The sequence below is a fragment of the Ochotona princeps genome, chromosome 7, assembly GCF_030435755.1.
Source record: "Ochotona princeps isolate mOchPri1 chromosome 7, mOchPri1.hap1, whole genome shotgun sequence".
In the NCBI taxonomy this organism is placed as follows: Eukaryota; Metazoa; Chordata; class Mammalia; order Lagomorpha; family Ochotonidae; genus Ochotona; species Ochotona princeps.
Genome location: NC_080838.1, coordinates 45,594,991 through 45,739,169, shown reverse-complemented (window position 1 = coordinate 45,739,169; position 144,179 = coordinate 45,594,991). Strand labels below are relative to the sequence as shown.

The 144,179-nt window shown below is 39.5% G+C and overlaps 1 protein-coding gene and 1 non-coding gene across 3 annotated transcripts; one reads left to right on the top strand and one right to left on the bottom strand.

Moving 5' to 3' along the window:
• Positions 1-45,573: 45,573 nt before the first annotated feature.
• SLC39A8 (solute carrier family 39 member 8) lies at positions 45,574-122,056 on the bottom strand. 2 transcript variants are annotated; one of them, XM_058666995.1, is made up of 9 exons: positions 121,906-122,056; positions 120,650-121,116; positions 97,964-98,126; positions 88,623-88,792; positions 85,949-86,071; positions 85,315-85,482; positions 48,332-48,539; positions 47,986-48,170; positions 45,574-45,764 (listed from the first exon to the last, which is right to left on the bottom strand). In XM_058666995.1, the coding sequence occupies exons 2-9, from the start codon at positions 120,866-120,868 to the stop codon at positions 45,615-45,617; spliced, it is 1,386 nt and encodes a 461-aa protein (XP_058522978.1). In that variant the 5' UTR covers positions 120,869-121,116; positions 121,906-122,056; the 3' UTR covers positions 45,574-45,614. The 2 variants fall into 2 exon arrangements, with proteins under 2 accessions (XP_058522978.1, XP_058522977.1); XM_058666994.1 differs by lacking the exon at positions 121,906-122,056 and adding an exon at positions 121,560-121,795.
• On the top strand, positions 108,257-108,363 carry LOC118759031 (U6 spliceosomal RNA). Its single transcript, XR_004995939.1, has one exon. It is a non-coding gene; the product is annotated as a U6 spliceosomal RNA (small nuclear RNA).
• Positions 122,057-144,179: the final 22,123 nt, after the last annotated feature.

Below are 144,179 nucleotides of genomic sequence, written 5' to 3'. Positions count from 1 at the left end.
TGTGTAACTCAGACTTCCTAAATATTTGTGTAAGAGAAACAGTCTTAGAGGAAAAAAAAAAAAACTCTGCTGTATACATAAAACATTGATAAAATATTATAAAAAAGAGTTTATCCTGAAATTATCTAGAAGAGGTTCTAGAAATAGTAATATTCAAAGTAAATCTTAAAGGATAGCCAGGTTTCAACAATTAAATAGAAGCCCCAATGTTTAAATGAAACAGAGGTAACACACGATACAGAAAGTACTAACCTGCATTGGTGCAATATAGTACAACAAAGATAAGAAGTTATGTGACAACAGTCATTTTTGTCAAACTCCCCCATTTTATATGTCCATGCAGTAGCTAAGGAGAATATATTAATTTGTGAATCCTAAATATAAATATTAAATATTAATGACCATTGGATTTGAAGTTAAACTGAATGCAGAATCTATACTATCAACTGTTGGATCCTGAAAAGATAAATACTTTTATGCATTGGTTTTTCATGCTATTAAAAAAAGAGCTGCTTCAAAGCATTATTTTAAATATAAAAAAATGAATGATATCTGTAACTATTTCATTGACTTCATATAAAACTTGTTATATTTCTCTAAGCATGTCTATTTTAATATCATTTCCACCAAATTGGCTTTGTTTATGTTCTTATGCCGATAACTTCTGTTACCTCTTTTCAAGTGTGTGGTTTCATAATATAAGGAAATTATACACATAATAGTCTGCAAAATTAATAGAGAACATTCGTTCAAGAAAGGTTATAATAAGGGGAAACGATCGAGAGCTGCTTTTATAAGGAGTCCTTTGTGCGACAGAAGTGAAAGTGAAAAGGAAACCCTGCTTGGTGGGAAAGGAGCAGTGTTACGTTCAACTTAGAGCAGGTGTGAGCCTCCCTAGCATCTGTGAGTTCACAGAATGCTGCCAGCTCACTTGCTAAAGAGCGATGCATGAACCATCCCTTCCGAACCAGGCCCTGAGCATGTCTGCTTCCCCACAGTCCTATAGCAGCCCTTGCCCTTTGCCCTCAATAACAAATCCTCAGGCCTTCTCCTTTATAGCCCAACTCCACATCAAGACCTGTCAACAAAGGAGAAGTTAAGTGTGTAAGATTTCAAAGGCAGAATGAGTACTCTAGACAGAAACAGAAAAACAGAACATTCAAGTCTTAAGGTGTTGAATATCTATGGTCTTACTTTCTGCAACATCAGTAAGCATGGTCCACTATAGGGATGTGACAAGATAGGATGATGGGGCCAGCATGATGGCTCAACTCACTAATCCTTTACCTGCAAGTGCCAGTATTCCATATAAGGCCAGTTCATGTCCCAGCTGCTCCACTTCCAATCCATCTTTCTGCTTGTGATCTGGGAAGGCAACTGAGGATGGGTCAAAGCCTTGGGTCCCTGAACCCATGTAGGAGACCTAAAAGAGCCTCCTGACTCCTGGCTTCAAATCAGCTCAGCTCCAGTCTATTCCCAGCTATCATGGCCATTTGGGAAGTGGATTAGCTCTTTTTTTTTGATGTCTCTCCTTCTCTCTGTATGTCTACCTTTACAGTACAAATTAATACATCTTTAAAAAGGAAAAAGATTAGATGGAAACTTCCAGGAATAAATAATCCATAGTTTTTAATACATCTTTAAAAAGGAAAGATTAGATGGAAACTTCTAGGAATAAATAATGCATTCGTTTTTAATAATTTTCATTACAATATGTTATTGTAACTATTCTATTAGCTTTTGTTAATCTATTAGTGTATCTAATCTATAAACCAAGCATTTTGATAAGTATGTACATAAAGGCTTAAAAAGATGAGTAGTATCCACAGTGTTCAATGCTATAATTTTATGCATTGACTGAGGGTCTTAATATGTGCCCTTCTGCTTGACCAATAAGTATCCTAATACCATTTTGCTTGTCTTAAGTAGTGCTTTATAGCGATTTTTCCCCCAAGGATATGTGTAGTGTGTTGATCAAATTGAAAAAAAAAAACAAGATCAGTCATTGATATCCTTAATGATAAACCCCTATTTAAAAGTAAAGCAGATCTTCCTTTCTTTCTCTTCTCTCTGTATATCTTTGAATAAAAATAAATGAATCTTCAAAAAAAAGTAAAGCGGTGCCTGGCATGGTAGTGTGGTGACTAAAATCCTTGCCTTGCATGCACTGAGATCCCGTATAAGTGCTGGTTCTAATCCTAGTGGCCCTGCTTCCCATTCAGCTCCCTGCTTGTGGCCTGGGAAGGCAGTCAAGGACGGCCCAAAGCCTTGGGACCCTACATCCACGTGGGAAACCCTGAGGAGGCTCCTGGTTCCTGGCTTCAGATTGGCACAACTCCAGTTGTTGCAACAACTTGGGGAGTGAAACAGTGGACAGAACATCTTCCTCTCTGTCTCTCTTCCTCTCTGCATGCCTGTCTTTCCAATAAAAATAAGTCTTAAAAAAAAAAGTAAAGCAAGTACTCATGGGCTTTCTCCATTCTTCTTGATATGTCTGGATAACACCTTGAATGTGAATGGTTAATATGAAATGTATGCTCTTATAGTGATGGGGCAGTGATGGTGTCACTGGTTATGTTTCCTGGATTTGCAGCCCTGATTTCCCAGGCCTTTCCAGTCAGAACAGACCACTGAATCTGAATGCATACGATTCAGGTTTGTCTTAATGAAAAGCAACCAACTGTTCCTCCTTCCTGTTCTCCTCTCTGGCTCATTCAGGTGAATGTGGCAGCACTTCTTTAAGAAGATATGGCTCCATCACCTCAAGTCTCAGGTGAGCCAAGGACCACATCACTAATCCCCAGATACTTGGAGGACTATTACAAAAGTCTGCAACATTCCTGTACTGGGTTCAAATCATTACTCATTTGGGAGTGCCCTTGTATGCAGTACAGCAGTTGGTCTCCCCTACATATAGAGAAAAACAAAATTGGGAAAGATTAGGAAGTATAGCACAACATCAATAGAAACTTCAAGTAAATAACGGATGGTTAGTTGATCTGGCTTTGTTTTCCTTAACTCCTTTGAGTTAGACTTTAAATACATAGCTCATTCTTATAATGGAAGAAGACGAGATATGGTCAGCAAAATATCCTAAAATCTAGCAGTCAAACTTGGTTTTGAATGTACTGTATCAGCGCATGCATTCAAAAAAAAATCTACAAGAGCAGAGCAATTGAGATGGGACTCTGATATTAATAACTTGTTTATTTGCTTTTGTTAAAACATTAGGTGGGTCATAAGAAAGATGTGTTCTCATAAAATTTAATATTACATCTCTTGACATGCCAAAAAAGCATATAACAGCCACAGCCCTTGTACAAAAGGTTCTTGAGACCATCAAAATATCAATTAAGATTTCTAAATAGTTCATTTCTATCTAACACTGCTAGAAACTGGAAAGACATAAAGGTTTCACAACATCTACTTGAAGAGGGAAAAGTCTCATACATGGAATAGCACAAAAATCGGTTTATTTAAGTACCATGTGGGTTGTTTTGAGAATTAAATCATGTGGGAATTCAGGGAAGAGCCATAGTGGGTAGAAGTTAACTTCGGAGAGGTTCATGGAGGAGTCGTGTAGCAGAAAAAGATTCTAAAGTTTACATAAGGAATGAGATAAATAATCAAGGCATGCATTTAGCTTGTGGTTCTGGAGGTACAAGAGAAAAGCACCAGCATCAGCTTTGCTCAGGTGGAGGCACCACAGTAGCAGAATGCATCACCACAGGGTGACCCAGAGGTGAGGCTTGCTCCTTGGAGAATAAATTCTCTCAAAAGCCAGTGAACGGGTCCTACAAGAGCTAACTTCATCCCTTCAAAAAGTAAGGCACTCAACAATCTAGTGATCCCATCAGGCCCCACTTCTTAAACCTACCACCTCCAAACATTGCCACACTGAAGACCAAACACCCAAACCACGAACCTTTCTGGACAACCCACAAGCCCATAACCAGAGCACAGCAGTTTCTCAGCACCCAGCTCCTGGCCATATTTCTTTCCGGTTCATAGAAACTGGCACCCTGCTCTTTTTCGCTCCTCCAATCTCCTCTCAGCTATTTTGGCTAAGATCAAGTATAGTATCCTCCCCCAGGTTGTCTCCAAGCTGTGCCTTAGAACAAAGAGAAATGCTCCCTAATTATCATTTCAGGAATCTAGTCAGTCCCATTTTAATAACTTATTTGTGCAACCTTGAACTAACTCCCCAGTGCTTCCTCCACATTACTGGGATGGTTTAAGGCCAGTGCTGGCTATTATACAGGATCAAATAAGTCAACAAACATAGAATTTTTTTCAAATGTGGGAAATATTATAAGCATGTGATTATATCATTAGCAAGCCCATTGTCTTTCCCACCACTGGCAAAAACAAAGGAAGGAACTGCAGCACAAGGCCGCAGAGCTGAGCATACAAGATAGTCTTTCTTTCACTGTCACCTATACTTGGGGTTACATGGTAGGCATTGAACACCACCTGCAGTTATAAAGTTCACTTACATGGGCAGATCCCCTGTGGGGTCAATTGGAAGACTTCCTAGATGAACAAAATCTCTTCACTAATTGACTGCGTACACTATTTCCACGGTAATTCCAGATACCTGTCAAATCACCGAATTTCTGCTATCATTCACTATAATATCTCTAATAGAAGGAGACATAAAGTTTAGTAAAGTAAACGTATTGTAATAACTGAAGGTATAACTTAAAGTGAAGATTTTGCCTTTGGAAGCTCAATATTCTCTGTTACAGCAGACTCATTGTTCTTTCTTTCAAGGCAAGTGGAGTAAATCAGATAATTTTATAAAATGCCTTATAAGAATATTGAGAAAACATTGCCCAATCCTGTCACATCTCTATGAGCAGAGTTCTAATCAACATTTAATTCACCTTATTCTCCCTAAAGCGAAAATTCAAATTTCCAATTCTCTTTTGCCCTGCATATTATCATGAGTGCATCAGACTCCTTCTTCTCAACTGCTATAATTTTTCTGAATTTTTCCATTTGTACTCACTGCGACTCAGAAAATTTCTCTGGGTTATGGTACTACAACAACTCTGTCATGTAAGTGACAGTCAGAACCACACATACCTTCTCCACACAGTCTTAACCACAACTTTGGTGGTTGTTGTCTCAGTACAGCACAAGCATTACAAGTTTGATTGTAAATAATCAATTATAGCACAAGCATTACAAGTTTGATTGTAAATAATCAATTATAGTTCTGGGCTTGGATACCCCAGAAAGTATACCTTTCAACCGAGTCTTCAGTATAGGCAGTTTATTTTGGAGCTCATTCTAGGAAGCAGGATCAATTAAGTTAAGATGGGAAGCAGGAGAATATAAGATTGGAAAAAGGTAGGGGATGCTGGGAAGAAACTACTATAGGGCCAATGATGAATTCCTCTGGGATGAATTCTGGATTCCACATAATCTCTGAAAAGTACAGAATGGCTTCTAGAAGGGTCTAGCTAACAATGGGAGGCAATAATATTTAGACCTACTCCATACTTTCCTTCTCACCCTTGCCTGAGTACATTTGTCCTGGGCACTTTTATCCCCCAATACTTCCTAGCCACTTGCTACAGCATCATAAATGACTCTAAGGAAAACTCTTAGGTGGGCTCCGAGTGGGAGCTTAGCTAGGCCATGTTCAGACTGAAATATCAGATAACTGTCCACCATAGTGCTGCTGAAATTAGATTGGGACCTTACTGTTGTGGGACAGACACCAGAGATGCCTGCTGTAGCCTAGTTTTAAGATATTTTACAACTTGCTGAAATAACTGCTGGTTCAGCCTTACAGGGAACACATTCATATCTGACCTAAATGGGACATTAACTATGGTTGTCAAGCAACAGTCTCACAACGCACAATTGATAACAGCAGTAGCTTCCCTGGAGCAGGGATCACAACCTGTGTTTGGATACCGACACGAGACTTCCTCTTTCTGCTCCTTTTATCAATGCTGGTGAGTTTCAGGGAACCAATCACTTACACATGTGTTTCAGTTTCCCCATCTGTAACACAGACATAGTATAGTCTACCTCACAGTCTACTGTAGGGTTAAATGAGATCATACATACAAGGCACTTGGAAAAATGTCTGGACATAGTCAAGTATTCAAAGACATCAATGGGAATTAATCAAATAATTTGTAGTTACCATTATATCAATTTCCCTTTCCTATTGTAGGGGAGTGTATAAAAAGCATTTCTCAATCTACCATCCGTGATTATATGATATTAACCAAAAGCTTAAAATAACTCCAAGTTCAGAGATCAAACATCAGCATTAACAGGAAATTTCACTACCTAAAAGCCAACATTTCCTTGGCACTTTGTATCAGAACAATGAAACGTATTTAGTGGCTTTCCTTTCTCCCACACATTAGAAACAAAAGGAAAGATTTTAGAGGCTCATGTCCCCACTTGCTGAAAATCCTTCCCTCTTATAAAACAATAGTTGTTTGGAGAAGGGGGGAAGCAACCAGAGCAGGAACTGAGTATCATGCTGTCTCCATGGTAACAGTTGCTATTCGCTGACCCTTTTAATCACCTGACTCTCATGGGATAAAGAAAGGAAAAAGGAGACAAAACCCCTAAGCAAAAAATGTCACTCTTTCTGAGGAGGATGACATATCACCAATATGCTCCACAGGTGATTCTAATTTTGTCATCCTGTGGCATTTCCTTAGAGCTGTTTTGTTCAGTCAGTGTGACAGGTTAATATTGATCAGCCATTGCTTGATTGAAATTACTCCTCCCTCTCTTGCAAGTCACAGCATACATGCAAGATAGCATCCTGAGGGACAATAGACAAGTTTGCACCAAACCAAACTTGATAGCAAGATAATTGGTCTCTATAAGAAATAAAATGTATGATATTTGTGTCCTTACCTTAAGCCTTTGCTTCATTTCTAGGAAATACCCTGACTGCCTTTTGAAAGATCAGAACAGCACATCTCGAAGCAAGATCCACAGGGCCGTGCATTAAGATCCTCTAGGGTTACTATCAAAGCACCGGTTCCCAAGGTCAGTCATCAGAGATTCTAAGTACAGGATACCTGCACTGAGCCAAGAAAGCTTCATTTACGAAGCAACACTAGGAGGTGCAGATGCACCCAATAGTTGGAAATCATTCATTCATAGCCTGGGAGTTATCCAAAACTCTAACTTGAGCTAACTTGCCCCCGACTCAGTGAGGAATATTTAACTCTGTGAGGAGTATTTGTTTTGGCATTCAAAAGACCATTTATAAGTGTAACAAATCCCACTTTTTTTACAGATGACCCACAGAGATAATCCGTTTTTGAGACAAAAAAATATAGGGAAGCATTCAAAACTACCGAAGTCAAAGGGAACAGACATCTGTTTTTGGAAAAGTAGCTATAAATTAACTGAAGAATGTAAGCTAAGGCTAAACTAATTTTATTTGATTCCCTATATTGCCTCACAAATTATAATAGTAACCCATATGATTATCATAAAGAGTACATTTTAATTTTTGTAAGATTGGATTGTTACGAAAGAATCTCAACTTAATTTGAACTGTAATACTGCAACAAGGTGGAGGAATCCACTATGGGGGGAGAGCATGGAGAGGGGAAGGGGAAATCCCAGAGCCTATGAAACTGTGTCACATAATCCAACATAATAAATAATTTTTAAAAGCTAAAGATTGGATTGTTACATCAAAAGAAAGAATTCTAATATTATAAATCAATAATTTATTTCATACCCCTAAAAAATTATACTAAGTTGCCATTGATTTTTTAGTATATTTACATATTGAATATTTACTAAATATCTACTAAGTACACCCAGTGCTCTAAGTGCTAGAGTTAAAAATCCCCACTATTGGGCCTGCTGCACTAGCCTAGTGGTTGAAGTCCTTGCCTTGAATGTGCCAGAACCCCATATGGGCACCAGTTCATGTCCCTGCTTCCCATCCAGCTCCCTGCTTGTGGCCTGGGATAGCAGTCCAGGATGCCCCAAACACTTTGAATCCTGCACCCACTTGGGAGACTCAGAGGAGGCTCCTGGCTCCTGGCTACAGATCCATAAAGTTCTGGCTGTTGAGACTGCTTGGGAAATGAAACAGTGGACAGAAGTTCTTCCTCTCTGTCCTTGCTCCTCTCTGTATATCTGACTTGCTAACTAAAAAAATAGTAATAATAAAATAAATCTTTAAAAAAATTTCTCATTATGCAATTTACATTCTAGGAGGGTGGAGAAAATAACAAAGTAAAATATCTTCTTCAGTGAGAAGTACCATGGAGAAATGCAAAGGGGAAATTTGAAATAAAAAGCAGGAGGCTGGGTATCTTTGGTTTGAACTAAGTATGGGTAGAACTTCAAAAAAAGGAGTATAAATCTAAACATGATAAGGAAACGGATCTCAAAAACTGTCTGGTGAAAAATATGCAAAGCTGAAGAACTATCAGATGCAAGAGTCCTGAGGCAGAACCTGTCATAAACCAACGTGGCTGAAAGGAAGTGACTGAGGGAAGAGGAACACCTCTAGCAGAACATGATGCTGAGATAAGAAGCACACTTCATGATCTTTGGCTTTTGTTCCAATGAGACTAGAAGAAGCCATGGGAATGTTTTGAAGAAGAAATTACATGAACCAACTTACCCCTGAAAGGATCCTTTTGGCATCTGAAGCACTGTTAAGACTGCAGTAGAGACGACCTAGGAGGAAGATGGCCGACCATAGAGAGCTGGTGTAGGGCAGTGTGGGGACAGAGGGGAACCAATCCAGCAGAGAAACAAACCAGGAGACACAGAATTGAGGGGATAGGTGTAGGAAGGTCACTGGAGTTTGCTGAAGTAAGAAGATCTACACAGTGTGGAGAGACAACCATAAAAAGGAAAAAAGAGGAGACAGCACGCCGTGAGAATTTTGGTGAGTCGCGATCCCAGCCAGGGGGAAGGCGGCGGAATCTCAGCCGTTCCTGGGAGGACAAAGGCAGTTGGAAGGACAGGCGTCCACACCCACAGGGGCACAGACCACTGGAGTGCAGGAGACCCTAAAGGAGGCTACTGGATTGAACAAAGGGGGCATGATCCCACAAAGATAAGCAGGGGGGTTGCCCAGAAACTTGCCTCCCAGCAAGTCAGCAACTTTGAGAGAGTGCAGAGGAGACTGGAGCTACGCTCTGGGTCCAGGTTACAGTAATCCCCAACTCAGCTCTGAAAGGTTGACTATCTGCAAGAGTCCCCAGTGGAAACTGCTGCTGGACTCAGCCTGAGCATTAGGAACGGGGCAACACTCGGCAGAGCCTCCCTGGACAGAGGTGCAGGCTGGTGGGAGCACAGCTGCATGACTCCCACGGCTCTGCTCCCAACAGCAGAACACCTTTGAGAAAGTGCAAAAAAAAAAAAGAGAGAGAGAAAGGAAAGCCTTGTAAAGGGGGCAGGGCAGGACTGTGAACTTGAACAGATCCCCTGCTGTGCTCAGCTCAGCAGGAGACCCCGAAGCAAAGCCGGTTCTGCAGAACCACGGGGCAAGTTCTCCCAGCGGACCTGTGGCCTGAGGTGGCGCAGAGGCCCCTACTACATGCGGCTCCAGCCCCAAGCCCAAGAGGTGGGACCGGCTCTGTAGACCTGTGGCCTGAGGTGGCGCAGAGGCCCTAGCCACACGCGGCTCCCGCCCCGAGCCCAAGAGGTGGGACCGGCTCTGTAGACCTGTGGCCTGAGGTGGCCCAGAGGCCCCTACTACACGTGGCCACGGCCCCAGCCCCAGCCTCGAGCCCAAGAGGCAAGACGAGACTCTGTGGACCAGTGGCCTGAGGTGGCGCAGAGGCCCCAGCTACACGCGGCTCCCACCCCGAGCCCAAGAGGCGGGACCAGCTCTGTAGACCTGTGGCCTGAGGTGGCTTAGAGGTCCCAGCTACACATGGCTCCCGCCCCAAGCCCAAGAGGTGGGACCGGCTCTGTAGACCTGTGTCCTGAGGTGGCCCAGAGGCCCTGAGCCCAAGAGGCAAAACACAGCTCAGTAGAGTCAACCAACCCAGACGGAGGCGTGGAGCAGTGTGTCATCCAGTGGGGCAACGACTTTGAGTGGGAGCTGCAGGGGGGAAGGCCTGGCACTAGGGCTGGGACATAGAGTCTCGTGACCCAGCTCGGGGCAGTGGTCCACAAACTCCGAGCAACAAGCAGCTGGAACCCCCTGCTGTGCTTAGCTATACTTAGGCCAACACTCCATACAGCAGTTGCTGGGTCAAACTTCCTATAAGCTACAGCACCGGGGCAACGGCTCCGGACAAGCAAGTCAGAGGCTAAAATCCCAAAATGGCAAGAAACAACAATACAATGAGAAGTATCAGAAAAGGTAATGACTCAGAAGAAAGATCAAGCATTTCCCCCCAAAACAACCAAAAACTAATCTCAATACCTGAGATGCAAGATGATGACATAGAGGAATTACCAGAGAAGGAATTTAAGAAACTAATGATGAGATTCATCAGAGACAGCGAGAAGCGCTGGGAAGAGTCCAAGGAATTCGAAAACCATGTCATTGCAGAAATAAATCAAGTCAAAAAGGGAATCCTCAATATAGAACACAAAATTGAAAGCCTAACCAACAGAATGAACACAGCAGAGGACAGAATATCAGAATTGGAAGACATTCAGAATGAAAGGCAGCAGTTCATCAAACAGTTGGAGACAAATCTGGAGAAAGCCAATAGGTCCATACAGGAAATGAAAGACAACCTCAAAAAATCAAATATTAGAATAATAGGCCTTCCAGAGGGAGTGGAAAAGGAGATAGGCTTGCAACGGGTGTTCAATGAGATAATACAGGAGAACTTCCAGAACACCGGAAATATAAATCCAGTATAAATCCAGGAAGGTCAGAGAACCCCTAATAGAGTCAACCCAAAGTGATCCTCACCCAGACATGTGGTCCTCAAACTGCCTTCAAGTGAATACAAAGAAACAATTCTAAGACAAGTAAGAAAAAAGGACAAGATTACTTTCAGAGGAAGGCAAATCAGAATCACAGCAGACCTATCAGAAGAAACACTCCAGGCAAGAAGAGAGTGGGGTAAAACCTTTCAAATCCTGAAACAAAACAACTGCCAACCAAGAATAATGTACCCGGCAAAACTCTCATTTGTATTTGAGAATGAAATTAAATATTTCAACAGCAAAGAGAAACTAGAAGAATACACTAACATGAAACCGGCCCTAGACAACCTCCTCAGGAAGGTGCTAAACCCAGAGAGAAAAAATGAAAACCAAAATCAAAGATGGCAAATGGGAAGACCTCCCCACTAAAATCCATAAGAGGATAGTCAACCAGGCAGAGATTCTAACAGTTGCAAATACACACTTGCACACTTACACACACTCATGGCAGCTCAAAATCAATTTCTCTCAATATTATCTCTAAACACAAATGGCCTAAACTCATCAATCAAAAGACACAGATTAACAGACTGGATCCTGAAACAGAACCCATTAATCTGTTGACTACAAGAGACACATCTAACCAGAAAAGCCTCTAAGAAACTGAAAGTAAAGGGATGGAAAAAGATATTTCATGCCAATGGACGAGAAAAAAAGGCTGGGGTAGCTATTCTAATTTCAGATGATATAGACTTCAAGCTGACAGACATCAAAAAAAGACAGGGAAGGTCGCTATATATTGGTGAGGGGACTGATACATCAGGAAGTAATCACCATTGTGAATATATATGCACCAAATTCCAACACGCCAAGCTACGTGAAGCAATTACTTACGGACTTAAGAGGAGACATTGATATGCACACAATAATAGTGGGTGACCTTAACACCCCGCTAACAACAATAGACAGATCAACAAAACAAAAACTCAACAAAGAAACAACAGAGCTCATACAAACAATAGAACAACTGGACTTGGTAGACCTTTATAGAACTTTTTACCCCAAGGCCACAGATTATACATTTTTTTCAGCAGTACATGGCACCTTCTCCAGGACTGACCACATGATAGGACACAAAGCAAACCTAAATAACTTCAAAAAAATAGGAATCATACCATGTACCCTCTTAGACCACCATGGAATGAAATTGGAAATCAGCAATTCAAAATGCCCCAGGAAATACAGAAACTCTTGGAGGCTGAACAATATGCTATTAAACGAACAATGGATCAGAGAAGAAATTAAAGATGAGATCAAAACATTTATGGAAACCAATGAAAACTCTGACACAACATTCCAAATTTTATGGGACACGGCCAAAGCAGGGCTGCGGGGTAAATTCATCGCAATTGGAGCCCATGTCAAGGCCCAAGAGAGGCGTCAAATACAGGAACTAAGCACACACCTCCAGGATTTGGAAAAACAGCAGCAGAAGAGCCCCACATACAATAGGAAACAAGAAATAATCAAAACAAGGGAGGAAATTAATCAGATAGAAACAAAAAAAACCATACACAAAATCAATGAATCAAAAAGCTGGTTTTTTGAAAAAATAAACAAGATAGACACCCCACTGGCCCAACTGACAAAGAAAAAACAAGAGAAAGCAAGAATTAACAGCATCAAAGATGAAAAAGGCAACATAACAACAAACACTGCAACCATTAAGAACATAATCAGAAATTACTACAAAGCACTGTACTCCAACAAATCAGAAGACCACCAAAAATGGAAAAGTTCTTAGACTTATACAACTTGCCAAAACTTAGCCCAGAGGCAACAAACGACCTGAACAAACCCATAACTGAAGCAGAGATTGAAACAGTGATTAAAGATCTCCCAACAAAAAAAAGCCCAGGCCCAGACGGCTTCACTGCAGAATTCTACAAAACATTCTGAACAGAACTGACCCCAATCCTCTACAAACTCTTCAATACAATAGAAAAAGAGGCAACTCTTCCGAACTCATTCTATGAAGCCAACATCACCTTAATCCCAAAACCCGACAGAGACCCAACTGAGAAGGAAAACTACAGACCTATTTCTCTGATGAAAATCGATGCTAAGATTCTCAACAAAATCCTAGCCAATAGAATTCAAAAAATCATCCGACAGATCATTCATCCGGATCAAGTAGGATTCATCCCTGGAATGCAGGGATGGTTCAACATCCGGAAATCCATAAATGTGACACACCACATCCAAACATTGCAAAACAAGAACCACATGATAGTATCAATAGACGCAGAAAAAGCTTTCGACAAAATCCAACACAATTTCCTGCTAAAAACCCTAACCAAGGTAGGCATAGATGGAAAAATCCACAACATAATCAAAGCAATATATGAAAAGCCCAATGCCAGCATCATACTGAATGGAGAAAAACTGGAACCCTTCCCACTGAGATCTGGAACAAGACAAGGATGTCCGCTTTCTCCGCTGCTGTTCAACATAGTCCTAGAGGTACTCGCTGAGGCCATAAGACAAGAAAAAGAAATCAGAGGAATCCAAATGGGAATCGAAGAAGTCAAGCTTTCACTATACGCAGATGACATGATTCTCTACATAGAAGACCCAAGAGACTCAATACAGAGACTGCTAGATCTTGTACGAGAGTTTGGAAGAGTGGCAGGGTACAAAATTAATGAACAAAAATCAACAGCCATAGTGTATGCAAATAGCCCAAAGATGGAAAAAGACCTAACCAACAAGATACCATTCAAAATAACTGAGAAAAGTATGAAGTATCTGGGAATAAACCTAACCAAAAATGTAGGAGACCTATTTGAAGAAAACTACAAACTGCTTAAAAAAGAAATTGAACAAGACCTCGAAAGATGGAGTAACATCCCATGCTCCTGGATAGATAAAATCAATATCATTAAAATGTCTATATTGCCAAAAGCAATATATACATTCAACGCAATCCCAATCAAATTGCCAAAAACATTCTTCACAGATCTGGAAACAATGATTCAAAGGTTCATCTGGAAACACAAAAAACCACGAATAGCTAGAACCATCCTGAAGAACAGGAAGTTAGCAGGGGGAATCACAGTCCCGGACCTCTGGACATACTATAGGGCAGTGGTTATCAAAACAGCCTGGTACTGGCACAAAGATAGAGAGGAAGATCAATGGAGCAGAATAGAAACACCAGATGGGAACCCACACAAATACAGCCAAATAATCTTTGACAAAAAGACAAACGACAATCCAGGCAAATGGGAAGGTCTCTTCAATAAATGCTGTTGGGACAACTGGTTAACAGCCCGCAGAAACAAAAAGATAGATCCACATCTCTCACCATACACTAAGATCAGATCTAAATGGATAACAGATCTAAACCTACATCCAGAAACCTTCAAACTTTTGGAAGAAAATGTTGGAAACACACTGCAACACTTAGGGGTAGGCCCTCACTTCCTAAAAAAGACTCCAAAAGCAGTAGAAATCGAGACTAAAATAAACAATTGGGATCTCATCAAACTAAGAAGCTTCTGTACAGCTAGAGAAACAATCAATAAAGTAAAAAGGCAACCCACAGAATGGGAGAAGATCTTCGCGCACGACATAGGTGATAGAGGGCTAACCTCCAGAGTATACAAAGAATTACAAAACAGCCAAAACACCAAAATAAACAAGCCACTCAAGAAATGGGCACAGGAAATGGGCAAACACTTCACAAAAGAACAAACCCAAATGGCAAATAAACATGAAAAAATGCTCAAGTTCCCTGGCAATAAGGGAAATCCAAATTAAAACATCAATGAGATACCACCTAACGCCAGTAAGACTGGCCCACATGAATAAAAGCACCAACAACACTTGTTGGCGAGGTTGCAGGGAAAAGGGAACCCTACTCCACTGCTGGTGGGGCTGCAGGCTGGTACAGCCTCTATGGAAATCAGTATGGAGAACATTCAAACAACTCAAATTCAACATACCGTATGATCCGGCAATAGCACTCCTAGGAATATATCCAGAACACTTGTTTTATGAGAAACCAACATGCACTCCTATGTTCATAGCAGCATAATCAGTAATTGCAAAAACATGGAAGCAGCCAAAATGCCCATCAACAGAGGATTGGATAAGAAAGCTATGGTTCATCTACTCCATGGAATACTACTCAGCTATTAAAAGAAACAAAATGCAGTTCTTTGTGGCCAAATGGGCCAAACTGGAAACCATAATGCTAAGGGAAATGAGCCAATCCCAAAAGGTTAAATACCACATGTTTGCCTTAATTTAAGATGACACGATGTTATGTATAACATGTTATGTTAGGTTTGTTATATGTTGTGTATAAACTAAAATTGAAATGTCAATGAGATGGTCACAGAAGGTGGTTAAGAACTTGCATTTACTTTTACCATATTGGTTACTCATTACTATGTCAATTAATTCCATAATGATGTAAATTTTTGCTGATGGTATGTTGGAGTTTTTAATTGACTGGGATGATACTCTGCTGGCTCTGTCTTCAGACCAGAGAGGGTATACCTAAGAAGCCGTTGAACTCGACTGGACAATAAGATGATGGACTCTATGTTTGGTATATGCTTGCAATGGGGGAATCTCAACTGAACTTGAACTGTGGTTATGCAACAAGGTGGAGGAATCCACCATGGTGGGAGGGTTTGGGGAGGGGTGGGGAGAATCCAAGTACCTATGAAACTGTGTTACATAATACAATGTAATTAAGGAATTAAAAATAATAATAAAAAAAAGACTGCAGTAGAGACAAGGACAGAAAAGGTAAACAGTTTGAAAACATGCTAGTACTTTGGACATGGAAACATAAGATTAAATTGGCAGATACACTTGTGAGAAATGCTAAGATTCTATAAAGTTATGGAAGTCAAAGTCAAAGATATTTGTGCCTAAGCCAGAGATATCATCAAGAAAGAAAATAAGTTTTAGCTGAGGCATTAAGATGGAAATTCCACTTCCTGTTTGTAGAATAAGGGACAAGGTGTCACACATGTTAAAACTAAAATGTCTGTTGCATATACAGGTGGCAATGTCAAGCTTACTTATCGTTGGAGCTTTGAAACTGAAATTCAAGATATTGGGGCTGCATGTATAAATGTGTGAATCACTAGCCTGGATAAGTTTTACTATGAAGTAAGTTTATGCAAGAGAAAGAGAAGTTCAATGTGTAAGTACTGGGGTACTTCCATACGTTAACATTGGAGAGATGAGTAGGAAGCCATCCAAGGAACTCAAGAGGAGTAGCCAGTGAGATAGGCAGGTAAACCAACAAAGTGATGTATCCCACATGCCATATAATGAACATTTCAAAGAAGTGAGAGCAATCAACAATGCCAGGCTCCTGAAGGACAATAAGAATTGGGAATTGACCGTTAGATTTAGCAACATGGAGATCAGAGATCGTTACAGCACTTAGATGTAGTGGTGGGATCAAGATCCTGGCTTTACAATTATGACAGAAGAGAAGCTGGAGAAAAGCAATCTAAAACATTAAGTTAAGATCTCAGTTCTCATGAAGAGTTGGGGTGGGCACTTGGCCTAGGCATAAAGACACAAGTGAAAATATCCATGTCCCACATAAGAGCTCCTGCGGTCACTTTCTAACTCTGGCTACTGATTCCAGCTTCCCACTCATGCAGATCATGGTGGGCAATGGTAAGGGCTCAAGTAATTGAATTCCTGCCATGCATGTCCAAAGACCCGGATTCCAGCTTCTAGCTTTGGTCCTGCCAGTTGCAAACATTTAAGAAGTGAACCAGCAGATGGGAGCTGTGTCTTCTCACAATAAATAAAGAAAAAAAGATAAACAGTGATAATGAAAAGAAATGTGAGGTCCAAAAGAGTGACTTTTCCTTTTTATTTTCTTCTTTTTGGTTATTCTTCTTCCTTTCCTTTTTGCTTTAACTATGGGAATTTAAAGAATGCCTGCATTCTAACAGACTATCTACATACAAAGCCATTTTGATTACAAGAGATTGAAGGGAAAAATCACTGAGGCAACGTCCTCAACTAGACAGGAAAAGGATGTGCTCTGATGGGATTGACACAGAACAGTTTTTTCCTTATTCGCAAAGTGTTCATCTGGAATATCAGGACCAAGCAGATTTAAATCACTGTGTAGATACAGAGGTTATGGAAGTCTTCTCTCTTAAGTTTTTTCCCCACTGAGATAAGAAACAAATTCATTTACATTAGAAAGTATAGTGAGAAGGTGATGAAGGTTTGGAGAGGGTTATGACGGTGGGAACTCTGTGGAGGTCTAGGAGATCGAGCCATGGGTGGTCAGAGGAAATGCAATAAGATTACCAGCTGTACAGGGGTTTCCTTTTTCAATTCAAAATGAGACTGGTCAGCAATTGTAGCCTAAAAATCCAGAGAAAAGCATAATTACAAATCAAAGGGAAAAAAACTCAATTTAACTATCATAAGGTTTCCAATCCCTTTAAGCAATTATCCCTTATAATCTTCTCAAAGATCACTTGAATATCTCTCATTCTTTAGAAATGCTGAGTTGTGATGACTGCATCTATGTGCTAGCTAGAGGTGACTTTTGAAGATTTAGCTGCTGAATCTGCCAGTTTTTTCACTTTTTTAAACAGTGAGGAATATTTTTTTAATTATCTCACTCTTTCAGACTCCCACCCTTTACACAATAGCACACATTTCTCTATGGCACAATTCAGGCTGACATACTGATGCTTCTTCCAGCCAATGTATCCTAAATGCTACTCGAAGGAATCATTCTCCATCTTGAGCTTTCGAGGTTCTGGGGATATATATCACAGACTGATAAAAATGCTCTCAAAGCAGACATAGTATAGCTCAAAACCATATGGTATATGGCATGCCATTTATTAATGACAATAGAAGAAAACCTCAAATTACCCAAGAAAGGATATTACAGCTCAGAAAGTTAAAATATTTAATATGAATCCCAGGACTTTCTCAATCAGCCCTGCTCTGACTCCTTCAGCTCTAAGGAACTTTCATTCATGGTTAACCACTTAACATCTTGCTTCTCATCTTAGTGCATTTCCCATGCAGCCATCGGTTTCCGGACAGTGACTAGAGGAAGCAACGAGATGGAGTTATAACTGGCATTCACAGAAGCAAAACAGAGCTGCATTGTGAATTCAACACCATTCACTTGCCATCACCAGAAACAACTTTTCCTTCACCCTATTCATAATTACATTTCAAATGCCTATTCTCCCTTTTTCAAAACTATACAGTGTCTTAAAGTTGGGTACAGATATTACATCAATGCTCATTTTGTAGAATTTGGAATACATATTTTCATTTTAAGATATCTTGCATGCTTCAAGTAGCTAAACCTATGATTTACAATGTATTTGGGTCACCTGTGTGAGTTACTTGATAATAAGACCTTGTTGTCAGAGTTCTAATTATATCATGTCTCCAAAAAGAAATTTAGAATTTAACTACCGTTCTCCTAATATGATGCCTTTTCAGAAACTGCCCGAATTCTTTTGTTGATCCTTTATTTGGTGACTAGATAAAAGACCAGTGCATGTGTTTTAACAATAAATCTGTATTTCCAAGTGTTTGCTATTTTCATAGAAATATTTCATGTTTGGGGCCACCATATTGGCAGGCCAATCCTCCAACCTGTACCACTAGCATCCGATATGGGCACCGGCTCATGTCCTAGTTGCTTCACTTCCAAGCCAGCTCTCTCATTGACTGGGAAAGCAGTAGAGTATGGCCCAAGTCATTGGGACCCTGCACTCACATGTGAAATCCTGAGGAGGCTCTTGGCTCCCAACTTCATAACAGCTCAGCTCTGGCCATTGCAGGTATTTGGGGAGTGAATCAGAAATAGAAAGATAGAAGATTCTCATTCTCTCATTCTCTCTCTCTCTGTAGGGCCCAGGGGCAAAAAGGTCACTAAGTCAATAAGATGGCGACGAACAGTCCAGGTCACTGGTGGGCAAGATGGCGGCCAAGGACAGAGCCCTGGGTGTGAACCAGGGCAGGAGTCACGTAGCTCCAAGGAAATATTGATTAACCAGGGCCATCTCGCTCACCTACCCCTGGCCTATGGGAGGTGGCTTCCACAGTCATTCTCCTAGTAATTGGTTCCTAGTTTCTCCCCTCCTGGAATTCTCAAAATTCCTGGCCTGAGGCTATCCCTTACCCTATATAAGAAATTGAATTTCCCCAATAAATCGGAACTGCTTAGACAGAACCCCTGTCCGTCTGTTTGTCTCTCGCGGGCCGGGAGGCTGGGTGGCGGGCAGCTGGCTCATCCCCTCCAGCAACGGGGTACTAAAGGAATCTGTGGGGGAGACCCCGCACCTCTCTCTCTTTTTCTCTCTCCTTCCTTCTGTAAAAAATAAATCTTTAAAAAGTATTTCCCATTTGCCTTTAAAAAATCACTTCAAGATCCATTCACCATCAATATAGCATTAACTGTGCATTTCTGCTGTACTGTGGGTGCTCTGAGTAATTTTGATTTGGACTTCCGTCATAAATGTTTCCTTTGATGATCCATTCAAGGAGAGAGTGGCTGAGCTGTTGAAGAGCAGAATTTCTCAGCCTCAGGTTATCTGGGCTTCCCTCCTGAAGGACCCTTTGGTCTCTGTGTGGTCCTAAGGAATCTGCTTAAAGTCTGTTAAGCCTTTGCTGTAATGTAGAGACTAATACAAGAATGTATTTCAAGATGTCATTGTAATAATTCAACATACTAACTCAAGTAACGTTTTAGTATACAAAGCCTGACCAATAGGAAGAGTTCACATTTAGACTAAATATGTCTTATATGACAAATATACTTTATTCAGACTGCACGGTTTATGGGAAACATTTGGAGTGGGTTGTGTGTGTCTTAATCTCCTGTTGCAAGAAGTCAGATGGGTAAGAGCCCATCCAGACAGGTTCCTTGTAACTGCCTTTTTACAGGTCTACTGGCAAACACAATCACATTCTCAGTTGTTGGGAGTTGGAGCTTCAACTTACAAATCAAAATGGGACACAGTTGCACTCCTAACACACTCCTGCTTTCTGGTATCTTCTCATCATATGTATTCCAACTTGAATACCTTGAAAGACATGCCTAAACAGGGATGAAAATTCTCCAGATACCACACAGTCTGAAGAAACAGAAACACCAGTGCATACTGTCTCCTGTTTCCTCTGACAAACCTGCAGCTTTTCTCTGCCTAGCCCTACTACATGTACAGGTCTTGAAACTTTAAGGAGTGATTCTAGAAGTACATCCATCTGAGTAAAATGACATAGCAATAAAATAAATTATTTATCAAGTCATTTATTTTTAAATATTTTGCTTGTATACCTGAACAGTGAGTTCTAGGCCAAGTTAAATATATATGAAGAAAACACAGAATACTGAGAAAGATTTTTCAACTATTTTAACAGCAAAATTTTTGCCTAGAATTGATAACATCAACTTGCCAAAAACAACTCTGGTAACACCAGAGCTAACCTAGTCAGCAGTCCTCTGTTCTATTTTGTGCAAGCCAACTAAATTGTGTCCATGTTTCTGCAAGTAGCTGTAAGGGAACCAGCAGGCCGACTGTGAAATCCTGCAGGCCCTGTACATGTATCATGATTGGGTCATAGTCCCGTCACGATCATTCCATCCCCCTTTGCCAATGGTTGGCTTGTATTTAGGCCAGTAAATCAAAAGGAAGCTCTGCAAAGAGTTCTGGGGGAAAACAGGACAGAAAAGGGACATTCTATTTGATTTACTGTGATACACGTATGTGACACATGTGGTTCTTAAAGATTTTACAGATATTTTGTCCACCAAAATGAAAATTCTTTTGCCCTCTGCAGCTAATACCAAGTATGAACTCAAAGTATGAAGGATGGTTGGACATGCCATGCCAAAATATGCCACTTTAGCATTAGAATTGCTTCACAATAATAAGCTAAATGTACTTAAAAAACAACAAATTGCAACAAGAAACACTGACACTCCCCCACCCTTTTAATGTCTCTGTGTATCAGAAAAAACGTTTTTGTTACTGGGTATGGGGAATCAAGGCATAGAAAAAAAGACAAAGAGTATGGACTATGTCAGTCAGTGGACTCTGCACCAGCCTCATCATACCTGGACTGTTGCTGATGATGTTGGAGCTTCTAATTGATCGAGGTGACGCTCTGCTGGCTCTGCCTTCAAACCTGAGAGGGCCTCCCTAAGAGGCCGTTGAACTTGAACTGGACAAGTGGGATGCTGGACTCTGTGTGGTGTAAACTTTTAATTAGGGAATCTCAACGGAACTTGAGCTGTGGTTATGCATCAAGGTGAAGGAATTCACCATGGGGGAAGGGTTTGGGGTGAAGGGGGGAGGAATCCCAGTACCTATGAAATTGTGTCATGTAATACAATGTAATTAATGAATAAATGAATATTTAAAAAAAACTCATTTTATTTGGTCCTTTCATGCATTTTACTTATTCTTGCACAGCTGTCATAATTATCACATTTTGTTCTACCTACCACGTGAGCATTTGGATTTTGCTACTTCTCAGGGTCTTCTTTTTCCGATGGGGGCTCCCACGTATGTGCCAAAACCTGCATTTCTTTTTTTATTTTTCTGTTTTTATTTTCCTGTTCAGTTTAATTCTCAGGACCAGCTGGAGACCTTAACGGGATGGAGACATAATTTGCCTCCTCTGCAAGAACCAAAGATAGAAAATCAGAAGCTAACTTTTTCCAATCTGTAATTTAAAAGAACTGCTAAAAGACAAACAACCTGGATCATCATATTGACACTCAGCTACATACTATAGCAACACACTCCAGGTTGGCAGGGGGAGTGGGGAGGCTAATATAATTCTGGGATACTTAATGAGATAATCAGTGGTAAAGACAACAAAAATTGGTTTTAGCTTTTTTTTAAAAAAAGCATTCCTGAGGTGTGTAATGTATGTATGTCAATTACTTATGATATAGCAGGTAAAGTTACCACCTGTGACACCTGGCATCCCTTATGGATGCCTAGCTATGTCCTGGCTGTTCCACATTTGATCCAGCTTCCTGGCCAAAGCAACAGAAGATAGGTCAAGGGTTTGGGCCTCTGCCACACATATGGAAGGGCCCAATGCTGGCCATTACAGTCATCTGGGGAGTGAACCAATGGCTAGAATATCTCACTCTCTTTCTCTCTCTGACTTTCAAAACCAATAAATACATCTTTTGTTAAATGCTCATCCTTGTCGGTTTAAACATAATTGTCTTTAGTTTGCTTATTCAACAGTTTTTACAATAAGCAAATGATTGGAAGGGGGGAATCATTATTAAAACAAAAAGGACACAAGCAATAAGCCATCTGTTGTGATCTTAGACAAAAGCAGCAATTGGCATAGCCCTGCTGTTATCAAAATTTGCTAACATTACCTGAGACTTGAAACTACAAGTTAGAGTTGGGCTTTAGGCTTGGTGGTTAAGATGCCAGACAGGTAAGACAAAGAATCTGGGTTTGACTCTAGATACAGCTCCTGAATCTAGTGTCTTGCTACTGCAGATCCTAAGAGATGGCAGTGATTGCTCAAACAAATTTGGTTTTTGTTACGTACATGGGAGAATTGGATTGAGTACCCAGCTCCCAGATTTAACCTGGCCCAGTTCCCACTGCTGTAGGTATTCAAGGAACGAAACACCTGGTGTAACATCTCTCTCTTTCTGTCTTGTAAATAAATAAATATTCTTTTCAAGCTCCAGTTTAGCAAGATTATGTAAAGATAGCCATTATCACAGTAGTATTTCTCCTTTGATCTGAATCGGTGACATTGGATTATTTTTGTTATATGAATCAACCTATATTTTTGAAGAACCAGGAAAGTCAACTCTGAATGCCCTCTCTCTCTTTCATTTTCAAGAGTCACCATAACTATGCATTAAGGCAAGTGAAGGGTGAGAGAACTACACATCCTTAGCATTTACGAGCAATTCCAAGACACACAACATTACTAAATAATTAGGTAACTATGCAGAGACAGAATTTATAGGCTAGGTATACAGATACAGAAAAGGCTAATTAAGGGAATTGCCCAATTACAGCAGCCCAGAAAATCCTATAATATGTCATCCACAGGCTGGAGGATGCAGGGAGCCAGACTTTGCTAAGTTCAGGAACCTCAGAGCCACAGAAGGCAAGGATAAAACCCATAATTTCATGGCCAAAATACCTAAGCACCAGCAAGATACTCACATCAATGACTGATATGAGTCCTGGAGACCAAACGTCAGAAAATGATGTCCAAGACAGGAGTCCAGCATGTCCCGGCTCTCAGAGAATAGGTCTAATTCACCTCCTGTGTTTATTCTGCCCAAAACTCCATTAATCGCTGGCCAGCCTAGTCAGAGGGTGGGTTTTCACTATCTACTCCACTCAGACTCACATGCTAATCTCATTTGATAATCACCTCACAGACACACTCCAAACAATGCATTGGCCAAATTTCAAAGTATTCATTAATCTAGTGAAGTTGTACACTGAAATCGACTGCCATGCCTCCATCCAGGAATTTCTAGATTCTGTGGCAACATGGTGGTCCTGCTTTGCTAAGCTATGTGTCTCCATGGCCTAGGAATCTCACCAAACATTTACGAAATGAAAGGAAACTCTAGAAAGATAAGAGCTACCATTTTATTCTAATTCTTATTTCTTCATCCAACCACTTATTATCCTTCTCTGTACAATATGGTTTTGCATACTCTAAAATGACTCAGTGTCAATAATGGTCATTAAATTCCAAATTCAGTATCTATATTTAACTTAAAAATATTTAATTTCCTAGTGTTTCAAGAATTTGCATGCATGCTCTAAAATAGTTTCACTTGACCCTTCCTGACTGTAATTTGACATCATTTCACAACAGAACACTTCAACTGCACTTAATAAATAAAGCCATGATTCCTCATAACTCCTGAGAAAGATGAATAATTTACCATATTCTGTTTTCAAGGAGCTGGAAACAAAACATGTGACAAAACAGGTCAGAAAAAAATTTTTGATCATTTGACTAGGCACTCTAACCCAGTAATCACATAAACCAGAATGTTAAGGTGATCACAGACTTGGGGTGACAGGACTCATTATCTTAAAGACCACTTTAGCAGGAAAGAACAATTCAACTTGCTCAATGAATGGAAAATGTTGAGAGTTCAGCAGCTATCATTTTTACAGTATCTCTAGCATGTGGGAGGAAAAAAAGTAAAGTTTAAGGCCAGGTAGTAATTTTTATGATAGGCACATTATTATGTAAGCATAAAGTGTAAATTTGAATAAGCTAACCTGCTCCTCCTGGACCAATGCCATCCAGATTCAGTTCCGTAGGAATAAGGAGCAAGGCAATGCTGGAGAAGGGAAAGAAAGTTTCCTGATTACTGATTAAAAACTACAGTAGTGTCCTGTTTTGATTCTAAAGACCTCTATGAATTAAATTATCCCATGGAACAGAGGAATTTACCTTAAAAACTGCATTTCTGTTAGCTGAGTTACAGTTTTGGAAAGAAATGGAATATCCACTCCTCCCTTTAGGCTACAGTAATGTCTTAGGACCTTCTAATTGTTACAGAAGAAGCTTCTTGGGTCAATAGAAAGAACAAACAGATAGTAGTCCTTGGAAATCAATAAATTTGCTACTTTCACCAAATATTCCATTTTTAACTGTCTTTAAATTGCCTAGAGCAATTTTAGAAGAATTTTAGAATTGCCTAGAGCAAGATTAGAAATACAAATCAGCACGAAGAAAGTTAGAATGGCATGTAAAGCATCAGTATAATTCTAGAATCAGCCCTATCTGAGCACGAAACACGGATCCCCTTTCCCCCATTTCTAACTAAGTCAGTTGGGAAAGATATCTTACCTCTTTAGGCTTCAAAATCACTATTGTTAGAGGGGGTAACCATGTATACTTCACAGACACTTCATTAAATGAAATGAGCTAAAAGAGACTAAAGCACTTCCCAGAGTTCCTGCAGTTAGTTACTATATACTCAAGAACCAGTACTTGGATAACCATTTAGTACAGTGGTTAGTTTGTTGCTTGGGACATTGGTTTCACACAGGTCTGGTTCAAGTCCTGGTTTCTTTGTTTCTGATCCAGTTTCCTGCTAATGCTCATCCTGGGAAGCAGAAAATGATGGCTCAAGTACTTGAGTCTCTGCCACTCACATAGGAGACCTATATTGAGTTCTGGGTTCCCTGGACACAGCCTGGCCCAGTGGTGGCTCTTGGGAACACTTAGAGAGCAAACAAACCATAAGATTTGTCTCCCTGACTTTCAAATACAATGCACTTTAAAAAAAGAAAAATAAATAGTGCTTATTATTATACTCCTAAAATAATCTCAGTTCATAACTCACAAATAAACACTTCACATTTTTACAGGTCATCTTTCATTTTGTACTTCATGTGTATGCTTGCATATATTTTAAACCAATAATAGAAACATTCTACATGCAATGTCTGTACTTACTTTTTAAGGCAATTAGCAGTACATTGAGTCTATCCATGTTAATAAATAAAATTTCATATATAATCCACAATGGTTGCAAAATTACCTCTTTGATGCCCCTATAATAATTTATTTTACTAAGCATCTGGGATGCTGAGCATTTAGGATACGCTCCAAGTTTCACTAGGATAAACAATGCCATGATGAATTATCTGCAAATAATACTTTGATACAGCCCTCACAGATTAAATTCCTGGAAATGAAGTCAGAGGACCAAAGTGTGTCTGAATAGTTTTCTTATATTTCCTGATGCATTTTGTCAAATTCGCTTCCAGAAAAGACTTCCATGGAGGCTATGTGAGACCATCATTTTCCAAAACTTTATTCTCATTGAGTATTTTACTTAAAGAGAAAAAAATACTGCCAACATAACAGTAGGAAGATGTTACACTACTGATTAGAAAGCGAAAGTGTTTATGAAGTAATCAAAATTACCTCATTGTTCTTTTCCACTTGAAACTTGTGTAAAGCAGGAATTCACAAACCATGACCTGTTAATAAAAAATCTGAAAGACAATGATTTGACTGCTGTGTCCAATACACCAAACCAGTGCATAAAATAAATTGACTTAGACATATGTATATGAAACTGATGGCTGAATTTAACTGAGCTTTAGGCAACAGTAAGCAGGAAGCTTATTTAAAATAACTACTTAAGCTATATACCTTACTTTTGTTTTCCTTCCAGATAAGTTGTCTGACTGCATTTCAAGCCCAAGATTCTTAGAATTACTTTGGTTCCAAGGGTTGCATGATGCTGAAATTGTAAGTAAAAATCAATTAAAGTTTTAACATTTGTTGCAATTTTATTCTTTTGATCAGCCAATAAACTAAATTCCACCTGCTGTCTGTTTTTCTACATCTCAGAACAATTATTTTTGCATGTGAACATTTGCAATCACTTTAATAGACAATATTAATTTGAACTCCAATTAAATAAAATATTATTTTTTAAAAAGAACTCAACTCTTCCTTTTGGCCAACATGTACTATAAAATATGTATTTCATGGTTGCTGTTACTTTGAGTTTTGCCAAAATTTTTGAAGGAACGTGTTATCTCTCTTGTTATGTGTCTTTACAATGATCTCGGTTTTGTGTGTTAACACACAAAACCTAAGATATTAACTGTCTATTCATACGAAACTCTGCCAACCGTCTTTAAGAGTATTCATAAAGATCTACATATGGCTTTGAGTATTTCACCAATACTAGAAAGTTGCAGAATTAAGAAGGATAGTTATTTATTTCTTTTTTAAAATTTATTTGTTTATTTTATTTTATATCATTTTATGACACAGTTTTATAGGCTCTGGGATTCCCCCAAGCCCTCTGCCATATTGAATTCCTCCATATTGTTACAGTAGTACAGTTCATATCCAGTCATGATTCCTTCATTGCGGGCATGGACCACGCGGAGAGTCCAGCATCTTATTGTCCAGATAAATTCAACAGTTTCATCGGGAGACAATTCTTGGTCTGAAAGTAGAGCTGGCAGAATATCATCTCCTCCAATGAAATGTCACAACACAACTTCAACGACAGGAAAATATGGAAATTAACAACATCATGAAGTTAATTAGCATGGCATTGAGTGACCAATATATTAGAAAATGCAAGTTCTTAACAGCATCCTTTAACTACTTCCTTGGCATCTCAGTTTTAGTATATACATGACCAGCTGTTATAAGCCTTTTTTTTCTCCCAAATTAACATGTTTTTGAGTGCTTTCGGAGGCCAAGAACTCTGAGGTCATCCACTCCCACTTGGATCTACCACATGGGATGGAAGAAGCTCAAATCCTTCCTTGCAGGATCCAAGGACATCAGAACAACAGCCAGGAGCCCTGAGAAGTCCGCAGAAACAGAAGAACAGTAAGCTTCCTTCAGGACTAGGGAGGGGAACTCTCTCTGGTCCTCACTTAGTTCCAACTTTGGCTCCCCACCCTCTCTTGCAATGACCATCAGGTTTGCTCTGGAGCCCCCACCCCAAAACTCACACACACACACACACACACACACGCACACACAAATTAGAATAGATAGACAGAGAAATACAAAGAAAGCTTAGAATCAGACAGGAAACGGTCAGCGTGGACTCACACATACCTTACTAGGTAGGACACAAAGATTAGTTACTCCTCACTAACGTATTGAAGATTTCTCTGCACACCGCTTCTAAAACTGTTCTGCACTTCAACTGTTGATACATGATTTGTTAGTTGTAAGCCAGTTTAGACTATCCTAAAATCTGCCAAGTTCAGCAAAATTATGCATCAACTCTATAAACTGCTAAATGCTAAAATGAAAATAGACATGAGACAGCTGAATGGTACCCTATAGCCATTTTAAGGTGTATAGCAGCCCGTTCTGTGTATAAACTAAAATTGAAATGTCAATGAAGTAGTCACAGGATGTGGTTAAAACTTGCATTTTTAAACACATTTGTTACGCCATACCATGTCAATTAATTCCATAATGTTGTAACTTGTTGTTGATGTTGTGTTGTGGATTTTAATTGATCGGGAAGATATTCTGTCAGCTCTACCTTCAGACCAGAGATGGTCTCCCCAAGAAACCATTAAATTTATCTGAACAATAAGATGCTGGACGCTATGCTTGCAATGAAAGAATCTTGACTGAATTTGAACTGCGATACTGCAATAAGGTGGAAGAATCCACCGTGGGGGGAGGGTATGGTATGGGAAGGGGTTCGGGGAATCCCAGAGCCTATGAAACAGTGTCACATAATGCAATGTAATTAATAAAAAATTAATTTTTTAAAGAAGCTATTAGAATAAAACACAGAAAAATAAACTAATTGCCAACCTGAATATATTGGAGTAGTAAGCACAGTAAAGCAAAAGTCCTCAAATCCAAAAGTGATAATCATAGGAAGCAACCACTGACCTAACAGTTCTAGATTCTCAAGTTATCATGCAACAGAAGCATTGTAAAGTGTCTGGATAACTAAGAGATGGTAAGAAATCACATAAATTGAGTTAAGGTAATCACTATGAGGTATGTATTTGGCACAGCTTTTACGGTATTGCTAGGGACACATGTATTCCACATTACAGTCTCTGAATTTGAATTCAGATGTTACATACAATCCAAGAATTCAAGAATGCTCCTAATACACTCCGGGAGGCAAAGGCTCGAGTATTTGGGTCATTGACAGCCTTGCAGGAGAACTGGAATGAATTCTGTCTCCTGGCTTTGGACTGGCCAAATCAATAGTAATTGTGGACATTTAAGGCAATGAGATAGCAAAGATTTATATTCTCTCTCTCATTCTCTCTCCTTCCGAACATCACCCTCATGTTCTCCCTCATGCTCTTTTTCTTTCTTCTTCCTCCTCCTTCTCCACCTCTTCTTCTTCCTTCCCCTCTTGTTCCTTTTCTTCTTTTCCTCCTTTCATGAATAAATATTTAAAAGAAAATAGTATTTCCAAAATTGTTCTCCCCCCATAAAAAGAATAAGAAAAAAGCTTGAAAATAAGGAGAAAAATCTCAATCAAAAAGAATTACAAAGATTTCAATTCTGAAGGCCTATATAAAATGTGCAAAAGTCAATCCACATAAAAAAATTGTGACGGGCTTGGCAGCGTGGCCTAGTGGCTAAGGTCCTTGCCTTGATCCCATATGGCTGCTGGTTCTAATCCCAGCAGCTCCACTTCCTCTCTATCTCTCCTCCTCTCAGTATATCTGACTTTGTAATAAAAATAAAATAAATCTTTACAAAAAAAATTGTGACACATAGGCTTACCTAAATTTAAATCATTCTTTTTGCCAAAATTTTCTGTTTCCATGGGGTTCAATTTGATTGAATTAACCAACCTTTATTCTTACCCTGTAGTGAAAACTAATGGAGAGCTTTGCAGAGGGAAGGGTTTGCATTACAAACAAGATAGTGTTTTAAAGAAGTGAAATCAGAAGCATGTTAAAATAGTTGCTTGCTCTTTTAGCAAGCCATATTTTCTTTACTGCTCCCAAAAAAAGAATTCTTATTTATCCTTCTCTCTCCTCCTCCTTTTGCCTCACTCTTATTCATCCCACTGTTTTATTTCCAGTAATGTACACTTCATATTGCTCCTTATGCATTAGTGAGGAAAGTATATGAGGAGATGCCATCTTCTTTTGCTATCTAATTATGCAATCTCTATTTTATTTTAAAAAAATCATGAATTCAATGTAATACCTCACATAGTAAAGATCAATATTTATACATTTTTATTATGTGTTTATTTTCGTATTTGCTTTATATTTCATATTTTGTTTTATATTATGATATTTATAAATACTTAGATAATAGATATTTATACAAAACATTAAAGGTAAGTGAAATCAGCTTGTCTTATCACATGAGTTGCAATGTGATCTGTAAGTAGTTTAGGATTACTAAACTGAAGTTCAGTTCACCACCCAATCTGGGGGAGGAGAAGGAACTGTAGTCAAATGTGGACATATATGTTTGTTTATGCTGTTATAAGGGAAAGCACCATCATGTGAAACAAATCTAAAAACTTTCAGGATCCAAATTGGTTCAAAAATCTACCTTCCTGTGCACAGCAAAAATTTTACAAAGGTGATCTTAATACAGTCCCCTATGTCCAACCTTTCCCTACCTCTGTTTTCCATTCTGATCAGTGATCTACATAGATCCATAGTCTTCCCACCTCTGTAACAAACGTTAAAAACTTTTTAAAAATTTAAACAGAAGTAGACTTAATTAGCAAGTAAACGTATAAGAATAAGTGAAAGAAATGTAACTCATAATTTAAAATAGCAGAAGTATTTAATGGTTAATACTTATTGAGTGATTGGCAATAGGCCAGAAAAAAAAAGACCACAAATGTTATATTTAAAAAGTTTTTTTTGTACTCAATATTACTTATTTTATGCTAGTCTTAAAATAGCAATTAGCAATGCCTGTGTTCTCAAACCAGGTTAAAGGATGCTCTGGTTTTTTAGCACCACTTAAGTCCTTATTTTAAGAAAGTGTTTAATGGGCCCAGCGCCGTGGCCTAGTGGCTAAAGTCCTCGCCTTGAACGCACCAGGATCCCATGTGGATGCCAGTTCGAATCCCGGCAGCTCCACTTCCCATCCAGCTCCCTGCGTGTGGCCTGGGAAAGCAGTCAAGGACGGCCCAAAGCATTGGGACCCTGCACCCATGTGGGAGATCTGGAGGAAGTTCCTGGCTCCTGGCTTTGGATCGGCACAGCACCGGCCATTGCGCTCACTTGGGGAGTGAATCATCGGGTGGAAGATCTTCCTCTCTGTCTCTTCTCCTCTCTGTATATCTGACTTTGTAATAAAAATAATAAATAAATCTTTTTTAAAAAAAGAAAGTGTTTAACTACAAATTCTGTGAGGAAACCTCACAAATCATTCATTTAAGCTCTGTAAAACCAAGTATTCAAAGAAGATACTTTCCATTCCTCATTCATCAGCAGAGAGACACTACTTTCTTTTTTTTTTTTTTTTTTTTTTTTTTTTTATTATTTTATTTTATTTTTTTTTTTATATATAATCCATTTTATTGTATTGTTGTTGACAATCTTTACATAGTTAACTATAGTTGAAGGAAAATCAAGAAAGAGAAGGAAAAAAAAAAAAAAAAAAAAAAAAAAAGGTTCAGGGGGATAGGGAGGTGGGCAATGCTATTATGTCCATATTGTTTCCATCATGTATCTGAGGTAAAAGGGGGTATTGAGGGAGAAGCCCCACCCGGTTTCCCGCCCACCCCAAGTCCCATATGTGGGGCATGCTCTGAGATATGTGCTCAAGTGGAGTTAATAGTTCTCCAGTTATGAGTCACTGCCAGTTTCGCTCGATGAGGTGGTCCACTGATTGATATGGTCCATCATGAAGTCTCCATTTGTCCCATATTTCGCTGCCAACATGTAGCTGAGATGAATGATTGTCCTATTCTGTCTTCTGTCTTTTCTTGGTTAGAATTCTGAGTCCAGCAGTTCAAGTGGGGAGATCTCCAAAGATACTTTGAGGTATTCCCAGACCAGATTTTTGTATGTTCTAGCAAGCACAGGGCCCGGCACAGTCCATCACCCTGATCAGCTGGTGGTTGCAATTGCTGTGTTGGTTCTGTTTTCAGTCCCGAGTTGCACTGGAACCAATGGGTGTTGCAGTCCAGTCTGGTTCGGCCCTTACATCAACCAGTGGGAGCTGCAGCCTAGTCGGGGCGACCCACAATAACCCCCACCAAGCCTGCCCCCTACCCTGGTTTGCCAATTTGTGTAGCAGAAGACCAGCCTGTCCCCCATCCCATTTGGCTCTGGTACTTGTCAATGGGTATTAAAGCTTAGTTCTATCTAATCGACTCAACCATCCGGCCCTCACAGATGTTGTTGAGTGCCTCTGTCTAGCCAGAGACACTACTTTCAAAAATGACCTTCTTTAAGCTCCATTTGCCTACTATTTCTCTCCCAACCCTCTGCCACTATTTCTTCAAAGAGAAAGTAAACAAGATGAGAGCCCAAGCTAGCATCCCTGGGTAAAAAACCCAACTTTTTAGAAAAAAAAAAGATTTTTATTTTTTATTGGAAAGGCAGATTTACAGAGAGAAGAAGAGACAGAGAGAAAGATCTTTCATCTGTTTGTTCACTCCCCAAAAGGCCACAACAGCAGGAGCTGAGCCAGTCCAAAGCCAGGAACCTCTTCTGTGTCTTCAAAGTAAAAATCCATGTGTTTTATCAGCAGAATCCCCAAACATGTGAATCATCACATTTTTGGAAGCAGAGCCCTGAATTGGTGTCAGAGGCTGGGCAGGCTATGTTGAGTATAAGGAATCACTTTACTCTCTAAAGCCCATATCCAGGTCCTCTGTAGATGTGATTAGTGATTTATTCCTTTAAAGCACAGGGACAACTGTGGACAAGAAAGCCATGAGGGTCTTAGCTGCAATATTGGCAGAATGAGAAGGTTCTGTAGATTCCAACCCTAAGCCATATGGAAGGATCACAGGATCAGGCAACTGGAATGCTCAGAGAGAAAGTTCTCCAAGATTAGGTTCTAGAGCAGTGGCCAGCTCAATGACTGGGAAATTTCCTTTTATTCCTGAGGTGGATGGCCTAAGCATATCTCTTATAGCAAGAGGAAGATGTCACATTCATTCTCTCATGGTCCTAGGACTTAAAATGGTAGAAGACAAATTAACTGAAGAAAAGCATGCAAATATAACACAAGTTTCACATGGCATAGGAGTTTTCATAACAAAAGAGACATGGGAAGCAGAACAGTCAAACATTTACATACTGAGCTGGACAAATACTAGTAAATTAATAGTTCTCTCGACATGTCCTGTGCAGAATTTTCTTGTTTTTTTTTCACTCATCCCTTCTGCTGTAGCAAGGACATTTTTCACATGGGAATTTCATCTCCTATACTGCAAGCCATGTATGAAAACGTCCTCTCCTCATTCCTAAAGATCTTTCCTAAAGCCATTTCCCCAAAATGTGGTGCTTCAGTGCAGACCTCATATTGCCTTTTTTTTTTTTTTTTTTTTTTTTTTTTTGCAGCTGTGCTCTATTAATGAGGTACCTGCTAAGGCATTGCAAAGGACAGGATATTCGGTGATGACAGACCCGAGAAAGGCCTGTCTGGGCTCTTCTGCTGAAACATGGCCAAGGAAACCCCTTAGCAGATTCAAAGCTGAGCTTGACTCCTACTGAAGTTTGACACTCTCCTTTCACAATTCTGCAGAAGTGGAGGAATCTCATGGAAATAAAAGGCTTTATTTATCTTTTTCTCTTAATTTTAGGCACATAAAGACACTTGGGGAACGAAGGGAGGAAAGAGCCAGGGAAGAGAGCTGGGTGCCAGGATTTGAATTGCAACCACTGGGAAAGGCTGAATCAGTTTGTTGGCTTTCATTGCTAGATATCAAAACGCAACTCAAGAAGGTTTGTACAACTGGTTTGCATTACATGATTGTTGCACATATCAAGAAATCCCAAGGAAGTGGGACTCTAGAGAGAGGTTTGTTAATTCAGCTGCTAAGAGCATTGTCATGGACCAACTTTGTGCTTTCTAGTTTGCGTCCTCAGCACATCTCATTGTCCTCCTACTCTTTCCCTTTAAGGTAGCTATATTCTTTTTCTGGGATACTATGAAAAGTACCATATCCTGGGTGGTTTAAACCACACAAATGCATTATGTCAGCGATATGGAGACTAGAAGTCCAAGATCAACATACGCACAGAATCTGCTCCTTCTGTGGGATGCAAGGGGAAATCTGCTCCATGCCTCCCACATAGCAGCTGGTGGACTACGAGCAGTTCTTGGCATTTCCCAGCTTGTAGATACATCACAGCTATCACTGTCTGCATAATCATAAGGCAGTCTCCATGGGTCCAAACTTCCACTTTCATAAGAACAACAGCCACACAATAACAGGAACCCAACCCATTCAGTATACTCTCAAGCTAATTCCATCTGCCGTGACTCCATTTCCAAATAAACTCCTATTCTCATGTAATGTGGATTAGAAATCCAACGTACCTGTATGGGAGGATACACTTCAATCCCAAAAACTACAACACAGCTGCTCCTGATCCTGCATCTATGCACATGTCCCAAGGAAGAAGACACTACATTATCTTTACTCTTACCAAGAAATACCCCAGCTTACGTATCACATATCACATTGTCTTAACGGTAACATCTTTGGCGTGTGCCTATCCCTGGGAAAGGCAGTGGGACTGCAGAGATTTGGGAGTGAATGCTCTACCACAGTAAGATATTAAGCATACTAATGCCTAAATCTCTCAGTATTCTAAAGCATTAGCCTTTCTCCTTCTTCTTGCTAATCATGCCTACTAGTTCTTTTTGTGGATATTTTGTGGATAGAAATTTTGGAATGTTAAATTTTTTTAATCATTAAAATCCCATTAACTGAGCTGTCACTTCTTACACACTGATGCATACATTCAGTGAACAAATGAAAGTTAATATTTTACAAAAACTCCATTTTAAAGGGTTCATAATCTCATAGAGATGTTTCACATTCATGTTTTTGTTTTGTTTTGCTTATTGAAAAGGCAGATCTACAGAGGGACAAAAAGAAAGATCTTCCATCTGCTGGTTCACTCCCCAGGTGGCCACATGGCTGGAGCTGAGCTGATCTGAAGTCATGATGAACAGGGTACAGAGTCCCAAGGCATTGCATCACCCTCTACTGTTTTTCCAGGCTACAAGCAGGGAGTTAGATGGGAAGTGGAGCAGTTGGGACACAAACCAGCACCTATGTAGGATGCTGGCACATGCAAGGCAAGGATTTAGGCACTAGGCCATTGTGCTAGACCCCCTTACTCATGTTTTTAAAAATATTTTTACCTGTATACACTAAGTAAGGATGTACAACAAAAATTGGGATGATAATATATTTTTGTGTAATCTGTTTTTTTCAAATGAAATTAATGTAATCATCTCTGTGTCTCTGTTCTGTGTAGCAACAGAAACTATCTGGAATGCTTCAACCTCAGTGCATACTAACACATTACAGTTCTCTCTGCCTGTCATTAACTGTAAACGAATTCCAATCAAATAAGTCCCGGAGTGAGACTTCAACAACAGACCTAGTCAGAAAGCAATGAGACATGATTCACTAATCCAAAGCCACATAATCAAAAATTCATCCTCTGTGACACACTTGTGATCAACTCCTGCTCCAAACTCAGGAAAATTATACAACCTGCTCTCGATCACTATTTTTCTGTCTGGTTGGCTATTTGTATTCTATAGCATAAGCATTATATGTTAAAGATACACTGGGTTACTATTGGTTTTTACATTGGAAGGTACCCATGAGTGCAGAAACCAACTCTGATGAATCCTTGTATCCTCCAGACCCGGCATGGGCAGACACTGCATATATGTTTTATTGAACATATATTTTATTTAGAAGAAAACTCAGAATTATTTTTCATTCTCAATAATTGTTCCTTGCAGTGGTTTACCATATTTTTAAAAGATGCAAAGCTTGAAGAGTTATTTTTTTAGAATATTAGCTCAAAGAACATAAAGCTTAGTTATTCCAAATCTAACCTAGATATTATGCTTAAGTGTCTATAAGGTGTATGCCTTAAAAAGTGAGGTGTCTATAAAAATCAAGCAATAATGTGATAATCAAGTAATTGTTGCTAAGAACCTGCGCTGTCTTGGAGAACACAGAGTATATGAAGTATGGCCTAGATTCATAAACATCTTCCCTGGAGTGATCTCCAAAGTTTGGTTATGACTACCTTGTCAAGGTGTGTAAGTTACCCCTCAGTTTTCCTGCTTTTGCTATTAAAATTATATGGTTCTATATATAGGCTCTTATCTTGACATCGTTATCTGTCCAAATTTCAGTTTTTTCAGATTGCAGCTGAGGTCCCATTAGCCTCAAAGTTTTGTAGTGGCATCAAATGGGACCCCTGCTCTTGTTGCCACTAAGGAAGGAACATCACATATAACATGCTAACTATGCTAAATGTAAAATGCTAAGCTATCTGAAATGTGAAATAAAAATGAGTTTGAGATTATCTGCAACTTTTCAAAGATTTTTCTCACTACTATCAGAACATAATGGAGATCTTTCTTCAGTTTGCTGAAATACAAATTTGACGCCAAACCTTGACAATGGAACTCCATAAAGTGCTGAAGTGGTGAGGAACTGCACTAAATCTAACAGCCAGGAATTACGCTTGAAATCAGTATCTCAATATTTAATTACTAGTATTAGGGAAATTTTAATATAAGTAAAAGAGACTCAAATTAGCTAAAACTAAAAAAAAAAAAGAACACGAGACATTTAAATAATTTGGATAATTCACAGAATTGAAGGAGTTAACCATAAAAAAAAAAAGTAGAGAGTTCAGGGACTAAAATGAAGAGCAACCCAACAACCCTCTCTCCATGCTAACCACCACGTACAGGTTGTACTTCTCTTTGAATACTAGTCTTAATTTCTGAGGTTTCCCTTGACTCCAGGATGTGACCAGCAACAGCGCAGGAGTCACATGCAAGAATCAAGAATGCTGGCTCTATACCATAGAATGAAAAAGTTTTGTGAGTGAATTATGAGTGGCTCAGCCTAGCTCACCTGCCCCTGGCGTAGCACAGAGGCAGAGTTCTGCACAGGAACTGACAAGCTCTCCAGAACCACTACCTGCGTTCTACAAGAAATAATGAGGCTACAAAAGAACAGCAGAAGTCAAGAACAGGATGGAAAAATCAGAAGTCAGTTTCCAATCATATCTGGCAGTGGCTTTAATATAACATTTGGTAATCCTCTCACCACAAAGTTACAGGGGAACCTAACTCTTATCATACACAAAGTTATTTCTAATACCCACTATAAGATTGTTGAATATGTTATACCTCAAGACACCAGTGAATCAGGATGGCAGGGAATCTGACTGTGGTTCTCACATGTATTTCCTATAAAATGTAAACACAGCAAAATTATGAGTTTTAGTTTCCACACATTGAAAGACTCTTTACTGAAAAAGAAGGACAAAGTTGAATATGTACAAGCTTCTCTCACAGCTTCTAAGATGTATAGAACCAATATTTCCCAGTTAATTCCCAAGTGCTTACTTTGTCACAAATGTAACATGAACATATATAATGATTACAAAGGAAATATTGCCTTTTTTACAGATGTCTACTTCCCCTAGTTGGAGTCTCTCAATCCAGTGGTCAAAAGCAATCAATAGTCCAGGGTAGGTGTTGAGGCTCAACAGAATATAATACTGCTTAAGACACATTCCACATTTGGAGTGCCTGGTTCAAGCCACAGCCACTTCACTTACAAACTAGATTCCTGGGGCCAGCATGGTAGCTCAACAGGTGAATCCTCAGCCTAACAGTATCAGCATCCCACATGGGGACCAATTCTAATTCTGGCTGCTCTCCAGCTCCCTGTTTATGCCCTGGGAAGGTAGAGAAGTATGGCCCAAATCCTTGGGCTCCTGCACCCATATGAGAGAACTGGAAAATCTCCTGGCTCCTGACTTCTGGATCCTGGTTTTGGATTGGCTCAGTTCCTGCCATTGTAGCCATTTGGGGAGTAAACAATCAAATAGTAGCACTCTCCTCCTCTTTCTCCGTCTGCTTGTAAATCTGCCTTTCAAATTAAAAAAATAAATAAATAAATAATAAATACACAAATATGTTGGTTTAAAATTAAAACTAGCTCCCTGTTCACGCAACTTCGGAGGCAGCAGATAATAAATGAAATGCTTGGACCCTTACCACCCAAATTGGAGACAAAGATAGTGTCCTGGGCTCCTGATTTCCTGCTGGGTCAGTCCAGGCTGTTATGGGCATTTGAGGTATCAACTCAAGGGGTAGATAGATGATCTCTCCTTCTCCCTCCATCACTCTCCTTTTCAAGAAGATTAAAACAAATAAATTAGCATATTAAAAAGCTGAAGTCCCTGGTGTTTCTCACTCAATTATCCCTCATGGTATATCTGAAGTGAAGAAAGGTGACTTAAGATCTATCTTCATAGGGAAAACACACTGAAGTCACAAACTATTTCTTCAGTGAGCATTTGAAAAGAATATTCATTCTTCCCCATATAAAAATCACCCTTTATTTGTGATGCCTGATGTTTAAGGAAATGTTACCAAATAGTTAAAATCTTTCATCTTTCCAAAGAGTCTTATCTGCCATCAGTGTGATAATAATCTCTCAAAATAGCATAGGTAGTATTCTCTATTTGAATGTAGTCATGCGTTGCTTAACAACAGTAATATGCTCTGAGAAATGCATCATTAGGCAATTTCATCATTGTGCCTGGATCACAGAGTCTTACACAAACCTAGATGGCATTGCCAACTACATATCTCAGCTATGAAGTGTAGTCTATTGCTCTCAACCTTCAATTCTGTACATCACGCAATTGCACTGAATACTGTAGGTGACTGTAACACATTGGTAAGTATTTGTGTATCCGAACATATCCAAATATAGAGAAAACATAGGCAAAATGTAGTATGAGTAATTTTTTTAAATGGCTTGCCTGTATAGGGCACTCACCATATGTAGGACTTACAGTCCTAAAGGCTGTGCTAGATGAGTCAGTGAGTGAGTGGCAAGTGAATGTGAGGGTCAGTAGTCCTGCTGTGCAGCACCATAGACTTTATAGGCTCAACACGCAGGACACTCCAAATTTATCAAAAGTATTCTTCGTTCAGTAAGAAACTAACCTTAGCTTACTATATTGTCTTCACTCTATAAGCTTTCTGATTCTTTCAACTTTCTGATTCTTTCATAGTAACATTTGCCTTAAAACACAAGCACAGGATTTAGCAATATGAATTTCTTTTCTTTGCATCTTTCTTCTGTAAGTTTGTCTCTATTTTTTAAAGTTTTTAACTTCTTGCTTTTCTTGTTAGACATCTTTGTTAAAAACGAAGGCACAAGCACAGCTTACCTCAGGCCCCACACCATCAGGCTCATTGCCTCACTGTCTTCCACCCCCATGTCATCTCCCACGGGAGGATGCTCAGGGGCAGTGACTCACATGGAGCTCTTGTCTCCCATGATAGCAATACTTTCTTCTGGGAAGCCTCATGACAAACTCGCCAAAGCTCTTCTGAAAGAAGCTCCATGCCTTCCAGAAATGCATCCATGCTAATTGACCTGGCTTGTTTCTCTTATCAACATAGATTTGCTTGTGAGCAGATGATGTATCACACAATGTTCTCCCTGAGTGATCATCACGGTGCTGAAAGATAGACTTCTGTGCAAGATCTTCAATACAGATTCTTGGAAGAGTTCCCAAACCTGATAGACACCCCCACTCAAACTTCAGTTGGTTTCACTGTCTTAAGTTCAACAGATCCTTTAGCAATGTCCATCACTTTGCTCTTTCAGATTATAGTAACAGAGGCATGGGACATGGTCTGACTGGCAAAAAAACAAACATTACAGATTTTCCAACCTCTTCAGCAATGCATACTTCCCAAAGAGATCCAGTGGGAAGACAATCAAGGAAATCAAATACCCTATCCTCACTCTCCTGTAGCCTCTAGCATCTTGTTAGATTCCCATCTGGGTTTAGCCAGATGTACAATTAAAAGTGGATGTCCCCAAAATGGCAAAATGTAGAAATATTCATCACCCCCACGGTAATACTGTTTTGAACACATTTCCTATGCTTCCAATTTACTCCATTTAATTCCACATTCATCCTTCAATTACAACTTCAGCAATGATGCACCAAATTCTATTAACTGTTCCCCCACCTTTCCAGTGTGCATCAGGTTGAGCTTTTAACATGAGGATTTGAGGAACTATTCCAAGAGGAAGGGGCTCGCCTGCTATTCTCAGCCTCTGGGTAGAGGTCAAAGCATAGACAGAAGAACTTGAGTCACATTCTTTGTTAGTCACACATCCAGAGCGACATCCCCGCTTCTCAGCCTTACATCTAAGAAATCCTTAAAGAATGAAGAAGGAAGCTCCAAGTATGAACAAATATGTTTATTAGGACTACTTACATGAAGTTTTCAAACCAGGGCAGACAGACAATCTGGCCACAACTGTAACAAAGCTTTCTCAATACAGAGAAGCAGAAGAATCCAGAATTTAACATTACAAGTAAGAAATTGTGGATAAGAACTGGGTCACAACATACTTTTACTATCCATTAGGTAACAGCCCCTCAGCATCCTGGTCAACTGTATCAGACAGACTTATACTAGCATTTACATTATATGCCTGGAGTTAGCTTGTAAGTAGTCAGAATACTTCTGAAAGGTCAAAATGAAAAGGTGAGATTTAAGATTGCATTACTGTTGCTTTCTGTCATATGCTTCATATTTTAAAAAGCATCCATTTCACATCACTGTTGTTAAGCACTAATTTTTAAAGTGCTTACATAATCTGAATGTTAATGTGCACTTTTCCCAGGGTGAATAAAAAGCCACTTCTATTTGATCCCTGACTATCCTTTTAATCCTACTTGGGGGATAGGCACCAGGTAGCTCTCCTCCCAATCCTGAGTGAAACCTTCAGTGGCATACAGTTCTGACACAGGACTCTGAGAGAAATAAAATCAACCTATTGCTTTAACTCACAAACACACCTCAAGGCAACTATCTGAAGTGTCTAGTCCAGTGCATCATCAGCTCTTCAACCTTTATTCAGAGGACTCTCAACTTCCTTACTCCTCCAGCTTGTTAACTGTGGCTCCTGGTCTCTCCAGAGTTAAGTTTATAGGTGCAAGGGGGAAAATAAGGGAATCAAAACTTATTTGATATTAGTCAACATAGGGCTTATTATTGTGTAACTGATGGATTTCTCAGAGATTGTCCTTCCTCAACATATCCGCGTTTTCCAACTGCCCCGTGTGACTTACTTCTTGGCTTTTCAAAAGTCCACTCATAACTATTTTCTCTGTTTTCAACCTGGAAACCTTCTTACACATGATTTTGAATTGTTCTAATTTCCTCACAACACACCAAGAATAATCATTTAATTTTTTTCCCAGTGGACTCTAGGGTGGAGGTCAAGATGAAGACAGCAACTACCCACACTTCACCTCCAAAGCCACTTGCCAGCCCTCCAGAGAGTCTGCATTTCTTCCAAGTCAGAAACCACCCACTGTGTCTGTGCTAACTGCAATGGGTCGATCATGGTGGAGCTCACCACAAAATACAGGACAAAAGGAATCTCATCAACTTTCTCGGCTTTTTAAAAAAGGGAAGCATTTCCAGTTTGAATTCTAAGAGATTTTGCTGTATAATTCATAACTTTCATCTACTTTTTTCTTTCCCATGACCCTGATCAAACCTCTTTTAGTTGACCACACACACAGTCATCATTTAAACACTTACTGCTTCACTGGGATCTGACCACAAATCAGTGCGTATATAGTTGTGGGGACAGCATGTCTAACCATCACAACAGAAACTAAGTCATTTTATAAAGTCTAAACAGGCAAACCTTACCCACCAGATTTTCTGTTTGTCTTCTTACTATTCACATCCAAAGACAATGAAGTGTTGATTTGAAAAGCAGCTCATTTAATTGTCCTCAAATTCCATCTGTCTAAAAAAAAGAAACTAAGAAAAAGTGTATCTATAATCCAATAACAGTTATAACTTCAGACCCAATGTTGCCAACATTGAGTAGCTATATTAACCCAGATAAAAGAAAGTAAGTTATAAGATTTATTTTTGGCAATTTCTCCTAACAAAGCACAGTTTTCCCAGTTTCAGATGACTCTGCTCATCAGGAGACTTTTTCAACAACAAAATTATAATTTATAGAAATAGTGTTTTATTTTAGTGTCCTTAGAAATTCAGACAATTGGGTGACACAGATTTTCTTCAGAGCAAAGTAATAATAACCACAGTCAACTGAGACAAAGACTATGAAGAGAAGTATGTGTGTATAAGACTGTTGGTCATCAGGCAAGATGGTGTGCTGAGCCTGGATAATTAAACTTGTGAAGGTGACAAGGGATTGATCTGAAAGTCAGAAAAGCAGCACTTTCCAGAACTATCTGGAGCAACAAGCTTCCCAAATGAAAATGATGCAAACTTGCTCATATATGAGATAAGTGGCCACTCCTTACCCATTTTTTTGCTGCTTCCTAGTAACAGAACCCTTATTTTATTGACACTTACGTAGCCACAACACAACTTCTCTCACAGCTTGGAGTGGCCAGGTAACTAATTTTGGTCAATGAACATAAGTGAGGTGTTTAGACACTACTTCTGAAAACCCTCCTAAAGGGAAAATAGAGTTCGGTGTGAACATTTTGCCTTTCCAGTCATCACTCCTTTGTGCCATGACACATTAATATTTCTAAAGATGTATATGTCACAACCACCTTCGAACATGGAGGCAGGAGTTTTAGCTAAAGATGACAGAGCAGACAGATGAGAGGAGTCCAGCTCCCCATGACCAGGGTAGCACCAGCCTAGCCCCAGGCTGCTTCTTATACCTCTCTTGTCTAGGAAGAGAAGCCTTACCTGTTTCATGGCTGTTATTCTACATCATCAAAGCCCAAACAGTGATAATGATATTTGCTTAGTCTTGCCAAATTTCAACAGATGATTTTCATTTTCACATAAATATCGCTACCTCCACAATGCCACCTGATTGTCAGTGATTATGGCATGCCATTTGGAAATGTTAAAATACAGAAGGCGGAGGAGTGTTATCTTAGGATTGACAAAACAAGTAGCTGTTGTCTTAGCCTTCCTGAAATTTTATTAGTAAAGTCGCTGATTCTGAGACTGACAAAAATGGGTGGCCTCCAATACAGGAAGCTAAATAACCCTGAGGGAATGGTTCATGCGTATCCAACACAGAAAGGGAGCTAAGGGAAAAATGACCCAACACAGGTATTAAAACCTATATGTGCAAGGAGAATTATCAATGAGAAAGCAGTAATATCAGTGTGAGAGCATTCATTTACTAAAAGGTTAAGAACCTCTTGAGCCATGATAAACCTTCACTAGATGCACAAGGAGTCTAGGAAACACAATAACCTGCTGATGAAAAAGCTAAATGAGACCTACAGGGAGAACAGGGAGGGCAGACTGTGGGCACAAGCCGTCAGCATCAGCTCTATGGGCATGCCTTTGTAAATCATCTTGTAAATTCAGGATGCTCTTTTTGGGTGGTCACCCTTAGATGTGGTGATACACGGTTCCAAAGAGCCTGACTAAACATCATTGTAACAACAGTATTCAGAGACTATCATAACACTGGATTCTCACACCAGCTGCATTAAACAACTCTCAAGAAATTAATCTTGGCAGAGATACACAAAATGAACAGAATACCTGAACTAGGACTGTTCCAGTAGTACATCTACACACCTATGTATAATCACTTGTAATGGCAAAGAAAAACATATATTCTCATAACAGGAATTAGAAAAAATATTAGAGTCAAAACAAGGAGGTATTTCTTAAAGCTTCTGACTTAACTGATACTGGCTGTTTTGCACTATGTAAATTGGAATAGGAGTCTGTAGAGACTACTTAGAGTATATTTAACCAATTTTTACTTCCTCACTCTCTCCCTATATTCAATGTTATGGCCTCTGCCACACGACTTTTTTCAGAACCAAAAACTGTAGCGGTGAAGTTGATCCAAACCATGGCCTGAGGCTGAGCTATGTAGCAAGTCCCAGACTAGATTAGCTGCACCCCCAAGCCAGTGAGCATGACAATAATCCATCTTTGTGAGCCCAAGATTCTTCAAGTGGTATGTTAACATACATTGTCACAGTAATAAGACCCAAAACAATACTAAATTTATGCCAGTTATTATAGACATTTTTAAGTTTAATAATGCAACCCAGTGTATATTGCATTGAAATAATTTTGATTTGTGATAGTAACATCTTTAAAGCCTAAAGATAACAGAGTGTTCAACTGGTATAATGAATGAATTCCTCATTACAAAATATGTTGACTGATAGTTCCATGTTTCTTAGAAAAGCTATCTAGGAAAATGTAATCATAGGTTTCCATATCTCTCCTCCTACTTTTTACTTTCAATCATAGCCCCCAGTAAGTCCCAATTTTATTATGTTTTATTTTATTGCCTCATGCCATATTGCCTCTGTTCTCACACCTGAGGAAAATGCTAAAAAAGTAAAAGCATGGAGGGGAAACAAGAAGTCCAGACGACACTCACATAATGATCTATAACGAATGAGAGCTCATTAGGTTATCTCATTTTAACATGTTTTAAGTAGCTTCTTAAATCAGGCATACAATCTTTTAAAAAGAAAAATTTCATTTCATATATGGAATGTAAAAAGATAAAAACCTTTTCTTCATAATACCAAGAATATAGTACTCACTTGAAACAGACCCCCATTCAAAAAGCAATGAGTGAAACAATACGTGGTTTAAAACGTGTTTACTATTTGTCAGTGAATTATGCATTAACATACATGTTAAACATTCATCAAATCTACATCACTATTACGTGAAAACATTTTATGGTCTGTGGGAAAATGGAATTGCTGAGATCACTGCTGGTGGCTTTTATTGCTTCATTTTCCTTACTGATGAATTTTCTTTCCTTATGTGATTTGGGAGTGTGAACTGGGACTAGGATATTCAGTCTTGGACTAGTTTTCAATTACCTGGTAATTGAGGAAATAAGCTCTATCTTTATAAAAAGGTAGAAAAATAACCATAGTGTGCTGAGTTTTTTTCCCCCAATGATACCATATGAACAAAATAGGGACTGAACACAAAAAAAGTCTTCGAATGATTTTCAATCACCTGTAAGAAACGTATGCCTTGCAGTTACCAGTCCTTGAAATATGGCAGCCCAGCTGTTACCTTGCATTTATTAAAATATCTTCTGCTAAATAATCATGTTCATCTTTAAAAGTAGATTTGGCAAGATTGCATTAAGTCTCTTTCTCTACAACAACATATTCTCCACCTCCATAACACAACATAGTCGTGGTATACTGGGACATAGCCGTCACCAGCTCTACACGCTGGCCCACCATTTCTAAGCGATGTAATCATGCCTAAGCCACCAAAAGCAATGCTGGTTTTTCATGGAGTTTGGGAGACACTCCGCCATAAACTTTAGGCCCGAACGTAGTGGGGTTCAAACAACTCAGTTGATTTCTTAATTCATAATATGCTAGAATAGCTTTTAAGGCAAAACTACAAGTTTCTAAGTCAATAAAGAACAGAAGAAAGACTACGAACAATTCATTAAGGCCTTGTTAGACACCCGCTCTCGCAATTTGAATGACTTGCTCGTAGAAGTACTAGAATAAATCAAACCAAAGAAAACTACTGAGACAATTTCAACCTCGAATCCTACAATTGAGTTTTAAAGGCTTATAAAACATAGCTTATATTTTTCTTCTGTCTAGGTTTTCACTCGATTACGGGACAAATTTGTGTTGTTTCATAATCATTATCTAATATGCATGAAACACAGAATACGGTATGTGCCCAAACTCCATAAACCAGGCATTTTATACTGAAATGAAAATCTTTTGCACTATTTTTAGCAACAAATAATAACCCATTTCACAGATCTGAAACTAATTAATTTACTTGACCTAAAGTTGAAGACAAAATTGTTTTTCAACTAAGCAGAATCAGCTTAAAAACTCCTCTGGAGATGTTTTTACTTATTAAATGCCTCTAATGACAACACCATCTTCGACTTTCTGTTACTCTAACTCAATTTCTCCTGCATACAAGGTAATGAGTAGAATGGTTGTGAATCCCGTCAGCATTCCGGCATTCTGAATCATGAAGAAGGTGAAATCGGTTTTTCTTCCAGTCACCTTTTCTCTCAACATATCGTTCATCTCTGGGAACTAGAAGAAAGGTATATTGTTAGATAGTTGTTGCCATCTTGTGGTAAAAAATAAAACAGTCATTTATAGACTTCTGAAGGGAATACAATTTATTTCAGATGTATTAATGCTTAAACACAAAAGGCATAATAGTAACATCTAAGCACTTGCAGAATTAAAGCACTGAAATATTGTTCCCTAATAGCATGGGATTTACATCATGGGTAGCTGTGTGTGTGTGTGTGTGTGTGTGTGTGTGTGTGTGTGTGTGTGTCCTGCTTTTTGTGTTCCATTCACATGATTCTTTATATCCTCAAACATATCCAATCTCCTTCCTCCAAACCTCCACGTCTGATTTAATCTCTTCCTTCCAATTTTTCCGTGAACTAAATCCCTACATCAGACTTTCTGGAAACATCTGTCCTAGCCTCTCCAAACTGCAGGTAGTTTTGTGCATTATCATGCCTCATTATATATAATCTTTCATTTTTGCTGCATGCTATTTTTAATTATTCATAATGAATCGCCTCTGTGCTTTTTTCATTTATTTACTTCCTCCTCTCTTTCTAGACAAAAATATCCAAAAATACAAGAACTGTCCGTATTTTGTTCACTTGAGAGTCATTGCCTTACAGATTTCCAGGCCTTAAACAGAAAATATATCAACAGTAGCTAATTAAATAAGCATTTAGAAATAAGTATACATTAAGTTCCTGATTCTTTTTGCTTTTTTTTCTTTTATGCTCCAATTTGTGAAATTAAAAGGTTTTAAAAGTAAACTATGTACTATTCTAGAATTGAAGACAACGAAAAATCTCAATGCAGTAAAAAAGCAAAATCCTATTTTTATTTTATAGGCACCTTGCTTCAGGCAGATAAACTTCTATTGAATGATGAGGATGTCTGTAAGTACCAGAATGGTTAGCCATCTATGCTATGGTTTCTACCAGAGGTTCCAGTATCCATAATTAATGTTTCTGACCTAAGACAGTTGCTACTAAGATAAAATGCGGGAAAGCTGTGAAGCAATTCTGCAAACTGCAAAATTACTGTATGTATAAACAGCACCATGTGTATAATTCTGTTTTAAACTGGACAATTGTAATAGATTCCAGTCTTATTTCAGAGAAGCAGCTGCCTAGAACATAAACAACATGGGACACTAGTTCTGTTAAGAAACTACAAACACAGTGGTGGTTCTAAAATGAAATACTAGTTCTTATAAAGGTTTTCACAGAGTAATGAATCAAACCAGACAGCTGTAATTTGAACCTAACAACACGGATGCAGGAAATTAACTTGTCTATGTTCCAAAGGCAAAAGAAATATTCTTTGATTTTCATATACTAACATGTTCTCATTTTTAAAGAAATTCATGCCTCAACATGAAAAACAGGATATTTTTTCTTATACACACAGACACACTCACATAAGCACGTACACACACCAAAATAAGTAAAAACACTGACTCCATATAAACAAAATGTATAAATATATACTGATCCTAGATGAATACTGTCAAGCTTTATTTGTTTTAATTCGAGAGAAAAATAAACACAGGAACGCAGGACTCTTATCCACTGGTTCATTCCCCAAATGCTCACAACAGCTGAGACTGAGCCAGAGCAAACCAAGACTCAGGAAACCAAGCTAAATCTTTGATGTGAGTGCGGGGACTCCACTGTTCGAGCTAACCACTGCCTCCTGGTGGCTTCATTAGAAAGAAGCAGGAATGGGACAGTAACCAGGACTCCAATTCAGGACTCAAATGCAGGCATCCCCAGCAGCATCCTAACTGCTGCACCCAGTGCCTCCACTACTGTTAATATCACTACTTGGAGCCAACTTTAGGCTTCAATGTTGAGAACTTCAGAAGAACAAAAAAGGGTGTTTTATTCTAACAAGCCGATTCTCCCTTCCAAAGATCACATCTTCACAAAAGCAGGGAAATACAACACAATCGGAGACAAGATTTTGTCACAAGACAAAATGAGAGCTGAGAAGATACCTCTACGTCAGTAAAAGCAAAGCATTTTTCCCTCTGTCAATAACATCAGAGAGTAGAAAATCATTGAGAAGCACTTTCAAATCAGTATTAGTTGAAGCTATCCAAGAGTGATATCTGAAACGCTTGCAATTACACCAGAAAGCACTTTCACACTGCAGAAAGCAGAAGGCTGCCCTTGATCACTCAAATGTCAATTTCTAAATTGAAGCAAAATAAAATGTTTATATTACTTACCATATCTGCCAGAGAAATATAGAGGAACATGCCCCCAGCAAGTGCAAATATGATATTTGGAGCAAAATTGTTGCCCACCAAAATGCCAAAAGCTAGCCCAACATAGCAGGAACACGCAGAAAGGAAATTGAATAACAACGCTTGTCGAGTGCTCATCCCTGCGTTGAGTAAGATCACAAAGTCCCCTAAAAGAAAAAGAAAATATCAAATGAAGAGTTTTCCTTTGGGGAATGAGAAAAAAAGATAATTACCAATGTCCTACACCAAGGGTCCTTCATTTTGACATATGAGTAGCATTTAGCAATGTTTCATTCCACTGAAACCAAACAGATCCACTTTCACTCACCTAACTCATGGGGAAACTCCTCACACAGGATGGCTATGGAAGTGCTGAGTCCCTGCAGAAGAGACAGAGTGCAGGAAGCCCCAATGGCCAAGCCATCGATGAAATTGTGCAGGGCATCACTGAGTGTGATCATCCAGGCAATTGTCCCGATTTCTGACAGTTTGGGCCCCTTCAAACAAGTACATGAACTTGACTCCCTTTTCCCATCCTGTAAAATAGCAGAAAATCAACCAACATGAAAACTCACATTTCTTAAGAGACCAAAAGATTCAGAAAAGTCAGATATGAGTTACATCTTGAGAGAGACACTCTGTTCCAACAGAAATAATGAATAGGAAACTCTAATATTATGTAATAGGGAAAACTGATGTTAGGGAGAAATGAAACAAATCAATGACACACCCTGAACAAGCCAGTCACAGAGCTGTCACAGTGGTTTCCCCTTAACACAATCCTTCTGGCTTGGAGGAACACATTTGTACTACTGAATTCCTCCAATATAGCAGATACTGAGCTTTGAATTATATATTTCACAACAGATGCTGAAAGATTATGTTTAAAGTTTTTCTGTTAGTATTTAAATGCAAAATTCACAATTAAAGCATGATAACATCTAAAGCATTCATCCTAGTTCACTCCATCCCACTGCGTGACCCAGCATGTTGTCATAGTCAATTTCTTCCACTGCGAAATAGAAAACACACTCAACAACTCATTTGCACTTCAACTACTCAGTACACTTCCACTTTGTCCCAGGAACTCTCCCAGATACCAACCAGGTGTTTAGGTTATTAACAATAGGGTCCATTCAAACTTTAAATTTCAACTATTCACTTAAACTTCATGAGTTGTGACTAGAATATCTTTACACTAACACCTCTTTACAGTTTGAAAAAAAATAATACAAATAGAAAAGTCTACATTGTAGCAATTCAGACTTCCCTAAGCCTGGCAAAATTGTACAAACTGGAATGAAAAATGTCAGCTAAAGAATTTTTCAGAAACTGTAGAAAAAGATGCAAATTAATTTTTGCAGTTTGTAGTTAACTGGAGAACGTGTCCTCTTAATTTTCCTTTCCTCACATCTAAGTGGCTAATCAATATTTATTAAACATCTGCGATTTGTAAAACAGCATGCTGAATGCAATGGAAGATGTGGAAAACAGCTTTTATCTTCAAGAGGCATGCTTGAGTTGGATAAATAAGACAGTATATGTTCACCTTTTTTAAATTTGGCACTGGATACCAACAAACAACAGAACAAAAATCTAAGAGGCTCTATATTTTTTCAAATACTGTTTTGTTGCTCAACACACATAAGGAATCAACACTTACAGAACTGATTTTAGATCTTACAAGACATTACTGCTTCATTGGTGCTGAATTTTCATCCTTGAGAGATATTTTTGTTTGTAGACACAGCTCAAAGCCATTTGGAACAAATAAATTCTTACATTAATACAGGAGGAGCAAAAGGTTGTTAGTTATAGTAGACATTGTCATTGTCAACAATTTCATCAATATGTTTGTTGAAATAATAGCAAAGGCATATCAGACTTAATATCTTAGGCATTGTTCTAAGCACTGCTGATATTTAATTCATTCAGAATACTCTATGACATAAGCACTTCTGTTATTTTATACTTTAGGAAGTTGAAGCACAGAAAGCTTGATAATGTTATCCAGGACTTCATAGGTATACGTGGGTTTTTCTTAGTAGCACTGTTTCACTATTCCACATTTATAAGGGAGGGAAATCTGAAGGCAATTCATAAAGAGAACTTTCCCATCTCTCAAATAAAAAAGAATACTTCTAAGGGCCTTTCATGAACTTAATGGAATAAGCCACCGATTACAATGCCAGCATCCCACATCAGAGCACCAGTTCAATTCCCGAGTGTTCTGTCTCCAATCCAGCTTTCTTCTAATGTAGCTGGGAAAGCGAAAGAAGATTATCCAATTGCTTGAAACCCTTACAACAACTTGGGATGGATGGATTTCCAGGTGTCTGGCTTCTGGCTCCGGCCACTGCAGCCATTTAAGGAGTGAGCTAGTGCATAGGGAATCAATGAATTTGTCTCATTCAAGTAGACATCTTAAAAAAAAAAACTCAAAACCTTCTCTAAACATTTGATGTAATGTTCCTTTTTTTTTTAGGAAACCAATTTAATCTGCAAAAGAAAAAAGTTCATTTCCCTTAAAGTGTGATCTTGTTCTTTATAGATTTATCTTAAATGCACAACCTAATAAATAGTCATGATCCAGTACACATCAAATGGATACCTTGGATTAAAATTGCTCCAGATCAGAAAGCAGTCCTACTGAAGGTGATCAAAGGAGGCCACGAGGAAGATGACTCAGGCTACGTAAAATTTAGACACACTTAATAAACCTATTTGAATTAGAATAGCAGTCTTCATCTTCCAATTTGCTTTGCCTGTTCATATTTGTTTATTTACTTGTGATGATTCAGGGAAAAGATAACAAGCCATGTCTTGATGATATGATACCATACACTCAATCTCTGTACAAACACCTGTAGCTCTTTGAGAAATTAAAGGGATCTATATGGCTGGATTCCTTCACCTCTAAAAACAGACAGTATTGACTCTACCATGTCTCATAATAGCTCTGTGAGCTTAGGTTCCAAATCAGACTCTTGGCTAGAATCAGAATTATACTTTTTACTAACTTTGGAACAGACCAAGAATTACAATTCACCTGGAAATAAATTACTGTGAACAAAGGATGTTACATTCCAATTCTCCTAGGTAGATTAACAAAAAATCATCTCTCCTTTCTTGTTTCACTTATTGCTTGTTGCCACTGTTATTCTAAACAAAAAGTTACTCTAGATAGTCACAACACCAGAAGTCTAAAATCCAGAACCAAGTTGTAGTGTGATTCTAACCAGCATTAGCATGGAATCTTCAGTCAGACTCTCAGCTCTCCTCTCCCTAATTATTAACACTCTCAAATGGCCAAAAGGAAGCCAACAGCCAAGAACTCCATCCCAAGAACACCCATGTGGGTGGCAGAGGACCAATTACTTGGTTTATCATCTGTTTTCCCAGGCAGATCAGCAGGGAGCTGGATCAGAACCCAACTGCACCATTGGCTGAGTTACAGAAAGGAGTGGCAGAAAATGAGAAAGGAGAGAGAGAAAAAAAGTAGTCTTGCATGGGCTGACTCACTTCCAAAATGACCGCAATAGCCAAGGCTGGATTGTGCCAAAAAAAAGGAAAAAAAAAAAAAGAGCCTGGAACTCCAACCAGGTCTCCCACGTGGCAGCAGAGACTAAACAGTTGGGCTATCTTCTAATGCCTTCACAGGTACATTAGCAGGGAAGTGGACAAAAAGTGGGGCAGCAGAGACCCTAACCAGTGCTCATTTGGATGCCAGTACCGCAGGTGTCAGCTTAACTCACAAGCTACAACACTGTTTCCAGCCCGCAACCCAACACACATATTAACTCTTAGAAACATAAATAGCAAAGCCATGGGGTTGGCTGGTGGGGTGAGGAGAGGCATGAAATGAGAAGCATCAGGATGGGAAACGCAGTCTAGGCAGACTTTGAAGGAACAGGCAGCTGGTGAGGTGAAGAAGGCAAGACAAGCAGCTTCTGGGTGGGACCTGAACTGAGAGAGGGGCTCAGTCCCAGGGAAGAGATTAGTTCCAGGTGACTCAGGCTTCACTGGGCACTGAGGCAGCCATCAGGAACAATGCGTAACTTTCACACTTGTCATCTTCATGTTTTGTTAGTAAGAAGGCAAAAGGAAACACCCATGGCAGGTAAAGGTTACATTCCATATGTTAGAATTTCACTGAGGGAGAGACTTGTAAGGACAGTAGCAACCCATCAAAAAATCCAGTAATGGCAAAAAGAAGTAGCAATCACAGCCAATAAAAGATGAAAATGACCTGCAAAGAAGCACATAAAGCCCACACACACAGGGGAAGGTTTTGGGTGTAGCAGTTAAGACACTGTGCTCGGGACAGCAGCATCCCCTATACAACTTCTTATCCTCCAGTTCTGGCTCCACTTCTGATGCCAGCCTCCTGAGAATGCACAGCTGGGAAACACTAAGTGAAGACTCCTGTGCTTGGACCCTGCCGCCCCGTGGGAATCCCAGCTATGGTCTGGTCCAGGCATTTGAAAAGTAAACCAGAGGCTGGAAGATCTCTTTGTGTCTCTCTCTCTCCCTCCTCCTCTGCCTCTCCCCCCTCTCCCTCCCCCGGTCCTTCCATAAACAAAATGAACCAACAAATTTTTTTTAATCCACTCCACAAACATATAAATCAATGTAATAAATAAGAGTACTGCATTTTTAAACAGCTTTAAATAAAGGGAGCGGTTAAGATTAAAAGAAAGATTAAAGGGGTTAAGATTGCATTCGAATGCAAGTTAACTTAATGATTAATTGGCAGAAGCCTTGGCATCAAGTGGACCTGAATTTAAGTAATAGCTCTGAGTCTTTAGGAAAATTACTTAGCATGTCTGAGCTTCAGAATCCTTATCTGCACAAAAATGTCATCAACTTCATAGAACTCCTGTTAAACTAGATGGTGTTTACAAATAAGCACTCCATGATTAATGCAGTTGCATCACATAAGGTGCAGATGAACACAGCATTATTACAGAAAGTAAACCAAAACCTGCCTCAGAGTATGTAACACAAATAATCATCATGTGTGACCCTTGAACATATTCAAGAGCCTATTGATTAAGACTACCAAAGAAAAACAAATCTACAAAGAAAGAGCTTTAGAAGTGTGTGGATACAGAAACTTGTTCATAAAGAAGGTGGCATTTGCTCTAGGAGTTTAAACACTCCGTGGGATACTTGCAGCCTGTATCAGAGTGACTGGGTTTGAATACCAGCTCTGGCTTCTATCCTCACCTTTTTACTGAAGGAAGGCAGCAGGGATGGCCCAGATAGTCATGCCCTTGCTACTCAAGTGAGAAACGGATTTTTCAGCTCCTGGCTTCAGCCTGGCTCAGCCCTAGATATTGTAAGCATTTTTGAAAATAAACCAGCAGAGGGAAGATGGAAATTTATCTGTTTTATATATTTACATTTATATATTTACATATATATATTTGTATTTATATACATTTATTTGCACATACATAGATTTTATATTACATATACAAATGCACAACTGTGTTATATACATTTGTATATTTATGTAAATGTATATAAATGTATATGTGTGTATAAAACATATATAAATAGGTGTGCACCTGTATATCTAGTTAATATATGTTATATAAAAATATTATATGCATTATATATTAATACTTTATATGAATTATTTTTATTTTGAATATAAATATATGCAAATGTATATTTTATATGTGTGTGCTTTATATATAAATGTTTATACCTGCATATATGTACACAAATAAATTTAAAAGAAACAGATATATTCACCAAGGATACATGAGCTTAGCACAAATGCACTTTTTAAATTTTTGATTTATACAAAAGTAAAAAGTTTCATCTATTTTATATACAGTTTTAAGAATATTATACTTCCTACTCTATTCGCTCTTCTTCACTCTCACCCTCCCTCCTTCTTCTCTCTTTTTTTTTTTTTTTTTTTGCATTGGAAAATCAGATCTACAGAGAGAAGGAGAGACAAGGAGAAATATCCTCCACCTGCTGCCTCACTCCCCAAGCGGCCATGACGGCCAGGAGCCAGGAGCCTTCCCCTGGTCTTCCACACAGGTTTTAAGGTCCAAAGGCCCTGGGCCATGCTCCACTGCCCTCGAGGCCTCAAGCAGGGAACTGGATGGGAAGTGGAGCAGCCAGGACACAAACTGGACCCCACATGAGGCGCCAGCACACGTCTAGACAAGAACTCCAGCCACTAGGCACTTGTACCACTCCCCTTCTCATTTTTCTTCTAACTCTTATAGTGACATATTATCAACTTTACTTATAATCACAAACTTAATTCTTCACGAAATAAAGAATTCAACATGTACTACGTACAAAAACCACTGCTGAAGAAACTCCAATACTAAAGGTCGAGGAGTATGAAAGGTTCCAGAGATGAAAGTAAAACCCACTGAGAACAATATGAAATAAACTTAATAGTTTCTATTAAAGGAGATAGTCAGTTGTATAAAAAAGGAAAGCAATCTAAAAGCTATAAAGAAATATTATACATATACATAGCATTCCACAGTTTATAAAGCAATTTCAGATGTTAGCTTCTTAACCTTCTTTCAACTTGTAAAACACCTTCAGCCATAAAAACCAGACAGCACTGGCATCCTATTTTACAGATATGGAAAATGACAATCCAAGGCTATAATGACTTACTCAACGTAACAGAGGAAGCACTCAGATTCTACTACTTAATTATGCACTGGGCATCTATTTCATGAGGGCCAAACTCTAAATACAATTTCCATCCTGTTGGCATTCACAGGTCAGAAAGCAGCCTCCAGGAATCAGGCTTCAGGGCTGCAAAAGTGGCTCCCATTTGTCCTTCCCACATACCTCTCTACTATGCTCTTTCTCTGAAGACTTCTGAACTGACCGTTTCTACAGGATCTTTGTCCCCTGACTTCCACTTGAGATTGACTACTGGGGAGCCCTGGCAGGATGTGAGGGGCAGGAAGTTAAGGGGAGCCGGGGTAGTTATTCCTGGGATATCTTTCTGTCATCCCCCCTCAAGCTCTCCATGATATTCCAATCAAGGCCACAGTTCCTCTGGAGACAACTTTTCCTGATTCTTATAATTGCTGCTTCTTCATACCCTTTGGGACCAGAGCTGGTAACAACTTTACTATTTCTGGTGCTTGGTACCACTTGTGTTCTCCTATACCATACGATATAATTAAATCTTCTTAAATGATTCTAATTTCTATTGTCTAAATTGGCAAACTATTTCCTATCAGAACCTAACTGAATCAACCATTAGTGCTAGAAATTAGACCATTAAATGTTTGAATTCTGTTTTTATAGATACAAAGTATGGGACCAGGGATACTTCTCAGCAGTTAAAACACTAATTAGGGCACCTGTTTTCCACATTGACATACCTGGGTTTGACTCCTGGCTCTGGCTCCTCACCCCACCTTTTTATTCTTTTTAAGAGGCAGAGGTAACATCTTGGATAACTGGCTAGAGTTCAAGGCTCCCAGATTCAGCCTCCTGGGCTTCGCAGGCTTTGGGGAACGTCAACCGGGGGATGATGTTTGCCCTCACAAAACCACCTCCTTTCTCTTTCCACCTTCCCCACTCATTCCTCTTTGCCACACCCCTCTTTCAATAAATACATTTTTTAATTTGAAATGCAGAGTTACAGAGTACAGGCAGAGAGAGACATCTTTTATTTGCTGGTTCAGTCCCCAAATGACTGCAACAGCTGGAGATGGCCTGATCTGGAGCTGTGAGCCAGAGTCTCTTTCAGGTTCCCTCAGGTGGATGCAAAAGCCCAAGGACTTGAGCTATCCTATGCTGTGTTCCTAGGCCATAAACAGGGAGTTGGGTCAGAAATCAAGCTGCTGGGATAGGAAATAATGCCAAAAGGATGTTAGTTCTCTACAGAGAAAGGCTTCACCTACTATGCCACAGTGCCAGTCCCAATATTTTCCAAAGTATGGAGGAAACAGGACTTGAGTTGCCCTCAGGTGTGCTGTATTTCCAAGTGAAGCAGAGGACATGGAAGAACTCTGTGAAGCCCAGGCCATGTTGCAAGCTTTTCCACCATTTGCTTTGATAGCAGAACCCAATAGAATAGGAAGGATCTCTGACAGATATCCTACAAGGAACCCTGTGGCAAGCACTGGTTAAGTAAGTGCTGTGTAGAAACCCTAGGATTTGGGAATAAAACCATTTTCTCTTTTTCCACTAACTATTCTTTCTTCAGGAGTATTTCCTTCCTTGCTCATGAATCCCTGTAGAAACTTGTCTTCTGCCCACAGTTCGCTCAGTGATTGTGGGATCATATCCCCCTTGAAGTAAATTCAGAACCCAAAATCAAATGTTCACATTAGCAGTCTACTGAGTTGTACATGCAAGAACAGGTCCGCATTGCTTTTGAAGACTCAAGCAAATTGCAACAGCAGGTGATTCAGATTGCCAAGGTATCCAATACCAATATTTCTTCTATTTTACCTCAAATAGCAAAGATTCTTTATGGAGAATTCCCTACAATCAATTGACTGTGTATAGATCTGCAAGTATGTCATCATATGCAGCATGGTCAACAATGATTCTTACAGCAAGAAAAGCAAATCCTCCAAGTGGTCAGAACTCCCGATGGAATATCTGGTTTTCCACTGACTATAGAATAAAGGGCATAAGGTAGTGGAAAGGGGAGCTATTTATGGGTTCAGTATTAATTTCCTCTGCCAAGGGTGATCCAGTTTCCAGCTCTAAATAAGCCTTAGCCTGTTAAAAGCTAAGACTGATTTTCAGTCCTCAAGAAACATATAGCACCAGAATTATTAGACTAAATTCCTCCTATCATTAGGAGATTTTCTTTGGACTTACAAAGATAGATATCGATGATACATTCCTTGCCTGCCTTCACTAAATCTGCCAGCTACATCGTTCACAGACTAAACTTACACCTGATTCATAGCCCACAGTCTTCTTTGAACCCTGGTTCCAAACCATTCTTCAGCAAAGAAAAGGGGACAACAAAGAGTTCAATACACAGAATTCATGGATCTTATCACTTGCTTCTTTGTAGAAGCAAACCAATTTGATATAATTATACCATTCCATGAAGAAGGACTGGATAGGGTCTAAGCAAAGAAGTAACACCCTGAAAGTTGCTGTTCTTTCCATAAGTTTTAAGTATAAGGCATATGCTGAAGGCTAAATACAATGGTGCTTTTTATGCTTGTGGAAAAAGGAAATAAAAGTAAGTTTCTTTTGGGTATCAAAATTGAGAACCACAAGTAGTTTTTTTCATTGTATACATTTTCCATGAACTTTCTGAAGAGTCTTTATATACAGTGCCATCTCTGCTATAGAGGATACACAGTTCCAAAAACACTTCAGAGATATGCTACAGATAATTCATGCTTTCAGTTCCAAGTACAAGAAGCTCATCTTATTTTTGCACGTAATAAACTCAAAAAGCTTTCCTGTCTCCAAGGTCTTGAACTTGATAGGTCTGAAGAACTTAATGCTCAAAGAAATAACATTTTTATCAAGAACCAGAGTAATTTTCTGATTCATTGAAAGGAGAGATTGACATCTAGCAATGTGAAGTTCTGTCTACCCCTACACCAGTATGTAACACAAAGTTGTTATACTTCCAAGGATAATGGTAATCCAGTAAGAGGGGGAATTTGCTTAATGTAGCAGAATGAGGACTACACAATACTAACAACTCTGGGAATGCAATAGCACATCTCTCAGAATTCCTTTCCCAACAGTCCTAGTCAAGCACTAAGTTAATAACCCAGTAAAAACAAGCTATTACCCAAGTTAATAATCCAATTTTAAAAAGACCCCCTAAGGAATCAAATCATTCAGAAATGGAGATTTGGAGTATCCCAAACAGAAAAACTTCATGCAATCAAGACATGCCAATCAATAAAGTAAACATAGAATCTATAGTGGAAGAGAGCCCCTTAAAAAGTTCCATAATCTTGTATTTTCTCTCTGTGACCTCTCACAGATTATTGGTGGTGCCTAATATTTTAGTTTCAGATTGCAGTGCTATAAAATGACATCAAATAGGATTTTAGGCTTCTCTTGTATTGGAAACTTCATTTTTCATTCACATGAGGAACAAGAGTAGAAGTTGATAGGGAAAATGAGAATTGATATTCCAGACATTTCATTTCCTTCTCCAAATCCATTTTGTACTCTTCTTTTCCCATTTCTCCAACCTTTAGAACTTACAGAAAATATATCAACGGTCCCAAACCAATAGCTCTGGCATATAAGTGGAGAGAAAGAATAAAGGGAGATTATTCCCAGGGCTCATTTGACTTATTCCCTTGACTCAGTTTTTGAGGGGTAGCTGAGGCTAAGTGTTCTAATTGAAGATCATTGCTCTACCAACAGTGGCTTCTAATAAGACTCATTTCTTCCAGAACCTAGTGACATCTTCCTTTCATGTCCTTTGCTCTTTGAATATGTGAACAGTCCCACTATTACTAACCTCAGGCTACTCCACTGACCCCATGGTCCCCTTCCACTATATCCAGAGTTTTATAAATTACTACTTATATTTGAGAGTTTCGTCTCTTTGTATGAAGGCTATGACTGCTTCAAGTTCTAATGCTCATTACATAATACTCCACTCACAGACTCTAGTTACATTATTAAATAGGCTTTAATGGGAAAGGTAACAAAAAGGATAAATAGATATAAATTTATTATAAAGAGTCAGAAGTAGTCAATAGATGTAAAATTTCAGTAGGAAAAATTTCAGGTTTCCCTTTTTGACTAGATCTTGTCATTTTTTCAAGATTTTTATTTTGAAGTTTTTTGCTCCTTAGTACTTCCCCTGGCCTTGAAGAGTTGGCCTCAGCTCATTATAACCAAAATTAAACTTTATACAAGAAACACTAGTTTTACTTTAATGCACATAACCAAACATAATTCAAATACACTTACTCTGCAATCATTTGGTTTTAGAAAAAAAAAGTTCTATTTCTAAAGCTTTTTCACTAATGAAAAAAAAAATCAAGAAAATAAAATTTCCAAGAGCCTTACTAATTTTTTCCTTTCTCCCTATCTCTTCTGTGGGATTTGAATTAAATTTTTTATCTTCATGAGTTGAAATAATTGCCTCATTTTCAATCTGAGACCACAGCACTTTTTTGCCTTGAAAAGAAAAAAACATCAAACGGAGACTCTAAGACGGACTATGTCAACTGGTGGAATTTCAGCGATTTCTTTGTGCTTGGAATGGCAAGATTGGCAGCAATTTATAACTGTTGAACTATCAAAACCACTTGAGCAAGACCCTTGGAGCATGCCCCACATCAGGGACCTGGGATGGGTGGGAGACTGGGTGGGGCTTCTCCCTTTACCTCCCCCTTTACCCCAGATATAGAAAAAAAAATGTGTGAGGAAATGATAATCTTACCCACTTTCCTGTAGCCCTTGAAACTTTGTGCCCTAATTAACTATGTAAAGATTGTCAAAAATATAATTTAAAAATGGGAAAAAAGAAAAAACAAAAAACTTTAACAGAAGCCTGCTAGTATTTTGTCATGCAGTTTAAAGTATACACTGATGAAATACTTCTCCAAATGGGCAGTTTATATCACTCTGTACAGATGAGGGTGACATTAGTGGGAAAGAGAATATAACTGTATAATACAGTATGGGCACCAAGGACCATATTCCGACTGCAAAGGAGATCAGAGGGGATTTGAGTGCCCTCATAGGCAGAGAACTCTGAGGTCAGTGATTTCCTATCAGATTTTCCCCAGGGGATTGAAGCAGCCCAGTACCCTCCTCATAGGGTCTGGTAACATCGGAACAATAGCCAGGAGCCCCAGGTGGTTCTCAGAGATGGAAGAATAGCCAGGAGCCCCAGGTGGTTCTCAGAGATGGAAGAATTGCAAACTTTCTTCTGGACTCAGGAAGAGGAACTTTCTCTGGTCCTTACTTAGTTCCAGCTTTGGCTACCCATCATCTCTTGCACTGACCATCAGGGTCACTCAGGAGCCCCAAATTAGCTCAGAGAGAGAGATTAATATAGAAAGTTTTAAACAGACAGGAAAAAGTCAGCTGGCCTATAATTGCTCAGGCTGTACCTTACTGATCAGACTCCAGATTTGACTTTTCCTAGACCTCACTAGGTAAGATGTAGAGTTCAGTTATTCCTCATTTGTTATGTAATTCGGAATTTCTCTGTTCACCTGCCAAAGACTGTTCTACTCTTCAATTGTTAATATATGGCTTGTTAGAGTTATAACACTGGTTTGATTGCCCAAAAATGTATGAAGTTCTATAAAATCTTGCTTGAATACTATAAACTGCTAATTTAAATTTTTTTAAAAATCTGTATAATATAATCCCATCACACATCACTCTCATTGTTACAGAGAATCATTAAAAGGGGTCAAAAGCGCCCATAAATTAAGTTTTCATGTAATTTGGAAAAGTAGCTGTTCCCACACTGAAAACAGCATTTCCCAAAAAAAGTAACAACTACATTGTTCAAGATCAAGGCTGCCAGAACAATTCTGATGAGGAAACAGGCCCAGGATGGGGAGGCATGGAGGAACCAGCCCTATGTAACAGTTTCCAGTTGTACACTTATTTGACATTCAATGTATGTCAGAAGAATAGTTACACAAAACCCAATGCTCCCTGATGATAGCTGGCCCCAGGAAAACAAGAGGATGACTTCCTGCCAGCAAGGAAAATCTAAAAGCATCATCCAGAACACCAGCATGAAACATATTTTCCATCTGATTTCCATGATATCCCCAGGCATCTGGCACATGATCACTGGATACAACAGTGTAATGAATGAGTAGACACCATCTCCCTGCCCATTACTGTAGCTTCACTATATGGGCCAGTTCATATATGGGCCAGAATGTCATTTATACCATGAAATTTTATCATGAATACAGCCTCATATATCAGAGACCCAATTTGAAATTATTTTAAATTTTCAATGTAAAAGCTGCATGACAGAATGATGGACTTAAGACTAATTATGAAGGACTACACCAATTGTAATCATATAGGGGAAATCAGTGGTGGAGGATATGGGGAGGAGGAGGAGCCCACGGAACTGTATCATAACATAATAAAATAAATACATTTAAAAATTAAAATAAAAGCTGTATGACTCAGGTGTTCGGTCCAAGTCACAAACCCCAAAAAATACAGAGAAAATATGGCCTATTTCTGGGGGAAAAAATATATATCAAATAAAGGATTTGAGGGGGTTGTATTTTCCAAATTTAAAAAAAATTCTCTAGAGTTGAGATTTTCACCAAAAAAAAAAAAAAAAACATTAATAATCACTAATACTTTACTTCAGTTTTCCAAAACTTTTCTTTTTGAAACTGAGGAGTAAATGATGATAAAACAGAGACCTGGAATGTTTGCAAACCTTCAAGCAGAGTGTTCATTAGCGCTCCCTCGCCATTAAATGTTTTGGACTTTGAGGCAGCTTCATTGAATCACTATATTTTTGATAAAATCATGTCCGTTAAATGCTTTGAAACAGCTAAAAAAATTAAATAAAGTCTATTCTTTTTTACTTTCAATGCTTTGATGCCTGTTAACAGAAATATAATGAGGTAATATCCAAATTATTAAACTCAAATATCATTCTCCTCTTTCAGTTGATCAGAACTCAAAATTTAACAATGCATCTGAATAAGTTGGGACACTGTCAGTACGGTGACAAATTCATTTTATTTTTATTGTCTCTATTAATTTTCATGATTCAGTTTTGTAGGTTCGGGGATTCCACCCTCCCCATTTTCTCCTCCAATCATTTCCCTCCATATTATCACTTTAATATAGTGCTTTGGTAACAACTACTATTTTCACATTCTGTTATTTAAGTGTATCATGGCATATAGAAAACCCAATATCATACTGTCAAGGTGCATTTAACTGAGAGTACTTTTATTTGGGAGTAGAGATGTGTACTGCAACACGTCATCACTTCTTGGTATGCTAGCCTTCATTAGACCGTTTGCCTATATAAATTTGTTCTGTATTTTATATGAATGATTCCTTATATCAGAGAGAGCATGTGGTATTTGTCCTTTGGGGACAGGCTTATTTCAATGAGCATAATTGTCTCCAGTTGGGAGCACTTTGTTGCAAATGATAGAATTTTATTATTTTTATTGGCTGAGTAGTATTCCATGGAGTAGATATAACACAGTTTCTTTATCCATTTCTCTTTTTTTAAGATGTATTTTTATTGGAAAGTCAGATATACAGATCGGAGGAGCGACAAAGAAGATCTCCCGCTGGTTGATTCACTCCCTATGTGGCCACTATGGCAGGCAGAGCTGAACCAATCCAAAGTCAGGAACCTCTTCCAGGTCTCCCACATGGGTGCAGGGTCCCAAGACTTTGACCTATCCTCAACTTCCTTCCCAGGCCACAAGCAGGGAGCTGGATGGGAAGCAGGGCCACCAGGATTAGCACTGACAAATATGTGGGATCCCAGTGTGTCCAAAGTGAGGGCTTTAGCCAATAGGCTACCGCACCCGAACCTATCCATTCTTCTTATGAGAGGCATCTGGGTTGTTTCCATCACTTTGCTATTGTTGATGTTTCTGTCATAAACATAGGGTTTCAGGTCACTTTCTCGAATGCAGATTTCACTATCTTCAGATATACTTCCAAGAGTGGGATAGCTGGGCCATATGCTAGATAAATTTTCAGTTGTCTTAGCACTCATATGTCTATTAGCCATTTGAGCTTGTTCTTTTTAAAAATGCCTGGCTTCATGGAAAGAATCTGGGAGGACTGTTTCCCTTCCATTGTTTTGAATAGCTTGTGGGGAATTTGGGTAAGTTCTTGGAACATTTGGTAGAATTCAGCAGGGAAGCCATTCAGTCCTGTGCTTTCCTTTCGTGGGAAGGATTTAATTACTGATTCAATCTCTGTCCTGGTTATAGGTATATTGAGATTTCTAATTTCCTCATGATTCAGTTTTGGTTAAACTATATGTGTTCAAAAATCTACTCATGAATTCAATATGGGGAGAGGACTTGGGAAAGGGCTGGGGAATCCCAGAGCCTATGAAACTGTCATAAAATGATACAAAATTTAAAAATAAATAAATAAATAAATAAATCCTAAAAATCTACTCATATCTTCTAGGTCTTCTAATTTGTTGCCATATATTTGCTTGTAATGGCTGCTGATCATTCTATATATGTCCAATGTATCTGTTTTTATATTTCCTTTTTATTCTCTCATGTTCGTAATTTGTGTCTTCTTCTTTCTTCTGATTAGTTTGGGTCCTGGTATATCTATTTTGTTGATTTCCTGAAAGAACCAGCTCTTTGATCCATTGATCTTATGCTATTTTCTGTTTAATGTACTCCTAGAACTTTTTGAACTCCTGTATCCGCCCCTAGCTGTTTTCAAAGAGCTTTCTTGACATTTTTTAAAAATCTATATCCAGCATTTCCCCAATGTCTTTATCAGCTAATTCTTAAATTAAAATAACTTTTTCATCCTTTGCAGGGGAAGCACTGGTATCCTCGTACATGGCACCTGTGCCTCACTTTGCCGTTAGCCATTACGATTCAGGTTAGGAGATTCTTCTCCTCGGGCTGATTTTTCCAGTAAGCTGTATCATCCTCAGGACTGCAGATTAACTTTAGTGGTCCCATGCATCGCCTGGCTCTCTGGTCACGGCACTTATGCCACTCCCTCCAGTGAGTTTTAGTCTGAGGCTCCCATACTGCACTCCTGCTGTGACCTCTGCAGCCAGTGCCACCCAGCTCTCACCCCTCTTCCCCTGTAATTCCATGTCATGACCACACCATTGCTTTCTTAGCCTTTCTCTCACGCATGATTTCAGTGGTGGCTAAGATTGTGTATGATTCCCTATTTGCACTCTGCTCTTGGCTTGCTCCATGCTAAAAAAAAATATTTTTTTCCTATAGTGATAAACTTAAGGGGAAAAGTTAGCACATAATTAAAGTAAATGAATTCATTAACTTTATTTATTTAAATCTCTGAAAGAGACTAAAATGTTCTACCTGAAAAGTAAGACATATAGTGAAATCAAATCTCACCATAAAATCCATAATCTCTCACCTGAAGGTACATTTATTAAGAGTGAACAGTTAAACTGGTCTTCAAACAACTTCAACTCTTTTTTATTCATTAAGGTTATTAGGGAAGTATTTTTGGTTATAAACCCGAGATTCTCAATCTGGACATTTACCTCAAACATAAAACTAAATGGGTATGATCACAGAAATAAATGGAGGATAGATGAGTGCGTATGACAATCTGCCAGTATTCTACTATGTAAGTGGAATAACATCAGACTCAAAAATGTTTCTAGAAAGACCACACTTAATTTCCACAATGATTAATCTTTGTGATCTTTCTACATTAGGATCCTTGTTTTTAGTAAGTATATAGATAGTAACCAGATCTGTGCAGTCCACTTTTGGGATTTGATTAAGCACCAACCAAAACTGCTTCAGAAACAAACTTTGTGACTGTATTAACTTTGAACAAATTTTTCTTGTCATTATTTCCTAAGCAATATAGTATAACAAGTATCTACATAGTATTTACATTACATTAGGTAAAACAATCTAGAGAAGTTTTTTTTTAATTTAAGGGAGTATACACATAGGTAATATTCAAACATTTTGACATTTTACATAGAGGAATGAGTGTGCATGAGTTCTGGTTCCTATAGGGATAGGTCCTAGAATCAATGCTGTCTAGACACTGAGGAACAACTTGGATAAATATAACATGGGATAACAGAATATAAAATAATTTCTACTTTACAAGTATTTCTTCAAAGTATATGGATTTAATTTATTACAAAAACAAAGTGACTCCTATTTGGGCAAATTTCCCATCATGTAATATGCTGATTTACTCACCAGGTCTTGGTTCAGTGTTGCCAAACTGCAGAATGCAGCATGTAAAAAACAGAGCACAATATAAGTACTTTCAAGGTAGCAAACACCAGAAGCTAAAGACAAGAAACAGGTCTATTTCAACAACCCAGTAATTATGAAATAAGCAGTTCTATCACAACCTTACAAAAATTTTAAGAAGCCTTGAAAGATCTAATGCTAAACACCCACCAACAGAAGCTAGTGTTGTGGCACTGCAAGAAAGCCACCAGTCGTATTTTGTGTACTCCATATAGACTGCTGGTTCAAGTCCTGCCTACTCTGCTTCCAATCCAGCTTCCTGCTAGTACATCTGCAAAAACAGTAGATGACCCTATTATGTGAACCCCTGCTACACCTGTTAGCAGCCAGGCTAGAGTTTTTGTATCCTGGCTTCAACCCGGCCCAGTCAAGCTATTGCATACATTTGATGATGAACCAACTAATAAAGATCAATCAATCGCTCTCTGTGTGTCTCTGTTTCCCTTCCACCCTCTCTCCCTTTCTTTATCTCCCTCTCTGCCTTTCTTCATCTACCTGTCTCCCTCTTTCTCTGTTGCACTGCCTTTCAAATAAATAACTTTTCAGAAAAAGAAGACCCACCATCAATACAATGCGTATATAAAACATTGCTTTTTTTTTTAAAGCTGATCTGATCTTACAACAGAGATGACTAAAGGCATGAAATGAGAAACAGAGAAAGGATAGAAGATTGAATGATGATCATCAAAACTTAGCTAGAGAGGAACAATGATTTCTTGTCCTCCATAGCACAATGGGTCAATCATATAGCTCACAATAATGCGTTTACACGGAATGAAGCACTAAGAAGAGAGGTGATGTAGGCTCTGAACAGTGATAAGGTCTTGGAAAGGTTAACCACATGATCCCATCCATTTACGTTGTATATATGTAGCAAAAGACTGTGCTGGATCCTAAAGTGTGAGTGCCACATATTAACCAAACGTTTTGACAAATTAAAAATAAATAAATATTGCAATGATTATGCTGGTTTGCAACTTGGTTTTCTATACAACAGAATTATACAACTGTTTCCAATGCCTTCATTTTTTCGAAGGAAAAATGCATTGCTGTTAATTCGTGATTTTTTTATCAGTCAGCACACATGACAGAGCAACACATAAATTTTTCATTATACTAATGGGGGAAAATTAACTTGACGTTAAGCCTAACTGAGTAAAACCTCACTAATTCTTCTAAGCAGAGATAAGTCTTGCTTGATTAGTGAAAGCAATTTAGTATAGAACATGTTTAGATAAAAAAAATTCATGCTTTTCTAAAACATACACCAATAAAGTAGGTTACAACTTCAAGCACAAGGTATAGCTGAAGACATTTTTTATCAATATTTTCCTATACATTATTGCTGATAAATCAAGGCCAAAATGTAAGTGAAGATTCAAGAGCAAAGTTATAAAACTGTCATTTCATACACAGCATAATATTCACAGAAAACACAAGAACTTACAGGAAAGATAGTCATAGGAATACATGTATTATAAAAGTAAATACAGTATATAGAATAGGGGAAACAGATCAAAGTGGAGTTAAAGATGGAAAACATTCTCAATAGTGTAAAATATCTACAGGTAAATTTATCTTTAAATAACAAGTCTTCTAACATGTGAAATTTTAGAATATTGACTGCCACCACATATAGAAAAGATTAATACATTCCATCAATTGCATAACAATCTGGCATTTTTTGGATCATCTAAAAAAAGTTTGGATAGAATCTTGCCCCAGGATTCTAAAGCTATTTTTAAATATGCTAACAAAAGAGTCTGTGACTCCCACCTAAAAGCAAAATAGAAATGTCATAATATACCAACTATGAAAGATTGATTGAATCTATATTAACATGGTTTCAATAAGCACGTAATTTTCAACTCCACTATAATTTGTATTCAGTATATCCCTTTGCACATTAACTGACAGAAATCAAAACTGATTAGACCAATATTTCCATTAGGAAGTTGGTGTTCTGTGTATAGAATCAATGTGGGCTTGAATACAAAACCCTAGGAGAGGGTCTCAAGTGTAGTTTCACCATTATTATCTGTGTAAACTGCAGTGAGTTATTATAACTTTGTTTTAATTGACTCATCTGTAATTGGATGTAATACCTATTTCACAACACAGTTGTAACAGATATAATAGTTATAAAGCACATGCCACAGTATCTTTGATTCATGCTCACAAGAAAGTTACTTTTTCTAAGAATCCCTCTTTATTAAAAGGTAACAACTGGCTGGCCATGGAGGAGATGCTTAGGTTCATGAACTCCCAAAAGGGAAAGTAAGTTTGGTAGTTCTACATATTCTTCTGTTTCCAACGCTTATGGACTTAATCAAAAAGATTCTTAAGAGGAATAATTAAGAACCAAGGCTCTAAAGGGACATATTGCCAAAGCTTTCAAAATTAGCAAAGGACAAAGTCTTAAAAATAATTACTGAAAGTACTCTCTTCACATGGGCTGCCCTGTATCCTCCCTGAACAACCTTCAAGACCGAGGTGTGAGCAACCCTTTGTCAAGAAAGCATCCCTGACTACTTCACTGGCATCATCTCCCACCCTACGTGGGCCACACATCCCAGGGCTAGCATTGAAGTACAGCAAGTTAAGCTACTGCTTGCAATGTCTGCATCCCTTGTTGGAGTTCTGGAGTTTGGCGCCCCACCAATATGCCAAGTGCTGAACTGCTGCCACCCTGGAGTTCCTGGATCCAAGTTTCAGCCTGGCCAACCCCTGACCACTGTGGCAATTTGGAGAGTGAAGCTATTCTTACTCAAGATCTTTAAATCATTTCATTTAATGTCATAATAATTCTACATGCTTGATATTACCGCTAACTTAAGTTTTATGTCCTTATTGCTATTAGAATTCCCATATACCCATGATGACTGAAGCAATCTCAACTCAAAGCGAGGGGCCTGGAACTCCCGCAGGTCTCCCATGTGGGCTGCGAGACTGGGTCACTTGAGTTATCACATGCTGCCTCCTACAGTACAGAAGGAAGTATAGTACAGGAAGCTGCCAACAGAGGCAGAGTTGTGACTCAAACCCAGGCACACTGGGTCTAGCATGATGGTTCAGTGGCTAAACTCTTGTCTTGCACATGCCAGAATCCCATATGGACTTGGGTTCATGTCCTCGCTGCTCCATTTTCCATACAGTTCCCTGCCTATGGTCTGGGAAAGCAATAGAGGATGGCCCAAAGCCTTGGTACCCTGAACCCATGTGAGACACCCAGAAGAGATTCCTGGTTCCTGGATTTAGATTAGCTAAACTCCAGCTATTGTAGCCACTTCGGAAGTAAACCAGCAGATGGATGATCTTTCTCTGTCTCTCCTTCACTCTGTTTCCAATAAAAATAAATCTTTTGAAAAAGGCACTCTGATAAAGAATGTGAGTTTCCTAATCAGTGTCTTAACCAACTAAGCCATACATCCTGGCCATATATCCAACATATCCAATTCTATTGCCTATCTATAGCTGAAGAAAGCAACTTTTATTAGCAGTTTTTCATCAGTGAAAGAATACAAACTTATATTATCTGACTCAAGTTCTTTTGACAGTCAATCAGCTGTAAATTTCACATTACTAATCAATTAGCACCTAATGAATAATAGTTTAACTCAGAAATAACAATTTTATGAAAAAATACACTGATTTCATTATGTAGCCTTTTGCCATTTCAAACCTAATTCAAAAGTGGAAAAATTAACATAGTATACTATCTATACATATAGACAGAAAAAATTTAGTAACATTCAACACTGAGAAAATTATGTTTTTTTAAAAAGGAAATAACCTTCTGAAGTTAGGTTCATTTCCTTTTTGTTTTAATATTTATTTCCATTGCAAAGCCAGATACACAGAGAGAAGGAGAGACAAAGAGAAAGATCTTCTGTCCACTGCCTCACTCCCCAAGTGGCAGCAAGGGAGGAACTGAGCTGATCCAAAGCCAGGAACCAGGAGAATCTTCTGGGTCTCCCACATGGGTACAGGCTTCCAAGGCTTTGGGCTGTTCTCTGCTGCTTTTCCAGGTTACAAGTAGGGAGCTGGATGGGAAATGGAGAAGCCAGGAACTGCCACCCATATGGGATCCCAGTGCATGCAAGGTGAGGATTTAACCACTAGGCCATTATGCTGGGTCCAAGTTAGATTCATTTTTATCAAAGCCATAAACAAAGCAAAATGTCTATTATCATTAATTTCATTTAGCATTTCCCTTGGCAGTTTAATGACTTGTCAATTATGTTCCACACGTTCAAAGGGAAGGGGAAGATTCAGAGGTTTGCAAGATATACTCAGGAATCTAAATTTTACAACTTTTTAATTGTGTTAGCATGAACCTTAAAGTACAACTGATTGAGTTCAAGTCACAATTTGCACAAAAATATTAACCGCTTAGGTACTTATCACATAAATAACCAAAAGGTTACCTTTTCATATGGATATCAAAACCTGTAAGAAATTATCCTTCAAAAAGATTGAATAGTACAGATTTTAGTAAAATCTTACCTGTAAATTATAATATTATTACACCCTTACACAGCATGTATCACATGAATAAGATATTGTGATGTAAACAATGAACCAATAATCAATGAGAGACAGACTGCTTATGATCTACATCAAAGAACTGAAAATCCTGATATGCTTTTAATACCCTATGATATTCCACAATTAGTCAGGAGATTAGAGAACTCTTCCACCTTCTTAGAGAATGTGAGGAAGATGTTAAGTATAATCTATCAAGATTGTAACAGGTAACTTACAGACAGCAGACTCGAATCTGCATTAGACATCAGCAAAAACTATAAAGACATACAGTGGGATCCAAGAGTAATCCTAACAGCCTCTTAACAGGAGGTCAAATGCACAGAGCAGCAGGGGACCCCAGAGTGGAACAGGAGGACAGGAGGAAGCTTGTATCCTCACCCCAGAGACTCCCAGTACCTCATTAGCAACTATCACTATGGGCACTAAGGACTATATCCCAACTACCAAGGAGATCACGGGGAATTGGAGTGCCCTCGTAGGCTGAGAACTCTGAGGTCAACCATTCCCTATTGGATCTCCCAAATGGGATGGAAGAAGCCTCACAGGAACTAATGTCATAGGAACAACAGCCAGGAGCCCTGAGCAGTCCTCAGAAACAGAAGAACAGTAAGCTTCCTTCTGGACTTGGGAGAGAAGCTTTCTCTGGTTCTTACTTAGTTGCAACTTTGGCTCCCCACCCTCTCTTGCAATGATCATCAGGGTCGCTCCGGAGCCCCTCAAAATTAAATCAGAGACCAATAAAGAAAGCTTAGAACGGACAGGAAATGGTCAGCTTGGACTCCCATATACCTTACTAGGTAGGACACAAAGACCAGTTACTCATCACTATAGTATTGAAGATTTCTCTGCACACCCCTCCTAAAATTGTTCTGCTCCTCAATCACTAACGTATGGCTTGTTAGATTATAAGCCTGTTTGGACTACCCTAAAATTTGCAAAGTCCAGTAAAAATCACACTTGAATACTATAAGCTGGTAAATATAAAAATGACAGCTAAATAGTAACCTATAACCAGTTTAAGGTTTAATAGCAGCTGGTTGTGTATAAACTAAAATTGAGGTGTCAATGAAGTAGTTACAGGACGTCGTTAAGACTAGCATGTTCTAACATATTGATCACTCAGTACCATGTCAATTGACTTCGTGATGTTGTAAATTTCCATGTTTTTTCCTGCTGTTGAAGTTGTGTAGTGGCTTTTCATTGGAGGAGATGATATTCTGCCAGCTCTACTTTCAGACTAAGAATGGTCTCCCAATGAAACTGTTGAATTTATCTGGACAATAAGATGCTGGACTCTGCATGGTCCATGTCCGCAATGAAGGAATTATGTCTGGTTATGAACTGTACTACTGTAACAATATGGAGGAATTCAATATGGCAGAGGGCTTGGGGAGGGCTTGGGGAATCCCAAAGCCTATGAAACTGTGTCATAAAATGAAATTTAAAAAAAAAAAAGAAATCTCAAACAGAAAAGAAAAATAATAAAGCACTTCCTTATACATCTTCTTTTACTATCCAAATTGGCATACAATGCTTCTTTCAGGAATTTTCTCTGCAATTTCTGATGCTGCCAACCTCCCTGATGACAGCAAGGACAGAGTTTCTGGGCTGGGAATTTGTACAGTGGTTAAGACACCATGTGAGAACCTATATCCCATATCAGAGTGCTTGGTTCAAGTCACAGCCCCTCTGCTGCTAACTGAACTTATTAATGCACATCCTGAGACTCAACACTTCGATCCTTGCCACCCATGAGGCAGACCTGAATTAAGTTCTGAGCTCCTAGCTTTGTCCTGGCCCAGTCTTAACCATTACAGTCATTTAAGAAATGAACTAATGGATGAAAAATCTCTCTCCATAGATAGATCAATCGATAGATAGATCAATAGATAGACAGATACAGAGCTCTTTACCCTCCATCTTCCTTTCCCTCCCTCCCTGCCCATCATTCTCTCTGCCTTTCAAATGAACATACATATATTAATGCACAAAATTTTTAGAACATACTCACAATGAAACTGTTCACTATACCTTGACATTAGGATGCTGGACTCTGCCATTGTCCATGCCCACAATGATAGATGTGTGACTGTGTATGAAGAACTATATCATAGTAATAATATAGAGTAACTCAGTGAGGTGGGAGGGAGTAGAGAGGGGATAAAGGAAATCTTAGGGCCTATGGAACTGTATCACAAAATAGCAATAATAATGGTAATAATAAGGAGAAGAAGAAGAAGTAAAATTTTTTAAAATTTTAGAACATTATGCCCTAACTGGTCAAATGATTAGAAAGAAAATACAAGGAGCCACAGCAAACAATCCAAAATCCTTCTTAACAGTAAATGAACAGGTAATATATTTTGGGAAAAAAATTTACAAACAGAACTTGGTCTTCTCTGGAAAAGCAAAAGTATTTTTGAGTTTCCCTTCCTTTTTAAATAAGATTTTTTTTATTTATTTGGAAGACATAGAGAGAAGCAGCAACATAAAACAATCTTCTATTTCTTAGCTCATTTCCCACATTGCCACAGTGACAGGCTGGGCCAGGTTGAAGCTAGAATCTTCTTCCCATTCACCCATGTGAGTACAGAGGTCCCTCTCAGTCCTTGGGCCATCTTCTGCTGCCTTCCCTGGCACATCAACAGGCAGCTCAATCAGAACTGGCACTTTCTGCAGTATTCCAATGTCTCAGGCCATAGCTTAACTTGTTATGATACAATACCATGCCAGGAGCTTTCCTTTCTTGACATTTTGTTCTGCTATTTCAAGGATCTCCAATTGGGCTCTAATTTAACTTAAATTGCCTGACCAATGAACTCAGGTAATGTGACTTCATTCCCTGTTATTCTATATTACTTTCTTTTTTATTAATTATTTTGCATTATGTGACAGTTTCATAGGCTCTTGGAATCCCCCAACCCCTCCCCACGCCCTTACCCCATGGTGGATTCCTCCACCTTGTTGCAGTATTACAGTTCATCTATATTACTTTCAAACTACTGTCTTACTATTTTGCACCACTACATTTTTCACCTCTATATTTAATCTGTATGTTACTACTACATATGAAACACAACGTTAACACTGACTGTAAGCCTTAATTCAATTTTAGCATGTAAAAAAATGTGAAAGCTTAAAGTCAAAAAAAGAAAATATGAAAAAGCATTGGATTAAGAGGGAAAGGGGAATATTTACCATGGGCAGGGGGGTGTGGGCCAAATTTTTGGTGGTCTCAGTCATCAAATTTTATGACTTTAGCACCACATAGAACAGAGCAAGGGGAAAAAGTGGCTTAGACAGTGCAAGAAAGCACTGGGGAACCAGTGAGAGCACAGATTTTTCCAAGGCTGACCTAGGATCCTTCCTCTGATTATGAAGTCATGGTTATCTACCTCAAATAAAATCAGCCTGTTGGTAAGCCTCAGTCAATTAAGACCAATCACTTCCGTAATTGCATTGCTTATGTGCTTTTCAAGTTTAACTAACTGCTAATATAAATACACATGGGAAATTAACTGATTTATGGTGCTTGAATATTTTTATATTTATGGTATTTATCTAAAAGTCAAAACAGAGAGCAGGAGAGAAAAGAGTTCTTTGATTCACTGCCTAAACTCTTCCCAAATTCCTTATTTCAGCTGGGTCAAGGAGCAAAGAACACAATCAAGGTCTCCCACAGGGATGGTGGGACTCAGGAACTTGAGTTATCACGTGCTGTTTCCAAGAGTGTGCCTTAGCAAGAAGCTGGGACAGAAGTGGAGCCAGACGCCTGGTGTCCTAGCACAGCACGTTAAGGCACTACTTGTAACTGCACGGGTGCCAGTTTGTATTCTAACTGCTCCACTTCTGACCCAGCTCCTTGCTAATTTGACTGGGAAAGCAGAAGCAGATGGTCTGAATGTTTGGGTCTCAGCTGTGTATGTGGCAGACCCAGATGGAGTTTGTCTCCTGACTCTAGTTTGGTCCAGGCCTGTCACTGAAACCATTTGAGAAGTAAATCAGTAGATGGAAGATCTCTCCAACTCTTTTTTTATTTCTGTCTCTCTTCTCTCGCTCTCTCTATGTAGCACTGTTTTTCAAATAAATAGAACAAATATTTTAGAAAAGTAGACTCTGGACTTGAACTCAAAAACTGCGATACTAAATGTAGGTATCCCAAGAAGCATCTTAACTGTTGTACCAAATGCCCATTCCTGATTTCAGTTTTTAAATCTTACAACATTCAAAAGTATGGGATGTAAAATAGAAAAATAGGTTTTTGGTGAAATATGGCAGACAGAATGTTTATTTATCTCTAGTTCCTGCAGCAACTTCTAAAAAGAAAGGAATAAAAAATGCACTATGTCAAAAGAGCAGAAATCATATAAGACAACAAACACAGATCTATTTATTTTGAAGATGAAATGAAGAGGATGAGTGCTGACTGACTTCTAACAGGAAAATCATTACCAAGGCACAAAGTAATGGAAGCCCAGAATTTCAGTAAGGTTCAGCACCTTGAAGGCAGCAAGCAGAATCAAGCCTAAGGGAACTGGTTGTGATGTCGTGTTCAGAAGCAACTGGAGTTTCAGAACCTTCCTCCCACGCTGGAACAGCGAAGCAGCCACTATCAATCACAACTAAAGATTCAGCCTGGGCAGAAACTGAACCAGGAAGATTTAATTTACAGACACAAAGCAAACTGAAGGCTGAAGTATGGTGCTGAAGACAGCCTTCTCCTCCCAACTTCTCAACACTGGCAGCCGAGAATATACTCCACCTTGTTACTGCCAGACAAGAATAGGGAAACACACACACACACACACACACACGATCAGTAATTAAGCCCCTTGCTTATAGAGAGAGTTTCCAATCAGTATTTAGTGTATTATACTTCAAAAAAGAAAAAATGTTTTCTACTTTGCTGCACAAAATAGATACTATTTCAGTTATCTTTAAGAAGAGGAGAGATTGTCTATTCTAACTCAATGATAGGTTCCTTTACAAAGTGCATATTAGATACTTGATAAACACTGTTGCATTTATGATCTATGAGACTCAAGGAAATCCAAGCATTTCAAATATGTCCTCTTAACATTTGCAGAGTTACTGTACTAGTTATTGACAAAATTTTCATATAACCATATCTTGTAAATCAATGCCACTTCATTTCATATCTATTTTAAACCTAAATTTCACAGTGCACTCCTCTAAAATAGCTGATATTTTCTTTTATTAGAAAAATAGGTAGATCATGTCACTTTATGCTATTTAGACTCTATTTTCAATTCTTAAGTAAAAACACGAGTGATTTCCAGAGTGTGGCTATGACTGCTGTCAGGTGGTCCCTCTGTGGCCTTGAAGAGCCACACACTCTGCAGACAAGCCAGCATCCTAAGGAACGAGCTTTGGGAAACTACAGCCGGTCCAAAGCTGTAGTCTAAAAGGTTGCAGGACCGGGGAGGGGTGGAAGCTGCACTTGACTGCACAGGCACTGAAATGATCCTTTACATGAAAAAGAAACAAGCAAAAAAAGTTATGCAGTGAGATGTGACACATTACCTAGTAGTGATAATCGAGGAGCTGGAGCAATAGAACCTTGTGCTCTTCTTCTCCACTTTTCTGCTTTCTCTTATATTTTTCTATTACCCTCACCTTTCCCTGCCTATATGCACTGCGCATGTGCAGACACACACACACACGCACAGGTGCACATGTCACGGTGAACTAGTGTGCTTCACATTTACTGGGTCTGGAGAAGACACACGAAGCCTCATGTGATATCTCTATATTTAAATAAATAGTATCAAGCTTGCTAACCGGTAAATAAAATATCCTCTACCTTACTCCTGCAATAAGCATGCTCCCATAAACCATGAAATAAAATGTGTATATCTACAGTTTTTATATAACTGAATAGAAATAAAATGCCAAAAATGACTGTATTGTAACATTCTTAGACACCTGAGTATTCTGTGTCTGATCAGATTCAATTCTGATCAAATTGTTTGGATCCCTAGGTAGTACATTAAATTATTCTATGTCATTTATCTTGTTTCTATACTTCAGTAAAATCAAGACTCACCAAGACAAAGCAGGCATTTATCCTGGGGATCAAGCTGGTCATCTCACACATCAGATTATCTCAGCTCAATACTCAGTTCCTACTCCCAAATCCAGTTTCTGATTAATGTGGATGTTGAAAGGTAATGATGATGGCTCACACAACTTGGGTACTGCAATCAAGAACTGGTTCTAGTTTGGACCAGGTTCAAAGCTCCTTCTCCACACACCTGTGTCCTTGCCTACAGTTACACTGTTAACTCAGAGAGGCAGAAAGACGTTCCCTACGGGCAGTAACTCAAGTTGCCTCTAAACTTAATGGCAGATCATCACCTCTGCCATCTGGTCTCTAATTACTAATCAATGTTTAAGTTGGCAGCATGGCTGACTGGCACATCTTTAATCATTGCCAGGGTTCAGTCATGATCTGAATTTCATCATGATCTGGAATATGCCAACATCTTACACTAGTCAACTATGATTAAATACATAGTGTAGGAAAAGATTTTTACTTCTCATTCTCCAGGTTCTTTCTTTTGTGCCCTGCACTGAACCGCCTCTTCAAAAAGTAATATGCTTGGACCAAATTACCTTTCTCTTCCTACAAAAATAAGTATTTGTTAAATAAATGTTAGTGGTGTCATCTTGTATCTAGTAGCCTGGTATAAACAAGGCTGTACAGGCGAGTACATGGAAATACAGGCTTCAGCTTCAGACACACACATTAGTAATCCAAGCTTTGTCGTGTAGGGTCTGGATGTCTTTGGCTTTGTTATTTAGCCTCAGTCAGCCACAGTTGACCTAAGTTACTGTGAACATCAACTTAAGTAATTCATTTAAAATTATAAGTATTTAACAAATGCTAGGTATAAGAAATAATCTCCCCTTCCCCTTTTCCTCCTCGCCTTTCCAATGGCTCTCTCTCTCTCTCTCTCTTCTCCTTCTGGCCTCCTTTCCCCATTTCCCTTCCCCCTTCCCTTTTTCTCTCCAACACCTCCACCCTGTTCCTGCCCCACTGGAATAAACCTCCTAAGATACAAAAAAAAAAAAAAGAAAAGAAAAGAAAAGAAAAAAGAAATAAGTTGTTTGAACATTTCCATATTCTTTATACAATCATGGCTGAAAGCATCACTGATTACACTACATGAAATAATTCCATTTTAACTTACTAGTGGAACAAAATTGCTTTTTAAACCACACTTGGGCTTTTCTTTAATCAGGTGAAAAGTGTATTTGCACAGTCACATTTTCTTTCCAGAAGGAAACTCTCATCATTGACTCACCCATATACTTTTAGTTACTACTTTTTTACTTTTCTTTCTTATTTAGTTGGCTCTCCTTTTTATTTCTATTTTTTAATTGATAAAAATGTATTTGAGAGGCAGAGTGACAAAGAAGCATAGAGTTTTTATCTGCTGGTTGGCTCCCTAAAGATCCACAATAGCCAAGGCTAGAATAGGTCTGAAACCAGGAGTTTGGAACTCAAACCAAATCTCCCAGATACATGGCAAAAACTCAGTTTCTCTAGCCATGCCCGTAATTTCCAAGGATCTGCGCTGATACGAACCTGGAGTCAGCAGAATCAGGAAGTCAAACCCAGAAATGCCTTAGTGGGATATAGTCGCCTTGTCTCTTGTGCTAAATCTTCTGCATTTTTTTTTAATTGTGCACATTTAAACTGTGTTTAAATTTGTAGCTTGTGGATCTTCCATTTACTAGTTGAGTAGTAGAGAGGTTGTTCAACATCTAAGGCTCCATTTTCTTTACCTTTCAGGTAAGAACTTATAAACATCAATGTTACTTTCACCTCAGCACTCCCTTTTTGATAACCACTCCCGTACACTAACTATATTTCCTTACATCCATAGAATGGATCAAGTTCTATAAACACTTAAATCAATCTAGAATTGATTACCTAATTCAAGCTGGATCAGGAAGACACCAGGAATTTTAAATATGGGAGAAATCAGAGGAGGGGAGGCGATTTCAGGAGGGGGTAATGGAAATTCCAGAACCTATGGAACAGTATCATAAACTAATAAAATCTAAGAATTAAAAGACAAAATGGAGAGGTCAACTTCCTTCCAGTATCTGAAGTTATAAGATATGGATCTCAGTAGTTGATCTCAATCTCAGTAGTGATCTTAGTTAGATCACTAACTAAGATTTTCTAACTAAGATTTTCACTCACTAAGTAGTGATCTTAGTTAGATATCAGCGGCCCATACTGAAAGCAAAAAATGAAGCTGAGATTCAGACAAGAGAAAGAGATACAGTCCCAATCACATAGTTTCTAAGCTGTCGCTTTTCTATCAGCTTCATTGTTCCATTAGATGTCTTAGTATCTTTCCACTAAATTTTTCCTTTTGCATATACAGTTTGAGTCTGATTTCCAGCACTTTAAACCAATACACTTCTGATACATAGTAAATAATACCTACTTTAAATGATTTCCACTTAAAAAAGCAAATGGAGAGAGTAAAATGGTGGAACTGGGTGAGGACACATTAAAACAGATGACAAAGGAATAGCTAAGGAAAAGCAGAAAGGGCATAATCCTGGGAAATAGGAGAGGGTCTGGAGACCAATGGACACAGGGAAGCAGCAAAGGCAGTGAAGTAGTGCTGCAGTGAACAGCTACCCCAATGGCAAATGGAGCTGCACTGGTGGTCAGACAGGAAGAGGTCACTGGGAATGCAGCCATAGCATCACAGGTCCCACTGATTGTTTTAATCTGATCATGAGCAGAGGCAAAGTGATAGAACTCTTTTGGTTGGGTACAGGAACAGAGTGGATTTCACAATCCATACCCCTACCAGTACCACCTTGGGTGCCATTTTGACCTCTACAGCAGAGCTTTTGGTGGGGGACAATAGCAAGTTGCACATGTACTAAGCCAGGGGAGAGCTCACTTCTGGCTCAATGTGTTGTACTGGTCCCACCAAGAAATAGTACCGACTTGGCAGCCCACAGGTTCCATCCAAAATAGGTCCAGGTTGCCTCCAGACATAACTACCAGTAGGTTTCAGTAAGAGGAAAGAAAAGAAAAGAAATTTAGGCAATAGGAGGCACTGTGGTCTCATTTAAAGTCGCAGCTGATGGCTTTCTAATCGCAGGTACTGCTGGAACCATAAGTTGGAGAAAGACTGTGCAGAAAACAGTGTTGACACAACAGAAGATCACAGGAACAGAGTGCTGGTCCAGGACCCCTGGCTGTGGAGGCTGATATGCATGATCAAAATAACACCATGCATCTTCTCAGAGCATCATGGAATGAAACTGGAGACCACAAAGTCAAAATGCTCCATAAGATATGCAAATACTTGGAACCTGACCAATATGCTCTAAATGAACAATAGGTTATAGAGGAAATCAAAGAAGAATTTTAAAAATTGTTCAAAATGAATGAAAGCATCAACACAACATGTCCTAACTTGTGTGACACAGTCACAACTGTACTAAGAGGAAAGCTCACTGCAATTAGTGCCTATGTCAAGAATCCAGAAAGGCACCAGGTAAATGGGCTAACCAGATATCTGAAAGATCTAGGAAAAAATCATCAAAATATACCAAGATTAGGAGGAAAAAAATCAAAATAAGGAAGGAAATAAACCAAATAGAGACCAAAAGAATGATACACAAGATCAATGAATCAAAGAGCTAGTTTATTGAGAAAAGTAATGAAATAGATTCCCCAATAGCTAACTAATAAAAAGCAGAATAAGAAGAATGGAGGAGATAGGAATCAAAGGACTCCAAAGAAAATGAAAATGTAACAACAGATGTCTGGGATATATATAGAATAGTTAGGAACTATTACAAGCAAATATATGCCAACAAGTTGGAAGATCCAGAAGAAGTGGATAGATTTCTGGAAACATACAATTTACCAAAACTGATTCATGAGGCAACTGAAAAACACAAGTAGACCTATAATCAGGACATAGATTACCTCAGTAATTAAATCCCTCCCAACAAAGAAAAGCCCAGGATCAAACGGTTTCACAGCCAAATGTTTGAAGAACTTACCCCAATCATCCATAAGCTATTCAAAACAATAGAAAGGGAAGCAATCCTTTCAAACTCTTTATGAAGCTAACACCACCTTAATAAAAAATCCAGATAGATACACAACAAAGAAAGAGAACTACAGACTGATGTCCTTATGAACATAGATACAAAGATCATCAACTAAATACTAGCCAAAAAATGAAACAATTCATCAGACAGATCATTCACCAGATCAGGTGGAATTTATTTACATTTGCAAATCAGTAAATGTGGCACATCACATCAAAACAATTAAAGAATAAAAACCAAATGAAGATTTCATAAATTCAGAGAATGCACTTAATAAATCCAACACAACTTCAAACTAAAAACCAAAAGCAAGAGAGGCACAGAAGGAACATTTTACAACATAGTGAATGCAATTTCTGAAAAACTCAATGCCAGTATCATTATGAATAGGAAAAGACCGGAAGCTTTTCCACCAAGATCTAGAACTACACAAGTACATTCACTTTCAACACTGCTATTCAACATAGTATTAGAAGTCATCACTAGACCTATCAGGCAAGAGAAGGAATTAAAGGATTTGAAATAAGAAATGAGGACATCAAATTATCCTTATCACAGTTAACATGATTCTGTACACAGGAGAAGCAAAAGACTCAGTAAAGAGACTATTGGAATCATAAGAGAGTATGGCAGGGTACAAAATCAATGAACATATTAATGGCCTTATTACGTATAGACAACTCCATGGCTGAGAAATAATTTGTAAGTTCAGTCAACTTTAAACTGGCAGAGAAAAAACAAATTCTTTGGAATAAGCCTAAACAAAGATGCAAGAAAACCTCTGTGCGGAAAATTACAAAACACTAAGAAAAGAAATACACAAAGATATTAAAAGATGGGGAAACTTACCATGTTCCTGGATCTTTAAAATCAACATTATCAAAATGTCCGTGCTACTGAAAGTCACACAGAGATTCAGTGTGATCCCAATCGAAATTTCAACAACATTTTTCTCCGAGGTAGAAAAGATAATACAAAATTATATCTGAAAATACAAAAAATCACCAATAGCCAAAGCTATCCCAAAGAATAAGAACAAAGCTTGAGAAATCACAATTCCAGACCTCAAGATATACTACAGGGCAGTGGTCTGGTACTGGTACAGAAGCAGAGATTAATGGAACTGAATAGAAACCACAGAAGGGAGCCAACTCATCTTTGACAAGAGAACTGGAAAACAACCTGGAGAAAAAGGTTGTTCTCTTCAATAAATGCTGTTCAAACAACTGGATATCTGCTTGCAAAAGCAAGAAGTAAGAACCCCACCTGTCACCTTATACTAAAGTCAGATCTAAATGAATCAAGTACCTAAATCTACACCTAGAAACCACTAAACTATTATATGAAAACATAGGAAGCACTCTGCAAGATATAGGCATTGGGAAAGAATTCTTAGAAAAGTCACCAAAACCAGGCAGTCAAAGCCAAAACAAACAAATGGGACGACATCAAACTAAGGAGCTTCTGTGCAGCAAAAGAAACAATCAACAAAGAAGAAGCAATGAGTAAAATGGGAGAACATCTTTGCACACTACACAACTGATAGGGAACTAATATCCAGGATTTACAAAGAGCTTCAGAAACTCAATGACAGCAAAACAAACAACCCTGTGAAGAAACAAGCCAAGAAAATGAGCACACATTTTCAAAAGAACAAAATGGTTAATAGACATATAAAAAATTCTCAGGCTCTCTGATTGTCAGGAAGATACAATTGAAAACCATATTGAGACTCCACATAACTCCATTGAGATTGGCCTACCTTTAGAACTCTACTAACAATACCTGCTGGCATGGATATGAGGATAAAGGTACCCTATTCCACTTTAGGGGAGAGTGTAGGTTAGTGCAGCCTTTATGGAAGTCAGTATGCAGAGTGTTCAGGCAACTGAAAAATGATCTGGCATATGACCCAGCTATCCCACTCCTGGGAATATATCCAAAGGAAATGAAATCTGCATATGAGAATGCAACCTGCAGTCCTATGGTTATAGCAGCACAATCCACAATAGTGAAGACATGGAAACAATCTAAATGCCCACCAAAAGAAGAAGGTATAAAGAAACTGTGGTACATCAACTCCATGGAATACTACTCAGCCAATAAAAAGAATGAAATTCTACCACCTTCAACAAAATAGACCCAACTGCAGACCATTAGGCTCAGTGAAATGAGCCAATCCCAAAAGGACAAATGTCATATGCTCTCATTGATTTAAGACAACATTCATGCAAAATGCAAAACAGGTACATAGGTAAACCACATATAGACAATTATTCTCATAGATGGACTCTATGATGGAGACTAGCATGCCAGGAAGTAAAGACACAATGCTGTATTCATCTCTATTGCCAAATAAGGGAGAACTCCCAACGAAATTGTTAAACATGCCTTGACAACATGGTATTAAATTTTCTACCATTGCCTATACCTACAATGCCATGATCCTTAAAGAGCAGAATATTGGGCTTTTGACTTTTGCTGAACCACTATATTATTGTAAAAATACGGGTGAAAATAGTGAGTGGGAATAGAGGGGAGTGAGGAAGCCGAGGTGTGAGGGGAATATCTATACCCGTAAAACTGTATCATGGAAAATGATAATTACTGTGATTATTTAGAAGATTGTCAATAAAAATGCTGAGTCAGTTAGCTAGTGTACATAATTTCAATATCTTACAAGTAGTCTTCCCTTCTACAATTTGAAAATACTCAGAATCCTTTTTTTTTTCCCCACGGTGATCGCAATTTTTTTTTATAATTTTTTTATAATCTATTTTATTGTATTGTTGTTGACAATCTTTACATAGTTAATTACAGTTAAAGAAAGAAAAAGAAAAAAAAGAGAAAAAAAAAGGTTCAGGGGGATAGGGAAGTGGGTAATACTATTATGTCCATACTGTTTCCATCATGTATCTGAGGTAAAGGGGGATATTGAGGGAGAAGCCCCACCCGGTTTCCCGCCCACTCCGAATCCTGGATGTGGGGCATGCTCTGAGATATGTGCTCAAGTGGTGTTAATAGTTCTCCAGTTATGAATCGCTGCCAGTTTCGCTCGATGAGGTCGTCCGCTGATTGATATGGTCCATTATAAAGTCTCCGTTTGCCCCATATTTCGCTGCCAACATATAGCTGGGGTAGTTGATTGACTTGTTCTGTCTTCTGTCTTTTTTTGATTAGAGTTCTGAGTCCAGCAGTTCGATTGGGGAGATCTCCAAAGAAACTTTGAGGTATTCCCAGACCAGTCTTGTATGTTCTAGCAAGCACAGGGCCCGGCACAGTCCATCACCCCGATCAGCTGGTGGTTGCAATTGCTGGGTTGGTTCTGTTTTCGGTCCGAACTTGCACTGGATCCAATAGGTGTTGCAGTCCAGTCTGGTTTGGCCCTTGCATCAACCAGTGGGAGCTGCAGCCTAGTTGGGGCGACCCACAATAGCCCCCACCAGGCCCGCCCCCTACCCTGGTTTGCCAGTATGTGTAGCAGAAGACCAGTCTGTCCCCCATCCCATTTGGCTCTTGTACTTGTCAATGGGTATTAAAGCTTAGTTCTAGCTAACCAACTCAACCATCCAGCCCTCACAGGTGTTGTTGAGTGCCTATCTAGCCATCCCAGCTCCCGTCCTAGTTTTCATGCCCTCCCACAGGAATAGTGACCCAAGAAGGGGGAACCCACTTTTTCCCTCTCAGGTCTCTCTGTCCCAGTTTATGCACTCTTGAGGTGGTTCTGTGATTTGACTTGACAGAATTAGTCCCCAGTGCCAGCTTCTGCGGCTATGCCCATACATCCCTCACCCACTCTAATTTATGCTTGCACCAGCAGGAACAATCAGCCCAGCCTGGCCTTTCCCTGATCCAGTCCACATGCAGCGCACAGGTGTTGTAGCCTTGCTTAGCCCAGTCTGTCTCTATCCCAGCCCACGCTCTCCATTGGGAGTAGCTGTCCGGTGAGGGGACCAGCCCCTTAATCCCCCTGCCAGTTCTGCCCCTCCCTTCCTGGATCTCACGTGTGCTGGTTGGGTGCTGCATTCATATCGAGTACAGGCAACTACGCCCTGGCATTCCATAATGTGTACTTGTTTTGTCGCGACCAAACCCGGCTCATCCCACACTCTGTTCTGGTGCTCGGATTTGCCAGTGGGTGACATGAACTGATTCAGCCTGGTCTGCCCCTGACCCATGCTGAGTGTGTGCCCGTGGGAAACTTTCCATGGCCTATTCTGGGCTGTTTCCTGTCATGCTTCTTGCGCTTACCTGCAGGGACTGTGTCCTGCCAGAGGAGTTGCCCAGGCTCCTCCATCAGAAGCCCTCCCAATGGCAGATTTTGCACATGCCAGGGGGTCCTTGAGCCAACCCTACCCAGTTTACCTCCTGTCCTAGCAGGAACAGTGGCTTTTCCTGGCTGGCTTTCACCCCATTCTGGTTCTTGTTGGATGTTTCAGCCCAGCCATGGCTCGTCCATACCCACGTACAGCTCACGCATGGCTCAGTAAGGGGTTGAGACCCAGCCTAATCAGTCCCACATCTACCCTCTGGTTCTCCATGACACCAGATGGTGTTGGGATCTGAACTGGCCTGGTGCATCCAATCCCAGCCCACACTAGTGCCTCGGGTGACTACAACTGTTTCCTAGATAGAATGCATCCCCATTCCAGCACACGTGCCCCTTGGTGGGAACCTCAACCCAGTTAAGGTGTCCCCATGCCTCCCCAACTGGGCCTGTTCCTAGCCGTAGATCATGCGCCTGCCAGTGGTTGCTCTGACTCAGCTTATCTCAGTCCATCACTTGTCCTGGCCTCTGCCTTAGACAGTGTGACTTAGCGTCCTTGACTCAACTAGCTACCTAAGCAGCGATTCAGACAACCAATACCCCAGAGCTCCATGGCCGGGCGGCCAGCACGCAGAGCCTGGCACCACATGGTGCACTGGCCGCCCTGGGGGAGGCCGAGGACTCGTTCACTGCCTTAAGGCAGTGTCTTTGGCATGAGCCCCCAGCATTGGGTCCGACCCAGCAGGGGCACCCCCCACAGCCGCCACACTGTGAGGAGCGGCACTTGCCCCCGAATCCCAAGGCCCGAACCCCTCCCAAATTCACCCTGCCACAAGATATTAGCAGCTGGGCGGAGTTAGGAATTTTAACCCAGTTCCCAAGTTCCCTCATGGTGGACTTACCCTGAGGGAAGAGCTCTCGTTGGTCCTGGGGGAGGCCGAGGATTCGTTCACTGCCTTGCAGCAGTGTCTTTGGCATGAGCCCCCAGCATTGGGTCCGACCCGGCAGGGGCACCCCCCACAGCCGCCACACTGTGAGGAGCGGCACTTGCCCCCGAATCCCTAGGCCCGAACCTATACTCAGAATTCTTTAGTTTTGACCTTCAAATAACTAAGAAAAATAATCTGAATTAATTTTGCTACATATCATATACATCAAAATGACAGGCTTTCATATTTTGGTACTCTTAAAAAATAATGAATTCTTAAATACAGTAATCCAAAATTTCCTTCTCAGCACTTCTGCTTAAACACGCAGAGGGAAAATGTCAAATAATGCAGACCTTTGTCCCACTTACCCGTATACAGGAACAAGCTAACAATTTGTGAATACAAAAACATTGTCCATGCTGAGTCACAGCAGTCTTTATACAACAGGAAACATGCAGATTTGAAAAGGGAAGCTGGAATCAAGAAATACCTGTAGAGACACTACACTGACAGTGTCAAAGTGGATGTGTCCATTAGGCTCTGTGACTGCAGGATTTGCATAGCATGTCACACCATTGATGGTAGTGGGCAATGCTTTAGGTTGATGAGTTTTTTCCTGAGGACCAAAGTCGTTGTTGGAAAAGTGGGTATGATCATTCTACATAAGACAAACAAAAAGAAAAGGATGAAAATGTAACAGAAAGCGATACATATGCTCGTTTAGATAAGAAAATACAGTTCTTAGATTAAAAAATATTTAGCTAAAAAATAAGATACTTTTATTGATAAGAGAAAATGTTTACAACTTTCCCATAAGTAATTTTTTAGATGAAATTTATCTCTTTGAAAGCATTTTAATTTATTAGGTTCTGTTATTGCTGGACTTTTTCATGTTAGGGTTCATATACTTTCCTATTTTGATTAATATGAATGAGATGCTAATTATGCACATTTGACGTTAAATTACAACCATACTTGCCCCAATGTCTAAAATATGAAGCAAGTGCTTTTCTCAATCGTCAAGGTATTAACTCTTTCATTCTCCCTACATTCACAAGTCTAAAACAAGACTATGCACACAATTCTAAGAGGATGACATATCAAGAGATTTTAAGTTCACTTACCTGGCCGTATGTTTTCAATATCATCTTAAGCACTCTCTCCACAAAGAAAAATATGTAAAATCCACCAAACACAGCAGCAGCCTTCTCAACATAGTTGTCAGTTTGGGGATTAAATCCAAATGCCTAAAGGGAGGCAGAATTTGGGGAAAAATCAACCGATTCTAGAAAGATAACATTTTTTCACCATCTAATTGTTCCTAAACTTCTAAATCTACCTTCCCAATAATGTAATATTGTGAATTTATCTGCCAACATCATAAAATAAAGACTGTAAAATTTGAGCAACCAACCTCCATGGGACAGAACAGAATTGTTATAACCAGCTATCCCCTTAAATACTGCCATCAGATGGTCTCAGTGTCCTTGCTAACACACCAAGAAGAATGACTGGCCTCAAAAGAACGAACTTCTAGTCATAAAGAAACAGCACTGGTTTCCATCTTTAGAAGACAATATTAGATGTAGATAATAAACCTATATGATATGTGAATTACCCACTTTCTCCAAATATGCTCATTTACCAATCATAGCCAGAATCAAAGTTTTAAAGTCAATATGGCAACAAACTTGAGTTACAATTTTCCCCTGAGAGAGCCTTTTGACTTTTGAACCTAGAGGATGAAAGAAAGAACCAAGAACTCAGCACAGAATAAAAAAAAGTTAAATTTCCAAGTAATTCCTGCCTCTCTCTCTCTTTCTCTCTCTCCCCCACACACATACACAATGTGAGAATGTAATAGTCCATATTTTCGAAGACAAACACAGAAGTTAGAGTTTAACATTATAAACCAAATCCAGGTATTCCTAATAAGCAAAAAAACCATAAATTTAAAATAAATAAAATGGAAGAAGAGAGTAACAAGTAAAAATCATGAGTCTGCATCATTCTGCATGCACACTGTAAACCTTCCCTCCGGGGCAGAATGCAGGAAGGCTTGTGGGCTTTATTCTACATCTCTGAGGAGACCTCAGGGCCACATCTTCATAGGAATGACTTCTGACTGTTTGCACAGTGTAAAAAGCCATAAAAATACATACCATATAAACTCTACACAGAAGTAATGAAAATATAAAGAAATAACAAAAAAAGAAATAACCATGTATGAAAATTTGAGGTATTACATATTCCTTATATTACTATATTTTCAAGAAAATAGAAAACCTTAAAATCATAGGCATAAAATGTCTAGTCCAATACAGTATTAATTTGACCCACAAATCAGATGATATAATAAATACATAAACATACAGAATTATATTCTATTAAATATATTTATTATAATGTACTTCTGGGTTCTTTTAGTTTTTTTATTATGATGTATTTCTTTTTTTAACTGCATTTATTTAATTTTATGACAGTTTCATAGGCTCTGGAATCCGCCCAACCCCTCTCCAAGCCCTCCCCCCACACTGAATTCCTCCACATTGTTACAGTAGTATAGATCCTAACCAGTTCATGATTCCTTCATTGCGGGCATGGACCATGCAGAGAGTCCAGCATCTTATTGTCCAGATAAATTGTAAATTGTTGTTGAAATTGTGTAGGGGCTTTTAATTGGAGGGGATGATATTCTGCCAGCCCTTCTTTCAGACCAGGGATGGTTTCCCAGTGAAACTGTTGAATTTATTATGATGTATTTCTAAACCAGAAAATCTGTACTGTCATTCAGGTTTTACTAATAGCTTGCTGTGTGGTTATAAACAAGTGATTGAATAGGTCTAGATTTTTATTTTTTTTTTCTTTTCTCCAGTTAAAAGAGTTTGAAGTGGATAGTCTCCAAGGTAATTTCAATATTATATTATAATAATTATAAAATCTGTGGCTCCATGTAGTTATATGCTCCATTTCACATGTAAATGTGAAAACTAAAAGATGTTTTGGCTATAATTTTTTAGAACTTCTAAGTTGATAACAACATTCCCTGAAACACCATGTCCTCACTGTCTGGGACATGTCCCTCCCTGTGGACATCACAGGTAGGGAGACACAGTTCACGTGCTCTGAGATTTCTCTAGTCCTTCTGTGGCTCCCTCTCCTGCATGAATCTCTGCTTTGGTCTTCTCTACCATGGTCTGTTTCCTTTCACTGATTTTCCTTTTCCTATTTATCTTCCTTATGTAACCACAATACAGATCTGAAATACAACATACATATTATTTGTTGTAATTGAATAGTATATTGTAGTCAATGCCAGATCAATAGCACATTTCATCAAAAAATAAATAGCAGTTTATTCACCCACAATTGATTTTTTTTTCCCACAGTCAAAAGAAATGAAATGGTTTGCCAACCACGCACTGACTTATTCTCTATTCCCCTGAAGTTGTAGCAAATACATGAGGAAACTTTCTGATAAATCTTCAGTAAATTCAACATGGCATGCTCTTTAGAAACAAATAAATAAACAATGAAGCAGATAAATTTGCCCAGTACAAGGCATTTGAGGCCATCCGGGTATGCCTGGTGGCTTCCTGGAATATTAATTTTGTCTCTGACACCAACATCCACTGCAACTTGGGACAGCTATTTATGATTGCCATGATTCAGCCTTCCCTTATCCAAAACACTATAAACCAGACAGTAAAATGTTGTGAGAATTATGAGAGCTAAAAATGTGCAAAGTACTAAAACATTTAAAAGAAACAATTATTCACAAATAGCCAATACCCTTACCTCTGGAATAAGTTGGAAAATTGCATTTGAAAAAAGGGTCCCTATAGCCAGACCCACAAAAAACGTCAAGATCTTTGGAAAATAAGATTTCTTTATTAATGGAGTCAAAACCAATCCAAGGAGAGATGCCAGATTAATAATTGTCACCGACAGCAGTCCATATCCCCAAACTGTGAGTTAGAAGGAAAAGGGAGAAGACATTAATTTGAGCCAAACAATCAGGTGACATCTTAGTCTATACTGAGCTTGAAATAAATTTCTTCTTTAAAAGCTTGAAAATTATAAACTTTAAAACAACAAAAAAATCTTCTTAATGTAAACTACACAGAGAGCTGGTCACACAGTAAATGGCAACACTTCAATCAGTGCTAAATCAACGTTATGGGATCAAAGAGATTTACAGATTACAGACAATTTGGCAGACATCCAGGGTAGTGACTCACAACCTGAGGTCCACAGGTTCCAAGACACCTATTTTCACCTCTGGCTCAATGCCTAGTTGAAAATGCAGCCTTTCATAGGGATATAGAGGGACAGTGAATTTCAGGAGAAAGATACAGTGGTAGGCATTGGGGTGGGTTTAGATAAAAACAAAAAAGGTGGACCTGGATGGGTTAGGGTGAGTTAGCCTCAAGGTGGACATGGCTACTGACACCAGGCTTGCCATAATCACTTCTCCGCAAACTCCAGAGAGAACCTTCCAAGAAGGCAGCAGTGCCTCAACTCCCAAGCTGGGACCTCCCAGGACCTGGAGTGAACATAGGGCAAGCGAGCACCTACGCAGAGAATGCAGGGAGCCATGAGGTAGGGAGCAGTGGTATCACACAAGTCGCCCAGCAGGTTCAAAATAAGGCCATATATCCTAATAGAAGGTAGATGCTGGTGACACACAGAGGTGGGGCGTCTCAGTTCTCAGTACCAAGGGCCAGAGGCCCTGTAGGTACACAGTATGTTGCTTGGAGTGAAATAGATGTATACTAACTAAACTCTAAAGCTAAACACAGATGTAACCTGTGGCTTTTGAGCTTCAATTTCCCCCTCCTGATCCTAAAGAGGTTGGTTTGAGGACAAAATAAAAACGCAAGTGAAATATACACAGGACAGACACCTGTGGCAGTCCAGCCTCAGCTATTTCACCACGCACAGAATTGTGCAACATGTGGCTGTGCCTATGGTGACATATACAATACACAAACACAATGCAAAACTTGAGAACGCTGTCTCTGCATTATCACTTCTCATAATATCTAGAAACCAACTGCAAACAGAAGATCACTTTCCTCACTGCTACTATATGTAGAGTACACGAGTACTACTTTATATTCAATGTCTCTACGTGCCAGGTATTGTACAACCTGACAACATGTGTTAATGCATCCAGTCTTCATGAGATACTTGTCACTCATGAGATACTACTCTTACCTCCTTCTTACACTTGAGGAATCACATCATGTGGAGTCCCAATAACCTATCCCAACTACACACAGAAAAAGCTGGGTTCTGAACTCTGGTAGCCTAGCTCCTGGACCAACCTATGTTTCAGCAATATGTGTGATTACTCCTCTGGAGGTCATAAAATTTTTAAACAGCCTGAGAGATCCAATAAAATTGTAAAAATTTTATCCTGATTTATAGCTCAGTAATACAAGCCTATGTTATTACCCTAGCCCATTCTAAGAATTGTCTAACAATTCTAAGAGAAAAATAAACACAGCAAATATTCACTGAGCCAAGGATGCAGACCAAACCACAGTTCCTGCCAACAGGGATTTTGCAGTATTTTGTATGGGAGCTGGGGAATACACATACACGTACCCTGAAATATACATGCAGAGTGATATGGATACAAAGTGACCAGTGGTACACACAAAGCATGACAAAACAGATAACAAAGGTTTTGTATAACTAACAATCATAACAACACTGATTCTCATGACCTTATCTTCTCCCACTTTCCTATCAATTCCAGATCCTGGCCATGCCCTACAAAGTCATCCCAAATCCACCTCATTCCCACTCACTACCCCATCACCTAAAACAAAGCTTTCTACCCCCTTGTACCATCCTTTAAGGCAAAATTCTCATGCCTGTATCTTCCTCCATTATATCTACATGTTTTCCCTTAACACAGTCTTTTATCCCAGTACAAGCCTTCATTCATTCATTCATTCATTCAGCAGATATTTTTATATCATTGGGTGGACAAGACAGATACATGTGGAACACTAAACATGAGAGGCCAAGAAACTGTGGAGCACCAAACAGAGGGGAAATGTCACACACGTATTAAACTCACTTGCTTCCCCCTGGCAAAATTTAATCCAATACTCTTGGTTCACTGCCTCCAAAAATTGCAAAAACACCAAGATCAATTTCAATCTCTCACTTTCCACCAGTCATAGATAGTTGGTAACTAAACCCTATCACTTCTACCTCGGTATTCCTTATCTCCAACTTCCATCTTCACATCTTGTGGGGGAACTCAGGCACCCACCATCTCACATTCCCTCATCACACATGGTATGAGAGCTTTCTCTGAGGCCTACCCCCCTCAACTTGATATGGCTTCAGGCTTCTAGGCTGAACCACAAAAGTGATCAACACATCCCCCTGTTCAAAGCCGCCCCTTATAAAGTGCCTTTCATTTTAGCATCTGCAATGTTAACCATCCCCTTCACACCGTGATCTTGACCTAGACAGTATGTTTTCCAAGCACACCTGGGCTTCTCTATCTGGAAGTACTCTTCCCTCTTCACTGCTGGAGAAAATCATGCCTGCCTCTGCATACCAACACAAACATCTCAATGACATGTACCCGCTTCTCCAGGCAACAGTGCTTTGCACCCTGGGATTCCCATACTGCCCATATATGAGATTCTCAAAGAGAAGGGCTATACTTCAGTCATCTTCAGTGCCCAAGAAGTTGCCAAATCCTTGCCGAATGAATTAATGCATGCTTCAAAAACTACCAACTCATCTGCTAACACAATCTTTCCAATCTTCCTTGTTCTTGTGCACAATTATCGGAACCAGATTGGCAACTGAGAGAACAATCACGTTGCAATGTTCCCTTCTGGTATTGTTAGGACATTATTCGGGGGAGCAGGGAGTAAGCTTGTCCACTCAGCTGAGGTACCTAAGAATGAATGGGTATGAAAATATGGCTGTCTCCATATACACAAAGGATGTTTTTAATCATCCCTTTCATAGAGGATCTCTTCTACTTCTGCTTGAACTCCAGAACATTCTCCTAGACTTCCACCAAATGTTAGTAATAATAGTTTGCACATTAACTATGTGTTAAGGTACTTTGCTCTTTAAGGTTAAGGTACTCTTATTTTAGGAATATTTCCTACTTTCACTCACTTAACACATTTAATATTATTCCCCTTGTTGGTTCCACAGAGTTGGTTCTTCGATTTTACTAAGCTTCTATTTTCTGTATTTAAAATGTATATAGGAATGGGTACCAGGTTCCAACTATATAGGAGTAAGAAGTTCCAGAGTTTGGATATTTTATAAAGAAATGGTAAATGTTTGAATGCATAAGTACATTTACCTGATCAGACATTTACAACAAATAATGAATTGAAGCATTATATAGTACCACACAAATATGTACAATTTAGTGTCAAAATTTTAATTTAAAATGTTTAATAAATAAAATAGAGATAAAAGCAATTCCCATATCAGAGTTTTTTTTAAAGAAGCCAGTATGCTTTACTATTACTTATACTTCCAAAACAAGGAATAAGTAGTTCATCATATAAATTTTAGTTAATTTAGTTCATGTTACTCAGCAAAAAGACAATAACTAGGAGTCAGAAGGCTGGGTTCTTGTCTCACCTAAGTCTTGTACCCACAGGAAGCCACATACTTAGAAACACACTATTGGTTGTATTACAAAGTAGGATTAAATGACCTTCAAGGAAGTCACAAAATTCTGTGACTTCCAATCATCGGAATTAATCAGTATTCTATAAACTCATAAAAATTGGGACAACTTCAGAACATTAAATTACTTAAATGTAATTAATTTATCTCCTAAAGAATTTAATTTGCCACCAATTGATTATACTTTTTATAATTTTTATAGTTTTAAATCATCAATGTGATTTTTACAAAGCCCTTGAAAGTCAACTTCAAAATCACAAATGGCACATCTCAGAGAAGTTTGGCCTACTGTAACATCACAATCTAAATATATTTATAAAACGCTTATCTCATGAACCCTTTCAGTTGATTTTGCTTTCATTTTTCATCTTCTTGGATAATCTCAGATTTGACTCTCTGTTAAATGCACCATTATATCAAGAACCCAATAGGTATTGTTATTTTTAAAACTACTTTTCTGTAGAAAAAGAATAGAATTACTTGAAAACCAAAGAATGAGGTGAACCTATAAATATATATAAGAAGAGCAAAGACAGTCTTCTTACTGTGGACTAGGCACATTTCCAAGCACTTACACATATAAATCAGAACATGAGTTCTAAAGTTGAAATGACTGGGTTGAATCCTCTTCAACCACATGCACATTATGAATCTTTGAGTAAGTGATCTTTAATTCCCTATACCTCTATTTCCTTGGCTATAAAATGGGAATGGTACTGACAAAAATCATAGTTACATGGGCAGTTCTTGGGACAATGACTGTCAAATCATAAGTACTTCCAAACACTTGGCTGTTATTATTGTTTTTATATTATCCTTGTTATTCCTGAAAAATGAAATTAAGTGATATATTTATTTTGATGTAAAAAAATGAAATCCATGCATATTTGTCACTGTCCTGCAGTGAGCAACTTGATGCATGGAGACCATAACACACGTGGACTACTCACTGATGGTCAATAGCTGAAGTTTATTAACAGTATCGGACTTTTAAAGAAAGGTAGTCACACAGACATCCAGGGAGGAGGGGCTTGAGCCATTTACATCTCAACTGCAAGGTACAGTTCCCCAAAACACAGTTTGTTCCTCTAGCAGATTCTTTATCTAAACCTGTGAACTAGGATGTATCTTGTTCATTCATTTCCATATTAATTGTTCCTGGTGCCTTCAGAGGAGATTCAACTGGCTATGTCTCCCACAATAGCAAAGAGTTTGAATGTCCTTCTACACATAGTTGTTTTACAATATTCACTAATGTGAACTTTCTGAATATGTTCACATGCATGGATTTTTTTTAAAGCTGTGCACCAAAATACATTTATCTTTTAATTCCATTTTCCACAAGGATTTGAAGAGTCTTCTATACACATAGGAATTTAAAAGAAAATAAAAATGACACTTCTCTGTAGACTATTCCCTGTTCTTCTCATCTTTGTTCTTCCTATATTTTCTGCTCCATATCCATGCTCTTGTTCAATGAGCTTATTCAGACCAGTGTCTTTAAACACCACCTCTAAGATGGAAAATCTCCCTAGACTCTCTGAGGGCCAAATGTGTACAGACCAATGACCATTTGTGGTCTGTTTCAGTCTCAAAGTGTCATCAAGCATTTTATGCTTCATCCCCACCACTTCCTTCTCCATTGTAAACAGCTGCTGTACTGTCTTTTCCATCCCAGGAAATGGTGCAACTCTTTCCCCAGTTTCCTGGCTCAAATCATGATTTCTCTTTGCCTGGTCCACGTCCAATCCAGAGGCAAACAACTTAGCATAGTCTCAAAAATTCTTCCTGAATCTGACTGCTTCTCCCCAGTCATACTTGCCCCACCTTCTCCAAATCCTGTTCTTATTAAGGATGTATTCCTGACCAATCACCTTGCCTCTGCTCTCAAGGCATCAAAACCTATGCTCCAAAGTGCAGTTACAAATAGTGTCTTACAGATTCACATAAGACCATAGCCCTCTGTTCAGAACCCTAGACTGAGTGGCTTCTTACCACACAGAATAAAAACCAGTAAGCTGCTCACAGTCTTTCAGGCCTTCCTGTCCAGCCTCCACCTGCCTCCAAGGCATTGTCTCCTTCTACATTCCCACCTGCTCACTGTCCTAACATACGCAGATGTTCCTGATGCTCGTTGCTCCTGCCACACACTCCTTGGCTATGCTGGATCTTCCCATGGTCTTTTCCGACCCCTCAAACGCTGCTCAGAAATACTGTCATTCCTTGATCCAATAAAATCTCATGCCCGGCACAATGGCCTAGTTGCTAAAGTCCTCGCCTTGAAAGCCCCGGGATCCCATATGGCGCCAGTTCTAATCTCAGCAGCTCCACTTCCCATCCAGCTCCCTGCTTGTGGCCTGGGAAAGCAGTCGAGGACAGCCCAAAGCTTTGGGACCCTGCACCCACGTGGGAGACCTTGAAGAGGTTCCTGGTTCCCAGCTTCGGATCGGCGCAGCACCAGCCGTTGCGGCTCACTTGGGGAGTGAATCATCGGATGGAAGATCTTCCTCTCTGTCTCTCCTTCTCTCTATATCTGACTTTGTAATAAAATAAATAAATCTTTAAAAAAAAAACTCATACCCACCCCATCATTACCTCTTATCCCTTTTCTATTTTCTTCTTAGTGCACATCATTCTTTTTTAATTATTTATTTATTTTATTGGAAAGGTAGATTTACAGAGAGAAGGAAAGACATGGAATAAAGATCTTCCATCTGCTGGTTCACTTCCCAAATGGCCACAATGGTCGGAGCTGAGCTGATCCAAAGCCAGCAGCCAGGAACCTCCTCCTTGTCTTCTACTTGGCCCAAGATCCCAAGATCCTGGTCAATATCCATTGCTTTCCCAGGCCACAGATATGGAGCAGGAAGGGAAGCAGAGCAACAAGGATACTAACCAGTGCCTTTTTGGGATCCCAGCATTTGGAAGGGGAGAATTAGCCAACTGAGCCATTGTGCCAAGCCTAGCACATATCACTCTTAAGTTGCATTGTTTCTTTGCTTAAGTAACCATTTAGAAATATTTATAAATAAACATCATCTGTCTTCATTCCCATATACTGTAAGCCCAAAATTGGCAGGAAACTTATCCTTCTGTTCAATACTGAGTTCTCAATGCACAGAACTGTCTTCAACACACTACTCAATAGACTCTTATGAAGGAACTTTTTAAATAAAATTAAAATATCCTTGCATGGCAGGTTAACCACCATGACATAGCACATAGACACTGCGCATAACTGCCAAATAGACTCCCTGAACAACTAGGTCTATCTGACTGGGAAAAGTATATTCCTACCTGCTTAAACATGGGAACTACATATTAAGAATGCACTGGCTTTCTTATACTTTAAAATGCCTTCCCAGGAGGATATTCTTCAAAAAATATAGTATTTAGAGATAGGTATTTCATCTTGTCATTGAGATACATCCACATCCCAACTAAAGGATCTAGGTTAGATCACCAATTCTTGCTCTTGATTGAAGCTCCCTGCAAACACACAGTTGAGGAGGCAGTAGGTTATGACTTAAACACTTCAGTCTCTGCACCTCGCATGGGATGTCTGGACCGAGTTCTTGGCTCCTACCATTGGAAACCCACCCACACATATACATATTTATGAATATATATGCCTCCTGAATAAACCAACACACAAAGTATTATTTATAGCATCAACATTAAAGATCCTTAAAATAATATCTGATGCTGCATCTTGTGGGGAGCCATGCAGTTGGGTCGGATGGCATGGGTGTGTGATGAGCACCACTCCTCGGTTAGCAAGGCTACAAGGAGTTTCTGGCTATGAGGCAAGGCCGGGCAGAATGTCTCTGGTCACCTCATTGCTGCCTCACCCCATTGTATGGACACTCAATCACCTCTCTGATGTTTCACAGAATTCTCCTGAGGTGGTTCTTATTGTTTTTCTGCTAATGTGAAATGATTCCTGTAACTGGAATGACACCTCAAATTGATCAATCATGTTAGGATAAAGACATCTTTAGTGACATAAGGCTATGACACACAGCTAAAAGTATACAATAGTACAACTGAACCCACAATGTTTCCAAACATCTTGTTATGTGCCCACTTTTGTCCTAGTATAAGTAATGTTTTCCTTAAGAAATGGCTTGATAATATCTTGGAACAGATGGCAATTATGGAGGTACAATGAGTTTGCTTACCATGCGCCTTGAACTGTTACAGTACCTGATATGATACATTTTAGTTTCTCACCACAGAAAGCAAAATTATGTGGGACATCTTCTAAAGGGAAACAAATGTGAACCCCCTCAAAATGGCTTCAAATCTCTATCTTATATTGGCACTTATATTTAGGGAAAGAAAACAGTTTATAAAGATAAAAGTTTCTTGCAAAGACTCTCTGTTTGTAGATTGGCTGAGTTGCCTTGATCCCTTTCACTGCCCTTTAACAAAAGAACAAAAAACAGTTGTATCAGCACTAGGTGAAGGTGACGGTAATTAATGTATGATTTGATCATAAGATTTAGCAAACAATCTGTTACGTTATATGCTTTTATAAAATCCTTTCATTTATGATCTTTTAATTCTGTACTCTTAATATTTTAAGCAATATTAGTTTGTGTTCAGTAAAAATTGATTTTGACTATAAGTAAACCACCTGTCACTATGCAACCACATGTACTGCCAACTGTGGAGTTCCTGGCTTCAGCCAGGTGATTGCAGGTTTCAATGAGTAATGGCTTGTTGAAAATGTTTTCTTTAGGATTGTTTTTTGTATTCTCTTAACCATGAAGTAAAAATGAAACAATTGGATATTGTGCAAAAGCTTGTGATGATTTGTGTATAAATAAAGAAGGCAACTTTTCTGAGTTGTCCATTATGAGCATGATGTCATAGTGGTCCACGTCTTATCTCTTCTTCATATCATCTCACCAATCCATGCATCCTTTGCCGGAGCTGGTCTCCGGCAGCATCTTATCTACGAATATTAAAATAGTAATAACTCAGTTCCTTAAGAACTCATCTAGAAGCAAAGAATTTATTCACTGAAAATGCAGATAAACTGACACATTTTTAAATACTATGATAAGCAACAGGTAATAGAGGGGAAGATGCTAGTACGCAATGGATTAAGTTGCTGCCTGAGATTCCTACAGCCCATGTTGAATCACAGGTCAAGCCCTGGCTCCACTGTTTCCAATCTAGATTTCTGCTAATGGGCATGCTGAAAGATAGCAGACAGTGGTTCAAATACTTAGGGCCCTGACAGGCATGTGGGATATCTGAATGGAGATCTTGGTTCTGGACTTTGGGGAAGTTAACCAGAAGATGGAAGATAACTGGCTTACCAAGACGTTCTAAATAGATTCACTTAAAGCTATAAAGCCAAAAAAGAGACACATTAATTATGTTTCATGCTGGTTTAAAGACTTTTCACAGAAATGCCAGAAACACACACAGTATACCTTCTGAAAGACTTGGTTTTATTTTGTGCTTGGGTTCATCCTCACAAGGGTGAAAGTTTAGTTGCTGTAAGACTGCTGGACAGATGACAGAGAAGCTGGAGCTGGTTAGCTGGGTAGCATTTGAAAAACCATGAAGGGAGAAGATCTCCTCAGCAGATAAACACTGGAACAGAGAAAAAACAGCAAAAACATGTTTGTGGGCATTGTAAAAACACAAAAGCAGTACTCCATCTAGACTGTATAGCATTAACTCTTTATACAAAACCACACCAAAGAAATACATGGGCCATAAAATTGCAACACAGACCAAATTTTTAAACATAGAAACAAAAAATGCAAAAAGAAAAATCATCTTATTCAATAGTGTTTCTATTGCAGACAAAAATATAACCATTGATTTGGAAGTGTCTAGGGCCTTTTTAAAAACTAATATATACATGGGCAGAAAGGCACCCTCCTTCACTGCTGGTGGGAGTGTAGGCTAGTACAACCACTGTGGAAATCAGTATGGAGAGTGCTTGGAAAATTGCAAATAAACCTGCCATATGACCCAGCTATCCTGCTCCTAGGAATATACCCAAAAGAAGTGAAGTCTGCATATGAGAAGGGGATCTGTAATCCTGTATTTGCAGCAGCACAATCTACAATAGCAAAGACATGGAAACAAACCAAATATGCATCCAAGGAAGAGTGGTTAAAGAAACTGTGGTGCATCTACTCCATGGAATATTATTCAACTATTAAGAAGAATGAAATTATTCTATTTACAACCAGGTGGTCCCAACTAGAGACCATTATGCTCAGTGAAATGAGTCAATCACAAAAGAACAAATACCATATGTTTTATCTTATATAAGGAAACCAACATGGAAAGTATAACTTCAATGATCCAATCCATACTGTTTTTTGTATGTTTGTTTGCTTTTTTTGCTATATCCCATGTGTTTTGATGTTTTTTTATTTCAGTTTCGTTTATTCCAAATAATTTCTTTTCTTTTGTAGAACTTATCACAGACTCACGGATTATATGATGACATTTTTCCCAAGAGACTTTTATGTTTCCTTTTTGTCAACCACGTGTTGGTTACTTAGCGGCATATTTTTTCATGGTGCTGTAATTTGTTGTTGTTATGGCTGTTCTAACTCATACCAGTTGTTGACCTTGTTTCATGGCTTCCCACTTATGGAAATGTATACTGATGGAGTACTGGGGTCTACCATATACAGATGTGGGAGTATAATGTAACATACATCCCTGCTTCCAGACAAAAGATGGATTCCCAATGAAATTGCTGGACATGTATAGAGAATGGGATGTTGGACTGTCTGACGTTGTCTGTACCAACAATGTCAGGGTACACTTAAATAAGACACTAATAGAATTATGATTCCTTATGAAGGACTACACTATTGTAACAAAATGGGGGAAATCTGATGGGGGGTGAGAGTTTGGGGGGAATCCAAGCCTATACGAAATTGTATCACATAATTCAAATTTCAAACTAAAAATTTATTAAATAAACAAATGCAAAAAACTAATACATACAAAAGATTTTAAGACAATTTTGTGATCTTAATTTCCCTCCCAGTTTACTTGTTTTAAGTTTGCATGGATATTTTGTGGAGGCTATTGGCATGCTCTCTGTGGCATTTATTGTAGAAAAAACACCTGGTTCCTTACATTTCCATTGTTAAGAAATTCACTCCTGGGCCCAGCATGATAGCCTAATGGCTAAAGTCCTCACCTCACACACACTGGGATCTCTTATTGGTGCCAATTCTAATCCCAGCAGCCCCACTTCCCATCTAGCTCCCTGTTTGTGGCCTGGGAAAGCAGTTGAGGATGGCACAAAGCCTTGGGACCCTTTACCCATGTGGGAAACCTGGTAAAGGATCTGGGCTCCTGGCTTCAGATTGGCTCAGCTCCAGCCATTACAGCTGATTGGGGAGTGAATAAACAGATAGAAGATCTTCCTCTCTGTATATCTGACTTTGCAAGAATAATAAAATCAATTTTTTTTAAAAAAAAAAAAGCAATTCACTCCTCTTCTTTGCAACATTAGTAGCCCCAATATATAAAAGCTACCTTAAAATATACTTTGGTCCCAATTACTGTTTATTAAAATATGTATTATTATTCACAATGAGCATGGGTATATTTTCTATATTTTATAGTTTTGAAAATAGTGCTATGCTGTTTAGAAATGCATTTACCATTAAGGAGCCATAAACTACATTAGAAAAATCTGTGAAGATAACTTGCTAAAGGTATCATTTTACTCTCAGGTCAACTTTTAAGGATAAAGTATATTTCATAGACTTGAATTCTTTAAGGAAAACAAAATGAATGTCATAAGTATAATGTGAAAAGTATCTATTCATTCAAATATAAAAATACACTGCTAATAAACGTAGATAAGAAAAGTTCTTTGCACACTTAAGTAAATCTTTAAACAATACTAAGACATTAGCAATATGCTATAGACTGAGTTGTCTTTCCTAAAAATCTGTATTTTTAAGGCTCCTGGGCATCCAGTAGAGAATTGGAGCTAGCTGAACTCATGAATGCAGGCCTCTGGCCCAGTGGGATTGTTGTTATTGTAAGAAGAGACATCAGAGAGCCTGCTGGCTTACTCTTGTTCTCTCCTTTGAAGAAGCTTCTACCACTGAACAATAACCCTTCCGGCACCTTAGTCTGACATAGTCAGTCTCCAGAACTGTGAGAAAATCTATTTCTATTGTTTAATTTACTTGGGCTATAGTGTTTTGTTCTGGCAACCTGAACTAACACACTATGAATACATTGAAAACCTGAAAGTTGATGCTAATTGTTTGATTATAAAGTACTGTGATTTGCTTTATTAACAAAAACTATGTAATTGGTGAGGTTTTTGCAAAAGGAGATCACTACTGTTTATAAAGAAAATCAGGAAACAGTCAATTAAAGTCGGGGAACTGGGTTTAGTTTCCTCATCACCATGAAGTCACCCAGGAACTTAATTGCTAGACTGAAAAACTGCAGAACTCAGGTGACTCAAGTGGCCTCTGTGTGGTTCCAGGAATAACAGGTGTGACAGTACAAACACCACGCAGCACTGTTTCCTGCAAGGATAAATTAACCTCCATGGACTTCAAGCTCCTTTAAATGTTAAACAGAGGAAAAGAGGAAGCTCCAAGATAATCTCCAAAGACCTCCCAGAATTAGCATCCTAAAACTGTTAAGCTATTCTTTCCAGATTCAAATTTGGACCCTTTAATGGATCAGGAAGTACATGTGACAACACACAATATTTTATACAAAATAGAACAAAAACCAAGAAAAAATTGTAGAGTACAGCAACCTAGCAGAGTTAAGTAACACAAACTACAGCCTGTTACATACTGTGCATACTATGCACCTCAACGGCCAATTACACATCCCTAAAGACCTTCTCTCACATTCAACTTCCTTTTAATGGTGTTGTCAAATGAATACATATCTAATACTGTAAGACAGCTTAGGGCCTTGAGCATCTGTGCAGCATGTGTGTAGACATGTTAGCCAGATTGTCACAGACAAGACAGCAGCAACAGCCCAATCACTAGGAAGCACACAGAGGTGAGAAGACAACAAAACTCAAGGCCTTGAGATAAGCAAATAGGAACAGAATTGTAGCAGTGTGTCAACACTGATTTCATCACAGACCTCACTGATCCTAAAGAGCTGCATGTCTGCAAGTCAAATGCAAGTAAATTTTGCACAGCAGCCTATTCTGGCTTTGGAAGGAATAATCCTGATTTTTATCATACTTTGATTTTTAAAAGTGGAGCCTGAAACAAAAGAAGGCCACCCTCCTCTAAGAAAGGGCGGTGTCTCCCAAAGCAAGGACAAACAACAGATGAAAGCCGAGGGCCTGAATGGTGAGGGAAAACAACAGAACCAGTTGAACCACTGCCACTGAAGAAATTCAAACACACCCTTGTACCTCCAAAAAAAATAGGACTACATAAATTATGGAAGCAGTAGGATGCCAAAAGCGACTTCTAACAAACAGCTCCATGTGATTGCACCGAATAGTGTGGGCCTGAACGAAACACTGTTTCATCATCCATTTTAGGTTTCCTTTTAATGGCAGCTTTCTTGCTTACTGATTTGGCTTTATACACTATTCTCAAGAACACCACCCAGACATTTGCTGGGGTCTTTTTGGTTTGAAACTCATCCAGGAACTGCCCTACTACTTGGTAGGCAGGCACCTTTCTAAAGATATTCTTTAACATCAGAGTTAATTCTTACCTGACAGTCCGTCACGTTACAGTAATTTCAAATACAATCTTCAGTACATGAGATGCCACAGAGGGTAGAGGTGGAGGTAAAAGACTAGACTTGCATTTTAAACAAGACCCCCAAACGACACTGAAAATTATTTATGCAAATAGTTCAGTGTGTGCCTTCCTGACTCTATTTTTACAGATTCACAAAACAATGATTTAAAATGTCTTTTTTTTGAAAGCTAGAGAATGAATGCTGCATCTATAACCTGTGAGAAAACAAAATTATAAGCTTTTCCACGCTTTAAAGCTTCTCCAAGCCTTCTCAACATGTACAGTGGTTTCTTCCCCCTGTATGTTGCTTTCTCGTTAAATGGCACATATTAAATAACACAACAGGACCACAAAATCCTATGCTCGTTATGCTGGCACCCTTACACCACAACAGTACAGAAACATCCCAAACATAGGTCACCCCAGAGATGGTGTCAGAGTTTATTTGGCAACGTACTGGGTTCTGTGTGAAGTTCACACTCCCAGTGTGAGGGCACTGCTGGGCAGAGCTATGATCTGTCTGTGCAGGGAGGGAGAACAATGGGTGATACATTTAGACTCAGGGACCATCAACGTTCATATGAAACATTGGCTCAGCTGTTATATAACTGAGCTACATACTTTAAATTCCATCACAGAGCCTCAAAGTAAGCGAGAAGCTGTACCTGGGCCCTGTGTCACTTCCTTTCCTTTAGTAACTTCTCTACCCTCCTCTGCCTTCCTCTGCCATGGTAACATCTGCTATTTCTCAGCAATAACTATAGTCCTTGTTGAGGCTTGCCATGTGTGCAGCTGTGCAAACAGTCTTGCAACCCACTCTGCTCATATCCCAGGTGGGAGCAGCTGCCTCCTGTCCTTTAAAAAGATGCCATGGGTAAAATGTTTAATAGGAATTCACAAGAAATGTTCATCACTTTTGCTCCCACAGAAACCCATTCCATTTCTCCCTCATTCTTAGTTATCTGTTCATTCACCAAGCAGGTGAATTACGCTTTCTCTGGGACAGGTTTCTAGTAGGGCCTTATCTTTGACAAGCTCACCATTCAGCAGGATAAATAGATAGAAAACAGAGATGTAAAGCTATGCATGAAGCATTGTTAGATAAAAGGAAATGTCAGAGAGGATTTCCCAGAAAAGATAGGTGCACTGTCTAGAAGTGGCTTAACCAGTAAGCCAAAAAGTATGTGATCAGTTGCTAAGTGAATTTTAGAAGGAATAGTTAGCACAGGAGTTTCGGAAGCAGAGCCACTGTGACTGTAGCTGTGATAGATGCTTAGCATTTGTCACCTCTCTAATGCCCTTATTGCCTACTGAAGTGAATCTCAGAAGAAATACGGAGGAAGATATATCTTAGAAAGATAAACTAAAATTACACAAGCTAATGCAAAACTGTATCATCTCTTTCTGGCTGTTGTGTCTTTACTTAACATTGGGAACTTAGGCACTCAAAGAGGGAATCATCTAAACCCCAGCAAGGAGTGTATTTTTTCACCCCTGCTAGAGATACCCCTCATAAACTTAAATGACCTTTAGATCACATTCAGGATCCATGTAGAATGAGGCCTCACAAGCAATCCTGTAATTCAAATGTCAATCGGGTTTTCTCATCAAGCTGAGACTCATGAAGGAGATAAAAGATGATCATGATTCTTTGTCTCCCAATAAATCTTTCCATAGGAAAAGTGAGCAGGCACATCAGTATTCCTAAAGCAGCAGATGCCGACAGCCCAGAAGTGGCACAGATCCCTGCACGAGACCCTCACTGACAACCCTGCTGTCAAGTATTGCTCTCACAGGGTCATCAAACCAGCAAGTTCAGGCTGTACACCATCCTGAAAGCTGTATCCAGGCTTCACCTGGCTGACTCTTTTACCTGAGATCACGTCACTTTACAGATGAGACCAATCTAACTGGCCAAGATTGTCGGCAACGTTGTCAAATAAGAAAAAGTTAATTATTAGTGAATAGGAAATTTCAAAATCCTTGCGCTCAAATCTACTTCATTATCCACTGATTGGCTTAAGTTCATAGTAACACCTCAAACAAAACTACGAAAAAGCAAAAGAAAACAAATGCAGAAAGGAAAGATAAATGAAGAGTTTCAAACAAGGCATCTAGCCAAGATTCCAAGAGCACCATTTCAGTATCTGAATTGAAAAATGGTGATTTGAGCTTCACATTTCTAACCTTTGATACAACTGAACAGTCCCACATATTCATCCTTCCTGGAATCACTGAACAACAACCTGGGATTGCTCACTTAACTGCTCCACAGCCAAGCAGGAGGGTGGAAAGCAGGAGTGCCTGAGGAAGTCACTCTCAGATCGGTTCTTGCTGCAATGCTGGGACTACCTCAGCTCAGCTACAGGCACCTCCAGAGGCACTCCAACTTCCCTTGTGTTGTTCAATATATGTATGAGCTGAATCACCCTTTACCAACCTTAAATTTGTCTTCAAAGCTCATTGATGATTATCTTATCAAGGCAGAAGGCTGAATTTTCTAAGGTTTGAACAAATCCTCTGGAGCGATAATCTCTAGGTTTGAGAGGCAGCTAATCAAGTGATTTCCCACTCTTTCTACCAGATTAATGCTCCCTCAGGTTTTCTCCCATTTGTTACAAAAGCCCCTCAAGTCTGATGAATTCCCACCTGCAACACAGACACATATAGATACTCACCTATGGGCATGTACATTCACGTATACACACACTCACATACACAGACATATACTCACATACGGGCATGCACATTTACATACAAACACACTCACATATATACAAACATGCGCATACACACTCAGACACAATACCACACACTCTTATTCACACTCATACCCACATACACAGACATACCCACAGACTGTCACATATATACACTCCCACTCATCCATTCACGTACATGTATGCACACCATACACACAGTCAATCTCAAACTATTCCTGAAAATGAGATGAAAATAGCCTTTCCTAAACATATTATTAAAACATTTTGGGCCTGGCGCCATGGCCTAGCAGCTAATGTCCTTGCCTTGAATGCACCGGGAACCCATATGGGCGCGGGTTTTAATTTCAGCAGCCCTATTTCCCATTCAGCTCTCTGCTTGTGGCCTGGGAAAGCAGTTGAGGACAGTCCAGGGCCTTGGGACCCTGCACCCATGTGGGAGACCTGGAGGAGCTCACGGCTCCTGGCTTAAGATTGGTGCAGAATCCGCTGTTGTGGTCACTTGGGGAGTGAATCATTGGATGGAAGATATTTCTGTCTCTCCTCATCTCCGTATATCTGACTTTGCAATAAAAATAAATAAATCTTTAAAAAAACATTTTAAGTTGGGCCCGGCGCCGTGGCCTAGCGGCTAAAGTCCTTGCCTTGAAAGCCCCGGGATCCCATATGGGCGCCAGTTCTAATCCCGGCAGCTCCACTTCCCATCCAGCTCCCTGCTTGTGACCCGGGAAAGCAGTTGAGGATGGCCCAAAGCTTTGGGACCCTGCACCCGCGTGGGAGACCCGGAAGAGGTTCCAGGTTCCCAGCTTCGGATCAGCGCAGCACTAGCCCATTGCGGCTCACTTGGGGAGTGAATCATCGGATGGAAGATCTTCCTCTCTGTCTCTCCTCTGTGTATATCTGGCTGTAATAAAATGAATAAATCTTTTAAAAAAAGCATTTTAAAGTAATCTTGTTTCTTTACACATTAAGGGGGGAAAAGACTATTTTGCAACAATATGCACGGAATGACACCACTGCTATAAGTAAGGCTAAGTGCTATTTTAAAGGACTGAGCAAAGATGTCTGAATTGACCAAAACAACTGCCAAGTTGCCCAGCCCTGCTCTACATTCTGTTTCTCTTCTCAGTCCTGAAAGCCTTGGTCTGAGTTCTCATTCTCCCCACACTGACCTGCCTGTGGGAGGCAGGGGCCCTCCTACTTTCCATTACCCGTGAGATCATTCCAAAGGCTGCATAAGAACAAGAGACCATTTCATCCTGCTGCTCACCAAGGGCCTCCCACTAAGTGCCTTCAGGGATAAAATGTCAGTGTCAAGCCTTCTTTCTTCCTAAGAGATAGCACAAGGAATGAGCTCATCCTTCAAAGCCACCTCACCTCTGCAAACAAGGACTGGTCTTGTCTATCTTAGACCATGCAAGATGGTTTTCAAACCATTCTCCAGGAACTCATGCAGGAGTTGCCAAAATCGTACCAGTGAATATTCAAGGTCATATTATGTTCAGAGTAATACTACCACTGCCTTTTTCTTCATCACTTTCAGTCTTCTATGAGTACACAATGGCTTTTTAGAGGCTGCATGACTTTTATTACTAAAAACCAAATGCAGAAGCATAAATGAGAATCTAATCACCTTTATTTGAGTCAATCATAATACTGTTATTCTTATTTTGATTATGAAAATATAGTATCTTTCACTTTGACATGTCAACAGGAATATTATTATTTAATAAATTAAATAAGCAATCTAAGTTTTCCCAAAAATAACTGCAACATTGATAAACACTTATAGGTGCCAATCATATATGCTAAGGCTCTTTGGAGTCCACAGTTTTTACCAATTGTCATGGGTCATGAGATGGAAAAGCTTCAGAATACAGCACATAAAAATGACAAACACACAAGACCCCCATTTGCCACTAACTACAGATTAAGCAGTTTGTGATCTAATCTTATCATTCTACCACCCTCAAGGTTGTTCCTGCCAAAGCATCACCGTCAGGTGGTCCGTTTTCCTCTCAAATAGCACCCCCCTTTATTCACACATACATAGCATAGAGCAAAACGAAACAAAAATTCTTTCAAAGGTATACATTTCTAAAGACAGTATTGTGGCATAGCAGGTAAAGTCACCACCCACAACACCAGCATCCAACATGGTTGCAGATCTTTGTATCAGCTGGCTGTAATTTTAATTCAGTTCCCTGCTAATAGCCTGGAAAAACAGCAGAAAATGGCCCAAATATTTGGGCCCCTGAATCCATGTGAAAACAGGAGTGAAGCTTTTGGCTCCTGGCTTCAGCTTGGCTCAGCCCAGTCCATTGCAGCCATCTGAAGAGCTCGTTCTTGTTTGTTCTCTCTTTATCTCTCTCTCTCTCTCTGTCTCCCAGCAACACTGGCTTTTGAATAAACAAATAAATCTTTAGAAAATAATGTATATTTCTGCCAAGATTCAGAAGTCCAAATACTTAAGAACCTCAATGTTTGTCTCTAATCTTTTGTTTCCTGCTCTAGTGTCCTCGAGCAGCTACATGAAGTCTGTTCTAAATACATAATTCTAAGTCTCATATCTCACCTTCTTGGTGACTTCGCAATCAGAATAATCTCTATCTAGTTGCCGCTTCCTCCTCTCAAGTTACTCATCTCTTCTCTATTATGTGAGGTTCCATTTGAAACCTCACCTCCTTTGTTCACTGCAAAGGGACTTTCAGATGCCACAGAAAATGGAATTAGAAGATAGTTTTATTTGCGTGTAAAAAATTTTGTGAAATCCTTGCATAGTTTCTTATAACACATATTTCCCATGAACCTCCTAAAATTACATATTATTACAGTTAACCTGTCCAGACACCTGGACCCATAGTATTTGCTTAGCTTTTACTGTATGCTTCCTTGTGTAACTATCAGTTTGTGAACCGACAACTCTTTCATGAAAGCATAACATTTGCAAAGAATCGACTTCTTCCTTTTTGTATCTTCCTCAGCTTTTCATAAGGCGCTAGACATGTAAGTTATTCAATTTATAAACTTTCATTAAATTGAAAGATGAAGGAAAACGGGCTAGATAGAACTAAGTTCAAAACTATCATATACTATGAATGTAATTCTGAGAACTATGAATCAGTAACCTGAGAGTCACATACCAGGAATTCTAAAGAACAAGGTTTCGCAATCACAAGTTGATTTCCATCATAGCCTATCACTCAGTTCATGAAATTTTCCCAAGATCATCTTGGTATTGTGCTTACATTGCAAGAAAGTTAATACTGTGCTCGTTTCAGCAGCACATATACTAAAATTAGAACAATACAGAGAAGATTAGCACGGCCCCTGCACAAGAATGACACACAAATTTGTGAAGCGATCCATATTTTTACAATCAACAATCGCAAGAACTTGGAAGCAACCTAAATGCCCATTAGCAGAGGACTGGATAAAGAAACTGTGGTTCATCTACACTATGGAATATTACTCAGCCATTAAAAAAATGAAATGCATTACTTTGTGGCCAAATGGGCCAAACTAGAGACTGTAATGCTAAGGGAAATAAGCCAATCCCAAAAGGTCAGATATCATGTTTGCTCTAATATAATATAATATGATGTCAAATCTAAAGATATCGCATGTGAATCTTACTCTGTGTTAATCAATGTTACTTCATACCTACTTGTACCTAATGTAACAAGGACTTGTGATGTAATTCATTAATTAACCATCCACAGGAGGTGGATTGTTTATAACCACGTGAGATAGTCAGTGTCCATTTATAACTGTTCTTGGTACAGCCCATAAACAACAAAGGTCTAATCCTCACTGTACCTACATTAGGACCCCAGGATACAAGAATTAACCTACAACAAAAAGTTATTCTCCTACATAGCTGGGAGATACTCCAGTGGAAGCATGATGGACTTGGGAAAATTCACGTTGGACATACATTATGATTCTAGAGAGAACAAAGGGGAGGGGAGGGAGTTTGGGAAAGGAGAAGGGAGAGCCCACCATCAACTAAATTTTACCAAAAAACAATAAAAATTATACAAAAAAAAAGAAAGCTAATACTATTTTCCAAGTTTGCCCTAAGAAGTATACCTATAGTGCCCAGCGCAGTAGCGTAGTGGCTAAAGTCTTCGCCTTGAATGCACTGGGATCTAATATGGGCGCTAGTTCTAAACCTGGTAGCCCTGCTTCCCTTCCAGCTCTCTGCTTGTGACCTGCGAAAGCAGTTGAGGACAGCCCAAAGCCTTGGGACCCTGCACCCACATAGGAGATGCAGAATAAGCTCCTGTCTCCTGGCTTCAGATTGGCTCAGCTCCAGCCATTGCGGTTACTTGGGGAGTGAATCATCAGATGGAAGATCTTTCTGTCTCTCCTCCTCTCTGTATATCTGACTTTCCAATAAAAATAAAAGTAAAAAAATCTTTAAAAAAAAAAGGAATATACGTATAGGCTATGATGGAAATCCAGGTATGAGTAGGAAGGGGGAAATCATACAGAATTCAGAAATTAAAGATAATAGAAACTTCATTACATTCTTCTGCTTGGATAACATAAGCTAAATTTTAACGTATTCTAAAGTTATTTTCAAAACCCACGGGTCTGCAAAGAAAAGAATCATTGGTTTTCCCTGAATTATGTTAGCCACTAGGTTAATTGAACTTACTTAGTTGTATAGCTATAAAACATTTATACAATCTTCCAAAAGGTTTTCTTTTAATACTTGTTTGTAATGAAAGAAAGTGTGTGAGAGAGAAGAGATAAAAAGAACACATTTCCACATACTAATTCCACTCCCCAAATGCCTACCCAGTGTTGGAGTCAGAAATCCAATCGAGGTCTCCCACACAGGCTGTGGGAACTCAGTCACTGCTGCCTTCCAGGGTCTGCAGCAGCAGTAAAGCAGCATTAGGGCTAAAGCCAGAAACAGAACCCAGGTCCCCTGGTATGAGGCATGGATGACTTAGTCCATATCTTAACCACTAGGTCAGATGTCCACTCAAAAGGCTAAAGCTGTTTTTCAAGCACTTCTTCAGTCAACAAATATTTCCTGAGTTACAGTTTCAGGCTAGTCCTTACCAATCCCCTAGTACACATGTTTACATACTATTGCAGGCAGTGTTCAGATAAAAACTGGGTAAGTGTAGCATCATCCAGTAAATGCTAGGGTAAGAGCCTTTAATGCAAAGCCAAGATAACTGACCCAAAGTCTTTCTGGAGAAAGCAGCATCTAAAACAAATGTTAAGGAAAAGTAGAAATAAGGGTGAAGAAACATGGGCATGGGAAGAGATGCTGCCGGGTCAAGACAAACATCGACAAGAGACTGGGAATTTATTCTGACAGTAATGGGAAGCTATTTGAAGATGATGACTTGGTCAGATGTGCATATTAGAAACATAAGTCTAACACACATGAAGGGTAGGAAGAAATATCAAGCAAGACTGGATGCAGAAAGCAACAGTAATAATATGTGTGTTAAGTACTTTCAGCATGCCAGACACAAGGCACAATGGCTAGATATGTGATACAATTTCATCTCCAGCACAAATCCATAAAGTAGGTAAAAATTTTCCTTATTCCCAAAAGAGGATATCAGAATTTAGAAAGATTAAATAAGAGACACAGAGAAGTTGCTATAGCAGGACTTAAGTGCATTTGATATCATGGAAAATAGGGTGGAAGGTGAGGAGAGGAGTAAGATGAAAAAGAGGAGTCAAGAATATTCTCCTGTTTCTCATTTCATTCAGCAGCAAATGGTGAAGCTTATTAATGATATTAGGCAAAACAGGATTACCAGAAATACTGATGAGGAAAGAGATAGAATTGAGTTCTGCCAGGAACGGGCCTAGGTCTGTTGAGTTGCTGAGGAGATAACATTAGCCATCAATCAACACCTGAATGTGCAAGGCTGAATTTCAAGAGCGAATTCTGAACCAAGACAACTCACATAGAAACCATCTACACACTGAGAGCCACAGGACTGCAGGTTAAATTAGCTCTGATAATAGAAGGCAGACTTGAGATGCAAGCTTAAAGAATACTAAGATTTTTTTTTTAAAGATTTATTTTATTTTATTACAAAGTCAGATATACTCAGAGGAGGAGATATAGAGAGGAGGTGGAGCTGCTGGGATTAGAACCAGCGGCCATATGGCATCAAGGCGAGGACCTTAGCCACTAGGCCACGCTGCCGAGCCCAAGAATACTAAGATTTAAAGAATGAGTAAAAGAGGGCCTGGTGCCATGGCCTGGCAGCTAAAGTCCTTGCCTTGAATGCACCGGGATCCCATATGGGTGCCAGTTCTAATCCCGACAGCCCCACTTTTCTTCCAGCTCTCTGCTTGTGGCCTCGGAAAGCAATTGAGTACAGTCCAGGGCCTTGGGACCCTGCACCCACGTGGAAACCCAGAGGAGCTCCTGGCTGCTGGCTTTGGATTGGCACAGCATCAGCCGTTGCGGTCCCTTGGGGAGTGAATCATCGGATGCAAGATCTCTCTGTCTCCTCCTCTCTGTATATGTGACTTTGCAATAAAAATAAATAGATCTTTAAAAAAAAAACAGTGCAAGTTGTTCAAGGAAAGAATGTGCTTCAAGCAGAGTGTTTAATCAACATCTTCAAACAGAGAGGTAAGGTGTTAGACACATCCATTGTGTTTAACTATTATTTAGAAGGTATGGAGTGACCCTGAGTAGAGCAAATTCAAGGAAGTGGTGGGAGAAGTCTGAACACAAGATGTGGAGTGGCTGGGAAGTGAAAAAACAGAACTGGAATTCCTACGTTCCACAGTCCTATTACACTCACAAACTATAACATCAAGTGCATGGAACATTCAGGGGCTCACAGTGCACTAGACTCATTAATATACATCTGCTTTAAATAAACACAAGAGAGAAAGAACTAAGCATTCCAACTTGAAATGTCTCATCTCTCAGATTCAAGCACTTGGGGTGAATTTTTCCAAATGACTGTGCCTCTCTTTCTGGGAAAACTGATATGTGTTAAATTCTCTCACAATCTTGTTTTGAGTATTAAGTATCACTAATCAGGAAACAACTTTGTAAGGTGGAAAAACAGATGCAGAGGAAGTAATATTAGACTTTAAAACTTGCACAGGGAAACCTTCAGAAGAAGAAAAAAAAATTTCCTTCCTCCTTCAAATGATTGTGCTATTAGCTTCAAGAAACTGGCACCCATTCTACCTTGACATCCTGGCCCAGAGATTTTTGGAAAACAAACCAGTCCTCTGTGGAATGACATTTTTCATCTTGAGAAGCAACAGGGCGTGGAGCACAGGTAATTCCTGTCACCCAGAGCAGAACCCTGCTTCTGCTACTTATGAGCTATCCAACTCCTTGTGAGTTGCTTAACGTAGCCATTGCTGGGTTTTCTCAAGGGAACAGCAAGAATACTTACCCTGTGGGATTTTAGGATGACTAATGAAATTTCATATGAGGAAACACTGAGCACAATACTTGGCACAGGAGGAAACACTCCATAAAAGTTAGCTATTTTTCCTGTTAAGACAGGACTTGCCTCCCCTGCTAAAGTGAAGGCCCTACCCATGACATATACCTTAGTGGTCTTGATCTCAAGGCCAGGGACAATCAATATGTGGAAGTGAAGTGACTGAAGGGTACACCTACATTCTGAGAACTCTATTCCTCTATAAAACTGTAGAGCACCGCAGTTTCATATACAAACTCAATTCTCTAGCATCATGGATATCATGTACCCCTTCATAAAAGAATCTGTCTGTTGAGTAGGTCATATGGCCATAATGTCTATTAATCACAGTGTGTTCCTAAGTCAGAATACAACTACCGGGGTTATTTTCACATGAAATTTGCTCTAACCTCTTTCCCTGACCTTGGAAGACAGTAACGCCAAAATGGCTCCTACTCTCCTAGCAACTAACAAGGCTCAGCAAGCATAAAGGTTTCTGGATCTTTGGCTTTTAAAACATACACAGGGGTTTATATAGATTCAATAGTATATATATATAGACTCAATAGTAAACCTAAATTTAAAATTATGATGTTTCCAAATTCTAGAAGAATAAGGTAGATTCCTCGCTACTCACATTTCAGTAACAGTAAGAATTTTGGGCCAACATAACAAAACACAGCTAACTAGTAAATATAACTCAAAAATTTTCTAGAGGGAAGGGAATACAATTTCAATAAATAGTGAAATATTAAAATTATTGTGTGAGTTTTTATACCTAAGGTCTACATTATCTGGAAGTTACTGGCCAGTGTTTAACAAAAAGGAAATAGAGGCAAACATTAAAAGCATTTCTTGAGGTAAGAGACACTGTGGAAATGAAGAATTAAACAGAAACCACTGAACGGACTTATTTCTGAGTGAACATTTTATTCTATTCATTTTTTCTATCTTTTATATAGCTTTGCTTACTTGGATAAATTGATTAACCCCAAGGCACTCAGGTCTCCAGTGCAAGCGAATTTTGCAGGGGGTAATGTAGCTACATCAAGTAAATCAGCATTATGATAGTAACTATATATTTAGTACATAGTTAAATAGTAACATAGTACTACTTATGTAGTTTACATACATTATTCTTTTAATTATTTGTTGTTTAAAGTAATGCAAGAAATGAAAAACATTACATTTTTATTGAGTTGGTACATGTAAACTAAATTTTTATAAGTGCAGAGACTACAGCACATGCTCTGTCAATATAATTACTCTTATTTTTTAGTCCAAACCATCTTATATGTAAAGCTCATTTTTTTAATTCACAGATTTGCAAACCAAGAATGAAAGAGATTAAGTCACTTGCCCATAACTTCTCAGCTAATAAGTGACAAAATTAGAATTTCAGCCCAAGTTGGTCTGACACTATAAGTAAAAATTATTCACCATTATACTGTATTCTCTATTTGTGTTTAAAGATCTAAGAAACTCACTAAGTAAACTTATGACAATTCTGGATTATTAATTCAATTCACAGAAGTAAAGCCTTATAGACCTTATCAATGCTCACCTGATTTTTTTTTTTCTCTGAATATTCAGTTAGTTACACAATCAAGAAAAAAAGTCAAGGTGCTGAATTATTTGGATTTTGAATACATCATTCTACCTTTTAGGTTAACACCTTTGATCTCAATACACAAATTTCTTTTTTTTCCTTTCTTAAACTGCAGGCCAAGAAAACAACAGAAGATCTTTAGAAAGAGATCGAAGCCAAATGAAACAAGGCTCCATTCTGAAGGTTTTTCAGGGTTCACAAATCCCATCACCATAGAGATAATTCAATGATAGCTTCATTTCCTTATAAAATAAATCTCAAGTCTCAGAAAACCCATTTGGCAGTTGAAACAGAAAACTGGGAATAGTTGGTGAATAAATTAATTAGTTCCAATTGCCAACAGTAATTTACTGTTATTTCAAGTTGGAAATGAGAAAATTTGCAGCAAACAAGATAGTTTCTAAGGCTGTCTAGTAATATTTTCTTTTTTTGAATCTGTCATGCTGTGACTGATCTTAACAGTCAGCTTTCATTCAAAGATGCATATCCCCAGAGGAAATGCCACTTGCAAAGTCTCAACTGCCATTCACGTTAAGTAGGGATTGCTGTTCCTTTACCTCGTGAACATAGACACTTCCCAACCTCAGGCCTTACTTTCCAGTCCTCTTTGCATTCCCATTTTCTCTCCCAACTCTTACTGCCAACAAAAGAAATTGATAACACAAAAAAATCCAACCCCTGAAACTAGAGCAAGAATGAAAAAGCAATGGGTACTTATGATGTAGAAATTAAGTCCCTTTCCCTTAGTATCTTCTAAGATAGGTCTAATCAGGAAACAGGAATATATCGTGAGCCATGGAAAGCATGATACGCAAAATCCCACTCAGAACTCCACTTTAAGCATTCTTTCCTTCAGAAAGATCTATACCAGTTGAAGAAAGTTTATTTGCCCCTCTACTGCTGAATGAGTGAGCAAGAACCCTCTCCTGGGCCCAATGTCTATAGTCAGAGTTAGGGAATCTATTAGAGGTCAAAGTTCACCTACTCTGCCATTCCTGCTTCAACTCATTTTCCAGTACCTCCCCAAATACCTTTCCCACTGAAGAGAAGTATAACCAGAGGGGTAACCAATGATTGGTAACTTTTGCCTGTACCTAGCAAATATGCCATTCAAAATCTGAGTCAGTGGTCTCTGAGAATAAAAAAAACTTGATTGCCTGGACTATAACTCAAAAACTTCACTACAGCATAATGTTTAAGATTGCCTGAAGTTCTCCTCTTACTTCATGTCACTGGTCTGGCTGCTACATTTTTCTTATGCACAAAATCTAGGTAATTTAGGACTTTTTCCCCATAGATCGCTCTATTAAACCTGATAGCACCATAAACTTGTCAAAAGAGGTATGCCATATAACAATAGGTTAACAAAACTTAGTTATAATTATTCATCTTATTTACAAAAGGGTCCCTGTGACTTGAAAAGTGGTCAAAGATACAACTTTGGGAATGAGATACAAAAAAAAAAAAAATTCAGAAGTGTTTTTCCTATATGATTTCCACACCTGCCATCACAATCAATGAATTATGAGTGCCCTCATTTCCCCCAAACCCAGCCATCAACTGTACACAATCAGCTGCCATGAGAGTGAAAGCAACAAACAGACCAGGACTATTTTCTAGGAGGATGCTTGTCTAGAATTCTAAATGCAATCTTGCCCTGCTCTGTCAGCCTTCCATTCTCTCCCAATCCATCAGGTCGGAAGGCATTCCTAGCATGTTAACCCCAATATTTTTCAGCACTTAAAGGCCATGAAAGAAAAAAAACACATGTTCTGTATCTCCTTTACCCAAAGTCAGTACTTCTGAGAATCTCCTTCATCCACCCTTCATTCCCTCCATCAGAGAGAAAAGGCTCAATGGCTGACAGCACACACCAACATACACACACAGCATCTGTTTGCTACACATCACTACCTTCTATCACATAATAAGGGTCCAAAATTTCCTTACTGTCCCTCTCTCTGACATTATAGGGCCAAAAAGTAATTAAGGAAAAGTTCTGATAATAGACAGTTATGCTGCTGCAGGTAAAGATCATAGTAACTCTCCCTGGGGTCTTCTCCATATACTTCATCTACAACTGCTCTTCCAAAAGGTTCTGGAGGCAGAGCCTTCATATTACCTTCAGTTTCCAGATCTAAGTGGTCATCACAGCTCATGTAGTCCCCTGCAGCTGTCTCCCTAAATGCAGTCATGGCCCACTCCATATTCCACACTCCCAGGTCCAGTAGCATCCCACGTTTATGATTTTTTAACAAGAGTTAAATCATTCTACTCTGTATGACATTAAGTGTGCATATGTCATATTTCCTCCAATAAACTATAAAGTCATATGAGGCCCTAAGTGATGTTACTCATCTTAAATGATATTCATTTATTTATTCAAAACCTGTTTCATGAATACATGATATGAAACAGGCACTATGGTAGTACTTAAAAGAGATGAGTCAGCCCATTGTCTTTAACTTATTTAAAATCCTCTAAAGGTTGATGGGAGGCAGCCTAGGTTATAGCCACATAAATAGAAAATTGTAACACATATAAAATCATTTATATAACATAATTATAGCATATATTATATTATACAATATTACATTACATTAGTTTCACGGGCACAAAACAACATAAGTTCACATGGAAAGGACTCCTGATACACTATTGAAGAGGCCAAGGCTGATGCCAAGTCAGGCCTATGCTGTGGTGGCACTTAGAGAGTACAGACTATAAGGAATATAGTATGGATCAGTGGCACAAGGAGAATACAGGAACCAGGTCATACATGGGCTGCCAAGCCATGTCAGCTAGTGTTTGACATTTCTCTCCAAGGCATTTGGCTGTTCAAACAGGATGAGTGAGAACAGTTACAGGTGTACTCTGATCACACTAATCAGAGTATAACAGTAACTCAAAATGTCTGCTGGACATATGAATAGTTAAGTGATATCAGTATAATAAAAATATTTCAGGAATTCAGAAAAATGGGGAAATACCTGAATCAGTATGGATTGTGGCATCCCAGAACTATGTATTGGCAGACTTTAATAGGAGATTATTAAAATACGTTGTTCGGTAGGGAAAAGAACAACACTCCAGTCAGAGGCAAGAATAGTCAAGAAAGATAATGACCTAAGCAACAGGTCAGCATTGGAACGAATTCACACTAGAACTAATACTTGTGTTGATGGGTACCAGGTCAGGACAGGCAGACTGGCACAGGAACAGCAGCACTTAGAATGGTAGGCTCAGGATTCAGACTTTACCAGTGCAGAGACAGTTTATACAGTTTTTGAAAAAAAAAAAAAAAAAAGAACACTTGGGAACTGGCATTGTAGTGCAGTGGGTAAGGCCACCATTTATTATGTCAACATCCCATATGGGCACCGGTTTGAGTCCCAGATGATCATTTTCTGATCCAGCCCCCTACCAATGGCCTGAGAGAGGCAGCAGAAGACAGCCCAAGTGTTTGAAGTCACTGTCACCAACTGTCACCCTGACGCTCCTGGCTTCAGCCTTGCTCATTGAAACCGTCTGGGAAATTGGCCAGCATTTGAAAGATATTCTCTCATTCTCTCTCTCTCTCTCTCTCTCTCTCTCTCTCTCTCTCTCTCTCACTCTCATTCTCTCACTCTCACTCTCACTCTCACTCTCACTCTCTCTCTCCCCTCCTCTCCTCTTCCCTCCCCTCCCCTCCCCTCCCCTCCTTCACTTCTTCCTTCCCTCCCTCCCTCCCTCCCTCTTTCTCTTCGTGGCTCTTTCTAATAAATAAACTCTCAGAGAATAAGAAAGACAGAACTGTATTGCTTTAGTAAGACTGAAGATAAATTGGGAAAGCTTTAAAACAGGGCTTGGTCAAACAATAGGAATGTGTAAGAAAAAAAAAACTTGTAACAGAGATGAGCTGTAAGATGGTTTTCAAAAGAATTAGGAGGAAAGACAAGCAAAGACTGAAGGTTGAGTGTCAGCCTGAGATAGACAGCTTCACACTGGAACCTGACATGCAGTCACACAGAGCCAGCACCCCATAAACATCCCTTCAAGCCTGACTGGATGGAAGCATTCCCAACAGCTTAGTGGGATAATGTGGAGATTGTGGCTTTTTTTCCCCCTTTATCAAGATGCTTACCCAAAGCCTTATCCTAAGAGGCTGGAAAGAACGTGTTAAAAAAAAGAGGACCTGAAGGGAAGGGTACACCTGGAGAGAAAAAGAACACATGGAAAAGCCAGAGACAGCCACAGGAACATTCTTAAACTCCCTAGATTACCAGCCAAGAGGTAGGTAGTCAGTTATTGAATGCTCTCCTCCACATTCCAACACATCTCTTGAATAGATCATACCTCTACACACTCAGAGAGCCACTTGGCAAAAGGGCTCCCTTTTCTCTCATTTGGGTCACCTGTTCTACCTCTTTGTACCCTTACCAGCCACAGGAACAAAAAGTACAAAGTGTGCTCTTGTCTCTAGATTGAACTTGGGTTTTTTGGTTTCCCAAAGCAACAGGTTAATTTAATAATATTTAAGAATGCTTAATATCAGAATGTTTTGCAAAATTATCAAACTTCAAAAGGTGAGTAGTCTGCTCCTGTGAGAAACACTTTATAAACTGCACAGCCCTCATGCAAAAGAACAATGTCATTTTACAGGTAGATTTCTGAAATATGCTTTGAATTTCTGGCCCACTGTAGACAAACATATTGTCATAACCTTTTACAATCACAGAAAAATCAGGTTTCTCACAACAGACCACTGTTCATTCTAGTCTGTTGGCAGATGAGGAAACTGACGGCTTATTAAGGTTTGGAGACATTAATACTTCAAACCGGATGATGTCATGCTAAACCATACATGAATGCTTCAGTTCAAATCCATCAGTTACCAGCAAATTAAAAGGTTCTTCTGAATTGGCTTTTCATTTGTCTTCATTTAACCAGTGATTGTTGCTTTCATTAGGACATTTTAGAACATCAAACAGATGTTTATTAAGCCTGATTATGTGGTAAGGTTTTTTTTGGCTTCCTTTTGTTTCTAAGATAATTATGGACTTCTTCCTGTCTCTTTTTGATGCTCACAAAGGCCATCATGAGGGTGGTTAAGTATGTAAACCTAAGAATGAGACACAAGTATCAACATACATATAATTTCCTATTGCAACACCCTACCCACTAACACAAAATCACATTGCTAACAAACATAACTGATTCTCCTAAATAATGTAAGCATATTCCCTATTCTCTTTGCATGGCAGCATGTGGGTCTTCTGTCCTTTCAAAATTCAGCAACACCTCCAGACTGCAAGATAAGGTGATCATGTAAGTAAAACAGTGTGTGGGCTACAGATATGCAGCTCCAAGTTCCTCTGCACTTTTCCAAGCACATGACCACGCTTACCCAGAAATACTGGAGTCAGCTCAGCTATTTCCTCTACTTGAAAAGAAAGGAATGCAACTCCCAGGAAATACTTGGAACATTAACTGAATTACTTTCTAATTATCAATATAATCTATGGACACTGTTGTTTTTTTCTTCAGTATAGATAACCTTCCTCAGACATTAAACCAACTATAATACCATGATCAGGACCAGAAGTCCAATTTACTGTAGAACATGTGCAGAAGAGGACCCTTTTAGGTCAAAGCGAGATCACCTCTGATATCTCGTGGCCTCAAACAGTTCTGCTTCTTCCAGACTACTGGAGATTTTCATTGACTGAAGCTATAAACCTACCTACAGGGAAAAAAATCAAAGCATCGAGTTGGCTGAGTTTCTAAAGAGGAGTGGGTGACTTATGAAGAATGAGGAAATCACGCTTTATCTACTTCACCACTTCAAGAAATAGCCATCATACTGCATGGTGCAAAAATGAGGATTCCCTACACTTACCAATAGATCGCTATGTTTACCAAGAGAAGCATCTCTCATTGCTCCTACAGAGCCTAAGAACACCCTCGAGTCCAAGGTACTGGCAAATGCTTAGATAATACTACAGGTATGTACTGAATATATAAATATTATACGTCTTAGATAATAGACTTAAAAACTTGACCTGACAGGTGACCATAAACTAACTCTCAAAACCCAGTTTTCCACCAACTGGATCACCAAATCGTGTTCATGGATCAAAGCTACCTTAGTTTTCCCATCCTGACCAGAAGCCCTTCAGTTCCAAACATGCCAAGTAACATACACAGGAGCCAGTACTACAGCGTTTCTTGTTTACGGATAGCAGTGGTTGCCCACCAGGTAGCTGCTAACCAGAGTAGGTGCGATTCCTTCTTTCTTGCTGACGTTGTAGAAAGTCTGGAAGCCGCTATCTTTCAGGTAAGATTGAAGTACACGGCTCCTATCTAAAAAGTGTTGGTTACAGTGGCTTCCCGCCCTTTACAACTTCGTAACTTTCCCTGTAACAATCTTACAATCACAAGCCTCTAACCTCTCTGCTCATTAAGCATTAAATTCTACTCCTACTAGTCCTTCACTAGCTTGGGCAGGGAAATAAAGCTGCTGCCCGGGAACTTGAAAAATCTGGCAGAAGTTCCTTCTGCACTCAGCCCCAACAACAGCGGCTGCCAAACAAGATGAACACCCACAGAGCAGGAGGGCCACCCGCCATACCTGGTTGAAGTGCAGCCGGCTGGACTCCGGGGCTCCCTCGCCGGGGGCGGCTCCTAGCTGCTCCAGCAGGCGCCGGAGCTGCACCACCGACAGGCTCCGATTCGCGCCGAACAAGCTCAGCACATCCTCGCTGAAAGCCAGCCCGGGCCCCTCCGTCACCCCTCCGAGGCCAGTGGCCGCCAGCAGCAAGAGCCCAGCTACCGCCTGGCCGGGAGCCATCCTGGGCAGCGCTGCCCCCCGAGTTCCCACTTGGGGCTGGCGCGCACTGGGACGCGCGGGCGCAGTGGTGACCGTGCCCAAGGGCACACGGGTCAGGCGGCGGTGTGGGTCCCAGTCAGCCTTGGCGCGGGGTGCCCCTGATTCTCTGCCGCCTTCCACACAACAGCAGCCCGCATTGAAGTGACAGTGCAGCAGGGGGGAGTGATAGGCAGGGTGGGGGGCCACCCCCACGTGGCCTCCTGGAGAACCTGAGATAAGGGGGACAAAAGGGGACAGAGATAAAGGCCACTGGGCCACCAGCTGGCCAACCCCAGGGGTGCTGTGTGGCCGGAGACTTCGGACGGTGGACCGGGCATGAGGCCAGCCGCCCAAGAGCCTTTTGCAAACGCCCCACGGTTTGTGTACAGTGTGGTGACACACACTCCTCCCGATAGGAAGCCACAAGCCTAGTAGCTGCTAAAAAAGAACTAAAACCACACTAACTGGAGTGCCCCAGCGCCCTTTCCTGTCTCCAGGTTGTGTTCCTGCGGCAGCAAACTTAGAAGCCGGTAAACGCGTAGCCCCCAAGCAGGTGTAGCCAGGAACCCCTCAAGAGTTCCCGGAGTTTGAGCGTCTGGCTGGGTCCTGTTCCTTTCTGCCTGGATCTTTTCTCTGGGATTGGGAAGCGCCATCAAGGCTGTTTAAGTCTCACCTCTCCTGGTTCTGTCTCTCTCTGTCCGGTCTTCTCTATATATATACCTGAGACGCGGTCTCTGGGATCCGGTTGCCCTTTCTCCCTCTCCTTCGCTCTCCACCCCGTCTCTCTTTCTCTAGCTCGCTTTCTCCCCAGAGCCTTCCTCTGGCTCTTCCTCTTTATCTCTAGCAGGTCGGCAGTGCAACTCCTGGGTACGGCCCCCAGCTCTCTGCAGATAAGGGGAGGAGGGCGGGTCCCGCCTCCGCAGCACGTGGGGACTCAATCCCCCAGCCTGGACTCCAACAAGCTGCCTGGCCTGCCCTCTTCCCAGCCTCTGTGGTGCCGGCTCCCCAGCGAGGGTTACCTTCATGTTGGGGTCCCTAGCCCCCTTTGTGATCTCCGTGAGGACCACCTCTTCGTCACCTCGCTGAAACGAGCTTCCTCTAATGGAGTTTGGCGTTGGTTGCATTATCTGAGAGATTAAAAGGAACTGCTTTTTTAGTCTCACTTCTTAAAATCAGAAAAGAGGAAACCAAATCTGTGGCGTGGGGGCCAGCCAGCTGAGCCAGCACTGCCCAGGCAGGCTCTTCCTGACGCCTTTCGGGATATCCGCTGATCAAAAGCAGTGTTTATTTGTTCGGAGGAGGGTTCAAGAAAAGCTGACTTAGGTGTGAGGTCAACAGGTTTGTGTAATGTGAATGCAGTGTTTGGGGACAAAGGTCGTGTCTGGAAGATAAAATTGTCCAGGAAAAAGAAAAGGAACCACACTCCGTAGTTGAATAAGGGCGATTCGAATTCCAAGTTCTATTCTTGACTCAGGTGGAGAGAGTACACAGTCTTTTCCTAAAACAGCACATTTAAGATACTCCCTCCAGAAGAGGGTGAGGGGAGGGGAAAGCAGAAATCATCTCCACTTCCCATGAGGAATTTAGAAACAAGAAAAAGAATGGGAGGGAAGATTCTAGGTGGACACAACAGAGAAGGAAGGATGGAGAAGATGACATGAAGGGAAATAAGGAATTGGTGGAGAACCGGCAGTTGCAGAGATTATACATAAGGAAAGTCATCAAGTGAATTTATTAATGATTTTAGTAGCCAGTATTCTCATTGTCAGAAGAAAGAGTTGCAAATATAAAAAGGGAGAAAAATAGAATGAACTAACTCAATGATGTTGGCTTGGAATAAGAGACATCAGTATTAATGAATGGTTTGCAGGACACAGATAGATATGAATATAAAATAATTCTTGGCTGTGTCAGAAGCAAGGACTGAGATGACCACCAGCACCCCAACAGCAATGAGTGTGAACGGGACACAGAATTTGCCTTGGGAATACTGTTCCTCAGGGAATGGAGCCACGACTCCTTGAAACACAGCGGATGTCAGGACTTGGAAGGCAAAGATTAAGATAAACCTGAAGTATCATTTTGTGCTTGAAAACCAGAAAATAGACAAAGAATGTAGGAAATACACATTCAATTATTTTGAAATAACAAAGTACCAGGTCAGCAAATTATGTCCTCTCAAATGGCTCAGGGAGAGAAAAGATCATTTTACTGTGCTGGCAACTTTTGTTTAAGATATGCCACCATGCCATATGGGAGTACCAATTCCAGTCCTAACTGCTACATTTCTGATCCAGTTCCAAGAAAACTGCATGAGAAGGCAGCAGAAAATAACCCAAGAACTTGGGTCTTTGATACCCAAATAGGAGACCCAAATGAAGTTACTGGCTCCTGGCTGTGACCTGACCCAGCCCCAGCTGTCATGGGTATTGGCACAGTGAACCACCACTAGTAGATTGTACTTTTCTCTCTCTGCTCTTTGGAAACATTTTGCAATGGGAAAAAAAATTTAACTTTGAGTACTAAGAAACAACAAAGAAAAGTCATGCAATCAATTGTACTGAAAATTAGAATGTTGCTAAAATGCCAACTCAATAATTTTCCAGCAAAAATAATTTAATCTTGCATTTTTTTCCAGCAGTTGCATTGTATTTCATGCTATGTGGAAATGCATGCATGGAAAACTATATCTTTTTTTGTCTTTAAAAAGCTTGTAGTTACAGGTTAAAAAGAAGTGAGGGGGCTGTTCCCACAGCAGTTGTGGAGGTTCCAGGCAGAGAACTAGGAGCACCTGAAACTTCAGGTAAAGTGAGCAAATAATTCACAGAGCACATAACCCTTGTGCTGAAGGAAAAGTAAAACTTTGACAGAAAGCAAGAAGTGGATACACATTCCAGGAAGAAAAAAATGCAAAGTAAAGGTCCTGCAAGAGCTAAAAGAAATTTCTTGGTACTGGAGACCTTGGGGCAGAAAGGCAGGACCTGTTCAAACTGGGGAGGTGGGGGGCGAGGGAGTCCTTAATTCTTATTAGATCAAAAAGCCTTCATCAGATGTTTGGCTTGGTGGGTAACACACTTGTTAAGACACCTGTATTCTCCATCTACCTGGGTTCTATGCCTGGCTCCAACTCTTGACCCCAACTTCTTACTAAGGCAAATAAGGGAGGCAGCGATGATGGCTCAAGTACTTGGGACCCTGCAATATACTTGAAGACTAAGATGGAGTTCCTGGCTTCAGGCTGGTACAACCCTGGATGTTGCAGGCATTTGGGGAGTGAACCAGAAAATGAGAAGATAGGAGCTGTTCGTATCTCTATCTCTATCTCTATCTCTATCTCTCTCTCTCCCTCCCTCCCTCCCTCCCTCCCTCTCTTCATCTTTCCCTCTGCCCCTCTCCCTCTTACTTTGAAAGAAAATTATTTTCAAAAAAACTTAATGCATTAATGCTCCAAAGTAATATTTATGATCATCTACACTACATTTTTTAAAAGTCTCATAGAATTTAAACCCCCTTTTTTCCATTACAAGTATCAAATAATACTCATTCTTCATTAGTAGCAATATGTCACTCTTAAACCTATCAAATAAGAGCAAGATAATGATTCTATCTAGATCAAGTATGCTTATTCACTCACCAGTGCCAGAGATAATATATAGGTAAAAATCAGATTTCTGCAAGGCTTTTCTGAACATAATTCTTAGTGTATAAAATGTAGATTAAAATAATATTTGCAGGTCTAGCATGGTAGCATAGTGCTAAAGTCCTCACCTTGTACACACCAGGATCCTATATGGATGCCAGTTCGTGTCCTGACAGCCCTGCTTCCCTTCCAGCTCCCTGCTTGTGGCCTGGGAAAGCAGTTGGGGACGGCCCAAAGCCTTGGGACCCTGCACCCGTGTGGGAGACCTGGAGCAGGTTCTTGACTCCTGGCTTCAGATAAGTGCAGCTCTGGCCATTGCAGATGCTTGGGGAGTGAATCATTGGATGGAAGATCTTTCTCTCTGTCTCACCTCCTCTCTGTATATCTGATTTTCCATCAAAAACACAAAGATTTAAAAGTAATAAATAATTTAAAAGTAAAAAATAACAGGGAAAAGCATGAAGTATCTGGGAATAAACCTAACCAAAAATGTAGGAGACCTATTTGAGGAAAACTACAAACTACTGAAAAAAGAAATTGAACAAGATCTAGAAAGATGGAGTAACATCCCATGCTCCTAGATAGGTAAAATCAATATCATTAAAATGTCTATATTGCCAAAAGCAATATATACATTCAATGCAATTCCAATCAAATTGCCAAAAACATTCTTCATGGAACTGGAAACAATGATCCAAAGGTTCATCTGGAAACACAAAAAACCACGAATAGCTAGAACCATCCTAAAGAACAGGAAGTTAGCAGGGGGAATCACAGTCCCGGACCTCTGGACATACTACAGGGCAGTGTTTATCAAAACAGCCTGGTACTGGCACAAAGCTAGAGAGGAAGATCAATGGAGCAGAATAGAAACACCAGAAGGGAACCCAAACAGGTACAGTCAAATAATCTTTGATAAAAGGACAAACGATAATCCAGGCCAATGGGAAGGTCTCTTCAATAAATGCTGTTGGGACAACTGGTTGATAGCCTGCAGAAACAAAAACATAGACCCACATCTCTCACCATATACTAAGATCAAATCTAAATGGATAAAAGATCTAAACCTGCATCCAGAAACCTTCAAACTTTTGGAAGAAAATGTTGGAAACACACTGCAACACTTAGGGGTAGGCCCTCACTTCCTAAAAAAGACTCCAAAAGCAGTAGAAATTGAGACCAAAATAAACAATTGGGACTTCATCAAACTAAGAAGCTTCTGCACAGCTAGAGAAACAATCAACAAAGTAAAAAAGCAACCCACAGAATGGGAGAAGATCTTCGCGCACGACATAGGTGATAGAGGACTAATCTCCAGAGTATACAAAGAATTACAAAACAGCCAAAACACCAAAATAAACAAGCCACTCAAGAAATGGGCACGGGAAATGGGCAGACATTTCACAAAGGAACAATCCCAAATGGCAAATAAACATATGAAAAAATGCTCAAGTTCCCTGGCAATAAGGGAAATTCAAATTAAAACATCAATGAGATACCACCTAACGCCAGTAAGGGTGGCCCACATGAAAAACACCAACAACACTTGCTGGCGAGGTTGCAGGGAAAAAGGAACCATACTCCACTGCTGGTGGGGCTGCAGATTGGTACAGCCTCTATGGCAATCAGTATGGAGAATATTCAAACAACTCAAACTCGACATACCGTATGACCCAGCTATAGCACTCCTAGGAATATATCCAGAACACTTGTTTTATGAGAAACCAACATGCACTCCTATGTTCATAGCAGCACAATCAGTAATTGCAAAAACATGGAAACAGCCAAAATGCCCATCAACAGAGGATTGGATAAGAAAGCTATGGTTCATCTACTCCATGGAATACTACTCAGCTATTAAAAAAAAACAAAATGCAGTTCTTTGTGGCCAAATGGGCCAGACTGGAAACCATAATGCTAAGGGAAATGAGCCAATCCCAAAAGGTTAGATACCACATGTTTGCCTTAATTTAATATGATATGATGTTAAGCATATCATGTTATGTTATGGATATTATGTCATTTGTAGTATATAAACTAAAATAGAACTGTGAATGGGGGGGTCACAGAAAGTGGTTAAGAAATCGCATTTATTTTTAGCATGTTGACTGCTCAATATCATGTCAATTCAATCCATAATGATGTTAATTGTTGCAGATGGTATATTAGTGCTTTTATTTGACCGGGAAGATGCTCTGCTGACTCTGCCCTCAGACCAGAGAGGGTCTTCCCAATAAGTAGATGGACTTGTCTGGACTATGGGATGTTGGACTCTATGCTTGGCAAATTCTTGCAGGGAGGGAATTTCAACTAAACTTGAACTATGGTTATACAGCGGGGTGGAGGAACCCACCATGGGGGAAGGGTGGGGGGGAGAATCCCAGATTCTATGTAATTACAACACAATGTAATTAATGAATAAATTTAATAAAAAAAAGAAAACCAGCTTTCACAAAATCAAAAAAATAAATTAAAAAAAATAAAAGTAATAAATAGTGCCCAGCACAGTGACCTAATGGCTAAAGTCCTCGCCTTTCACATGCCAAGATCCCATGTAGCTGCCAGTTCTAATCCCAGCGGCCCTGCTTCCCATCCAGCTCCCTGCTTGTGTCCTAGGAAAGCAGTCGAGGATGGCCCAAAGCCTTGGGACCCTACACCTGCATGGGAGACCTGGAAGAGGCTCCGGGCTCCCGGCTTCGGATAGGTGCAGCTCCAGCCATTGTGACCACTTGGGGAGTGAATCATCTCTGTCTCTCTTCCTCTCGGTATATCTGACTTTCCAATTAAAAAAATCTTTTTAAAAATATAAATGAATAAATAATATTTGTTTTTTTAAATATCTGTTCATTTTACATAATTGGGTATCTGAAAAGTAGGTAAGATAAAGTATGGGGAATCTTTTACCAGTCACAAAACAGAATGTGGCTATTATCACAAGCTGAGAGGATAATAGGTCCTGGTGATTGACCCACCAAATTATCAATGGGAAATGGGCAAGAACTAAGAATATTGTAGAACAAAGACTTCTGTATACCCAAAGCAATTCTTGAGGCTTTCTTCTTAAGAAATTAAAGCACTAATCAAAAATGGAAAGATTACAGATAATATCAAGCCTAATATTATCTAACTTGGGACAGAAGAAGAAAGGCCAGGGAAGTAGCAGTAAAATAACACATTTAAACCCACAACTGTCTTTTTCATTTTATCACCACAAAAGAAAAACTAGTAATGTGTCAAGAATAGTGTATGCTGAGTATTTCTCATTGCAAGGAGTGATGGGGCAGATTTTGGCATTTTTGCAAATATGTAATGAGATAATCTGACGACAGGACCTAAATCTAAACATAAAATTTTTGCTTCACGTTCACCTTATACTCAAACCCTGAGGTCATTTTATATAATATCTGTAATAATTTTTGAATCGAAACAGTTTAATGGTGTGGAATTTTCTAATATGTTATTTTATCTACGGCTCTCCAAAACTTTTGGGTTTTGGAACATTTTGAATTTTAGGTCATGACATTAGACATTCTTATCCTGTACCACCATGATATAATTATTAATTGAACTAAAAATCCTGGAGTTATACTAACCTCTGTCCTATCTCTTCTTATCATTACTTCCTGATGCTCTGGCTGTCCTGCTCATCTATATTACTTCACCATGGTATTGATGTTTTATAATTCTACAAAACATTTTTTGATACTGCTAGAAGTATTTGGAAAATTTACAGGCATTACACAGCAAAATAGTGAGTATGTTAATGAAAAAAGGCAGTATATATTCCAAATAATATAAGCCATAAAGCCTGTGTGTTTGTGTTTATGTTTGCATTTATATCAGCAAAGGAGGAGGACTGAAAGCAGGAGAGGAACAGGGAGAGAATAACACCACCTTTCTCCGGAAAAAAGAATGCGGATTACTTACCCTTTTTCTTTATTCCCTTTGATAGTATTAGAATTTTTCAAAAGGTATATTTTACTTTTATAACTAACGGAATAAAAAAGTATCAAAATCAGAGTGGTAGAAGTATGAGTGATTGCTTTCTCAGAGGGACAGGGAGGACAAGAATCAGTCCCAATCTTCATGGGTGCCATGCAGGAATACCATACTTGTTGGCCGCAGGTTTCTTTGTCACAGCAGCCAGCACGAGTAGCCTGGAGTTGTGCTCTTTCAATAGTGCTCAAAGCATGTAAGCCTTTCATTCTGTCTTTGATGGGATTGTGGTGGGCTCAGCAGTAGGCAGGAATGACTCTCCAGGGAAGGAGTACCTCCCCAGCTGAATTCTCTTCAATGCCTGACAATCAGAGGCCAAAATCTTGGAGGAAATTGAGCTGCTGGAAATTTTAACTGTCAGAAAGTTAAAATTTTGGTTTTCAAGGTAAGAACAAGCTGCAAAACCGAGCAATAAGCAAATTTATGAAATGAAACTATCAACAGGAGCTCCTCGGAGTTCTCAGTCTCCTAGGAGGGGACCCACATCCTTTTCTTTTCCTTCCCTTGCCTCCCTTCAAATCTCCTAATTTCAATAACACAAAAATATAAAAGATAAAAAGCTGAAAGAGAACTTATAGGCACTAATGGCAGCTTTGGCTTCAATGGTATCTAGCTTATCTAACTTACAAAGTATTTCTAACTGAAGAATTGAAGTGGGACCCTGGAATTTAAGAGCAAGCAGAGAGCAATGGTTCTCTCCTAAGTACTATCAAGAGCTTCAATTAACACAAGAATCCACCTGAGCAGTTTCACGTCTAATCTTTTCCACAACTCGTTCACACCATATGCTTACCGCCAAACAACTCTGTCGAAGTGACAACATTTACTCTCAACTATTATTAAATATTCACCCACTACTCCGGTAAGGTAGCAGAGCTCCACTCGAAAGAGCTTTATGCTCTTTTAAGGAATTTATCATAGACAGCTCCAAACCAAGGTCTTCACACAGCACAGCACTGAGGAAAGAGTGAAAAAGTAAGAATTGGAAGAGGAATTCTCATTTTAACTGCAACAATGAATGCTGTCTTTGTACTGAAATCCCTTAGCTTCTCTTAACAACTTCAGAGTCAGTAAAAGATAACACAAATTAAAGCATTTCATATGCTACTGGGGAAACTAAGATTTCAAACTGGTCAAACCAGATTGAGAAGTCTTGTTGAGCATGATTTCCAGAACTGTGCAGACACTACCTGTCTGTGCAAACAACGTCACTCTTCCCAGGAAGCACGGCCTCTGCAGACAGTGAAACTGCTTCTCTGCAAGTCCTGAGAGGTCACTTTAGAAACACAACTGTCTTTTTCTCAAATCATTTTTTCTCTAATCTCATCATTTTAGTATAGAATCTTCAATATTTGGAGGTTCTCTTGATGTCTTTGTTTGATAGACTTCAGGAGGAGAAAATTTACTTTTGGTATGCAACAATAACAAACCAAGCTTTGGAACCAGGGCTTGTAATCACATGTAATCCATTCTTACATCAGTCTTAGTGTAAAGCAATGGTATGATTTAATCAGAGATAAAGTAAAAGCAGATTAGAGATTAAGGGGGCAAATAATGGTTTCAATGTACAGGAAGCTTAAAGTCCAAAAATAACAACCTGAAATTGTAAGAACTGTGGGGAAATTTTTTATGATGCAAGAGATATTCCTCAGACATGTCTGATGCCCTAGAGAAGAGGATAAATTCACGAATGTCTGGTAGCTTGTCTCTCCCTGGCACTATCACCCAGAAAGCCTCTTACGGTGGTTGAGAATTTCTTAAACATGTGAACATGCCCTGCACATCTTCAAGGAACACCACAGATGAAATTCATTATTATTATTATTATTATGATTAAAGATTTAGTACTTGGGCCCGGTGGCGTGGCCTAGCGGCTAAAGTCCTCGCCTTGAAAGCCCTGGGATCCCGTATGGGCGCCGGTTCTAATCCTGGCAGCTCCACTTCCCATCCAGCTCCCTGCTTGTGGCCTGGGAAAGCAGTCGAGGACAGCCCAAGGCTTTGGGACCCTGCACCTGCGTGGGAGACCTGGAAGAGGTTCCTGGTTTCCGGCATCAGATCGGCGCAGCACCGGCCCGTTGCGGCTCACTTGGGGAGTGAAACATCGGATGGAGGATCTTCCTCTCTGTCTCTCCTCCTCTCTGTATATCCAGCTTTCCAATAATAATAAAATCTTTAAAAAAAAAAAAAGATTTAGTACTTATTTGAAAGGCAAAGATTCAGAAAGAGAAGAAAAGAGAGTCCTTCCATCTGCTGGTTCATTCCCCAAAACGGCTGCAACAAGCCAGGAGCTTGAATGTCCTGTCAGGTCTCTGACATATGTGTGAGGGGCACAAACATTTGGGCCATTTTCCATGTGTTCCCAGACACATTAGCAGGGAACTGGATCAAATGTAGAGAAGCTAGCAAGCAGCACCCATATGGGTGCTCGATCGCAGACTCAAACGATGCTACAGTGCCCAATTCTTAACTGAAGTTACCAAACTTGTTCATCTCATTCCCAAAGTGAAAAATATGCTTTACTTTGAGAATATATATATATGTATGTATATATATACATATATATATATTCCATGTTTAAAACAACTTAAATCCAGACTGAGACAAAGTCCCCGAATTTTAACAAGCTTAGCAGTGAGCAGGAATAATTATGTGTACACTGTGCCAAAGCTCCACTTCCTTTCACCTATTTCTCTCATAAAAAATAATGAGTTCTTGCAATGGAAGTAATTTCAACAAAACACAAAATTCAAATGGATTCTCTTTTAATTTTTGGTTATTGATTTTTGTGTGTGTGTATTTGAATGTATGAGAAAAGAAAAACAAAAAGGGTGATTAAGTTCTTATTTCTTTTAATAAATCCCAAATAGTTCCATTATTTCAAATGCAGTGGCACGCGCCAAGTATAATTTTCATGCTAACTTGAGAGTGTAGTATATATTTGAACCTGCATACTACCACTTTCAGAAAACAGAACTGCTATATTTAGCTAGGGGGAAACGCCAGAATATTTATGCTCCATAAAACTTTTGTAGTATAATTGCATCTTCCCACATGTTAGAGAAAATTTAGACTAAAACTTTAAAATCTAAATGAGTAAGATACTATTAACAATCCAATAAATTTTGAGTAGCTCCAGTTCGCAGGACTTAATTTAATTATTACCTAGAAACAGTAATTAGTCTAGAGACTCTCAAGCTAAAATAAACGTTACTTAACTCAAAGTAAACCAATCAAAAACACCCTGAAATATGTAAAATGGTAATAAAGAAAATTCTCCAGGTTATTTCTTTCTACTCAATCCACTGAAAGTTAACAATAAAGTTTTGCCAGCATTATGTCAGAGATTGAAATTTTTAGAAGGCAATGTTTTGTCTATCATGTCATTGCGTTTTTTTTTTTTATTTTTCGTCATGTTGCCATCTTAAATTTGAATTTTTTAAGAAGACTTTGAAAAATCTCTGCACCAATTAAAGTCACAATGAATTTTCCATCCAGATATTAGGAAGGGAAATTCAAAGTTGATAAGCTTTCCATGTTCTTTTTGTTTTTTTATCCTGAGAGGGCTTTGTAAGGCCTCTCTAACTTGGCCATAACTAGAGAATGAGATTAGAAAACTGATTGAGATTAGAAAAGGAGGAGGCATGTATGCCATTATAAACTGCATGCACCTTACCTAGCTTCTAGTAGAGTGCCAAAGAATGGAACTGGATTCCATGGCCAACCAGATCATATCAAATTTGTTGCTACAGTTGGTTCATACGCTTGAGTTTTAAGGTAATTAGAGAACATTTATACCACAGGTACTTTTTACTTATTTAAATCTCTGCTGACAATGATAGAACCCACTGTTTATGATAATGGTCCTAGTGCCACGAACAAAACTAATATCTATAATTAGTCTCCTTATTCCACATTGAATATGATGACATAATCACTCTAGGATAATCTGCTTTCCTGAGCAGGTCTGATCAAAATCTGAAGTGAGTATTTGTCTCACTGTATCATCCAAATTAATGTGTAGTTGGCCAAAAGCCACCATAGTCTTCAAATAATCATTGCTTGAATTTCTACCTGACATTTCAATTCTAGTAAGTGAACACTTGGAAAATTAGTCTATTGTCTTGGCAACAGATTAATTTTCCAAATGTTCACTGGGAAAGAATGTTTTACAAAGAGTCTATTCTTAAATATAGGAGTGCGGTACAATGGTTACGCCACCTACAATACCAGTGTCTCATATAACTCCTGGGTTGAATTCCAGCTACTCCACTCCTGATCCAGTTCCCTGCTCATGCACCTGGGAGAGCAGCAGAACATGGACCAAGTGCCTCGGCCTATTTCAACCATGTGCGAGACCCAGTTGGAGTTACAGGCTCCTGGCTTGGGTCTGGCCCAGTACTAGCTGTTGCAGTCATTTGGGAAAGTAACCAATGGATAAAAGATCTCTTTCTTGAATTCATTGCTTGAATTTCTACCTGACATTTCAATTCTAGTAAGTGAATACTTGGAAAATTAGTCTATTGTCTTAGACTAATTTTCCAAGTGTTCACTGGGAAAGAATGTTTTACAGTCTATTCTTAAATATAGGAGTGTGGTACAATCAGCAAATAGAAACTCTATAAAACCTAGTATAAAACTACTTTCATGAAGCTTTATTACCATTACCTCTATATCCATGGATACACATCTACTTGAATTTTTTAAAGGTCTATAACCAAAGCAAACTTTTTCAAATGCAGAATTTAAATATATTCCATGATTTGTCAAATATCTTGAGTTACTTTTAAGTGCCTTTAATTTATGACCTCACCCAATGGCACAACAAGAGACTGCCCAGGACCAGCCTTGAGGAGACAGAAGAAAATCATATCTGTTCTAGGCCTTTGAATCTCCAATTTCTGAACCCGACAACTGCTTCCCTTAATTCTATCCAACCCAAGATCTTTAAATGTTGAAAGCTCTTGATTTTGCACACTGACCAGCTTCCTACTAAACCACAGATTATTACCAGAATTTCCTGGTGAGCTATCTCTCCCTGCTATCACCTATCTTAATAATGGTTTATCACTGCCATTCCCCACGCTTCCTCCTGGGAACACACAAACAAATGTATGCACTTGAGCACATGTGTGGCCATCCCAAGTCACACAGAGTGAAGAGGTGGATGCCCAGAAATCCTGCAAGAAGATGTGGAGGGCAAGGAATGGCCTTGAAGATCCTCATCAAGCATGTGCCATAAGGGGTTCTCACTCAGGAAGCCTCCGAGTGACCCAGGAAGCATTTGCTGGTATGTCATCACAGCTTTGCTGCTGCCTTAGCCAGCTGGTGTTGCTTTGCTAGAGAACATGCTTAATCCTCACCACCCCTGCTCTCAAGGAAAGAGGCAGGGCAGAAACAATATCTGCCTATCAAGGAGAAAGTTACAAATCCTGCTAATGATGTGTTACTAGTCACAATTTAAGGTAAGGTCATTATCTTGATCTTCAATTTAGGAGACATTACCTTTTACCATAAGTAAGTTCTAGTTTGATTATAAGGAGTAGCTAATGAGATGATGCAAATTTCAAAAGCAAAATTCTTCTGTTTATTCAACAAATATTTTTAGAGTACCTTCCAGAAATTCCTCAATGTATTGAGATCATTGATGTACACAGCAGGTTCAAATCCTAGCCTTCCTTGACCTCCCATTTTAGTAGGAATAGAATGAAATAACACATCAAGTTCATTTTCACAAAACATTTCTCACAGTCACTGTCAATTTTAAAGATATCATTAAAAAAAAAAAAACTTTGAAAACGTTCCAGGTACTAGCATATAGTGTAGTGGTTAACACACCTGGATCCCACATCAAAGTACTTGGAATTGCTAAGGAATGGCTCCAACTCCTGACTACAGCTTCCCAGCAATGTAGACCCTTGGTAACAGCAGTGGAGACTCAGGTAACTGGATGTCTGTCACCCTTGCAGGAAACCTAGCTTCTGTTCCTGGCTCTTGCCTCTAACCATAGCCTAGTCCCACCCTTGTGGGCATTTTAAAATGGACACAGCAAAGGAAAGCTTGTTTTCTTGCTTGTGCTCTCTCACTCTGCCTTTCAGATTAATTTGTCTTTTTCTTTTTTAATTTTAATTAAAATTTTGGCAATATTGGGCAGACATTTGATCTAACGGTTACGATGCCTGTTAGGATATCTGCATTCCACATCGGAGTATATAGGCTCCATTCCCTGCTCTGGCTCCAGATTTAAGCTTCCTACTATTGCAGACCCCAGGAGGAAGCAGTGATGGCATTGTGGGCATTTGGAGAATGAACCAGCATATGGGATTGATCTTCTCTCTCACTGTCTTTCATTAACTAGTTTTTTAAAACCATTATACATGCACATAATATTAAGGCTTTCAGCTTCATTCCCAATGGCCAAAACGTACAGGCAACCAAATGTCCTTCAGTAGGTGAATGGAAAAATAACTGAGATAGTTATATAATGGAATATTATCCAGTAATATAAAACTGATCTACCAAGCCACAAAATAGACACAGAGAAATCTCAAGTATATAGTGACAAATGAAGAATTCCATATCTGAAAAGGAGTCAGAATGTATGAGTCAAAATGTAGGACAACACAGAAAGGCCAGACCACAGCAACGGTGAAAGGACCAGAGATTGCCAAGGGGTTGAGGAGCGCAGAGAGGGATGCACCAGTGGAGCATGCGGGACTTTGAGGACACCAACACTTTCAGTCTGATATTGTAATAGTAGACACATGTCCTTATGCAAGGCAAAAACTTATTGTTTAGCACAATGTAAATTATGGGCTTCAGTTAATAATTATATATCAATATTAGCTTGTCAGCAGTAAGCTGTTACAAAAAATACTAATACAAGATGTTGATAATAGGGGAAGTCTAGAGGGAAGGGCTAGCAAGGTTTATGAAAAACCTCTGTACCTACCAGCCACTTTTCTGTCAACCTAAAATGTCTCTAAAAGAAAAGGTATTGATTGGGAGGAGAAACAGTCTAAGATAAATTCTCTTGCCTTGACTTTCAGGCAGCCTGGTATTCAAAACACTGTATTAAAGTAGTTTCCATATCTCAGAACTGCAGAAGCAGTGAAATTTCTCCAAAAGTACAAAGAAAGAAGACAGTTTCTACTTTTCTTTACCAATTGAACATATGAAACATATGTGTACTTAATAGTAGGACTTTGGAAAGTTTGTGGGAAAATGAAATTAAAATGAAGTCCTGTTTTAGTGCAAAAAACATTCCTGCATTGTTTAAAGTTTCCATTAATGTTCTGAAGACCCCACATGTGCATGGATTTCAAAATGTTTTTGCACCAAAATCTTGTAATTCCATTTCTCCCAAAACTTTTGAAGCACCCTACTGCAGACCAGATATACTCTCCCTATACTGGCCTAAATAAAGGACACTTTTAGTAAAAGAATATCATGATAAAAAGGAAAATTTCACTAAATGCAATAAACTTGTCCTTATGAAAAACTCACTCTACTTTGAAATGTTCTCATTTCATGGTGCCCCTATGAATATTTCACCTGGTGTCTGTAGCACACAGGCTGGTCCAGGGTTTACTCAACAATTTACTCCAGCAATGTGCCTGAAAGTGGAGACTCTTTGGCCTGACCTAATGGATGGAATGTCAGCCATCTAAGCTGACAAGGTGTTGAGCCCTCACAGTAATTGGCTACTTGCATCTTTATTACTGTCCTTGTTGTAAACCATATGAAATGTTCAAATGCTAACTTGGTATAGACCATAAATTAGTGTTCCAAAGGGGTCATTTTCTTTGTTTCCTTAAAATTATCTTCCCCATTCCTGTGAGATAGGACTCAGAGCAGATATCCTGGCAGGACCTTCAGAACATGGTTTATTGAATAATCAATGAAGTAATAATGGATCCTGCCAGTGGAGGTGTGTGTCACTCATCCAATATCGTAAATAGGTACTCACTGCTCCTGAAGAAGTAACTCAGTACTCAGGTCTGGGACAACACCCAGGGCTCCCACCAGATGTTCCTCCTACCCCAAGCCCACAGCATGCCAGATATGGCTTAGATATTACCTGTCTCTGAGAGAGAGTAGGGAATGAAAACTGTTTATATTGAGACATAATGTGAGCTGTTGTACGTGACTACTCAAAACAATTAATGCCAAATTTGTGTTAACCATACCAGTGTGTCAGCATATTCACCTAGCATATTCTTTTTTTTTTTTAAGATATGTGAGGGGAAGATGCCAGCACACCAACAGACAGGGTCTGGGAACCCATTTGCAGGGGTGTGTGGGCCCTGCATAGGCAGGTAGGGCCCCAAGCTGGCACAGCACATCACCAGAGGACTGGCATGGAGGGCTGTAGATTGCTCAGGAAAACATATCCGGAGATGTGTGTGAGGGATGACTGCTGAAGGAGAATGTGCCAGGTGAGAAGTGACTTCTAGGGGACTTCCATCAACCTGGCAACAGCACTTGCAGGTAAATGAGGGCACTGAGACCAGGTGGTTTAGAGGAGGGAAACCAGAGGACCTTCTGCGACCAAACCAATACACCCACCCACGTGGAAGACCTGAGGCAGGATTGTTGGAATCAACCACCACACAAAACCATGGCTGGGGGACCTGCCTGGCGGAGCTCCACCACTGCACCTTCCAGTGAGTACTGAAGCAAGGGGTGGACCATGTTAGGTTGAGCCATGACCAGCTCACGGGAGAACTGGGTCTGGGAGCAGTCTGGGGGGAGGATCTGGGCTCACCCGTGTTGGACTGCCATATCAGCTGGATTTTTGGAGGACTGGAGTGGTGACAGGCTGAGCAATGGATTAACATAGAACTCAATAACACTCATGGGAACTGGGATTGGGATCAGGCCAGGCCGGTCCAGGCAGTACCACCCACAGGCAAGCCCAAGAATTCAGTGTGGGGCAGGCCAGGCCATAATATCACACAAAGGCCAACATTGGGTAAAGATCTAATACCTACTGGCATACATGAGATCTGGGTCTGGGAGTGGGCATGGTGGAGGCAATGTGGGAAACTCCTACCTCATCTCAGCATTTGCCAGAGGGTGCTGTAACCCAGCCTGGCATGGTCTACCTTCAGTTCCAGCTCATGCTGGTGGATGCTATACAGCCTAGCCCAGCCAAACCAACCCCAGTGCTGGCCTAATGTTAACTGACAGGTGTTGTGGCCCAAACTGGCCCTTCCTGCACCACATCATGGGTGTCACATCTGCCAGTGGGTGTTATGGACTGGCCCAGCCTGGTCTGACCCACAAGTATGCCAGCAGATACCATAACCTAGTCTGGTCTGGGCTGTCACCAGCCTTGGTTCCTGTGCTCACCTGCAGGGACTGCAACCTGACAGAGCAGTTCCCCAAACTCCTCTATCAAGTCTCCTCCCAGTAGCAGGTCTCACACACACCAGTGGGTCTTTGGCCCAGCCTAATTTGGCCTACCTATTGTCCTGGCAGAAATAGAAGCCTTGCCCAACCACCACACACTCATTCCAGTTCTTACTGTTGACTGCTACAGCCCAGCCACACCTGGTCTATCCCCAGACCCAGCTTTCATGTGGTTCAGTGGGTGCAGAGACTTATCCCAGCCCATCCTATACCCACCCTGGCTCTTGTGAGCACCAGTGGGTGCTGGAGTCTAGCCTAATCAGTGGTCCCCAGACCCAGCCCACACCCATGTCCAGGGACACCACAGTCATGTACAGATCGCTGTTCCAATTCCGGCTCTTGTACTCACCAGTGGGAACCACAACCCACTAAGGCACACCCTTAGCACCCCAATCAGGCCTGTTCCCATCCACAAATCTTGAGAATGTCAGTGGTTGCTCTGATCCATTGCACATCTTAGCATTTGGCATTAGATGCTACACCTTGGCCTATCCCAGCCCATCCCCAGTCCCAAATCTTACTGGCAGATGCTACAACCTGGTTCTGCTCAGTCTGTTGCCATCTCTGGCTCACGCAAACCGGTAGTTGAATAGCATAGCCTGGCATGACCTACATTCCAGCCTCACTCCTGTTTGCCAGCAGAATAAGGCTGGCTTGACCCTGCCCATCCTGCCCCCTATAGTACCAACACACACACTTGTCAATGAGTGGAGCTACTGTGCCCAGCCTGACCAACACCCAGGGATGAACCACCTGTTCTCCAGCAGGTAACTTAGGCCCTGCAGAGGAGTTTCCCAAGTTCCCTCACCAGGGCTACTCCCAGACCCAGATTTCACATGTGCCAGCAGGTGCTATGCCCTTACCCAGTATAGCCTACCCACTCCATTCCAGCCTTTGTATAAGCTGGTGAATGTTGTGGCCTGGCTTGTCTCACACCCTATTCTTGGGTGTACCTGTGGATGCTATAGCCTGGACCAGCCCAGCCTGTTCCCAAACTCAGTACTCATGAGTGTTGAAGGGCTCTGATGTCATGCCTAGCTCTGCTCATCACTACCCCCAGCCCTTGGGCTAACCAGTGAAAATTAAAGTTTTACAGGGGTGGACCCACATATCCCTCCCCCCAGATTCTGTCCCCATACCTGGTTCTGTCATGTGCTGATTACTGTCATAACCCAGCCTAACATTACCTATCTGCTATTCTAACTCTCACTGATGGGTACTATGATCTAGCCCTGCCAGGTAGACCACTAGGACTAGCTTTAATGTGCACCACTGGGTGGTGGTCAGCTGTGGAGCATGCTAACTAGTCCAGCTGAAATCTCCCACATGGGCTAGTGCATCTGTCTGACCCATAAAAGTCCTCCACTTTCCACCTTCTGAATCACTTGGTCTCAGCCCCGTTGCTTACCTGCAAGTACAGTGGCTTTGTTGATGAGACCCTCAGAAATCAATCCTCTCCTGCAACATATTCTCTCAGCGATGTTCCCTGCCACACATCTATTTACCCCCTTCCCTGATCAATCCACAGACCAGGCACATGAGGAGATCCCCAGGATCACTCTGCCTACCTGTTCACAAAGTCCCAGGTACCCCCAGGTCCCCCCACCAGCACCATTTCCCTGTCTACCAATAAGCCTGCCTCCCCATGCTCCCACAAGTGTGAGGCCAGGCTCCTTGGGCCCCACAGGCAGCCAGCCTGTATGGAGGCTGCTTACCATGGACCATGGATAAAGGTAAGATTTCTGCTGAGAAGACTAAAGAAATAGCACATTTTAGATTTAGAAATATTCCAAACAGTCTCCAAGTCTTGGAAAAACACAATCCATTTACTTGATCTCATTTCTATCACTATGAAATAAACAACAATTCCTTGTGCTAGTTCCCCATTTAAAGACGTAGAACCATAGTACACTAGATGCAAAGGGGGGAGGAGGTTAGGAATACTGTCATTATACCCAGATTAGAGCTATGACCCCATGACCTCAAATGTCTAGCAACCAGGAACCAACTACCTGTTCACAGCAGTGTTCGTTCTCTTGCCTGTTGCTTGTTGCTTCCTGGATGAACATAATAGTGAGATTATGAGTCTAGCCAACTTCATATCCTCATATATGAACTTTTTAAGGTAGTTGTTTATTTGAAAGGGAGAGCAGGGGAGAGGTGGGGAGGAACAGAGAGATAAGAGATCTTTCATTTGGTGATTCATTGCCTCAAATGCCCACAACACTCAAGGGCTGGAATAGGCCAAAGCCAGAAGCCAGGAACTCCAACCAAATCTCCTACACATGAGTGGCAGGTTCGTCAGCTTTTTACCCAATATCCATGACCTCCCAGGACACAGTAACAGGAGGCTGAATCTGAAGCAGAAGCAAGACTTGATCCCAAATACTCCAATATGAACTGCAGGAATCCCAAGCAACAGTTTGCCCTGCTTTGCTACAATGTGAAATGGCACATAGTTAGCAATATATGATTTCAGGATAAGGTAACTCTATCTTAATTTTTTCTTACTTTCCTTTATCCTGAAATCATATATTGCTAACTAATTTGTGAGGCAATGAAATGGATACTTACAGTTTCTTATTTAAATATATGCTGATACTTATGGAAGATGTATTTCTGGAAAATGTATTTAGAAAATAAGTTTATTTTGCTGCCAAAATTTTTTAAAACCATGCACAGCTTTTTCATAATTTGCATTTAAAATGAACTTCCTGAAGACTCCCCATACAGAAAAAATTTCTAGTAATTAATTACATTGTGTTATGGTGGGGTACAGATGAATGGTAGTGATTTGTTTTACAGAAAATCACTGCATAGGAAATAAGAAGTACTAATTGTATTAGCCAAAAAAGCAATTATTGAACAACACTTTGTCATGCCACTACGTTACCGCTTAGCCATATACAGTGTATACACATACACACACCCCAACACTGTATAATAGAGCAAAGCAGATACCTTCTTACTATCTTCTCCATATTGCAACCAAGTGAGAAGGAAAAAGATCTAGTTTCTCATAAAATGAAATGCACATCTATTCTAAGACCCTTAAACACCACTTCCAAATATTGACTAAAGAGAAACGAATTTACATGTTTATAAAAATCTATGTGTCAACTAAAGCATTCAGACCAAAATATCCATCAATAGCATAAGCTGTGGTATATTTCTATAGAAAGACAGTGTTCCACAAAAAGAAATCATAAGTACATGCAGCAACATAAATAGATTTCAAAAAAATATTTTGAGTGTGAAACATCTAACTCAAAGGAGTACATACTGAATGAATGTACTGACATGAATAGACTGCAGTGAACCAATGGCAGTGAAAGATCAGTACTTCCCTCTGGGGTGGTAATCCAAATATTGTCTCGGAATGGACACAAAAAATCTTGCTTTGGGGAAGGTAATACGCTATATTTTGATAGATGTTTGAGTTGTCAAATTCAGCCACTTACTCATTTTATTTTATGTAAATTTCTCAACAAAATAAAAGGAACTCAGAACACAACACAACTTCAAATTATTCGGGAATAAACACACTGGGGTCTATAAGTTGTTTTGACATATATCAAAAACCTAATAGATTAATAGATGGTTAGAGTGATAGACAAGGCAATAGGTATTTGATAAACACAGGTTTGGTTAAGCATTAATAGTGGAATTTATCAGACGGCATATGATGAAAGGAAATGAAATCAGCATATAAAAGAGTTATTTGTGCCCCCATGTTTATAATAGCTCAACTCACCATCATTAATAGATTGAACTAATCCAAATGCTCACAACTGATGACTAGATGAAGAAATGATTACATATAAATACAGTGTAACATTACTCATCAATAAAAGAGCAATTTTGTATTTCATGGCAAACAGATATAACTATAGACCATTTTGTTTAGTGAAACAAGCCAGAATTAAAAAAAAAAAAGTTTTCCCTGATTTGTAGTATACAAAGTACAAAAAATGTAATGTAAATGACTACAATTCACATTTTGAGATCTGATTATTGTTTTAGTCATTGTTTATACTCTTTGTTTGTTTGTTTGTTTTTCGTAAATCACAGGTTCCACACATTGTAATATACCCTCACAGATAATCATGCCAAACTTGCAGAGAATTGTTTACACTCTTAAGAAACAGTGTATTTTTTCAGTTTGTTTGTTGAATTTTTTTGAATTTTTTATTTAGTGTAGAGTTAAACTGGTCATTACAAAGAAAATTGAATGCATGTCTTTATAAAAATTAAAAGAAAAATAAGAAAAGAAAGAGTGAGCGTAGGAGTCAGGAGGAAGCTAGGGTATGATGGGAAATGTTATGCTCTTAAAACTATAAGAAATTTTAAAAAGTTACTGCAAAAATTAAAAAGAAAGAAGAGGGATTAGAGAAAGGAAGGAACCCAGGTCAAGTATGATTATCCTCTTAGAATTATATCTATGAAATACAATTACTTCTAATACTGATAATATTTATACTTATTCACATACTATAGTTATATGGGCAAGATGGAGCAAATGAGATTATCTCATTCTTTATTTAGAAATCAATGGGAAGTGTGGCAAGATGCCTACTAAGTAAGACACTCTGACAATCTCTCCCTAGATTGACAATTTAAACAACTCTTCACATACCAAGCTAGCTTCTCAAGAGTTAAGAGAGCCAGGTGAGAGACAGCAGTGCCTGACTATAATGCAATAATAAGAAAAGACACATTGAAGGCAGAAAATAAAGCTTAAACCTTAGACTTGAAACCCAGTCCCATGCCTGTCACAAAACTCAGCGTCAGCAGAACTCTACAGCCCATGTCCCTGGAAATTGAACATTTGGGCTGTTCTTAGTCAAGTAATCATTTCCACCACCCTCCCTTCCCAACTTCAGCAGACAGCAGACAAGACTCCAACTTCTGAGAAGGGCAGGAAAGTGAGCCTAAGGGTTTGCCTTGAAGTTCTGAACTGGGCCTGCAGCTGTGAGATCCAACCCCAGAAAAATCCCAGTGGTTTCTAGCCCTAAGCCAGTTTTTAAAGATTCAACTTCTAGACCTGCACTAGCTGAGACCTCTATCTTGATGAGAGGACTGAGTGTCCAACAAGCATCACCTCCAATCTTCATTGAGTGTTTATTGTGTATCCATAAGACAGAACAAAACTCAACTTAGTGTCAGCCTTCATGGTTGGGATCACCCCCTCCAATCACGGGCAAGACTCTAGTGTCTGAGGAGTTAGGCATCAAACCAAGCATTGGATTATGTCTTGGAAATGGTACAATCATCCCTCAACAGCAGCTTATTCTTGCTGTCCCAAGGACAACTCCTACAAAAAGAGTGCCTGAATCTGTCACAGTCCCAAGCTTAGAGTGGTGACTCAAATCAACTGAAACTATATCTTGGCTGACCAACTATGGAAGCAGTAATATTGGGCCTTAAATCTACCTTTGGAGTAACCCACTGAGCATAGTGCACCTTGGTACTATTCTACACTGTGCTGACCTTGGCTGGCAGTAAGCAGCAGGCAGGATCTAGCACTGCAGTATTGTGTGGTCACAGGATTCCTCCCTTGATTCCTCCTCCAATCCCAGACAGTATACACACAGAGATCGTGTTTACCTGTGAGAGGACAAGGTAGGCATGTTACAACATGTTGTATTGACACATCTTCAGGAAAAAATGCATTTACTGTGAAAGCTACTTATACAAAAGTGATAGAAAATAACTAATCCTCTAGATGTGCAACTACCAACATAGGAACACAGAAAGTATAAAAAGGTAAGGTAATTTGCTGCCCCATAGAACACAAAAATGCTTTAGTAACAGACCCCAGACAAAAGGAAATTGACACAAAGTCAGATTTTAAAAATTCAAAAGAATGATGATAGGAAAACTCAAAGAATATAAATAGACAAAATCAGAAAAATAATACATGATATGAATGAAAAATTCTATTTGGGCACTGATTTCAGACCAGCTGTTCCACTTCTGACCCAGCTCTCTGCTAATGCACCTGGGAAAACAACAGAAGGAAAACCAAGTGTTTGGGTGCCTCTACCAATGTGAGAGATCTACAAGCAGCTCAGGGCCCTGGCTTCAGTCAGGCCCAAACCTGGCTATGTCAGCCATTTGAAGAGTGAAAATGGAGATGGAAGACCTCTCTCAAAATGAGTCTCAACAGATTTAAAAACCATACAACAGAAGCACATCATATTTTTTTTTCTGATCACAACAAATGAAAACTAAAAATATATAACA

Coding starts and splice junctions, on each gene's coding strand:
- SLC39A8 (XM_058666995.1), bottom strand. CDS start 120,868: ATGGCTCCCGGCCAGGCGGTAGCTGGGCTCTTGCTGCTGGCGGCCACT. Junction 48,540..85,314: donor TCAGTGTAGTGTCTCTACAG/GTATTTCTTGAT, acceptor GCTATTTTACAG/GATGGGAAAAGGGAGTCAAG. Junction 45,765..47,985: donor ATATTTCTCTGGCAGATATG/GTAAGTAATATA, acceptor CCTTTCTTCTAG/TTCCCAGAGATGAACGATAT.